We start from the raw sequence: 105959 nt of genomic DNA, 5'->3' as shown, positions 1-105959 counted from the left end.
GATAGACAGAGGTATAAGGCTTCATCATTACGTGAACAGTTTATGGATGAAGAGTGTGTAATTGTTGGCAGTTCCCCTTTTTTAATGCACTTTGTAATGACGGTTGCTTATTCATCCAGATCTGATGTAGAGTCACAGTGACATCTAGTGGCCAAGTAGTGCTCCACCGACACCACATGCAAAGATAATAATATGGAAGTAAATTAATGACAAACGTCGTTGGTGCAAAAAAGCACGTTGAAATATACCAATCGAATAAAAACACATTGCATTTAATAATGCGTGAATAGAAATGCATTGCATTTAATATCGCTTAAATAATTGGGGGCTGTAACTTATTTTGAATGTACATTTAATCATTGAAAATTTCAATTGAAAATATTTCACTGGTAAAATAATCATAATGCAAAAGTATTCGGTTTCCACAGCTCAGTTCCAAAATAAAGTTCATTTTTATAATTCAGTCGCCTGAATTCAGTTCATTTACTTTTGCCAAAAAAATAAAGACAACAAATTCAGTTGAAAGCATTCAGTGTGATTTGATGTCATCTTCATAATTCAAAGGTGATATTCAGTCCATTTATTTTCACTTTACAGATACACTGCCAAAATTTCAGTGGTTTAAAATACGGTCCGAAATTTAGCCTTCTACATTCGGGGCTACAAGGATGAGCAGATGAGTGCCGATAGAGTTCTTGTCTAGATTGGGAGTGAATGGTGAGCGTGTGATAAGTAAACGTACAAATTCTGTCGCGACGGTTGACAGAACGGTAGATTTTCATTGATTGTACCATCGCAGACATGAGTGTCCCACCGTCGACTACTGTCCTCTCTCTTCAATCTAGCTGGTTATAAGACTTGCCGGTGTTGTGACCTAAACTGCCCCCTGCCACGGATTGCTTCCCTTGACGTCATCATTTCGTTTAAAGGCAAAGTTGCTTCTTCAGCGCAGCTGAAGAAAACGCTCGCTGTAAATTCATTTTCATGCCCTAAACCGACTGAAAAAACTCAAAGTAGTTGTTTATTATGCCTTAATGCTCGTCTGTGCAAATACAGTAGCTTTCGGTCGCAAGAAGGGACTGATTTAGTTGAAAGATATTTTTGATACTTTGTTGAATCCATTCTGCTAAAATTATTCTTCTATTTTGTCGTCGTATCATATAATACGGCGTTTAACTTCATACTAAGCTTGGAAATGATCTGACATCGATTCACAGGCCAAAAGTCATAAAAATTTCACCACTCACTCTAAACCCCGTGTGTGCAATACAGCTAACAAGTCGTATTGCAAGTCGTCCAGCCATAAGGTATTTTTCTAGCTAGGAGGGTATTTTATAGCAAGCCACCCTGCCACAGAATGCCCCCCCCCTTTCAAACTCTGGCTGGGAAAATCCCACATGCACCAAAGTTGCACCAGTTACTCATATTTACCCCTTATTTGTGCTGTAGAAATTACTTTGGGCTGGGCCATAAGGAAAAGATTCTAGTTGGGGGGGGGGCATTTTATAGCAAGCCACCTTGTCACAGAATGCCCCAACCCCTGTCTAACTCTGGCTGGGAAAATTACATATGCACCAAACTTGCACCAGTTACTGATATTTACCCCTTATTTGTGCTGTACAGTATAAAGTACCTTGGGTTGGGCCATAAGGAAAAGATTTTAGCTGGGGGGGGGGGCATATTATAGCAAGCCACCTTGCCACAGAATGCCCTCCCTGTCTAACTCTGGGTGAGAAAATGCAACATGCAACAAACTTGCACCTGAGGCTAATTGGAGTTGCTAATTTGCCCATAGGTGTGCATGTGTGAGTGAATGGTGTGTGAGTGTGTGCCCTGCGATGGGCTGGCCCCCCATCCTGGGTTGTTCCCTGCCTCGTGCCCATTGCTTCTGGGATAGGCTCCGGACCCCCCGCAACAAAGTAGGATAAGCGGTTTGGAACATGGATGGATGGATGGAGGTTTATAGATGTATAACATGAAGTGAAATGTATCCTGATTTGATCAGACTCTGTAGCAAAGGTTAGCAAGTTAAAGATAAATATGAAATGCTTAAGACTAATGCAGTAAAAATATATAGAAAATATATCCAAAAGCATTACCTATTACAGGCAGTATCTGTACAGTGTTCAGTATAATATCATTTATATACATTAATGTGCTGTAAAATGCTATTAAGATTATTTATAAAATATATAGAAAAAAAGTATCCAAAAACATTATCCATTATAGTTAGTACCTGTACAGTGTTATATATATATATATATATATATATATATATATATATCCTCGTCTGGGCGACCAGGGAGAATGAACCTGCATTTATACTGAGATTCATTAGATTTCATTATTAAGATTAATTTATGTGCGACAGGTGGGAGTGGTCTCCGGCAGCTTTGGGGTGGAGAGATACCGGGTTACGCCCATGTCAAGTGGCATGACGTAATAGCGGCAGTTACGGGATTCGCCATTTCCTGCTCTTTGTTTTAAATGCCGTTTACGCGGCAAACTTGGAGCGAAAGGCCTCTGTGTTCCGCAGTGGTTTATATTGCTGGCGGTCGAACAGTGGTAAACGCGGGAGCTTTGTCAGCAGGAGTTCGTGTTCAGATGAGCTTTTTAACAAGCAAGCGGCGTCCCGATCTAAAAGGGAGTGCCTGAACAGAAGCAGTAGTCTGGGACGGGGGGAATTGTCCGGAAGGCTACAAGCCACCACGTTGGGTCCGTTTGGCTGGGTAATGAGGCAAATGAGGCTTATATAACCGCTGTTATTCCCTATTCGTATTTAATTTTATTCTTGTCACAGTGCTCTGTGCGTGTCAGTTGTACCGTTTGTTCTGCACATGCGCAATCGGAAAGACGCCATGTTGCTGCTCGATAGGTCCCAGGTCGTAAAGGACTGTCGTACGGGACTTCATGGCACAGACGGATCCGCGTGTTCGGTTACGGTGAGTTACTGCGTTCGAAGTCGGCAAGGATGTCCGTGTTTATGGACCCCCCCCCCCGAGAGCGTTAACATTTCTCCAAAATTGGACAAAGATTTATCCGGAGCTCATGAGGTTACATGCTAGAAAATATAGATGTACAATTGCGAGATTTGCGAGGTTTTTAGATAGAGAACAACAATGGAGCGCGCCCAATTGTGGGAGCCATTCATAGAGTTTCATGTTTAACTTGGTCTCAAGTATAAAGACATTAAATCGGTGCTTGACTGTAATACTGACAAAAATTACAAGTAGAGTCAAACTGGTGCAGAACATCACAGATCTATTTCAGCACAGACATGCATCTGACAGTGGAAGCAGTGAACAGGTTTGTGATATTAGAAGCTTTCGTAATAAGCAAAGTAATGATGACGGAGAAACATTGGTAGAGATGCAATCAACTTTAGGTATTAACTTAATCCACTTGTACAAGCAGTTGTATTTTGTGCCAGCAATCACTCCCGGGATTCTCAACAACTTGCACGTGCATTCTCTTCTCTAGGATGCAATTATTTTTCAGGAGTATGTTATTCATGCGTGGTTAGATCCATTTAATGTTCCATTTATTTCACAATAAATATAGTTCATTCTTACTAAGCTTTTGGTGTTTCACCTATATGTATGTTATACACAACCTTTAATAGTAAATTCAGGTTATGGATTTCTCACTACCATTATTTTAAATTAGTACTAACAGGTTTTGTTTTTATTTACTGCAGCTTCATTTCCAAATGCAACCAAGAACCAAAAAATAAAGGATACTTTTTGAGACAGTGTGAGCACAATGCCAACAGAAGTTGCATTATTCTCATTCAACCCCAGACGACAATTAAAAAAACTTCACACTGGCTAGAGGCAGGACACAAACTCATGTGATAACAGCATTGGAATACTCTCCAGTCCTCTGATTCCCCTGAATCCTTCAAAATTATTGATCTGATTAGTGTGCACACCTGTCCTGAAACCTCTGCAGATATTCCAGAACTAGATGCAGAAGAGGCAGACGCAATTGCATGGGATCCAGAGGATGATCTTGGTGGAGCACATGGTGATGAGATTGTTGTAATTCCAAGTTAGCACAACAAGAATGTCATACAGGTTATGTATAAGATCAGGAATTGTTTTGGAAATGAAGGCAGGAATAATAATTGATAAAGAATTTCTCAAATGGCCTTAAGTCAAGGCATTTTGGTTTCCAAAACTTTACAATGATCCCTTCATAATTTCTATATTTATTAGATGTATAATTTCTATAACATATTTTACTAATGTCCATATTTCTCAAGACTTTTATAAAACACTTTTAATAAATGAGTGCCATTTTACCTTTTCACAAGATATATATTTTACAGACTGTCTCATTGGTTTTCCTGGATTTAAATTAAAGGGTTTATTTGATAGTTTTAGCCTTTGCAAACTACAGTATGCAGTAATATTTCTGGTTGTTTGTCTGCTGTCAGTTAATACTGTATAAATTGATAGTTGTTACGTGTGTTTTTTTTAATTTTAATTAAGAGTAAAGCACTGGATGGAGAACCTAAGCATGATTTAAATCATCTTAGCTCAGCTTTGTCGTCAGCTAGTGGCCAACTTCCACTACATGTGCATTCCATAAATGAAGTAGGAAGGCAAACTGCACAGGTACGACACAGCCTGTACACATCCTTTAAACAATTGTGTCATATCACACAACTGTAAAGACCTGATGCATTAGAGCTATTTGGCACTTTTTGGCTGAATGTATGATAACTTGTGCATCTGCATCAGGTGTCACTCATGAAATAGGAAAGACCAGGTTAAAAGTTCACATTTTTAAGTCAGTCTGGTGCTGTATGATCTCACATGCTGCCGGTGTGTGGTGCCCTCATGGTAATCAAAATGTATCTCCTAAAACGTTGAAGGTTTTAAGGCCAAGAAATCCCAATAGCTTCCGCGAAAAGTACAAGAGGATGATGGAAGTAACAAACGGAACTGCAGAATATTGGTCCCTGGACAATAGCTCGTATTGTGCGAGGTCTTCAAATTCCCGAGTACATTATGGACATGATGTGAAAGGAAGCAGCACAAGATGTGGGTTAGAAAAAAAGAGGTGTGGTGATGCTGGACACTAGACTGAGACCGGACAGGAAAATGACAAACAGACTGGACACAGGGAAACAGAAAGGGCTGCTAAGGCAAGCAGACAGATGATTGCTGTGACAGGAAGCTGTATTGAACAGCAGGAATGTATTGCTGTTCTGTCCCACGAGGAACTGAACTGGAACCAGGAGTACCTGGAGCTCCTCAGTGACATCCTCCAGCCTGATGGAACAGCACTCCCTGCATTAACAAAGGACTGGGCTCCTGACTTTTTCGAGGGATGGAACCTAGACATGTACCAGGACCCAAATATCAGCTGTTGGGAGAACTCTGAGCACAACCAGGCAGCTCAGACTTCCAGTGCATGGGATGTGCATCCAGTGCATCCAGCTTTTTTCCCAATTCGCTGGACACATGCCCATCTCCCTGGTTGAAGGGAGGCAGGAATTTTTGGTGGAGTCCACCATCCTGGTCCAGCAGCAGACCTTTGTGAATGCACTGGATCCCAAAGAATCCGTCTTGGAGAAGATCCTGGAAGACCTGTTCAGAAACTGTAATTAAGTACATTCATGTGTTCTTGGGTTTGCCGTGATCATGCTGGTTTGTGTTTCAGCCCCACTTCCTGTTTCCTGTGTCCTGCTTCCTGTTTCTGCTTTTCCAGTCCTCTGCTCTTGAGTCTGCCTTTTGTGCACCTCGTCCTGGAGCCGCTCAACCAGTCAGTAGCCCCTAGTACCGCTGTTCACCTGTTTGTCTCAGTCTGCAGAAAACCTGGCTTTGTGGATAGATGGCCCAGTTTGGGCAGCTCTCTTTCAGGATGCTTATGAAAGCCAACAAATGTGTTTTTAATTGAATAAGTCCCCATCGTGACATGAACTGCTCACAGTTAACTTTTTATTAAAATATTGAATAACAAACATGCTCAATATTTACTAATTGTATAAAATACATTCTGTGGGCAATTTATTACGTGGCACTACAAGTAGGACCCTGGTGTGCTTGGAGATCCCTTTCTGCACACTACTGATGCACTGAGCTGTTATTTTTCCACACGTCTGTGGTTCTCCCATTAGCTCTGATGAATCTGGCTGTTCTCCTCTGACCGCTATCATTAACCAGGTGTTTTCCGCAGAAGACCTGCTGCTGCTGCCTGGAGGCTTTTTGCTTGTCACACCATTATCTGTAGACACTAGTAAGTGAGGATCTCAGTAAAGTGACTATTTCTATAATGTTGGAATCGCGGAACCTGGCACCAGCTATGAAACGATATGTAAAATCACATCATACCCGTTCTAATGCTTAAAATTTAAAATCATGTCTTAGTAGATGTAATGCTAAGCACACAGTAACTGAGCATCTTCACCTTGACTGCATGCTGTATATACACTATATTGCAAGCACGTAGGCATGCAGACTGCTTCTACAAACGTTTGCGAAATAATGGGTCGCTCTCAGGAACTCAGTGAATTCAAGCATGGTAGCGTGATAGGACACCACCACTGCAATAAGTCTGTTCGTGAAATTTCCTCGCTAATAAATATTCTGCAGTCGACTGTTAGTGGTAGTATAACAAAATGGTAGCAATTGGGAACAACAGCAATTCAGCCATGTAGTGCTACCTCACATAAAATCACAGTGGGTACGAAGCTTGCTGAGGCGCACAGTGTGCAGAAGTCGCCAAGTGTCTGCAGAGTCAATAGCTACAGACCTTCAAACTCCATGTGGCCTTCAGATTAGCTGAAGAACAGTGCGTAGAGAACTTCTTTTAACAGGTTCACATGGCCGAGCAGCTGCATCCAAGTCTTAGGTCACCAAGTGTAATACAAAGCGTTGGATGCAGTGGAGTAAAGCATGCTGCCACTGGACTCTGGAGCAGTGGAAACGTGAATCTCTGGAGTGACGAAACACACTTTGTCTGGCAATCTGATGGACGAGTGTGGCAGTTTCCAGGAGAACAGTGCTTGCCTGACTCCATTGTACCAAGTGTAAAGTTTGGTGGAGTGAAGATTATGGTGTGGGGTTGTTTTTCAGGGGTTGGGCTTGGCCCCTTAGTTCTAGGTGATCAAGATCAGAGATAAAGCTTTCCCATGTAACTTCCTTCAATAGCCACTAGAGGGACACATTGCTGTTGTACTAGGAGGAACGTTATTTTGTTTCCCTGTGTGCTGTAGACCTGCACGACTGAGACATAAAGCTTTACTAAACTACATAACTGCTACAGTATTTAAGCAAAACCTATTAATAATAATGTCAGGATTTTTCTTGCAATTTGTACACTGTTCAGACAGCTACAGAGATTAATTCTTATTAAAATATATTATTGAAAATTATTCTGCAATGGGTGTGATTTTCTGCACTCAGGCTAAATAATTGTTCCTGTAGTATAAAATGGAGATCATAAAATGAGTAATTACTCATCCAGAATAAATAATTATTCCTGTAATATAATGTAAAAAGTACTGATGTAGCCAGTGAGTAGCTGACATTTCCGCTTCCTGTCCCCTGATCAGAAATGGGGTGAGTCCCACCCCCTCACAGCTGCCCCAGTCCAGCCTGTTTTAAGCCCTGAAACTAAACTCTCAGCCGTTGGAGCGAAACTCATATTTGCATAAACTGAGCAGGATGGTTCTGTTGCCCCCAGAATAGAGCAGGCAAATGTCCCCCAGTCCCCCTGGGGTTACAGTGAGGTAGGGTCTCAGCCCGTATCACAGAGCAGCAGATTGTCTCACACCATCACTGACTGCTTTTACAGTTTAAAAACTTTAAAAATTATATTTTGGGTTCATTGTGGAACTATATTTATTGAGTGTGTATGCTCTATATTGGAGATAATTATGGGATGCTAATTGAGTTTAATTAGAATTGTTTTATGATATATGAAGAATGAGCCCGTTATGTCGTTTGCAATATCAACTGCTCAGTATGAACCTTTTCAAACTTAAACTAAAAGTCCCTCAATGTATCTACTTCACTTTCTGCATAATAGGGAAGATAAACAGGGAAGATTTTGTACTTGTGAAAGAAGACTTATATTCAGACTTAAAAAATCTAAACTGAAAACTTCAGGACCATGTTCTGTGTCGTGATGGTATCACTGTGTGCATGTTAAAATAACCAGTTTTTATGTCAGTTTCTGTTCTTTATTGATCTATGCAACATTAATGAATAAAACACACAAGATAAAACAAGGAGACACCAAAACTAATAATACATCAGTAAAGATATTCAGTCATGGATCAAGCAAAGCACGTGATTTTCTCAAAGTAATTGGTTAGTAATTCTGAAGCGTGTAGCACAGCACAGTAAAAACACAGTAATCAGCCGCTCATCACAGGTGACGCTGAGCTCATCTACTCTGAACAGTCGGCCCTCGTCAGCGTTTGAGTGGCAGTAGCCTGGGAGCCCTGATTGGCCTCACAGACCACTGAGCCCGCCTTCTTCCACTCGTCCACAGTGAGGCTCAGGCTGCTGCTCCAGCTGTACAGGCCGTCCTTCTCCAGGAGCCCGCGGCTCGTCTCTGAGTATTTGCTGTTACCGTCCACCTTCCAGCTCAGCTTCCAGTCGGAGGGGAAGCCCCTGTTGGCCAGGCACATCAGGGTGGCCGTATTCTTGCTGGACACCTCCACACTGGAGGGGGGCAGGACCGTCAGGGTGGGGGCTCTGTTACCTAGGGGACACCAAAGGGACTTTAGGTCAGACTTCAAACTTTAAAACAAACTTTAAGTATAAATAGATACACTAAGTGGAATATGATGTAGGTTGCGTAGTGTTAAAATGGGACACTTTTGAAAATTTCCTCTCTGGAAAAAATTACAGAACCATCTCAATGTCTTGATACTTTTCTAAATACATTAATGTTCCTAGAACACTATATTGAAGAGAAAATAAAGTATTACTAAGCACATATATTTAGTGCAAAGTTTAACTGTCCCATTTTGCCAGGTATCCCAGTTTAGCAATACTCACCCTGGTTAACATAATCTGTGATTACATAAGTAGTTCTGCATGTGACAAATCACACCCCATCCTAACATCTACAGCAAACAGTCTAATGTTGCCCTTGTGCCTTATCTCAGCTTAACATATTCCCTTTTATATTGGACTTAAAATGAATGTGTAAAATACACGTCCAGAACAATCTAACTGTGAATATGAAATACGTTAAGTATCCTATTGTTAACGGTTATTATGCCAGACTGTGTATCAAAATACAAATTTTAATAACAATGACATTGTTTATGATTGAGATCCTTTTGACATGCATTAATGACCGCTTGTTCACTCACTCAGACACTGTTTGAAATAATGCGAAGTATCTCACCGAACATACACACCACGAAAAATGTATCGCAAATGTTAAACTACAAGGCATTGTTTTCGGGACAAAGATACTCGTTATCAGTTATGATAATAGTTGTTTGCAGATCTATCTATCTATCAGAATCGCCTTATCTCGTTAAAATTATGTGTCGACTAGATATGAAAACTAATGTTTAAACATTAATATTACACAGAGAGACACTTACTTCCAACGTCCAGCCTGGTACCGCCGCCGAAAGTGTACCACAGTGATTCAAGGCGCATCAGCCGCCGTACAAATACCTTACAGCAGCGCAGTACATGCAACTAACCGTTATATACCTAATATTCTATGGGTATAAACCTAACGAGTGAAAATGTCACGTTTTCTGTCACTTGGACAAACTAAGTATGCTGAAAAGTAACGTGCTGTTTGATATCTGATGCTATAGGTACGACTTGACGGTTATTATATTATTAACAAGTAACAGGCATGTGTTACAACTAATGTGTTCTCTGACCCAAGAAAGTATATAATTGATGTTTTAAATATTTCTGGATTTTGTATACATCACCCGAATCATATTCCTATTGAAGTCTCAGATATTCACCCTAATACATTTGCGATAACAGAACTTAAATGTGCGTATGTGTTAAAGATTTCTACTTGCATATTTATTATTAAAAGCTGGATACTTACTGCCAAAATCCAGTCTGGTCCCGCCGCCGAAAGTCCACCACAGTGATTGAATCTGATTGACACGCCGTACAAAAACCTCCCAGCGCTACAGCCGCGTTTCTCCTCGTAGTAATACATTAATGGACGAGTAATACTCTACTTATGCCCACATTTAGTAAAATACACGTGTACATATGTTTCTCTTTCTATGAATGTAGGAATCACAGTAATTTACAACACTTTGACTGTTCAAACCAGTATCACTTTGCAGAAATAACAGCAATTTCTGCCTGTGATTCTGTTAAATGCCGTAGAATTGCCAGGTTCTAGGCTTTCCAGTATTTCTTCAAAATCTCCTTCAAAACGATCCTGTTTGTTCCAGACATAATATGTGAATTTCCACCCAGATGCCAGAAACCGCAAGGCTTTAGAATTACCGGATGCCCAAATGGCACGTGAGATCACATCACCCTCTGCATAAGGAGAAACTCTGTATGTAAAGGAACCTACTCTAACTAGACAGAGTATTTGCATACAAACGATATTGTACTGTATTGGTGGCACGTGTCTGAGTGGCTCAGCCAGCAGCCTTGAGGTTTTCCACCTCAGGGCTTGTGGGAAATGTTCCCTATAATCCCCGCGTACAATGTTCCCTATAATCTGATTATAAATTTTAATTGTAATTGCGGTTTTTTTAGAAGAACAAAACGCTGAGGATAATAATTATAATCTGTTACAAAAACACTTGCCAATCTTGAAAGTTTCCTTCTACTTGGGTGACAAGTTCTGTCAGCCAGTCAAGCAAAGGAACATCATCACTTGTTTTCTGAAAGTGCTTCCCTTACTTCACCAAGTAAGTTTTGTTATTAATGCAACAGAGCATTAGTTTTGTCAGGAGTGTGTGGATTTTCCCTGTTCAGACATAGGAAATTACTAAACAAATAAAAGTGCAAATAATCCATGCAAATAGTTCAAGATGGAATGGTTGTTGGAGTGTGTCTCAACAGGCAAAGGAGATGTAGAATTGTGGGTAGTAACACTATATGGACAAAAGTATTGGGACACACCTCTTAATTATTCAAGTGTTCCACTCAGACCCACTGCCACGGGCATGTAAATCCAAGCACTTACTGTAGCCATGCAGTCAAGTTTACAAAATTTGTGAAATAATGTGTATTTTGATTTTTCTTTTGGGATGGTTTGGATTTCGTGAGCTTCATTCCCCATTCTGATGTCAGCACTAATGTTTGGTGTTTTCTTTACATGCAAAAGTAAAAAGCTGTCTTTTTGAACAGGGACTGGAATTTACAGAAACCTATAAGGGGTGTAAAGTGATCTATCTTATTTAACCTTTTCTTTAAAGCCTGCCTGGATTGTTTTGAGTGCAAGTTTTTTTTGCAATTTTGTGTGCTTTTTGTTTGCACCAGCGAATCACAGTCATATTTGTTTGGTAATATTTGTTTAGTTGTATTTATTCAGCTGGATCTAGATGTATTTCGTTTCCTTTTTGACAAATTTGTACATTTCTCTGTAAGCATGTTTTCGCTCCAAGTACTTTAAGTGGAAAACAGTTTAATTTTTGTAAAATTGTGCAAGTGAAGAACCCCAACTGCAGTTATTGCGTCATTTTAAATTCTGGGCCACACATACATATGGTTTAATTGATAAACTACAAACAGTAAGACATTACCAACATTAAATATGGTAATTATAAAGCTACCAAGTCATTTTGGACAATTATATGCTTCCAACTTTGTGGGAACAGTTTGGAGAAGACCCTTTTCTGTTCCAGCATGAATATTCCGAAGGTGGACAAAGAACGCACGGTCCATAAAGACATGGTTGGCTGAGTTTGGTGTGGAAGAACTCGACTGGCCTTCTTGACCCCAATCCTACTAAGCATGTTTGGGATGAAGTACAATAGAAAACCAGACAGGAGGGATGGACGTAGGGAGCAGAGGCACAAGGGGAATCAGAGGAGGATCTGTGGGTGTAGGAAAGGTTGCCAGCAGAGGATCCGGAGGGCACTGATGGCGTCCATGTCCCAGATGACAGCTCCAGAACATGGAAACACAAGACCAGGGCCAAAGCCTGATCCTGGGCAACTGTGAAGGCTGGACAGGTGCTTGGTCACCTGAGTGTGGCCACCTGAGGGGCTCAGGTCTGAGACTGGAGACACAGACACGGCCTCTTCTGAGTCGCTGGCAACCTGCTTGGGGTTTGGAGCTGGCAAACCTGTGCCTGGCAAGATGGGCGCTGCTGGTCCGAGCAAAGAGACTTGGGCAGAGTGCCGGCACCCTGGACACTCAATTAGCTGCCCCCTGCTTTATCATGATGTCACATACGGGTTAAATGCAGAGGACACATTATGTTGTTGTGCACTGATTGCTGTGGTGTGTCCACAATGACCATCCATCCATCCATCCATTTTCCAAACCGCTTATCCTATTGGGTCGCGGGGGGTCCGGAGCCTATCCCGGAAGCAATGGGCACGAGGCAGGGAACAACCCAGGATGGGGGGCCAGCCCATCGCAGGGCACACTCACACACCATTCACCCACACATGCACACCTACGGGCAATTCAGCAACTCCAATTAGCCTCAGCATGTTTTTTTTTTTTTTTGGACTGTGGGGGGAAACCGGAGTACCCGGAGGAAACCCCACGACGACACGGGGAGAACATGCAAACTCCGCACACATGTGACCCAGGCGGAGACTCGAACCCGGGTCCCAGAGGTGTGAGGCGACAGTGCTAACCACTGCACCACCATGCCGCCCCTTCCACAATGACCACTGATCCCCAAATTCTAAACTCTAAAATTCTCTGGGCTGGATGCTGGTGACTCTGGTTCCCTCTGGGTCTCCAGTGTGCATAGCTTCCTCTCCGTCTTCAAAAACGCAGCCTAAACGTATGGAGGGCACTGCTTGGTAAGGAGTAATTACTGCTAAACAAATGTAATGGATGCACAGTGCACATTAATTTCTGTTCAGGGTTTTGCATTGGATACTTCCAATATTGAATGCTTATGTATGGATTCTGATAACATTACAAAAAATTAACGTGTAAGATATTTTGTTTCATTGATTTAAACGTTTACATTTTGTTCACAGTCCTCTGGCAGAAGCTGAAGACCACAGAAACATTACTCACATTCTTGAACACTCAGAGGGAACATTGGTTCTGGGTTCAGTTCCCAGTCCTGCGTGTGTGTTTTCTATGTTCTCACTGTATTCCAGTGAGTTTTCTCTAGATGATCCAGTCCCTCAAAGTAGTCCAAATGCATGTAGTTAGGAAAACTGTTTCTTTAATTTGACAGTAGTGTGTGTTCTGTGACGGACCAGCATCCCATCCATGGAGTATTTGCCCAGTTCCCTCTGCTTCCGGAGAGATGCCATGCTCACCAAGTCTCCAGTTGACATAATTCCTGTAGCGTCCCCGGTTGAAATGATGGTCTCTCAGACTGATGGTTCACAATCCTTTATTTAACCTTGCCTTGTGAACTCACCGTAAGAGCTATAAAGTGTACAGAAAACAATCACTATTAGTAGCTCAGACAGCAAGTTGCCTTTAACACCTTTCCTTATTCAAAACATAAAGAATTATCTTTCCTTTAAGTTCTAACATCCTTTTGTTGACATTTTCTACAGATTACCTTTTACACGTATATTCAATTAAACCATTTTAACAATGCTTTTAAACACCTTTGAATCACGAAATAAACTAAAGTAAATCATTGTCAAATTGTCCGTGACCTTACATGACAAATAAAACAAAGCAGCTTGTAAATTATAACCCTTTAACACGCTTAAATTATCCGTGCTCTTTAGCACCTTGTAGTGCGCAAAAACGGACTCCATTTTACTCGGCAAAACACCTTACAACAGAAATATTCAAACATATATACATTTACGAATCAACCTTCAAAACCCACCTCGTTCCTCATCAACCAGGAGCTAAAACCATCACTGGTATTTAAGAAATTAACCTTAATGAATCGTAATATTACTACTCCTTTATCACGGAGCACACCATGCTTCTACTTCCATGGAATTTTCCCGCTGCTGTGCGGTTTGCGACACTGGTTTACGGCATCTTGTTGCTCTATGTTCCTTCAAAATAAAAGCAGTTCTTTCACAACACAAGGCATCACTCGTCTTATACAGTTAAACAAGGAATAACATTTGTAACCAATAAATGTAATAAACGAAATATTAATACGGTCATTTACAATTCCTACACAGCTTCTTAAAGAAGCATTTGTGGCTCTTGGTCCTAGTGTGTTGTCCATTATCTAATCTAGTCTGCTTACTGGCACAGCCCCCTCTGATTTCAAGCATGCTGCTTCACAGCCCCTTGTTAGGAAGCATAACCTGGATTCCAAGAAATTTAATAACTTTTGCCCAGTCTCGAAAACTGTCTTTCAAAAACTTTGGAGGAAGCATTTCATACTATTGACCTTTTTAAGTGAACACAACCTTTTGGAAAACTGCCAGCCTGATTTTAGAGCACTACATAGTACTGAATGATTTACAGTAACAAATGATTTACAGTACAGCTCATGGGTGATGCTAGAAAATTTGCTACTCTGGTTCTTTTCGACCTGAGTACTGCTTTCGATCATACCCTACTCATTGAGCACCTTAAACATGCCATTGGCATCCAGAGAACTGCACTCAATTGGTTTGTATCCAATCTTCGGCAAAGAACATTTTTGGTTAACATAAGTAGTTGTTTATCATTCACAGCTGCTGTCAGCTCTGCGGTTCCTCAAGGGTCCATCCTAAGCCCCACTATCTTCTCTATCTGTATGCACCCCATATTTAAGAAGCATAAGATCTCCTTTCATTGTCATGATGATGTTACAGTTATATTTGCCTCTAGAACTAATGGATACTTGCACCTTCACAAGGTTAAAGAGTGCTTGCAGGATGTTAAGCAGTGGCTTGCTAATTATTTTTTACACTCAAACGGAGATAAAACAGATAGAATTCTGTTTGGATACTCAGCTTCTACTTCACTAGTCCACTACTGTCATATGCTAAACCATATATCAAGAATCTCAGAGAGCTTTTTGACTCTGATCTCAGATTAGATAAGCAAATTATCTTTGTGGTCAGAGGAGCATTATACCAATTTCGTTTGGTTTCAAAAATTAAATCTGTTCTGTCTTTTTAATAATTTAAAGAACCATGCTTTTATATCATCTGGACATGACTGCTGTAATTCCCTTTTCTCAGGTCTGTGTAAGTCATCTTTATATCGTTTACAGTTGGTACAAAATGCAGCTGCTAGACTGCTAACTGGTACCAAAAGGCGGGAACATGTGATAGTTACGGGAATCGTAATATTTCATAGGCGTATTTTAACCCACTAACAGTAAACTTCCTGAAAAGTAAACTTTGATTTATCTACCCCTTCAGCACCTGCAGTTAATTTTACTGCAGGCGTCTGAGTCACAGTAATCTGGCCTCATAAATGACATCATTTGAAATATTTGAACAAATATTATCGCATCATTACCATAGTTTGTAGTTTGTATTATACATGCACAGACTTTTCAGGCAGGTGCTCAAACAGAAGGCCATGGCTAATGGGTACTTTTTGCTGATGTAAATTTTCACGGTGGGGGGTATGGGCGGGTTTCAGTGTTTGCCGTTTATGTTAACATGTTGGGTAATTCATATTTTTTTTGTGAAAAATTGTTTTATTTTGAAAAAGCTAAATAAAAAAGCACCCCCCTCACAGGTACAAGCACAACTATCAGAAATAAGTACAGAATACAGGAATATTATATAAAAGGTTAATTAGTTAGACAAGATTATCAGAAATAAAAGCTCTTAATCCGGTCAAAAGCTGCACTCCATCTCATCAGTGTTTGGGATCTAGCCCCATACATCCTAGCGGTTGACAGCTCCACTGAGATAATACTAAACAGATTAAGAGCCCATAAGCGCCTACACATTAAGCGTGGGGGGTTCCAACAGCTATAACTAGTAACTCCTTAGCTGCTGTAAAGGAACAAGGCGGTGGCTTCTCTGAAAAGGTGTGAGTGCAAAAGCTGAAAAGTCTCTTAGAAAAAACAATTTAGGAGTTAAGATGATGTCTTTGTCCAATAGGATTTAAATATCAGTAGCTAACTAACACCAGATTGAATTAAGAGCTGAGCAAGTGCCGTGTACCCCTTGTGGACATAGGTTGCCGTTGGGAGAGCTGGAAAGACGCATATAAAATCGTTTTTAAAGGTGTCAAATACATTATGTGCGCCAATTTCCAGTGCATCATGTGATGATAGGGATTTTTAGAGGACATTGTTACTTCCCATTTCCTCCGGGTGCTCCGGTTTCCCCCCACAGTCCAAAGACATGCTGAGGCTAATTGGAGTCGCTGAATTGCCCATAGGTGTGCATGTGTGAGTGAATGGTGTGTGAGTGTGCCCTGCGATGGGCTGGCCCCCCATCCTGGGTTGTTCCCTGCCTCGTGCCCATTGCTTCCGGGATTGGCTCCGGACCCCCCCGCGACCCAGTAGGATAAGCGGTTTGGAAAATGGATGGATGGTTGGATGTTACTTCCCATGTGTGCTCAGAAAATGTGTCTTACACATCGATTTCAAAATCTTTTGACCAAACTGCAACTGCTCCTAAAGGTCTGTATGAAGATCTGAGGAGAAATGAACATATAGAGGAAGCAGAGATAGAAAAGGCATTGTCGAAAAACATTAAATTAAGGAGAGGATATTGTTGTGACCGCCGGGTGATCGGGTGAGCGTGCAGGCAGGCGAACGAGCAGGAACAGGCAAGCAGGCAAAGTGCGGGGAAACGGGGTTTACTCTCAGGACTCGGGGCAGGAAACAGACGACAACTAACATCAATGACAGACAATGAACTGAGGCAAGATGGGGACTAAAATAGACAAGACAACAGGGTACAGCTGGGTACAATCAGGGAAGCACACGTGGATAATGAGGGGGCGTGGCACACACGAGGATCGTACGAGCTGGGTGTGACAGATATAGAGGCAACTCTGAATTTATAGGGACCCCATAGGCATGGAGAGCTGATCTAATGCACAAATACATAAAGAATGTAACGGCAGGGATGTTATATTGAGCCTTAATATCCTGAAATGTCCTTCGACCTTTATCATTGAACAGATGCCCAAAACTAGTAATATTGCATTATGCCCACTGAAAGCATCTACTGTAAATGGAGTTACCAGATAGAAACCCATTGTTATTGAAAAGAGGAAGATGGTAATGCCAGTTTGGTATGGGGCCAGCCTGTCTTTCCAAAGGTGGACACCAGATAGGATATAATTGGGCCAAAACGGAGATTACATTGCTTTGTTGAAATACTGCAAAAGACCAAGTCTTTTAAATTATATGGAGCCACCAAGGATTCTTCCACTTTGGAGCCTGAGTTGAACCAAACTGATAAAGGGCAAAGAATGAATGATTGAGCAAAGAGTTTAAAATTAGGAAAGGAGAGATCTCCATCCATCCTACTACGCTGAATAGTGGTCAACCTAATGCGAGAGCGCGTCCCATTCCAGATATACTTGAGTAGGATAGAAGCCAATCGGATCCAGAAGTGAGGAGGGGAAGGCAAAGGTAAGATGGCACTGTAAAAGGTCACGCATGGTAGGATATTCATTTTAACAACTGAGATGCGCGTATATAGGGAATTAGGTAAATGTGTCCAGTTTGAAAGATTGGCACTAATGACTGACAGGATTTTCTTAAATTATTGTTCACAGCCCTGGTGCATGCCTCTACTCAAAGAAAAGGACTGTGAACATATTTGACCTGTTAAGACAGCTGCCCTGGGATTATTCTGTAATCATGCTAATAAAGTCAGAACATAAACCCATATGTTCCAGGACAGACCAAAGGTAGTGGAACTCAAGGCGTTCAAAAGCTTTCATAGCGTCCAAAGAGAAAATACCACAGGGGTCTCCGATTGATCAGCAGAATAAATTATATGTAGTAAGTGACGGAGATTGTCAGAGTCTGAACGAGAGTTTATAAACCCTGTTTGGTCTTCATGAACCAACTTGGTCATAAAAGATTCAAATCGGCGTGAGAGAACTTTGGCATACAATTTGACGTCTACTCCAAGCAAGGAAAGTGCACGGTAATTACAACATGAGGTAGGGTCCTTATCTTTTTTCAAAAGAAGGGAGACGACAACTGTGTTGAAATCTTGTCTAAAGGACCCTTGTTATACTGAGTAATTTATCATGTCAAGCATGAGTGGAGTTACTTAATATTGGTAAAAATCATATTTTATAAACATGTTTTAACCCTGTTACACATACTGAACTTTGGTTTATAGAGCTTTGGTTTAGATTCCCCTTCAGCACCTGCAGTGAGTCCCAGCTGCAGCAGTGCAGTCACTGTGCAGTCTGACTGAGGGAGGTTTTTGTACGGCTCTGTATCACTGTGTGAACACAGCACCACTATGGTGACTCTGACAGTAATAATCACCTACATCTTCAGCCTGGACTCCACTGATGGTCAGAGTGAAGTCAGTAGTAGATCCGCTGCCAGTGAATCGAGACGGAGTCCCAGAGATACGTCTATTTGCGTAATAGATTAAGAGTTTAGGAGCTTCTCCAGGTTTCTGCTGGTACCAGGCCATACAAGCATAAGAGGTCCCAGCATCATACACTGGGCTGCTGGTTTTACAGTTTATAGTGACTGTCTGTCCTGAGGAAGCTGATATCAGCTCTGGAGTCTGAGTCACAGTCACTTGTCCTCTGGATTCTGAAAATACAAAATATTAACATATAAACAACTGAATAAACATACAAAATTTCCACACTTAGAATCTTCAGACATCTAAATGAAAAATGCACAATTCATCAAGGAATGTGTTGCAAAAATACAAGCTTGTTCTGTTTTACCGTGAGTGAGGATGAAGAGCAAGATGCTGAGGCTGATCAAAGTCATGTTTGTTTGGAGTCTGTTGTGATGAAGGGCAGCTGTCAGTCATGAAGTGTTAAACCTCCTGGAATATAAACCCTCCCAGAGCACTGAGGCATGAGCTGAAAATGCAAAGTATCTTCTGACTGACATCATAACCACAGAGCACATATGTAATATTTGTTGTTCCAAAATGATAACCAGTTCATTATGCCCAGGAAAAAGGCAAACCTTTAATAGTCTGTTTGTTACAGTGGGACATCAAAGGTTTTAAAGTGAAGTAAAATTAAAATGATGACTGATATAAATGTGTTACCATCTGCCCCCTTCCGAGACTCTCAGACCTCATTTCTGTCCTTCCTGGTTCCTGTACTAAAATTCTGTGATGAATTAGCAGGTTTCATGTGCATCAGATACATGTGTTAATGTGTAATGAGGCTAATGTTGATCCCATCTGCAGCAATAATTCTTATTACATCATGTTAACAGTTATGTATTGCAGGGCTCAGAGTTTGAGCTGAGTGCCTGTGTGTCTTGCTATAGCATAGCTTGTGTTATTCCTGGGTGTTTGTCTTGCTAAGTCGGCATGAAGGGCATCACTAGGGCTCTGTAGCCCCCAGTAAATGTACGCTAATTACTTTAAATGGTGCGCTATAATTCATTTTCTTTATAACCAGAATCTGCTAATAGAGACTTATCCCCCCTTTTCATAAATCTCTAGTGACTCTCTTGGTCGGTGCCCCCTCAGAATACAGTGCCCTAGGCGGTTGCCTATGTCACCTAAAGGGTTGTCCGGCACTGGTTGGCAGCATTGTTGCTGGCTTAGTGGTTTGTGCAACACTATCTTGTTTCTTGGGTCTGTTGTTACTGATGACCAGTGTCTTGAGTTCCTGGTCCTAGTTAGCCTGTGTCTTGTTGTAGGGTTCATGGTCCTGATTAGCCGAATTTCCACAGCCGGTTAGGTGGGAAACTGTTGTCTTGTTCTTAGGTTTGCCGTGATCATGCTGTTTTGTGTTTCAGCCCCACTTCCTGTTTCCTGGGTCCTGCTTCCTGTTCCTGCTTTTCCAGTCCTCTGCACTTGAGTCTGCCTTTTGTGCACCTCGTCCTGGAGCCGCCCAATCAGTCAGCAGCCCCTAGTCCCACTGATCACCTGTTTATTATCTCAGGGGCCAGTGGGGAGAAAACCTGGCTTTGTGAATAGATGGCCCAGTTTGGGCAGCTCTCTTTCAGGATGCTTGTGAAAGCCAACAAATGTGTTTTTAACTGAATAAGTCCCCATCGTGACACTAACTACTCACATTGAGCCTCCAGGTGCTTAATATTTCCTAATTGAGTAAAATACACTCAGTGGCCAGTTTTTTCAGTATCACTTCAAGTTGGACCCTTTTCATTCTCTCCAAGCAGCCTAGTTTTGTGACTGCACTCATTACCAAGGTGTTTTCAGCAGCTATTGTATTTCTTGTACAGACCCACTGAGTGTCCAGCCAGTCCAGTCTGCTGGACCCCCAGGTACTTAAACCACTAAAGTTTGCAAGGACATACATGCTCAGATCTGCACAAACCTGTAATTCTGGCAAGAAATGATTAATGATTATCACTAAGGTGATGAATTGCATATCTGCTCATCAGACTGGGTCCAGCGTGGCCCATTAACCTTCAGTCTATGGGCCTGATGGCCCAGGATGGTCATTTGCATAGAGGAGACACTTTGCATAAGCAGCACATGCTTCAGTGCCTTGATGGTGCTTATAATCCTCTTCATAACACTTCATGACTGACAGCTGTCTGTACTTCACAGCGACAGACACCAACACAGCTATGGCGTCTATCAGCATCTTCATTGTGGTTTTTGCCTTTTTCTATCAAGGTAATATTCTGTACTTTTTATTGACAAATTATAGTAATTTTTAATACAGATAATTCAAAAATAATATGTAAAGCTTAATATACATATTCAGCTCATTGTTCTCTGGCTAAATACAACCATTGATATTCATTTTTTATAATACGGATTCATTTACAAAATTAAAATTACAAAAAAATACTGTTTGACTTGTTATTTCTCTTATTTTATTTCTAATGTCTTTACATTTTGATGTTACTTTCAGAATCCAGTGGTCAGGTCACTGTGACTCAGAAACCTGCAGTAAAGGCTGTTCTCCATGGACAGACTGTCACTGTGAGCTGTAAAGTCAGTACGGCTGTGTATGGCAATGACGAGTTACACTGGTACCAACAGAAACCGGGAGAAGCTCCTAAACTGTTAATCTACGAAGCAACACAACTTTTCTCCGGGACTCCGTCTCGATTCACTGGCAGCGGATCTAGTACTGACTTCACTCTGACCATCAGTGGAGTCCAGGCTGAAGATGCAGGAGATTATTACTGCCAGAGTTACCATAGTGGTCCTGTGTTCACACAGTGATACAGAGCCGTACAAAAACCTCCCTCAGTCAGACTGCACAGTGACTGCACTGCTGCAGCTGGGACTCACTGCACGTGCTGAGGGGGAAATTAAACTTAAAGTGCCCCAGAGGAGATCAAACCAGTGTAACAGACTGAAAACACACAGGTCTGAGTGTTGAATGTACCGATTCACACATATAGTACATGCTGTATAGTCACTACCCTGTCCAGTATCTTGCAAAAATATAGTAATTTTCAAATGAAAATATTTTAAACAATAGCTACAATAGGCTGAATGTATAAGTACAGTAGCTGGTCTTATAAATAACTGATCTTTCTTTGAATATAGGAGCCCTACTGTGGGAATTAGGCACTGCACAGGCTAGGTCAACTTTATACTGAAGACTAAGTGTTTGCTTTTTTTTTTGGGGTAACACACTTAAAATTGACGTTAATGCCCACATTTAGTGTCAAGACATACAAAATGTGCACCTTAACATGTATCATTCAGATGAATGGAATTATTTAAGCGTGAGCGGCACCAGTGCGAATGCAGAATTTGAACATAACTCCACCACATTCTGTGGAATGGTTTCTCCAAGTGCTGAATATGCAAGCAGTGATGTGGACAGTGTGTATGGGTCACGCAGCTGTGAAACCTACCCGGCGTAGGGAACCTGCTGGCTGACACACAGGTCTGAACACTCCTCTAGTGAAGCATGACTCGTGCATCTTGTACGTCTTGATGACACAGTGGTGAGGGAGGCAGGTATGTCCTATTTCACACTGCTCACGTCTATGGGAGGCCTAAAGGGTACATTCTGATTGTGTTAACACGTTATTATGCATTAAAACATTCAAAATGTGGACATTATGTCAGTTTTCAGTGTGTTAATGTGATGATAGGTAACGTTTTCACTGTCTTGGTCTTCCATATCTTTACTGCTCTGCGATGATACTTTAAGCTTCACAAGGACTAGTTACTAACCACGTGATTATGACACTGACTAATAATGTTTTATTTGCGTTTCCATATTTTTTCCTCAGAAAATTTGATTGATAATGATATACAGTGGTACCTCAGTACTCAAACTCATTAGAATTTGAATTTCTTAAAAGTTGAACCATCCAGTTAAAAAAAATGACCTAGAACTCAATTTGAATCTCAGAAGTCGAACTGTGAACGTCAACCAAAGATAACATGTAGGCGCCGGGAAATGAGTCACGCGGAACGTCTCTCAGCGGAAACAAAGGACAACACTTCAGTCTCAGCCTCAAATTCGCTATGATAGCATTGTTTTTTGGTGATAGTGCTTTTTTAATTGAAAATACTGTATCAGGTAATACACTGTACTTTAAATCATTTTGGTAGCCATTGCACACCAAAAAGTTACGCAATAGTAGTAAAAATATCACAACCTAAAAGTTCGCGATTTACGAACAAATTAACGAATACAGAGTAATAATAAAAATAAACAATGGACCGCATGTCATAGTCTGGTGTTGCCGCTGTCTCGGTTTATGAAAACGGTATCATTGTTTTTTTTTTTTTAACTTTACACATTGTTTGGATACATATATTTTCTTACTTTACAAATTACAGTTTTGATAAATGTGCTTAGATGTGTTTAGTAAATGCTTGTTTTATCCTGTTCATTTTGTGTTTAAATGCTAAAACAAAAAACATATTTAGGTGTAATTTTTTGGGGCCGGGAAACAATTAATCGGTTTTCTATTATTTCTTATGGGGAAAATTCGATCAGAACTCGAAATTTTTAGGATTTGAACCTGAGTTCTGAATGGATTAAGCTTGAGTTCTGAGGTACCACTGTATGCTGTACAAAACTTGCCATCATTTATTAGTGGAATAATGCTACATTGTTTCTTATTCTGTGGAAAATTAAAGATTGATTTGTTGGCAAGGTTTAATAATAAATTAGAAACATTGTGAATCATATAAAAAAAAAAAAATATATGAAAAAGCTGTGTGCAACCCCCCCCCCCACCCAATATCTGTCAAATAATTAACAAAATGATTTCTTTAGCCACCTTGATTTGGGGAGCAATTTTGTATGAAATTACATGCTTATTTAGCACAAATGTCAGAGTTGTTCTTGTGTGGTGGGAAAGCAACATACAAAAGAGGCCAAAAACTAAAAAAGTTCCTGCTTGAGACAGCCTAGGAACTTGCAACCAGGAACTAAGGGCCTTATTTGTAAAGGCTTCGTATGAACAAGGTGAAATCAAGCAATGCACAGTGCGTGGTATGGGTGACGACCCCTCACAGCACCACCCACTTGTGTTTCCTGACTGCTGTGCAGGGCATGGCCGTGGAACGGGATGGGACAGTCAAGGGGTATGTGTTCTGGTTCTCCATAGCAACAGCAGAGGGTGCTCCACTGGGGGTGGTGCCATGGTCAAGCTGCCGGTAATGTAGTACCCATGGTCTCCCTGTCATACACTTCTGGATCCTCTCTGATGCCAGCATGACTCCATGGTGCACAGCGTGACACAGTCAGGATCTCCTCTGCATCTCCTACTTGCTCCACCACCTCGGTCAGCATGGTTGATTTCTGCAAATATGCTGGTGTAGTTGCTCAGGGAAGAGCGTCCGCAGAAAACCACTGAGAACCAGGTCTGTTTGCACTGCACAGGAAGACTTGGGGTAGCCCTGCTGCCCATAGCCCTGGAGATCAGCTGCAAATGAAGTCAGAGTTTCACCCTCTTGCCTGAGACAGTAACCAACTATCCCACTGGGTTAGCCCCCTTAGCCCCCACATACACGGTGGGCATGTAAACACATCCATCATGCACAATAATCATGAGGCACAAGTTCACACACGATGTACATATAAGTACAACACAATACACATTATTTACAACTAATTATTACACATTTAAACATATTTACAACTGCAACTGGGCCAGGTTCCCCAAGGTGCACTGGGTTTTCCCCAAGCCCTGCATGGCACCGCTATACGTTTGTGGTGAATGAATGGGATCCACGCCATTTTTAAACCACAACCCTGCATGTAAACATATTTGATGCAGGGTAGTTCTGCAGAGTTAATTACCATGACAATATGTGCCGTTTGAAAGTGAGCTGCGTAATTGGGATTAAATCTCATTTAACCTCACTCAGCTAGTAAGACAGTGAGACTGATTACTTTACATCCAAATATTAGGTGGAAAGATGCTTTCGTGACAGTAGAAGGACATAATAAAAATGTGTTAAAGTGAAAAAGTTGTACAAAGACATAAATGCATAGTATTTTTTAAAACCATCCAACAATTTTTTATAAGTGTTTGTCCTATTTAGGGTCGCGGGGGTCCGGAGCCTATTCCAGAGGGTATGGGGACAAGGCAGGGAGCCAACCAGGATCGCAGGCATTTCTAGTTCTTACATTTAGAATATAAAAACAATTGAATATGAAATAAAAAAAAACAAAAGTGTAAGCTAGAGCTGCAATATTCATAATTTTGATCTATTTAAAAATAAAATAATTTGAATTAATTCCAATAGTGTTTCATGGCGACTTGAAGTCTTTGTTATTAGCACAGGTGCCACCTAGTGGTAAGTCACCTCAAAACGGAGAAGAAAAGGTGGCCTGGAGTTTTTCACATACAGTAGCTGGGGAGTGGCTACATGCGTTGTGAGAAATGTAAAAGAAACAACTAGATGGGCATGAAAGAGTGTTTGAAACAGAAACGTCCGGGTGCAGCGGCGAATTCTGTGAGATTATTTCGGTTACCTTGAAAGTTATGTTTAGTACAATAAGAGTACCTACTTTTCAGTGTTTTTGTTTGTCTTGAAAAGAAGCCTTTTTTCAACTATGCACTTCCGGAAAGAACTATTAGGCAACTTTATTTTTAGCTTTTTATAGATAAGACAGGGGTGGCATGGTGGTGCAGCGGTTAACACTTTTGCCTCACGCCTCTAGAACCCGGGTTCGAGTCTCTACCTGGGTCACATGTGTGTGGAGTTTGCATGTTCTCCTCTGTCGTCGTGGGGTTTCTTCCGGATACTCCAGTTTCTCCCCACAGTCCAAAAACATGCTGAGGCTAATTGGAGTTGCTAAATTGCCCGTAGGTGTGCATGTGTGAGTGACTGGTGTGTGAGTGTGCCCTGCGATGGGCGGCCCCCCATCCTGGGTTGTTCCCTGCCTCATGCCCATTGCTTCCGGGATAGGCTCCGGACCCCCCGCGACCCAGTAGGATAAGCGGTTTGGAAAATAGATGGATAAGACAATTGAGTTATTCTCATTGCAAAACAATTCAGTATATTTTATATAATAATGGAAGATCAGTACTTAGAAATAAACAATAGATACTTGCAACAGAGCTGATCAAACAAATCCAGATCATAAAAGAAGTGAACCGATTAACCATGAACAGATATGAAACCCAGAAAGCATGGGTAGCATTAGGGTTAGGATTAGGTTTAGGATTAGGGTTAGGATTAGCTAAAAAAAAGGTATTATTTACAGGTGTGCATAATTAAATGAAATTAAGTGAAATCGATTCTGGAACTATTACAAAAAATATTTGTTCTTACTGAATAATGTAAAAAGTACTGATGTATCCAGTGAGAGGCTGACATTTCCGCTTCCTGTCCCCTGATCAGAAATGGGGTGAGTCCCACCCCCTCACAGCTGCCCCAGTCCAGCTTGTTTAAACCCTGAAACTAAACTCTCAGCCGTTGGAGCGAAACTCCTATTTGCATAAACTGAGCAGGACGGTTCCGCTGCCCCCAGAATAGAGCAGGCAAATGTCCCCCAGTCCCCATGGGGTTACAGTGAGGTGGGGGCTCAGCCCGTATCACAGAGCAGCAGATTGTCCCACATGATCACTGACTGTTTTCAGTGGGTTTCAGTTAGCAGTTTTATGTATTTTAGTTACATTGAGACATAAATATATTTCTGTACATTTGATTTAATGATTTATTAAATGAGTTTTATTAGAACAGTGTTTGCTCCATTTTATGAAGAATGAGCCTGTGATGTGGTTTGTAATCTCAGTATAGAGGAACTGCTCAGTATGAACCTGCTTGTTAAAATATCCAGTTATGATGACAGTCGGTTTGTCAGACAGAATGAAATATTTATTTAGCTCTGCAGCTTTCAGGAATAAGATACACAAGATAATATAATGTGACACAAAAGCCTATAAAACATTAGTAAAGATATTCAGTCATGGATCATACAAAGCACATTATTTTTTCTATATCATCACTAAATCAGAAGCGTGTAGCACAACACGGTAAAAACACAGTAATCAGCCGCTCATCACAGGTGACGCTGAGCTCATTTACTCTGAACAGTCGGCCCTCGTCAGCATCTGAGTGACAGCAGCCTGGGAGCCCTGATTGGCCTCACAGACCACTGAGCCCGCCTTCTTCCACTCGTCCGCAGTGAGGCTCAGGCTGCTGCTCCAGCTGTACAGGCCGTCCTTCTCCAGGAGCCCGCGGCTCGTCTCCGCCACTTTGCTTTTACCGTCCACCTTCCAGCTCAGCTTCCAGTCGGAGGGGAAGCCCCTGTTGGCCAGGCACATCAGGGTGGCCGTGTTCTTGCTGGACACCTCCACACTGGAGGGGGGCAGGACTGTCAGGGTGGGGGCTCTGTTACCTAGGGGACACCAAAGGGACTTTAGGTCAGAGTTCAAATTTTAAAACAAACTTTAAGTTTAAATAGATACACTAAGTGGAATATGACGTAGGTTGCATATTGTTAAAATGGGACACTTTTGAAAATTTCCTCTCTGGAAAAAAATACAGAACCATCTCAATGTCTTGATACCATTCTAAATACATTAATGCTCCTAGAACACTACATAGAAGAGAAAATAAAGCATTACTAAGCACATATATTTAGTGCAAAGTTTAACTGTCCCATTTTGCCAGGTATCCCAGTTTAGCAATACTCACCCTGGTTAACATAATCTGTGATTACATAAGTAGTTCTGCATGAGACAAATCACACCCCATCCTAACATCTACAGCAAACAGTCAAATATTGCCCTTGTGCCTTATCTCAGCTTAAGATATTCCCTTTTATATTGGACTTAAAATGAATGTGTAAAATACACGTCCAGAACAATCTAACTGTGAATATGAAATACGTTAAGTATCCTATTGTTAACGGTTATTATGTCAGACTGTATATCAAAATCCAAATTTATATAACAATCACATTGTTTATGATTGAGATCCTTTTGACATGCATTAATGACCGCTTATTCACTCACTCAGAAACTGTTTGAAATAATGCGAAGTATCTCATCGAACATACACACCACGAAAAATGCATCGCAAATGTTAAACTACAAGGCATCGTTTTCGGGACAAAGATACTCGTTATCAGTTATGATAATAGTTGTTTGCAGATCTATCAGAATCGCCTTATCTCGTTAAAATTATGTGTCGACTAGATATGAAAACTAATGTTCAAACATTAATATTACAGAGAGACACTTACTTCCAACGTCCAGCCTGGTACCGCCGCCGAAAGTGTACCACAGTGATTCACGGCGCATTAGCAGCCGTACAAAAACCTCACAGCAGCGCAGTACATGCAACTAACCGTTTAATACCTAATATTCTATGGGTATAAACCTAACGAGTGAAAATGTCACGTTTTCTGTTACTTGGACAAACTAAGTATGCTGAAAAGTAACGTGCTGTTCGATATCTGATGTTATAGGTACCACTTGACGGTTATTATATTATTAACAAGTAATAGGCATGTGTTACATCTAATGTGTTCTCTGACCCAAGAAAGTATATAATTGATGTTTTTAATATTTCTGAATTGTGTATACATCACCCGAATCATATTCCTATTGAAGTCCCAGATATTCACCCTAATACATTTGCGATAACAACAGAACTTAAATGTGCGTATATGTTTCTACTTGCATATTTATTATTAAAAGCTGGATACTTACTGCCAACATCCAGTCTGGTCCCGCCGCCGAAAGTCCACCACAGTGATTGAATCTGATTGACACGCCGTACAAAAACCTCCCAGCGCTACAGCCGCGTTTCTCCTCGCAGTAATACATTAATGGACGAGTAAAACTCTACTTATGCTCACATTTAGTAAAATACACGTGGTACATATCTTTCTCTTTCTATGAATGTATGAATCACAGTAATTTACAACACTTTGACTGTTCAAGCCAGTATTGCATTGCAGAAATAACAGCAACTTCTGCCTGTGATTTTGCTAAATGCCGTAGAATTGCCAGGTTCTAGGCTTTCCAGTATTTCTTGAAAATCTCCTTCAAAACGATCCTGTTTGTTGCAGACATAATATGTGAATTTCCACCCAGATGCCAGAAACCGCAAGGCTTTAGAATTACCGGATGCCGAAATGGCACGTGAGATCACATCACCCTCTGCATAAGGAGAAACTCTGTATGTGAAGGAACCTACTGTAACCAGACAGAGTATTTGCATAAAAAAACGATACTGTACTGTATTGGTGGCACGTGTCTGAGTGGCTCAGCCAGCAGCCTTGAGGTTTTCCACCTCAGGGGTTGTGGGAAATGTTCCCTATAATCCTCTCATGCAATGTTCCCTATAATCTGTTTATAAATTTTAATTGTAATTGCGGTTTTTTTAGAAGAACAAAACGCTGAGGATAATAATTATAATCTGTTACAAAAACACTTGCCAATCTTGAAAGTTTCCTTCTACTTGGGTGACAAGTTCTGTCAGCCAGTCAAGCAAAGGAACATCATCACTTGTTTTCTGAATGTGCTTCCCTAACATCACCAAATAAGTTATGTTATTAATGCAACAGAGCATTAGTTTTGTCAGGAGTTCGTGGATTTTTCCTGTTCAGACATAGGAAATTACTAAACAAATAAAAGTGCAAATAATCCATGCAAATAGTTCAAGATGGAATGGTTGTTGGAGTGTGTTTCAACAGGCAAAGGAGATGTAGAATTGTGGGTAGTAACACTATATGGACAAAAGTATTGGGACACACCTCTTAATCATTCAAGTGTTCCATTCAGACCCATTGCCACAGGCATGTAAATCCAAGCACTTACTGTAGCCATGCAGTCAAGTTTACAAAATTTGTGAAATAATGTGTATTTTGATTTTTCTTTTGGGATGGTTTGGATTTCGTGAGCTTCATTCCCCATTCTGATGTCAGCTCTAATGTTTGGCGTTTTCTTTATATATAAAAGTAAAAAGCTGACTTTTTGAACAGGGACTGGATTTTACAGAAACCTATAAGGGGTGTTAAGGGATCTATCTTATTTAACCTTTTCTTTAAAGCCTGCCTGGATTGTTTTGAGTGCAAGTTTTTTGCAATTTTGTGTGCTTTTTGTTTGCACCAGCGAATCACAGTCATATTTGTTAATATTTGTTTAGTTGTATTTATTCAGCTGGATCTAGATGTATTTGTTTCCCTCTTTGACAAATTTGTACATTTCTCTGTAAGCATGTTTTCGCTCCAAGTACTTTAAGTGGAAAACAGTTTAATTTGTGTAAAATTGTGCAAGTGAAGAACCCCAACTGCAGTTATTGCGTCATTTTAAATTCTGGGCCACACATACATATGGTTTAATTGATAAACTACAAACAGTAAGACATTACCAACATTAAATATGGTAATTATAAAGCTACCAAGTCATTTAGGACAATTATATGCTTCCAACTTTGTGGGAACAGTTCGGCGAAGACCCTTTTCTGTTCCAGCATGAATATTCCGAAGGTGGACAAAGAACGCACGGTCCATAAAGACATGGTTGGCTGAGTTTGGTGTGGAAGAACTCGACTGGCCTTCTTGACCTCGATCCTACTAAGCGCCTTTGAGATGAACTACAATAGAAAACCAGACAGGAGGGATGGACGTAGGGACCAGAGGCACAAGGGGAATCAGAGGAGGATCTGTGGGTGTAGGAAATGTAGCCAGCAGAGGATCCGGAGGGCACTGATGGCGTCCATGTCCCAGACGACAGCTCCAGAACATGGAAACACAAGACCAGGGCCAAAGCCTGATCCTGGGCAACTGTGAAGGCTGGACAGGTGCTTGGTCACCTGAGTGTGGCCACCTGAGGGGCTCAGGTCTGAGACTGGAGACACAGACACAGGAGTGTGATGCACTGACGACACGGCCTCTTCTGAGTCGCTGGCAACCTGCTTGGGGTTTGGAGCTGGCAAACCTGTGCCTGGCAAGATGGGCGCTGCTGGTCCGAGCAAAGAGACTTGGGCAGAGTGCCGGCACCCTGGACACTGAATTAGCTGCCCCCTGCTTTATCATGATGTCACATATGGGTTAAATGCAGAGGACACATTATGTTGTTGTGCACTGATTGCTGTGGTGTGTCCACAATGACCACTGATCCCCAAATTCTAAACTCTAAAATTCTCTGGGCTGGATGCTGGTGACTCTGGCTCCCTCTGGGTCTGCAGTGTGCATAGCTTCCTCTCCGTCTTCAAAAATGCAGCCTATCCGTATGGAGGGCACTACTTGATAAGGAGTAATTACTGCTAAACAAATGCAATGGATGCACAGTGCACATTAATTTCTGTTCAGGGTATTGCATTGGATACTTTCAATATTGAATGCTTATGTATGGATTCTGATAACATGACAAAAAATTAACATGTATTTTATTTTGTTTCATTGATTTAAACGTTTAAATTTTGTTCACAGTCCTCTGGCAAAAGCTGAAGGCCAAAGAAACATTACTCACATTCTTGAACACTCAGAGGGAACATTGGTTCTGGGTTCAGTACCCAAGCCTGCCTGTGTGTGTTTTCTATGTTCTCACTGTATTCCAGTGAGTTTTCTCTAGATGATCCAGTCCCCCATACCAGTCCAAATGCATGTAGTTAGGAAAACACTTCTTTAATTTGACAGTAGTATGTGTTCTGTGACAGACCAGCATCCCTTCCATGGAGTATTTGCCCAGTTCCCTGTGCTTCCTGAGAGATGCCATGCTCACCACGTCTCCAGTTGACATAATTCCTACACAGCTTCTTAAAGAAGCATTTGTGGCTCTTGGTCCTAGTGTGTTGTCCATTATCTACTCGTCTGCTTACTGGCACAGCCCCCTCTGGTTTCAAGCATGCTGCTTCATAGCCCCCCGTTATAAAGCATAACCTGGATTCCAAGAAATTTTATAACTTTGGCCCAATCTCAAAACTGTCTTTCAAAAACTTTGGAGAAAGCATTTTATACTATTGACCTTTTTAAGTGAACACAACCTTTTGGAAAACATCCAGCCCGATTGTAGAGCACTACATAGTACTGAATGATTTACAGTAACAAATGATTTACAGTACAGCTCATGGGTGATGCTGGAAAATTTGCTACTCTGGTTCCTTTCGACCTGAGTACTGCTTTCGATCATACCCTACTCATTGAGCACCTTAAACACGCCATTGGCATCCAGAGAACTGCAGTCAATTGGTTTGTATCCAGTCTTCGGCAAATAACATTTTTGGTTAACATAGGTAGTTGTTTATCATCCACAGCTGCTGTCAGCTCTGGGGTTCCTCAAGGGTCCATCCTAAGCCCCACTATCTTCTCTATCTGTATGCACCCCATATTTAAGAAGCATTAGATCTCCTTTCATTGTCATGCTGATGTCACAGTTATATTTGCCTCTAGAACTAATAGATACTTGCATCTTCACAAGGTTAAAGAGTGCTTGCAGGACGTTAAGCAGTGGCTTGCTAATTATTTTTTACAGTTACACGGAGATAAAACAGATAGAATTCTGTTTGGATACTCAGCTTCTACTTTACTAGTCCACTAGTGTCATATGCTAAGCCATATATCAAGAATCTCAGTTCTTTTTGACTCTGATCTCAGATTAGATAAGCAAATTATCTTCGTGGTCAGAGGAGCATTATACCAATTTCGTTTGGCTTCAAAAATTAAATCTGTTCTGTCTTTTAATAATTTAAAGAACCATGCTTTTATATCATCTCGACATGACTGCTGTAATTCCCTTTTCTCAGGTCTGTGTAAGTCATCTTTATATCGTTCACAGTTGGTAAAAAATGCACCTGCTAGACTGCTAACTGGTACCAAAAGGCGGGAACATGTGATAGTTACGGGAATCGTAATATTTCATAGGTGTATTTTAACCCACTTACAGTACACTTCCTGAAAAGTAAACTTTGATTTATCTACCCCCTCAGCACCTGCAGTGAGTTTTACTGCAGGCGTCTGAGTCACAGTAATCTGGCCTCATAAATGACATCATTTGAAATATTTGAACAAATATTATGGCATCATTACCATAGTTTGTAGTTTGTATTGTAGCATTTGATTTTCAGTTTGAATATTGTTGATGCATTGAGACTGAACTTGGATGCAGAGGATGAGCGTTCAGATGAAGATGGTGATTAAAGTCATTGTCCCTGTGGACTGTGTTGCTGTGAAGGACGACTGTGAGTAACAGAGTGTTAATCTCACAGGTTTATAAGCTGCCACAGGTCACTGAGGGACGTGCTGCCAATGCAAAGTGTGTCTTTCATGCAAATGCATGTGATGCATCTGTTTCCATGGCAATGGGAAAGCAAAACTTGGGGCATATTCAAGCTACGAGGTCACAGTTATTATAAAATGGTTGTATGCACCAATTGCATTTTATAATAGTGACCACTAACAAAGTCAGTAATTTGAAATTTGTGTGTATTGATTGTGAATTTCCACAAATTTATTAATTGCATGATCATTTGCTGTGCTATTAATTTATATCATAGTGTGCTCCGCATTTCTATGGCCAGAGCAGATATTACACAGCAAATTCTGTGTGCAACAAACCTTTTAATGAAAGGTATTACTGATGAATGTCTCTCTAAATCTGATTGTTTTAAGTGACTTTACTGTTTCAGTGTGTACCTTTTAATTGTGACTTTTAATAGATATTATGATATTTTGCCCTTCGGTTGTAACAATGGCCTGTGTTCTTTAGTATGGCAGATCCAGTGTGGGGTTATCCAGTGTATGTGTGTCATCCAGTGAAAGGGGCATAATTCCTTAGGCTGGTGATATGCTACTGAGTCGTGTGGCCCACACTTTAATGGATGAACTGGAAGTGTAGGCACCGGTCCTTTTGCGTGGCTTTGATTCTAAAAAGTAAAATAAATAATCTCCTTCATTTTCTTGTAACAATGTAACAGGCAATCCGCTCGATATTCTCACCTAAGGAAACGGGGTTCCCCACTGCATAATTGAAGGGCTTGAATGCAGAAGAGCAACTGTAATGTGTGATCTATCGAGGCCACTGAATATATTTAAACTATACGAAAGGTGGCTATTTGAATAATGAGTTAATTTTGATGAAAATCACAATATTTATAGGTGTATTCTAACCCTGTTATACTTACTGAAAAGTGACCTTTATAGAGCTTTGGTTTAGATTCCCCCTCAGCACCTGCAGTGAGTCCCAGCTGCAGCAGTGCAGTCACTGTGCAGTCTGACTGAGGGAGGTTTTTGTACGGCTCTGTATCACTGTGTGAACACAGCTTTACTACTGATCTCGTGGTAACTCAGACAGTAATAATCTCCTGCATCTTCAGCCTGGATTCCGCTGATGGTCAGAGTGAAGTCGGACCCATAATTAGTTCCACCTCCAGTGAATCTTTCTGGAGTTCCAGACTGACGGTTTCTAATTTCGTATATGAGGAGTTTAGGCGGCTCTCCAGTCCTCTGTTGGTACCACGACACATCGTCATAATATATAGGGTTGCTGGTTTTACAGCTTAAGATCACAGTTTCTCCTACAGTAACAGCTTTTACCACAGGTGTCTGAGTCACAGTAATCTGCCCTCTGGATTCTAAAAAACATAAATAACATTATTTGAAATATTTTAAGAAATACAATTATATCATTACCATAGTTGTTTGTATTATAGTATTTGATTTTTAATGATGATGCATTGAGACTGACCTTGGATGCAGAGGATGAGCGTCCAGATGAAGATGGTGATTAAAGTCATTGTCCCTGTGGACTGTGTTGCTGTGAAGGACGACAGTGAGTAACAGAGTGTTAATCTCACAGGCTTATAAGCTGCCACAGGTCACTGAGGGACGTGCTACCAATGCAAAGTGCGTCTTTCATGCAAATGCATGTGATGCATCTGTTTTTAATAACGGGAGGGCAAACTTTGGTTCTCATTCACACTGTAAGCAGTGGTGTTGGAAAGATTTGAGATTTTTTTCCTATTGTGAAAAAAATGCAGTGTAATAACGATTTTAAAGTATGTTGAAAATTATAAAGATTTTATCATTTAAAATAAGACTTACACTGTTTAGGGTGTAGATTCACAATTAAACATAACTAAAAATAACTGATCCTTATGATGAAATTATCTGTCTGATGCAGGACTGCAATTTTATTAAGTATATGTGTTTAAGCAAATTGGCCTCGGTTTCATCATCAGTTTATATCCGTCTTCGAAAATGCAGCTTAACTGTAATGGAGGAGCTCTGCTTGGCAAGGAGTAACTGCTGCCAAAGGAGTGGAATGGGTGGACTGGAAGGCACAGTTTGTATACTGCTGTTAATGCCAGAGGAAGTTTGGAACTCTAGTTAATGAGTCACTGATGCACTACGGGCCTCAGCAGCCGGAGACCCCTCCCTGTTATTTCACATGGTCTGGCACTTCATGGCGAGGTTCTGTTGTTCCTAAATGCTTCTACTTTGCAATAATCAGACTTACAGTTGACAGTGGAATATCTAGCAGGGAAGAAATTTCACAAGCTGACTTATTGCGAAGGTGGCATCCTATGACAGCATCATGCTCGAATTCACTGAGCTCTTCAGAATGACACATTCTTTCACAAATGTTTGTAAACCTGACTGCATGGCTGGGTGCTTGGTTTTATATGCCTCTGGCAATGGGTCAGAATTAAACACCTGAATTCGATGATTAAGAGCTGTATTCCAATCTGTATAGTGTATCCTGTATCTGTGAATAAATGTTGTCTTGATTACTTCTCGGTTGTCTGAATTTGCTGACTCGAGGACATTCTGGGTATACGGGGTGCTCTACGCTGGCCAGGCTTAACATCGATTCCACATATTTCAATGGTGAAAATATGTAGTATGTGGTGTAATATGATTGTCACACCAGACATATGCAAATATAAAAAATAAACTAGACAATTAATAAAAACACACCAAAGCAACCAAAATTAAGACCACGATACATAAACCTAATTGTTAAAAATATAAAAATAGGCTTAAAATGTGATGTTGCTTCCTTGTAAAAAAGCACAATGGAGAGCAGCAATAGGAAAAGGAAGTAACACCTCAAAAGAAGCCTTAAAACAACTTGCTGGTTAAAACTATACAGTATATTAATAAAATAATTACTGATATGTTGTGTAGCATATTACACATAACAAGAACAGCATAGGAACATTCAGGGTGAAACCTCAGAGCTCTCAAGGACTTGTGTAGGTAGCAGAATCACATCTTCCACATGCCAAAGCACCCACCCTCTACAGCAGTGTGTCTTTGCTGGGCAGCGTTACACCTCTCCTCAGCCACAGTCTGGGGATTCAACACTTGAATCAGCAGGTATTAGGTTAGCGGATGCCTGATTGCACAGTTTTCTGCCATTGCCAGTTAGGAGGAGTGATTCACCTTAACAATTCAAAAGATGTGACTGACCATATAGCAAGTTTGGTTGGTTGGCTCATTATGTAGCTTATGTAACCAGGGTTGTTCAGAATTTATGAACTGCATTTTGAATTGACTTGGCCACACCCTATAAGATGTTGAATTGGAACAGCAGTAAGAAGAATTTAATTCAATTCGATGCAATCATACAACACATACAGTACAACACAATTTAATCTAGCAAAGCATGAATAATCACATATCAGATTTACTTCCAAAATGGTAGATGTCTATATTAACCTTATATATGTACTAGTGAATGAATTTTTTTTTGCATGATTGCAAAATGGTCATATATTTATTGTTTTTGCATATTTAACTGCTTAAGCGTGTCTCCATTCATGAGGAGTCTGCACTACCTTTTCTTGTGAGTGTCAGTGGGTTTTCAGATGGACAGGGCTGTGATAGGGTTACTTGTATGACTGTATGAAGTGCTGCATCACCATGGTACACAAAATCATAGTTAAGTTATGCATTATATAGGTGACACTTCAGTTGTTACATTCATTATGAATAACAGTGACATGCACAGACTTTTCAGGCAGGTGCTCAAACAGAAGGCCATGGCTAACGGGTACTTTTTGCTGACGTAAATTTTCACGGTGGGGGGTATGGGCGGGATTCAGAGTTTGCTGTTTATGTTAAAAATATGAATTACCCAACATGTTTTGTGAAAAATTGTTTTATTTTGAAAAAGCAAAATAAAAAAGCACCCCCCCCCCCAGGTACAAGCACAACTATCAGAAATAAGTACAGAATACAGGAATATTATATAAAAGGTTAATTAGTTAGACAAGATTATCAGAAATAAAAGCTCTTAATCCGGTCAAAAGCAGTACTCCATCTCATCAGTGTTTGGGATCTAGCCCCATACATCCTAGCGGTTGACAGCTCCACTGAGATAATACTAAACACATTAAGAGCCCTTAAGCACTTACACATTAAGCGTGGGGGGTTCCAGCAGCTAACTAGTAACTTCTTAGCTGCTGTAAAAGCAACAAGGCGGCGGCTTCTGTGAAAAGGTGTGAGTGCAAAAGCTGAAAAGTCACTTAGAAAAAACAGGTTAGGAGTTAAGATGATGTCTTTGTCCAATAGGATTTAAATATCAGTAGCTAACTAACACCAGATTGAATTAAGAGCTGAGCAAGTGCCGTGTACCCCTTGTGGACATAGGTTGCCGTTGGGAGAGCTGGAAAGACGCGTATAAAATTTAAGTTTTTAAAGGTGTCAAATACATTATGTGCGCCAATTTCCAGTGTATCAGCTGATGATTGGGATTTTTAGAGGACATTGTTACTTCCCATGTGTGCTCAGAAAATGTGTCTTACACATCGATTTCAAAATCTTTTGACCAAACTGCAACTGCTCCTAAAGGTCTGTATGAAGATCTGAGGAGAAATGAACATATAGAGGAAGCAGAGATAGAAAAGGCATTGTCGAAAAACATTAAATTAAGGAGAGGATATTGTTGTGACCGCCAGGTGATCAGGTGAGCGTGCAGGCAGGCGAACGAGCAGGAACAGGCAAGCAGGCAAAGTGCGGGGAAACGGGGTTTATTCTCAGGACTCGGGGCAGGAAACAGACGACAACTAACATCAATGACAGACAATGAACTGAGGCAAGATGGGGACTAAACTAGACAAGACAACAGGGTACAGCTGGGTACAATCAGGGAAGCACACGTGGATAATGAGGGGGCATGGCACACACGAGGATCGTACGAGCTGGGCGTGACAGATATAGAAGCAACTCCGAATTTAAAGGGACCCCATAGGCATGGAGAGCTGATCTAATGCACAAATACATAAAGAATGTAACGGCAGGGATGTTATATTGAGCCTTAATATCCTGAAATGTCCTTAGACCTTTATCATTGAACAGATGCCCAAAACTGGTGATATTGCATTCTGCCCACTGAGAGCATCTACTGTAAATGGAGTTACCAGATAGAAACCTATGGTTATTGAAAAGAGGAAGATGGTAATGCCAGTTTGGTATGGGGCCAGCCTGTCTTTCCAAAGGTGGACACTAGATGGGATATAATTGGGCCAAAACGGAGATTACATTGCTCTGTTGAAATACTGCAAAAGACCAAGTCTTTTAAATTATATGGAGCCACCAAGGATTCTTCCACTTTGGAGCCTGAGTTGAACCAAACTGATAAAGGGCGAAGAATGAATGATTGAGCAAAGAGTTTAAAATTAGAAAAGGAGAGACCTCTATCCATCCTACTACGCTGAATAGTGGTCAACCTAATGCGAGAGCGCGTCCCATTCCAGATATACTTGAGTAGGATAGAAGCCAATCGGATCCAGAAGTGAGGAGGGGAAGGCAAAGGTAAGATGGCACTGTAAAAGGTCACGCATGGTAGGATATTCATTTTAACAACTGAGATGCACGTATATAGGGAATTAGGTAAATGTGTCCAGTTTGAAAGATTGGCACTAATGACTGACAGGATTTTCTTAAAGTTATTGTTCACAGTATAGTATAGAGAAAAAGAGGAGAGAGGACAGCCCTTGAGTAGTGCCTCTACTCAAAGAAAAGGACTGTGAACATATTTGACCTGTTAACACAACTGCCCTGGGATTATTGTGTAATCATGCTAGTCAAGGCCTAAACCCATATGTTCCAGGACAGACCAAAGGTAGTCGAACTCAAGGCATTCAAAAGCTTTCATAGCGTCCAAAGAGAAAATACCACAGGGGTCTCCGATTGATCAGCAGAATAAATTATATGTAGTAAGTGACGGAGATTGTCAGAGGCTGAATGAGAGTTTGTAAACCCCGTTTTGGTCTTCATGAACCAACTTGGTCATAAAAGATTCGAATCGGCGTGAGAGAACTTTGTCATACAATTTGACGTCTACTCCAAGCAAGGAAAGTACACGGTAATTAAAACATGAGCCAGGGTCCTTATCTTTTTTCAAAAGGAGGAAGATACTTGCCCTGTTGCAATCTTGTCTAAAGGACCCTTGTTTAACTGAATAATTTATCATATCAAGCATGAGTGGAGTTACTTAATATTGGTAAAAATCATATTTTATAATGTAACCTTGGGCTGCAAGGTTACGTAACCCCAACTACGCCACCCGAGGCCCTGCCCCTCAGGACTTCAAATTAACCCCACGACTTCCACTTGCAGTTACATTTGCATGCACACAGAGACGCATATCCCAGAATTAAAACAATTTATCAACACAATACTTAAAAAGAACCCTCCCAGCCTTTAAACAATTACCAGCATATGACACCACTAAAACATAGACAAACGGGGTTGAGAGCAAAACCCAGGTGCTGGTGGTCCAATACTATAATCACGCCTTAACCCCTTAGCCAGCCAGGGAAGGTGCTTACCTGGAGAAAGAAATAGTAAGGGGAGACACCACACACATACACCCCGAGGGCACACATATCCAAGTGGGAGTTAACATCAAAATCACAGCAAACCACATCCTGGAGTTAATACTTCTCACTCACCCCACATTCACTCCATGCAGTGCAAGAAAACAGCCTCCAACCCCCAAACTCCAGCACCACACTCACTGGCTCTATGCTGTAAATGGGGAAGAGAATAAACTACCCTCCAGACCTCCTACTATACCAGCCAGCACCCAGTTAGCCCCGGTAACCACCCCCCCTATTCACAACTATGCCAGTACAACCCACATAATCTTACAAACCAAACAAAATCAAAACAGGCAAAACAGCAGTGACCATCTCCTGAGCGTCAGCATAAACCCAGACACACTCGTGGCCCCGAACCCAGCCTGGGAAGAGATCAACAGTCCTTACATACCCAGAACAAAACGGGAATGAACCAAACCACCCCGTCCAACCCCTATTACTCATTACCTTACGGCGCAGCCCAGACACGAAACCAACTGCTCACCACCATTTCCGTCGCTTGCAGGAGTGTCATGGCAGCAATCGGACCACTCCCCCACTACCGGCTTCCCACCGTTTTTATACACACCGATCTTAATTCATTGCGTGTACCGCTGTTTCTACCCAATTAAGACTCCATTACGAAATTACGAATTACCTAACCAGCGTCTCGTACATACAGCCCGATACTGGATCCGGGGATGGCGTCATCCCTAGCGATCACCGGTTACAATAAAAATGTTTTAACCCTGTTACACATACTGAACTTTATAGAGCTTTGGTTTAACTTCCCCCTCAGCACCTGCAGTGAGTCCCAGCTGCAGCAGTGCAGTCACTGTGCAGTCTGACTGAGGGAGGTTTTTGTACGGCTCTGTATCACTGTGTGAACATATTTCTACTACTGATATAGTGGAAACTCTGACAGTAATAATCTCCTGCATCTTCAGTCTGGACTCCACTGATGGTCAGAGTGAAGTCAGCACTAGATCCACTGCCAGTGAATCGAGACGGAATCCCAGAGATACGGCTATTTGCGTAATAGATCAAGAGTTTAGGAGCTTCTCCAGGTTTCTGTAGATACCAGGCCATGCAGGGATTATTATTATAAACATACACTGGGCTGCTGGTTTTACAGTTTACAGTGACTGTCTGTCCTGAGGAAGCTGATATCAGCTCTGGAGTCTGAGTCACAGTCACTTGTCCTCTGGATTCTGAAAATACAAAATATAAACATATGAACAACTGAATAAACATACAAAATTTCCACACTTAGAATCTTCAGACATCTAAATGAAAAATGCACAATTCATCAAGGAATGTGTTGCAAAAATACAAGCTTGTTCTGTGTTACCGTGAGTGAGGATGAAGAGTAAGATGCTGAGGCTGATCAAAGTCATGTTTGTTTGGAGTCTGTTGTGATGAAGGGCAGCTGTCAGTCATGAAGTGTTAAACCTCCTGGAATATAAACCCTCCCAGAGCACTGAGGCATGAGCTGAAAATGCAAAGTATCTTCTGACTGACATCATAACCGCAGAAGAAATAAGGAAATTTTGTTGTTCAAAATGAAAAAAAAACTTCCTTATGCCCTAGTCAGGCCCAAGGAGAGGGGATGCAGCCGGTATATCGCTCCAGGGCCTTTGAAGCTCATGGGGGCCATGAAGCCCAACGCATCCCATAATTTGTATTATACAGTGATCCCCCGCTATACTGCAGTTCAGCTATTGCACCCCCGCTATATCGCAGATTTTTCTGTGGAACATATGTAATTTTCTATCGCGGAAATATGCAGTTTAATAGTGATAATTTTTTATGGGTTTTTGACAACTTTTTTATGGTGAAATAAGCATTTTCCTATGCTAAGCCATTAATAACAACAATGTATTACTGTAATTATAACATCTGTATATAAATAAAAATGGAGTAAGAATTCAATAAGTACATCCTACCTGTAGTGCACTTTGCAGCCTGTTCATAGCAAAGCATATGGTTTTCAGCAGACACTATGTGTGCTTAAAAGTTTGCTAGAACAATATTATAATTTATAATAACTAACGTATACGTAACGTTTAAGCAATACACTAGTAAATCATAAAACATACTGCTACGTACATGTAGAGTCGCAATTCATAACGAAATGTACATACGCTTTTCATTTGTCACTACGCGTGCTAGACAAGAGTTCGTTAGAACAATAAGTATTATAATTTATAGTAACTATAACATAACTAAATATACATATATATTACATATTATTATTATATTTATGTTACTCATATCTTTAGCCTGACATCCACATATCATATGTGCTTACAAAGTGTGTTTTAATAAGTTCAAATGTATTTAAAGTGTGTGGGAGGGGTATTTTAAGGCTTAAACTATATATATATATATATATATATATATATATATATATATATACACACACATATATGGTCTTTCTATATCACGGATTTTCACCTTTTGCTGCTGGGTCTGGAATGTAACTTCTGCGATAGACGGGGGATCACTCTAATTTGAATATTAATTTTTTTAATTCGCCCTGCGATGGGCTGGCCCCCCATGCTGGGTTGTTCCCTGCCTCGTGCCCATTGCTTCCGGGATAGGCTCCGGACCCCCCGCGACCCAGTAGGATAAGCAGTTTGGAAAATGGATGGATGGATGGATTTATTTAATTCATTTAATGAATGGTAGGACTCTATCCAAATATATGCATCAGTCTGTGTATTCTGTTGACAATTCCTGCCACTGTCGCCTCTGCAGAGCACTCATTCAGCAAGCTGAAGCTGGTGAAAAAAATTCTAAGATCCACTATTTCACAAGTGCGACTAGTAGATTTGGCAAGACTCAGTATTGAGTCTGATCTAGCAAAACAGATTAATTTTGATTACGTCATTCAGAGTTTCGTCAGGTAAAAGAGCAGGAAAGCACCTTTCTTCAACAGACAATAAATGCTGTTATAAACATCTATTACTGTTATAAATATATTACTTTATTTTTATATTTATACATATACATACTTATATAAATGTATCAATATAATCTACCCATCCATCCATTTTCCAAACCACTTATCCTACTGCGTCATGGGGCATATATTTATTGTTTTTGCATATTAAACTGTTTAAGCGTGTCTCCATTCATGAGGAGTCTGCACTACCTTTTCTTGTGAGTGTCAGTGGGTTTTCAGATGGACAGGGCTGTGATAGGGTTACTTGTATGACTGTATGAAGTGCTGCATCACCATGGTACACAAAATCATAGTTAAGTTATGCATTATATAGGTGACACTTCAGTTGTTACATTCATTATGAATAACAGTGACATGCACAGACTTTTCAGGCAGGTGCTCAAACAGAAGGCCATGGCTAACGGGTACTTTTTGCTGATGTAAATATTCACGGTGGGGGGTGTGGGCGGGATTCAGAGTTTGCTGTTTATGTTAACATGTTGGGTAATTCATATTCTTTGTGAACAATTGATTAATTTTGAAAGAGTGAAGAAGAGAACAAGTACAAAGGCACAAAAATTACCTCCTAGCCGCCCCCTTCCAGGTGCAACCATCAGAAATAAGTACGGAATACAGGAATATTATATATTATATAATAGGTTAATTAGTCAGACAAGATTATCAGAAATAAAAGCCTTAATCCGGTCAAAAGCAGCACTCCATCTCGTCAGTGTTTGGGATCTAGCCCCATTGAGCTCCATTGAGATAATACTAAGCTGACTAAGAGCCTATAAGCGCCTACACATTATAAACCCTGTTTGGTCTTCATGAACCAACTTGGTCATAAAAGATTTGAATCGGCGTGAGAGAACTTTGTCATACAATTTGACGTCTACTCCAAGCAAGGAAAGTGCACGGTAATTACAACATGAGGTAGGGTCCTTATCTTTTTTCAAAAGAAGGGAGATGACAACTGTGTTGAAATCTTGTCTAAAGGACCCTTGTTATACTGAGTAATTTATCATGTCAAGCGTGAATAGAATTACTTAATATTGGTCAAAATCATATTTTATAAACATGTTTTAACCTTGTTACACATACTGAACTTTGGTTTATAGAGCTTTGGTTTAACTTCCCCCTCAGCACCTGCAGTGAGTCCCAGCTGCAGCAGTGCAGTCACTGTACAGTCTGACTGAGGGTGGTTTTTGTACGGCTCTGTATCACTATGTGAACACAGGAACATTATGGTAACTCTGACAGTAATAATCTCCTGCATCTTCAGCCTGGACTCCACTGATGGTCAGAGTGAAGTCAGTACTAGATCCGCTGCCAGTGAATCGAGACGGAGTCCCGGAGAAAAGTTGTGTTGCTCTGTAGATTAACAGTTTAGGAGCTTCTCCAGGTTTTTGTTGGTACCAGTGTAAGTAGTCATTGTTATACACAGCGGGACTGACTGTACAGCTCATGGTGACAGTCTGTCCATGGAGAACAGCCTTTACTGCAGGAGTCTGAGTCACAGTGACCTGACCACTGGATTCTGAAAGTAAAATCAAAATGTAAAGATATTAGAAATAAAATAAAATGAGAAATAATAACAAGTCAATCAGTATTTTTTTGTAATTTTAATTTTGTAAATGAATCCGTATTATAAAAAATGAATATCAGTGGTTGTATTTAGCCAGAGAACAATGAGCTGAATATGTATATTAAGCTTTACATATTATTTTTGAATTATCTGTATTAAAAATTACTATAATTTGCCCTTAAAAAGTACAGAATATTACCTTGATAGAGAAAGGCAAAGACCACAATGAAGATGCTGATAGACGCCATAGCTGTGTTTGTGTCTGTCGCTGTGAAGTACAGACAGCTGTCAGTCATGGAGTGTTATGAAGAGGATTATAAGCACCTTCAAGGCACTGAAGCATGTGCTGCTCATGCAAAGTGTCTCCTCTATGCAAATGACCATCCTGGGCCATCAGGCCCATAGACTGAAGGTTAATGGGCCCCACTGGAATCAATCTGAACTCAAGTGGTTGTATAATATTATATAATTGCCAGGTTCTGTTCTGTATGACCCCACCCTCAATGACTCTTCCACGTTTGGCCAACTGGCATTGCTGGCCATTCTATGTTTCCCCCTCTCTGTCATCTAGTCCATCCCTTTCCTATGCATTTAGTCCCTGATCGGCCAGCAGATGTTGCTGGCCAACCTGCTCCCTCTGTGTTAGTTCCTAGTGTGTTTTCCCAGTTCCCCGGACTGCTGTGTAGCTTGGTGGCTTGACCGTGCGCCACACAGTCTGTGAACCCTCTGCTCGTGGGTTTCAGGCTGGCCTCATGTGGTGTTTTGCATTTACTGGTTTTCTGTTTCTTTCCCCAAGCGTTTATTATTTTCGCCTTCCTGTTGGCGAAATGGCAAAGATATCATATCACAATTTTTTTACAGTCATATCACGATTTCGATTTTATCACAGTACTTATACTGATTTGAATGATACTTTTTTTATACTATTTTGCAAGTTACTGAACAGTACAACCAAAGTATTTTTCTTTGTAAAAATATAGTCCTGAACAATAAAACAGGATTTTGGCCAAAGAACATTTCTGAACAGATTTTAATCAGTTTGTGCAATTTTGCCAACAACTTTATTTAAAGCAAAATAAATATTTAAAGTTACTTCAGAACAAAATATCAACAAGAACAAAAACGTACGAATGGTAAGCAATAAAAATGGCAACTCTTATTACGGGCTAATGCTATTCTTAAACTATTACTGAATTATTCAACATTGTCATTTTAACATGACATGACAATACCTTCTTAGGTAAAACAATAAATGGGTCCTTAAAAGGGTCAATAAAGGGTATAAATGTAAACTTAAAGTTAAATTGTGGTTCTCTCGTTATACTGTTTCGGATGTTGTCTCTTTAAGTGCTTGAAAAGGTCCGTCGTGTTGCCGTCTGACGCAAAGTAACGACTATTTGTTCCTTATCGTCTGGGTAAAAGCCAAACCACTTCCGTATCACCGATGCAATGTTTTTTTAGGGACAAACTCTTCCATTACATTCTTACTTTCAGCCATCGCTTCCTGCTACACTCAGAATCAAAGAGAATGGCGGAGTGAGAACTGTACGTCATTGATGTAGTTCACTTTGGTTGGTCGAGCGCTCTTTCTATAAGGCGGGCATTAAGCGGACTAGCAAATAGTCCACTTTGGCTGAGGAAAAAAATTTGGAAGAGCACAGAGCCGCAATAGACAGATAGAATGTAATCTATATAGACAATTGTACGATCTCTCTGCTTGGCAGATCGTCACCACATTGATCGTCTTCACGATCTCATATCGTCATATCGCCCACGCCTATCCTAAGTTCAATGGTTATTATCAGTTACTCTACCTGTTGCCTGTTTCTCTGTGCCAGTATTTCATTGTTCTATCTGTTGCTCCTTGTCCTGCCCCCTTTGTGATTGTTTGATTGTTTTGATGATTCACACCTGCCTTTTGTCAGTCCTCCTCATCTGTGTATTTAAGTGCCTGCCTTTGTTCAGTTCCCCAGTCAGTCATTATATTAAGTGCCAGTGTTGTGGAATGATCCTTTGTGTTGTGGAATGATCCTTTGTGTTGTGGAATGATCCTTTGTGTTGTGGAATGATCCTTTGTGTTGTGGAATGATCCTTTGTGTTGTGGAATGATCCTTTGTGTTGTGGAATGATCCTTTGTGTTGTGGAATGATCCTTTGTGTTGGACGTTCTGTCCCCTTGCCTGTTCCTGGGCATTTTTTTCACTTTAGTAAACTCCCGTTTTGTTTCAGAGCAACTAAACATGTCATCACCTTCTGTTTCCTGCCCGTGTCACGCCGCCGTGCCGAAACTACCGTATAATATGGAGCTTCCCAAATGTCTGTGCATAGTTTGAAAACTCAGTGATACAGATGCCAATTTGTACCTTGCAGCCATACTTTGTTGGCAATTCCCAGAGACTAGAATCCTCAGTGATAGCAAGTCTCTCCGACAAGCTGGTGCAGTGCTGGTGCAGTATGGCTGGATATGCCGCAACAGGTGGCTGAACCGGTATGCAGACATTCAAAAATTGAACTGAAGTGCATTTCTTCATCACTATGACTCACTGTTCTTATAAGGAGGCTATATTCACCTTCAGTGTGGCTGTTCACATGCAGTGGGTGAACTGACCATCACCATTTGTGCTGTTATCTTTGAAGAAGACGCCATAGCGAATCTTCCTCTTCGTTCAGCGGGTGAAGCACACTGCGCACTGACATATTTGTGTCAGTTTTTTTTTGTTGATTGGGCTGCCTGTGCCGTGCATGATCATGGGCTCAGAAGGACCTACACACATTCAGAGCCTTCGGCTGTCCAATTGGATTCCCTCATGGGCCAGTGGGCGGCTCCCTACAATTGTTAGGTTCGAAGGAGGACGGGCAGGCTGGACGCAGCGAAGGACGAGGCAGGTAGGTGGAATACCGGCAAACAAGGGTTTAATTGGACTGACGGGGGGTTTAGCGATGCACATAACCACAATGACCGACATCAGACAGGGCAAGACGTGGACTAATATAGAAGAGACAAGTCGAAATAACACGGAACAGCTGGGCACAATCGGGGAAGCACACGTGGATGATGAGGGATCGGACACATGAGGATCGGACGAGCTGAGCGTGACAACAATCTCCTGCAACTTCAGCCTGGACTCCAGTGCTGGTCAGAGTGAAGTCAGAACTGTAGTTAGATCCACCTTCAGTGAATCGTTCTGCAGTTCCAGATGCATGGCTTTTTATCACTGAAGGATGTGTCGCCGATACAAAACAAAATAAACTATCTCCTTCAGTTTCTTGTAACAATGTCAGTGGCAACCTGCTTGATCTCCTCACCTGAGGAGTCGGGGCTCCCTACTGGATTGCAATGTGTGATCTGTTGCTGTTACTGTATGTATTTAAAAATATGAAATGTGTGCCTGTGTATATAAATAATGAGAGTTAATTTTGATGAAAATCGCAATATATTATAGGTGTATTTTAACCCTGTTACACTTTTGTCACTGAAGGACATGCTGCCAATGCAAAGTTTGAAAAACGAAATAGCAAAATACCTCCTTCAGTTTCTTGTAACAATGTCACTGGTAATCTGCTTGATTTTCCCGCCTTAGGAAACCGGGCTCCTCTCTGGACAATTGAAGGGGCATGACTGCAGATGAAACAGCTTCTATGTGTGATCTATCAATGTCGCTCTATGTATTTAAATAATGTGAAATGTGTACATATAAATAATGAGTTACTTAATTTTGATGAAAATCATATTTTATAAACATATTTTAGCCCTCTTACACATACTGAACTTTATAGAGCTTTGGTTTAACTCCCCCCTCAGCACCTGCAGTGAGTCCCAGCTGCAGCAGTGCAGTCACTGTGCAGTCTGACTGAGGGAGGTTTTTGTACGGCTCTGTATCACTGTGTGAACACATATTGACTATTAGGGTAGTGGAAACTCATACAGTAATAATCTCCTGCATCTTCAGCCTGGACTCCACTGATGGTCAGAGTGAAGTCAGACCCATAGTTAGATCCACCTCCAGTGAATCGTCCTGGAGTCCCAGACTGACGGCTGCTTATATCATATATGAGGAGTTTAGGAGGCTCTCCAGTCCTCTGTTGGTACCATGACACATCATCGTAAGTTATAGGGCTGCTGGTCCTACAGCTTAAGGTCACAGTTTCACCTACAGTAACAGCTTTTACCACAGGTGTCTGAGTCACAGTAATCTGCCCTCTGGATTCTAAAAAACATAAATAACACTATTTGAAATATTTTAAGAAATACAATTATATCATTACCATAGTTGTTTGTATTATAGTGTTTGATTTTTAATGATGATGCATTGAGACTGACCTTGGATGCAGAGGATGAGCGTCCAGATGAAGATGGTGATTAAAGTCATTGTCCCTGTGGACTTTACTCCCTGTGTTGCTGTGAAGGACGACTGTGAGTAACAGAGTGTTAATCTCACAGGTTTATAAGCTGCCACAGGTCACTGAGGGACGTGCTGCCAATGCAAAGTGTGTCTTTCATGCAAATACATGTGATGCATCTGTTTTTAATAACGGGAGGGCAAACTTTGGTTCTCCTTCACACTGTAAGCAGTGGTGTTGGAAAGTTTTGAGATTTTTTTCATATTGTGAAAAAAATGCAGTGTAATAACGATTTTAAAGTATGTTTAAAATAATAAAGATTTTATCATTTAAAATATGACTTACACTGTTTAGGGTGTAGATTCACAACTAAACATAACTAAAAATAACTGATCCTTATGATGAAATTATCTGTCTGTTGTAGGACTGCAATCTTTATTAGTTATATATCCATCCATCCATTTTCCAAACTGCTTATCCTACTGGGTCACGGGGGATCCGGAGCCTATCCCGGAAGCAACAGGCACGAGGCTGGGAACAACCCAGGATGGGGGGCCAGCCCATCGCAGGGCACACTCACGCCCCATTCACTCTCACATGCATTCCTACGGGCAATATAGCAAGTCCAATTAGCCTCAGCATGTTTTTGGACTGTGGAGGGAAACCGGAGTACCCGGAGGAAACCCCAGGACGACATGGGGAGAACATGCAAACTCCGCACACATGTAACCCAGGCGGAGATTCGAACCCGGGTCCCAGAGGTGTGAGGCAACAGTGCTAACCACTGCACCACCATTCCGCCTCCACTATCAGAAATAAGTACGGAATACAGGAATATTATATTTAAGGGTAATTAGTTATGCAAGATTATCAAAAATAAAAGCAGCACTCGTCAGTGTTTGGGATCTAGCCCCATGCATCCTTGCGGTTGACAGCTTCATTGAGATAATACTAAGCAGACTAAGAGCCCATAAGCACCTACACATTACGTGTGTGTGTGTGTGTGTGTGTGTGGGGGGGGGGGGGGGGGTTCCACCAGCTAACTAGTAACTTCTTAGCTGCTGTTAAAGCAACAAGATGAAGGCTCCTCTGAAAAGGTGCGAGTGCAAGAGCTGAAAAGTCACTTAGAAAAAACAGGTTAGGAGTTAAGATGATGGCTTTGTCCAATAGGATTGAAATATCATTAGCTAAGTGACACCAGATTGGATTAAGAGCTGAACAATCCCAGAAAAAATGAAGAGAAGTGCCCGGTACCCCTAGTGGACAGACGCATATAAAATGGTTTTAAAGGTTTTAAATACATTATGTGCGCTAATTTCCAGTGTATCATCTGATGATTGGGATTTGTAGAGGACATTGTTATTGCTTCCCATGTATGCTCAGAAAATGTGTCTTGTACATCAACTTCAAAATTGGGCCAAAACGGAGATTACATTGCTTTGTTGAAATACTGCAAAAGACCAAGTCTTTTAAATTATATGGAGCCACCAAGGATTCTTCAGCGGCTCTTCATGACACTTTGGAGCCTGAGTTGAACCAAACTGATAAAGGGCGAAGAGTGAATGACTGAGCAAAGAGTTTAAAATTAGGAAAGGAGAGATCTCCATCCATCCTACTACGCTGAATAGTGGGCAACGTAATGCGAGAGCGTGTCCCATTCCAGATATACTTGAGTAGGATAGAAGCCAATCGGATCCAGAAGTGAGGAGGGGAAGGCAAAGGTAAGATGGCACTGTAAAAGGTCACGCATGGTAGGATATTCATTTTAACAACTGAGATTCGGGCATATAGGGAATTAGGTAAATGTGTCCAGTTTGAAAGATCGGCACTAATGACTGACAGGATTTTCTTAAAGTTATTGTTCACAGTATAGTATAGAGAAAAAGGGGAGAGAGGAGAGCCCTTGAGTAGTGCCTCTACTCAAAGAAAAAGACTGCGAACATATTTGACCTGTTAAGATAACTGCCCTGGGATTACTGTGTAATACTTTTATTATGTTAATAAAGTCAGGACATAAACCCATATGTTCCAGGACAGACCAAAGGTAGTGGAACTAAAGCTTTCAATAGCGTCCAAAGAGAAAACACCACAGGGGTCTCCGATTGATCAGCAGAATAAATTATATGTAGTAAGCGACGGAGATTGTCAGAGGCTGAACGAGAGTTTATAAACCCTGTTTGGTCTTCATGAACCAACTTCGTCATAAAAGATTCGAATCGGCGTGAGAGAACTTTGGCATACAATTTGACGTCTACTCCAAGCAAGGAAAGTGCACGGTAATTACAACATGAGGTAGGGTCCTTATCTTTTTTCAAAAGAAGGGAGATGACAACTGTGTTGAAATCTTGTCTAAAGGACTCTTGTTATACTGAGTAATTTATCATGTCAAGCTTGAATAGAATTACTTAATATTGGTAAAAATCATATTTTATAAACATGTTTTAACCTTGTTACACATACTGAACTTTGGTTTATAGAGCTTTGGTTTAACTTCCCCCTCAGCACCTGCAGTGAGTCCCAGCTGCAGCAGTGCAGTCACTGTACAGTCTGACTGAGGGAGGTTTTTGTACGGCTCTGTATCACTGTGTGAACACATATTGACTATTGGGGTAGTGGAAACTCTGACAGTAATAATCTCCTGCATCTTCAGCCTGGACTCCACTGATGGTCAGAGTGAAGTCAGTAGTAGATCCGCTGCCAGTGAATCGAGATGGAATCCCAGAGCTACGGCTATTTGCGTTATAGATCAAGAGTTTAGGAGCTTCTCCAGGTTTCTGCTGGTACCAGGCCATGCGAGGAATAGAGGTCCCAGCATTATACACTGGGCTGCTGGTTTTACAGTTTATAGTGACTGTCTGTCCTGAGGAAGCTGATATCAGCTCTGGAGTCTGAGTCACAGTCACTTGTCCTCTGGATTCTGAAAATACAAAATATAAACATATGAACAACTGAATAAACATACAAAATTTACACACTTAGAATCTTCAGACATCTAAATGAAAAATGCACAATTCATCAAGGAATGTGTTGCAAAAAGATGAGCTTGTTGTGTTTTACCGTGAGTGAGGATGAAGAGCAAGATGCTGAGGCTGATCAAAGTCATGTTTGTTTGGAGTCTGTTGTGATGAAGGGCAGCTGTCAGTCATGAAGTGTTAAACCTCCTGGAATATAAACCCCCCCAGAGCACTGAGGCATGAACTGAAAATGCAAAGTATCTTCTGACTGACATCATAACCACAGAGCACATATGTAATATTTGTTGTTCCAAAATGATAACCAGTTCATTATGCCCAGGAGAAAGGCAAACCTTTAATAGTCTGTTTGTTACAGTGTGACATCAAAGGTTTTAAAGTGAGGTAAAATCAAAATGATGACTGATATAAATGTGTTACCATCTGCCCCCTTCTGAGACTCTCAGACATCATTTCTGTCCTTCCTGGTTCCTGTACTAAAATTCTGTGATGAATTAGCAGGTTGCATGTGCATCAGATACATGTGTTAACGTGTAATGAGGCTAATGTTGATCCCATCTGCAGCAATAATTCTTATTACATCATGTTAACAGTTATGTATTGCAGGGCTCAGAATTTCAGCTGAGTGCCTGTGTGTCTTGCTGTAGCTTAGCTTGTGTTATTCCTGGGTGTTTGTCTTGCTAAGTCGGCATGAAGGGCATCACTAGGGCTCTGTAGCCCCCAGTAAATGTACACTAATTACTTTAAATGGTGCGCTGTAATTCATTTTCATTATAACCAGAATCCTCTAGTAGAGACTTATCCCCCCTTTTCATAAATCTCTAGTGACTCTCTTGGTCGGTGCCCCCTCAGAATACAGTGCCCTAGACGGTTGCCTATGTCACCTAAATGGTTGTCCGGCACTGGTTGGCAGCATTATTACTGGCTTAGTGGTTTGTGCAACACTATCTTGTTTCTTGGGTCTGTTGTTACTGATGACCAGTGTCTTGAGTTCCTGGTCCTAGTTAGCCTGTATCTTGTTCCTGGGTTCATGGTCCTGATTAGCTGAATTTCCACAGCCGATATGCTGGGAAACTGGTGTCTTGTTCTTAAGTTTGCCGTGATCATGCTGGTTTGTGTTTCAGCCCCAATTCCTGTTTCCTGGGTCCTGCTTCCTGTTCCTGCTTTTCCAGTCCTCTGCACTTGAGTCTGCCTTTTGTGCACCTTGTCTTGGAGCCGACCAACCAATCAGCACCCCCTAGTCCCACTGAACACCTGTTTATTATCTCAGGGGCCAGTGGGGGGAAAACCTGGCTTTGTGGATAGATGGCCCAGTTTGGGCAGCTCTCTCTCAGACGATGCTTGTGATGGCGCCCAAAAAGTTACGCAATAGTTGTACTGTACAAATATCACAACCTAAAAGGTTTGCGATTTACAAACAAATTAATGAATACAGAGTAATAATAAAAATAAACAATGGACCGCATATCATAGTCTGATGTTGCCGCTGTCTGGGTTTATGAAAACGGTATCGTTGTTTTTTTTTTTAACTTTACACATTGTTTGGACACATTTATTTTCTTACTTTACAAATTACTGTTTTGATAAATGTGCTAAAATGTGTTTAGCAAATGCTTGTTTTATCCTGTTCATTTTGTGTTTAAATGCTAAAACAAAAAACATATTTAGGTGTAATTTTTTGGGGCCAGGAAACAATTAATTGGTTTTCCATTATTTCATATGGGGAAAATTCGATCAGAACTCAAACTTTTTAGGATTTGAACCTGAGTTCTGAATGGATTAAGTTCGAGTTCTGAAGTACCACTGTATGCTGTACAAAACTTGCCATCATGTATTAGTAGAATAATGCTACATTGTTTCTTATTCTGTGGAAAATGAAAGATTGATTTGTTGGCAAGATTTAATAATGAATTAGAAACATTGCGAATTATATAAAAAAAAATATATGAAAAAGCTGTGCGCAGTTTTGTATGAAATTACATACTTATTTAGCACAAAGGTCAGAGTTGTTCTTGTTTGGTGGGAAAGCAACATACAAAAGAGGCCAAAAACTAAAAAAGTTCCTGGTTGAGACAGCCTAGGAATTTGCAACCAGGAACTAAGGGCCTTATTTGTAAAGGCTTCGTATGAACAAGGTGAAATCAAGCAATGCACAGTGCGTGGTATGGGTGACGACCCCTCACAGCACCACCCACTTGTGTTTCCTGACTGCTGTGCAGGGCATGGCCGTGGAACGGGACGGGACAGTCAAGGGGTATGTGTTCTGGTTCTCCATAGCAACAGCAGAGGGTGCTCCACTGGGGGTGGCGCCATGGTCGAGCTGCCGGTAATGTAGTACCCATGGTCACCCTGTCATACACTTATGGATCCTCTCTGATGCAAGCATGACTCCATGGTGCACAGCGTGACAGAGACAGGATGTCCTCTGCATCTCCTACTTGCTCCACCACCTCGGTCAGCATGGTTGATTTCTGCAAATATGCTGGTGTAGTTGCTCAGGGAAGAGCGTCCGCAGAAAAGCACTGAGAACCAGGTCTGTTTGCACTGCACAGGAAGACTTGGGGTAGCCCTGCTGTCCATAACCCTGGAGATCAGCTGCAAATGAAGTCAGAGTTTCACCCTCTTGCCTGAGACAGTAACCAACTATCCCACTGGGTTAGCCCCCTTAGCCCCCACATACACGGTGGGCATGTAAACACATCCATCAATAATCACAATAATCATGAGGCACAAGTTCACACACGATGTACATATAAGTACAACACAATACACATTATTTACAACTAATTATTACACATTTAAACATATTTACAACTGCAACTGGGCCAGGTTCCCCAAGGTGCACTGGGTTTTCCCCAAGCCCTGCATGGCACCGCTATACGTTTTTGGTGAATGAATGGGATCTACGCCATTTTTAATCCACAACCCTGCATTCAAACTTATTTGATGCAGGGTAGTTCTGCAGAGTTAATTACCATGACAATATGTGCCGTTTGAAAGTGAGCTGCGTAATTGGGATTAAATCTCATTTAACCTCACTCAGCTAGTAAGACAGTGAGACTGATTACTTTACATCCAAATATTAGGTGGAAAGATGCTTTCGTGACAGTAGAAGGACATAATAAAAATGTCTTAAAGTGAAAAAGTTGTACAAAGACATAAATGCATAGTATTTTTTAAAACCATCCAACAATTTTTTATAAGTGTTTGTCCTATTTAGGGTCGCGGGGGTCCGGAGCCTATTCCAGAGGGTATGGGGACAAGGCAGGGAGCCACCCAGGATGGGGGGCCAAACCCATCGCAGGCATTTCTAGTTCTTACATTTAGAATATAAAAACAATTGAATATGAAATAAAAAATAACAAAAGTGTAAGCTAGAGCTGCAATATTCATAATTTTGATCTATTTAAAAATAAAATAATTTGAATTAATTCCAATAGTGTTTCATGGCGACTTGAAGTCTTTATTATTAACACAGGTGCCACCTAGTGGTAAGTCACCTCAAAACGGAGAAGAAAAGGTGGCCTGGAGTTTTTCACATACAGTAGCTGGGGAGTGGCTACATGCGTTGTGAGAAATGTAAAAGAAACAACTAGATGGGCATGAAAGAGTGTTTGAAACAGAAACGTCCAGGTGCAGCGGCGAATTCTGTGAGATTATTTCGGTTACCTTGAAAGTTATGTTTAGTACAATAAGAGTACCTACTTTTCAGTGTTTTTGTTTGTCTTGAAAAGAAGCCTTTTTTCAACTATGCACTTCCGGAAAGAACTATTAGGCAACTTTATTTTTAGCTTTTTATAGATAAGACAGGGGTGGCATGGTGGTGCAGCGGTTAACACTTTTGCCTCACGCCTCTAGAACCCGGGTTCGAGTCTCTACCTGGGTCACATGTGTGTGGAGTTTGCATGTTCTCCCCATGTCGTCGTGGGGTTTCCTCCGGGTACTCCGGTTTCTCCCCACAGTCCAAAAACATGCTGAGGCTAATTGGAGTTGCTAAATTGCCCGTAGGTGTGCATGTGTGAGTGAATGGTATGTGAGTGTGCCCTGCGATGGGCTGGCCCCCCATCCTGGGTTGTTCCCAGCCTCATGCCCATTGCTTCCGGGATAGGCTCCGGACCCCCGCGACCCAGTAGGATAAGCGGTTTGGAAAATAGATGGATAAGACAATTGAGTTATTCTCATTGCAAAACAATTCAGTATATTTTATATAATAATGGAAGATCAGTACTTAGAAATAAACAATCGATACTTGCAACAGAGCTGATCAAACAAATCCAGATCATAAAAGAAGTGAACCGATTAACCATGAACAGATATGAAACCCAGAAAGCATGGGTAGCATTAGGGTTAGGATTAGGTTTAGGATTAGGGTTAGGATTAGCTAAAAAAAAGGTATTATTTACAGGTGTGCATAATTAAATGAAATTAAGTGAAATCGATTCTGGAACTATTACAAAAAATATTTGTTCTTACTGAATAATGTAAAAAGTACTGATGTATCCAGTGAGAGGCTGACATTTCCGCTTCCTGTCCCCTGATCAGAAATGGGGTGAGTCCCACCCCCTCACAGCTGCCCCAGTCCAGCTTGTTTAAACCCTGAAACTAAACTCTCAGCCGTTGGAGCGAAACTCCTATTTGCATAAACTGAGCAGGACGGTTCCGCTGCCCCCAGAATAGAGCAGGCAAATGTCCCCCAGTCCCCATGGGGTTACAGTGAGGTGGGGGCTCAGCCCGTATCACAGAGCAGCAGATTGTCCCACATGATCACTGACTGTTTTCAGTGGGTTTCAGTTAGCAGTTTTATGTATTTTAGTTACATTGAGACATAAATATATTTCTGTACATTTGATTTAATGATTTATTAAATGAGTTTTATTAGAACAGTGTTTGCTCCATTTTATGAAGAATGAGCCTGTGATGTGGTTTGTAATCTCAGTATAGAGGAACTGCTCAGTATGAACCTGCTTGTTAAAATAACCAGTTATGATGACAGTCGGTTTGTCAGACAGAATGAAATATTTATTTAGCTCTGCAGCTTTCAGGAATAAGATACACAAGATAATATAATGTGACACAAAAGCCTATAAAACATTAGTAAAGATATTCAGTCATGGATCATACAAAGCACATAATTTTTTCTATATCATCACTAAATCAGAAGCGTTGTAGCACAACACGGTAAAAACACAGTAATCAGCCGCTCATCACAGGTGACGCTGAGCTCATTTACTCTGAACAGTCGGCCCTCTTCAGCATCTGAGTGACAGAAGCCTGGGAGCCCTGATTGGCCTCACAGACCACTGAGCCCGCCTTCTTCCACTCGTCCACAGTGAGGCTCAGGCTGCTGCTCCAGCTGTACAGGCCATCCTTCTCCAGGAGCCCGCGGCTCGTCTCCACCACTTTGCTGCTACCGTCCACCTTCCAGCTCAGCTTCCAGTCGGAGGGGAAGCCCTTGTTGGCCAGGCACATCAGGGTGGCCGTGTTCTTGCTGGACACCTCCACACTGGAGGGGGGCAGGACTGTCAGGGTGGGGGCTCTGTTACCTAGGGGACACCAAAGGGACTTGAGGTCAGAGTTCAAATTTTAAAACAAACTTTAAGTTTAAATAAATACACTAAGTGGAATATGACTTAGGTTGCATATTGTTAAAATGGGACACTTTTGAAAATTTCCTCTCTGGAAAAAATTACAGAACCATCTCAATGTCTTGATACCATTCTAAATACATTAATGCTCCTAGAACACTACATAGAAGAGAAAATAAAGTATTACTAAAGACATATATTTAGTGCAAAGTTTAACTGTCCCATTTTGCCAGGTATCCCAGTTTAGCAATACTCACCCTGGTTAACATAATCTGTGATTACATAAGTAGTTCTGCATGTGACAAATCACACCCCATCCTAACATCTACAGCAAACAGTCTAATATTGCCCTTGTGCCTTATCTCAGCTTAAGATATTCCCTTTTATATTGGACTTAAAATGAATGTGTAAAATACACGTCCAGAACAATCTAACTGTGAATATGAAATACGTTAAGTATCCTATTGTTAACGGTTATTATGTCAGACTGTATATCAAAATCCAAATTTATATAACAATCACATTGTTTATGATTGAGATCCTTTTGACATGCATTAATGACCGCTTATTCACTCACTCAGAAACTGTTTGAAATAATGCGAAGTATCTCATCGAACATACACACCACGAAAAATGCATCGCAAATGTTAAACTACAAGGCATCGTTTTCGGGACAAAGATACTCGTTATCAGTTATGATAATAGTTGTTTGCAGATCTATCAGAATCGCCTTATCTCGTTAAAATTATGTGTCGACTAGATATGAAAACTAATGTTCAAACATTAATATTACAGAGAGACACTTACTTCCAACGTCCAGCCTGGTACCGCCGCCGAAAGTGTACCACAGTGATTCACGGCGCATTAGCAGCCGTACAAAAACCTCACAGCAGCGCAGTACAGGCAACTAACCGTTTAATACCTAATATTCTAAGGGTATAAACCTAACGAGTGAAAATGTCACGTTTTCTGTTACTTGGACAAACTAAGTATGCTGAAAAGTAACGTGCTGTTCGATATCTGATGTTATAGGTACCACTTGACGGTTATTATATTATTAACAAGTAATAGGCATGTGTTACATCTAAATGTGTTCTCTGACCCAAGAAAGTATATAATTGATGTTTTTAATATTTCTGGATTTTGTATACATCACCCGAATCATATTCCTATAGAAGTCCCAGATATTCACCCTAATACATTTGCGATAACAACAGAACTTAAATGTGCGTATGTGTTAAAGATTTCTACTTGCATATTTATTATTAAAAGCTGGATACTTACTGCCAACATCCAGTCTGGTCCCGCCGCCGAAAGTCCACCACAGTGATTGAATCTGATTGACACGCCGTACAAAAACCTCCCAGCGCTACAGCCGCGTTTCTCCTCGCAGTAATACATTAATGGACGAGTAAAACTCTACTTATGCTCACATTTAGTAAAATACACGTGGTACATATCTTTCTCTTTCTATGAATGTATGAATCACAGTAATTTACAACACTTTGACTGTTCAAGCCAGTATTGCATTGCAGAAATAACAGCAACTTCTGCCTGTGATTTTGCTAAATGCCGTAGAATTGCCAGGTTCTAGGCTTTCCAGTATTTCTTCAAAATCTCCTTCAAAACGATCCTGTTTGTTGCAGACATAATATGTGAATTTCCACCCAGATGCCAGAAACCGCAAGGCTTTAGAATTACCGGATGCCGAAATGAGATCACGTGAGATCACATCACCCTCTGCATAAGGAGAAACTCTGTATGTGAAGGAACCTACTGTAACCAGACAGGGTATTTGCATAAAAAAACGATACTGTACTGTATTGGTGGCACGTGTCTGAGTGGCTCAGCCAGCAGCCTTGAGGTTTTCCACCTCAGGGGTTGTGGGAAATGTTCCCTATAATCCTCTCATGCAATGTTCCCTATAATCTGTTTATAAATTTTAATTGTAATTGCGGTTTTTTTAGAAGAACAAAACGCTGAGGATAATAATTATAATCTGTTACAAAAACACTTGCCAATCTTGAAAGTTTCCTTCTACTTGGGTGACAAGTTCTGTCAGCCAGTCAAGCAAAGGAACATCATCACTTGTTTTCTGAATGTGCTTCCCTAACATCACCAAATAAGTTATGTTATTAATGCAACAGAGCATTAGTTTTGTCAGGAGTTCGTGGATTTTTCCTGTTCAGACATAGGAAATTACTAAACAAATAAAAGTGCAAATAATCCATGCAAATAGTTCAAGATGGAATGGTTGTTGGAGTGTGTTTCAACAGGCAAAGGAGATGTAGAATTGTGGGTAGTAACACTATATGGACAAAAGTATTGGGACACACCTCTTAATCATTCAAGTGTTCCACTCAGACCCATTGCCACAGGCATGTAAATCCAAGCACTTACTGTAGCCATGCAGTCAAGTTTACAAAATTTGTGAAATAATGTGTATTTTGATTTTTCTTTTGGGATGGTTTGGATTTCGTGAGCTTCATTCCCCATTCTGATGTCAGCACTAATGTTTGGTGTTTTCTTTATATATAAAAGTAAAAAGCTGTCTTTTTGAACAGGGACTGGATTTTACAGAAACCTATAAGGGGTGTTAAGGGATCTATCTTATTTAACCTTTTCTTTAAAGCCTGCCTGGATTGTTTTGAGTGCAAGTTTTTTGCAATTTTGTGTGCTTTTTGTTTGCACCAGCGAATCACAGTCATATTTGTTAATATTTGTTTAGTTGTATTTATTCAGCTGGATCTAGATGTATTTGTTTCCCTCTTTGACAAATTTGTACATTTCTCTGTAAGCATGTTTTCGCTCCAAGTACTTTAAGTGGAAAACAGTTTAATTTGTGTAAAATTGTGCAAGTGAAGAACCCCAACTGCAGTTATTGCGTCATTTTAAATTCTGGGCCACACATACATATGGTTTAATTGATAAACTACAAACAGTAAGACATTACCAACATTAAATATGGTAATTATAAAGCTACCAAGTCATTTAGGACAATTATATGCTTCCAACTTTGTGGGAACAGTTCGGCGAAGACCCTTTTCTGTTCCAGCATGAATATTCCGAAGGTGGACAAAGAACGCACGGTCCATAAAGACATGGTTGGCTGAGTTTGGTGTGGAAGAACTCGACTGGCCTTCTTGACCTCGATCCTACTAAGCGCCTTTGAGATGAACTACAATAGAAAACCAGACAGGAGGGATGGACGTAGGGACCATTGGCACAAGGGGAATCAGAGGAGGATCTGTGGGTGTAGGAAATGTAGCCAGCAGAGGATCCGGAGGGCACTGATGGCGTCCATGTCCCAGACGACAGCTCCGGAACATGGAAACACTAGACCAGGGCCAAATCCTGCTCCTGGGCAACTGTGAAGGCTGGACAGGTGCTTGGTCACCTGAGTGTGGCCACCTGAGGTGCTCAGGTCTGAGACTGGAGACACAGACACAGGAGTGTGATGCACTGACGACACGGCCTCTTCTGAGTCGCTGGCAACCTGCTTGGGGTTTGGAGCTGGCAAACCTGTGCCTGGCAAGATGGGCGCTGCTGGTCCGAGCAAAGAGACTTGGGCAGAGTGCCGGCACCCTGGACACTGAATTAGCTGCCCCCTGCTTTATCATGATGTCACATATGGGTTAAATGCAGAGGACACATTATGTTGTTGTGCACTGATTGCTGTGGTGTGTCCACAATGACCACTGATCCCCAAATTCTAAACTCTAAAATTCTCTGGGCTGGATGCTGGTGACTCTGGGTCCCTCTGGGTCTGCAGTGTGCATAGCTTCCTCTCCGTCTTCAAAAATGCAGCCTAAGTGTATGGAGGGCACTGCATGATAAGAAGTAATTACTGCTAAACAAATGTAATGGATGCATAGTGCACATTAATTTCTGTTCAAGGTTTTGCATTGGATAGTTTCAATATTGAATGCTTATGTATGGATTCTGATAACATGACAAAAAATTAACGTGTAAGATATTTTGTTTCATTGATTTAAACGTTTACATTTTGTTCACAGTGCTCTGGCAAAAGCTGAAGGCCAAAGAAACATTACTCACATTCTTGAACACTCAGAGGGAACATTGGTTCTGGGTTCAGTTCCCAGTCCTGCCTGTGTGTGTTTTCTATGTTCTCACTGTATTCCAGTGAGTTTTCTCTAGATGATCCAGTCCCCCATACCAGTCCAAATGCATGTAGTTAGGAAAACACTTCTTTAATTTGACAGTAGTATGTGTTCTGTGACAGACCAGCATCCCTTCCATGGAGTATTTGCCCAGTTCCCTGTGCTTCCTGAGAGATGCCATGCTCACCACGTCTCCAGTTGACATAATTCCTACACAGCTTCTTAAAGAAGCATTTGTGGCTCTTGGTCCTAGTGTGTTGTCCATTATCTAATCTAGTCTGCTTACTAGCACAGCCCCCTCTGGTTTCAAGCATGCTGCTTCATAGCCCCCCGTTATAAAGCATAACCTGGATTCCAAGAAATTTAATAACTTTGGCCCAATCTCAAAACTGTCTTTCAAAAACTTTGGAGAAAGCATTTTATACTATTGAGCTTTTTAAGTGAACCCAACCTTTTGGAAAACATCCAGCCCGATTTTAGAGCACTACATAGTACTGAATGATTTACAGTAACAAATGATTTACAGTACAGCTCATGGGTGATGCTGGAAAATTTGCTACTCTGGTTCCTTTCGACCTGAGTACTGCTTTCGATCATACTCTACTCATTGAGCACCTTAAACACGCCATTGGCATCCAGAGAACTGCAGTCAATTGGTTTGTATCCAGTCTTCGGCAAATAACATTTTTGGTTAACATAAGTAGTTGTTTATCATTCACAGCTGCTGTCAGCTCCGGGGTTCCTCAAGGGTCCATCCTAAGCCCCACTATCTTCTCTATCTGTATGCACCCCATATTTAAGAAGCATTAGATCTCCTTTCATTGTCATGCTGATGTCACAGTTATATTTGCCTCTAGAACTAATAGATACTTGCATCTTCACAAGGTTAAAGAGTGCTTGCAGGATGTTAAGCAGTGGCTTGCTAATTATTTTTTACAGTTACACGGAGATAAAACAGATAGAATTCTGTTTGGATACTCAGCTTCTACTTCACTAGTCCACTAGTGTCATATGCTAAGCCATATATCAAGAATCTCAGTTCTTTTTGACTCTGATCTCAGATTAGATAAGCAAATTATCTTCGTGGTCAGAGGAGCATTATACCAATTTCGTTTGGCTTCAAAAATTAAATCTGTTCTGTCTTTTAATAATTTAAAGAACCATGCTTTTATATCATCTGGACATGACTGCTGTAATTCCCTTTTCTCAGGTCTGTGTAAGTCATCTTTATATCGTTTACAGTTGGTACAAAATGCAGCTGCTAGACTGCTAACTGGTACCAAAAGGCGGGAACATGTGATAGTTACGGGAATCGTAATATTTCATAGGTATATTTTAACCCACTAACAGTACACTTCCTGAAAAGTAAACTTTGATTTATCTACCCCCTCAGCACCTGCAGTGAGTTTTACTGCAGGCGTCTGAGTCACAGTAATCTGGCCTCATAAATGACATCATTTGAAATATTTGAACAAATATTATGGCATCATTACCATAGTTTGTAGTTTGTATTGTAGCATTTGATTTTCAGTTTGAATATTGTTGATGCATTGAGACTGAACTTGGATGCAGAGGATGAGCGTTCAGATGAAGATGGTGATTAAAGTCATTGTCCCTGTGGACTGTGTTGCTGTGATGGACGACTGTGAGTAACAGAGTGTTAATCTCACAGGTTTATAAGCTGCCACAGGTCACTGAGGGACGTGCTGCCAATGCAAAGTGTGTCTTTCATGCAAATGCATGTGATGCATCTGTTTCCATGGCAATGGGAAGGCAAAACTTGGGGCATATTCAAGCTACGAGGTCACAGTTATTATAAAATGGTTGTATGCACCAATTGCATTTTATAATAGTGACCACTAACACAGTGAGTAATTTGAAATTTGTGTGTATTGATTGTGAATTTCCACAAATGTATTAATTGCATGATCATTTTCTGTGCTATTAATTTATATCATAATGTGCTCCGCATTTCTATGGCCAGAGCAGATATTACACAGCAAATTCTGTGTGCAACAAACCTTTTAATGAATAGGTATTACTGATGAATGTCTCTCTAAATCTGATTGTTTTAAGTGACTTTACTGTTTCAGTGTGTACCTTTTAATTGTGACTTTTAATAGATATTATGATATTTTGCCCTTCGGTTGTAACAATGGCCTGTGTTCTTTAGTATGGCAGATCCAGTGTGGGGTTATCCAGTGTATGTGTGTCATCCAGTGAAAGGGGCAAAATTCCTTAGGCTGGTGATATGCTACTGAGTCGTGTGGCCCACACTTTAATGGATGAACTGGAAGTGTAGGCACCGGTCCTTTTGCTTGGGTTTGATTCTAAAAAGTAAAATAAATAACCTCCTTTATTTTCTTGTAACAATGTAACAGGCAATCCGCTCGATATTCTCACCTAAGGAAACGGGGTTCCCCACTGCATAATTGAAGGGCTTGAATGCAGAAGAGCAACTGTAATGTGTGATCTATCGAGGCCACTGAATATATTTAAACTATACGAAAGGTGGCTATTTGAATAATGAGTTAATTTTGATGAAAATCACAATATTTATAGGTGTATTCTAACCCTGTTATACTTACTGAAAAGTGACCTTTATAGAGCTTTGGTTTAGATTCCCCCTCAGCACCTGCAGTGAGTCCCAGCTGCAGCAGTGCAGTCACTGTGCAGTCTGACTGAGGGAGGTTTTTGTACGGCTCTGTATCACTGTGTGAACACGTATTGACTATTAGGGATGTGGAAACTCTGACAGTAATAATCTCCTGCATCTTCAGCCTGGATTCCACTGATGGTCAGAGTGAAGTCGGACCCATAATTAGTTCCACCTCCAGTGAATCTTTCTGGAGTTCCAGACTGACGGTTTCTAATTTCGTATATGAGGAGTTTAGGCGGCTCTCCAGTCCTCTGTTGGTACCACGACACATCGTCATAATATATAGGGCTGCTGGTTTTACAGCTTAAGATCACAGTTTCTCCTACAGTAACAGCTTTTACCACAGGTGTCTGAGTCACAGTAATCTGGCCTCTGGATTCTAAAAAACATAAATAACATTATTTGAAATATTTTAAGAAATACAATTATATCATTACCATAGTTGTTTGTGTTATAGTATTTGATTTTTAATGATGATGCACTCAGACTGACCTTGGATGCAGAGGATGAGCGTCCAGATGAAGATGGTGATTAAAGTCATTGTCCCTGTGGACTGTGTTGCTGTGAAGGACGACTGTGTAACAGAGTGTTAATCTCACAGGCTTATAAGCTGCCACAGGTCACTGAGGGACGTGCTGCCAATGCAAAGTGTGTCTTTCATGCAAATGCATGTGATGCATCTGTTTTTAATAATGGGAGGGCAAACTTTGGTTCTCATTCACACTGTAAGCAGTGGTGTTGGAAAGATTTGAGATTTTTTTCCTATTGTGAAAAAAATGCAGTGTAATAACGATTTTAAAGTATGTTGAAAATAATAAAGATTTTATCATTTAAAATAAGACTTACACTGTTTAGGGTGTAGTTTCACAACTAAACATAACTAAAAATTACTGATCCTTATGATGAAATTGTCTGTTGTAGGACTGCAATCTTTATTAGGTATATATGTTTGAGTAAATTGGCCTCGGTTTCATCATCAGTTTATATCCGTCTTCGAAAATGCAGCTTAACTGTAATGGAGGGGCTCTGCTTGGCAAGAAGTAACTGCTGCCAAAGGAGTGGAATGGGTGGACTGGAAGGCACAGTTTGTATACTGCTGTTAATGTCAGAGGAAGTTTGGCACTCTAGTTAATGAGTCACTGATGCACTACGGGCCTCAGCAGACGGAGACCCCTCCCTGTTATTTCACGTGGTCTGGCACTTCATGGCGAGGTTCTGTTGTTCCTAAATGCTTCTACTTTGCAATAATCAGACTTACAGTAGACCGTGGAATATTTAGCAGGGAAGAAATTTCACAAGCTGACATTGCGAAGGTGGCATCCTATGACAGCATCATGCTCGAATTCACTGAGCTCTTCAGAATGACACATTCTTTCACAAATGTTTGTAAACCTGACTGCATGGCTGGGTGCTTGGTTTTATACACCTCTGGCAATGGGTCAGAATTAAACACCTGAATTCGATGATTAAGAGCTGTATTCCAATCTGTATAGTGTATCCTGTATCTGTGAATAAATGTTGTCTTGATTACTTCTCGGTTGTCTGAATTTGCTGACTCGAGGACATTCTGGGTATACGGGGTGCTCTACGCTGGCCAGGCTTAACATCGATTCCACATATTTCAATGGTGAAATATGTTATATGATTGTCACACCAGACATGCAAATTTAAAAATAAAGACAATTAATAAAAACACACCAAAGCAACCAAAATTAAGACCACGATACATAAACCTAATTGTTAATAATATAAATATAGGCTTAAAACGTGATGTTGCTTCCTTGTAAAAAAGCACAATGGAGAGCAGCAATAGGAAAAGGAAGTAACACCTCAAAAGAAGCCTTAAAACAACTTGCTGGTTAAAACTATACAGTATATTAATACAATTATTACTGATATGTTGTGTAGCATATTACACATAACAAGAACAGCATAGGAACATTCAGGGTGAAACCTCAGAGCTCCCAAGGACTTGTGTAGGTAGCAGAATCACGTCTTCCACATGCCAAAGCACCCACCCTCTACAGCAGTGTGTCTTTGCTGGGCAGCGTTACACCTCTCCTCAGCCACAGTCTGGGGATTCAACACTTGAATCAGCAGGTATTAGGTTAGCGGATGCCTGATTGCACAGTTTTCTGCCATTGCCAGTTAGGATGAGTGATTCACCTTAACAATTCAAAAGATGTGACTGACCACATAGCAAGTTTGGTTGGTTGGCTCATTATGTAGCTTATGTAACCAGGGTTGTTCAGAATTTATGAACTGCATTTTGAATTGACTTGGCAACACCCTGTAAGATATTGAATTGGAACAGCGGTAAGAATTTCATTCATTTCACTTCGATGCAATCATATAACACATACAACATAATTAAATTTAAATAATCTAGCAAAGCATGAACAATTTCATATCAGATTTACTTCCAAAATGGTAGATGTATATATTAACCTTATATATTTACTAGCGAATTAACTTTTTTTTTGCATGATTGTAAGATGAAAATTGTACAACTGTTTTAGCCTGTTCTAATAATATGCATTTGGTTTAAATCAGCCCTCTAAGTCCTTTTCCATGGTCATATATTTATTGTTTTTGCATATTTAACTGCTTAAGCGTGTCTCCATTCATGAGGAGTCTGCACTACCTTTTCTTGTGAATGTCAGTGGGTTTTCAGATGGACAGGGCTGTGATAGGGTTACTTGTATGACTGTATGAAGTGCTGTGACACCATGGTACACAAAATCATAGTTAAGTTATGCATTATATAGGGGACACTTCAGTTGTTACATTCATTATGAATAACAGTGACATGCACATACTTTTCAGGCAGGTGCTCAAACAGAAGGCCATGGCTAACGGGTACTTTTTGCTGATGTAAATATTCACGGTGGGGGGTATGGGCGGGATTCAGTGTTTGCTGTTTATGTTAACATGTTGGGTAATTCATATTCTTTGTGAACAATTGTTTTATTTTGAAAAAGCAAAATAAAAAAGCACCCCCCCCCAGGTACAAGCACAACTATCAGAAATAAGTACAGAATACAGGAATATTATATAAAAGGTTAATTAGTTAGACAAGATTATCAGAAATAAAAGCTCTTAATCCGGTCAAAAGCAGTACTCCATCTCATCAGTGTTTGGGATCTAGCCCCATCCATCCTAGCGGTTGACAGCTCCACTGAGATAATACTAAACACATTAAGAGCCCTTAAGCACTTACACATTAAGCGTGGGGGGTTCCAGCAGCTAACTAGTAACTTCTTAGCTGCTGTAAAAGCAACAAGGCGGCGGCTTCTCTGAAAAGGTGCGAGTGCAAAAGCTGAAAAGTCACTTAGAAAAAACAGGTTAGGAGTTAAGATGATGTCTTTGTCCAATAGGATTTAAATATCAGTAGCTAACTAACACCAGATTGAATTAAGAGCTGAGCAAGTGCCGTGTACCCCTTGTGGACATAGGTTGCCGTTGGGAGAGCTGGAAAGACGCGTATAAAATGTCAAATACATTATGTGCGCTAATTTCCAGTGTATCAGCTGATGATTGGGATTTTTAGAGGACATTGTTACCTCCCATGTGTGCTCAGAAAATGTCTTACACATCGATTTCAAAATCTTTTGACCAAACTGCAACTGCTCCTAAAGGTCTGTATGAAGATCTGAGGAGAAATAAACATATAGAGGAAGCAGAGATAGAAAAGGCATTGTCGAAAAACATTAAATTAAGGAGAGGATATTGTTGTGATCGCCGGGTGATCGGGTGAGCGTGCAGGCAGGCGAACGAGCAGGAACAGGCAAGCAGGCAAAGTGCGGGGAAACGGGGTTTATTCTCAGGACTCGGGGCAGGAAACAGACGACAACTAACATCAATGACAGACAATGAACGGAGGCAAGATGGGGACTAAACTAGACAAGACAACAGGGTACAGCTGGGTACAATCAGGGAAGCACACGTGGATAATGAGGGGGCGTGGCACACACGAGGATCGTACGAGCTGGGCGTGACAGATATAGAAGCAACTCCGAATTTAAAGGGACCCCATAGGCATGAAGAGCTGATCTAATGCACAAATACATAAAGAATGGAACGGCAGGGATGTTATATTGAGCCTTAATATCCTGAAATGTCCTTAGACCTTTATCATTGAACAGATGCCCAAAACTGGTGATATTGCATTCTGCCCACTGAGAGCATCTACTGTAAATGGAGTTACCAGATAGAAACCTATGGTTATTGAAAAGAGGAAGATGGTAATGCCAGTTTGGTATGGGGCCAGCCTGTCTTTCCAAAGGTGGACACTAGATGGGATATAATTGGGCCAAAACGGAGATTACATTGCTCTGTTGAAATACTGCAAAAGACCAAGTCTTTTAAATTATATGGAGCCACCAAGGATTCTTCCACTTTGGAGCCTGAGTTGAACCAAACTGATAAAGGGCGAAGAATGAATGATTGAGCAAAGAGTTTAAAATTAGAAAAGGAGAGACCTCCATCCATCCTACTACGCTGAATAGTGGTCAACCTAATGCGAGAGCGCGTCCCATTCCAGATATACTTGAGTAGGATAGAAGCCAATCGGATCCAGAAGTGAGGAGGGGAAGGCAAAGGTAAGATGGCACTGTAAAAGGTCACGCATGGTAGGATATTCATTTTAACAACTGAGATGCACGTATATAGGGAATTAGGTAAATGTGTCCAGTTTGAAAGATTGGCACTAATGACTGACAGGATTTTCTTAAATTATTGTTCACAGTATAGTATAGAGAAAAAGAGGAGAGAGGACAGCCCTTGAGTAGTGCCTCTACTCAAAGAAAAGGACTGTGAACATATTTGACCTGTTAACACAACTGCCCTGGGATTATTGTGTAATCATGCTAGTCAGGGCCTAAACCCATATGTTCCAGGACAGACCAAAGGTAGTCGAACTCAAGGCATTCAAAAGCTTTCATAGCGTCCAAAGAGAAAACACCACAAGGGTCTCCGATTGATCAGCAGAATAAATTATATGTAGTAAGTGACGGAGATTGTCAGAGGCTGAATGAGAGTTTGTAAACCCCGTTTTGGTCTTCATGAACCAACTTGGTCATAAAAGATTCGAATCGGCGTGAGAGAACTTTGTCATACAATTTGACGTCTACTCCAAGCAAGGAAAGTACACGGTAATTAAAACATGAGCCAGGGTCCTTATCTTTTTTCAAAAGGAGGAAGATACTTGCCCTGTTGCAATCTTGTCTAAAGGACCCTTGTTTAACTGAATAATTTATCATATCAAGCATGAGTGGAGTTACTTAATATTGGTAAAAATCATATTTTATAATGTAACCTTGGGCTGCAAGGTTACGTAACCCCAACTACGCCACCCGAGGCCCTGCCCCTCAGGACTTCAAATTAACCCCACGACTTCCACTTGCAGTTACATTTGCATGCACACAGAGACGCATATCCCAGAATTAAAACAATTTATCAACACAATACTTAAAAAGAACCCTCCCAGCCTTTAAACAATTACCAGCATATGACACCACTAAAACATAGACAAACGGGGTTGAGAGCAAAACCCAGGTGCTGGTGGTCCAATACTATAATCACGCCTTAACCCCTTAGCCAGCCTGGGAAGGTGCTTACCTGGAAGAAGAAAAAGAAGGAAGGGGAGACACCACACACATACACCCCGAGGGCACACATATCCAAGTGGGAGTTAACATCAAAATCACAGCAAACCACATCCTGGAGTTAATACTTCTCACTCACCCCACATTCACTCCATGCAGTGCAAGAAAACAGCCTCCAACCCCCAAACTCCAGCACCACACTCACTGGCTCTATGCTGTAAATGGGGAAGAGAATAAACTACCCTCCAGACCTCCTACTATACCAGCCAGCACCCAGTTAGCCCCGGTAACCACCCCCCCTTATTCACAACGATAGCAATACATCCCACATAATCTGACAAACCAAACAAAATCAAAACAGGCAAAACAGCAGTGACCATCTCCTGAGCGTCAGCATAAACCCGGACACACACGTCGCCCCGAACCCAGCCTGGGAAGAGATCAACAGTCCTTACATACCCAGAACAAAACAGGAATGAACCAAACCACCCCGTCCAACCCCTATTACTCATTACCTTACGGCGCAGCCCAGACACGAAACCAACCGCTCACCACCATTTCCGTCGCTTGCAGGAGTGTCACGGCAGCAATCGGACCACTCCCCCACTACCGGCTTCCCACCGTTTTTATCCACACCGATCTTAATTCATTGCGTGTACCGCTGTTTCTACCCAATTAAGACTCCATTACGAAACGCCCCCAATTACCTAACCAGCGTCTCGTACATACAGCCCGATACTGGATCCGGGGATGGCGTCATCCCTAGCGATCACCGGTTACAATAAAAATGTTTTAACCCTGTTACACATACTGAACTTTATAGAGCTTTGGTTTAACTTCCCCCTCAGCACCTGCAGTGAGTCCCAGCTGCAGCAGTGCAGTCACTGTGCAGTCTGACTGAGGGAGGTTTTTGTACGGCTCTGTATCACTGTGTGAACATATTTATACTACTGATATAGTGGAAACTCTGACAGTAATAATCTCCTGCATCTTCAGTCTGGACTCCACTGATGGTCAGAGTGAAGTCAGCACTAGATCCACTGCCAGTGAATCGAGACGGAATCCCAGAGATACGGCTATTTGCGTAATAGATCAAGAGTTTAGGAGCTTCTCCCGGTTTCTGTAGATACCAGGCCATGCGGGGATTATTATTATAAACATACACTGGGCTGCTGGTTTTACAGTTTACAGTGACTGTCTGTCCTGAGGAAGCTGATATCAGCTCTGGAGTCTGAGTCACAGTCACTTGTCCTCTGGATTCTGAAAATACAAAATATAAACATATGAACAACTGAATAAACATGCAAAATTTCCACACTTAGAATCTTCAGTCATCTAAATAAAAAATGCACAATTCATCAAGGAATGTGTTGCAAAAATACAAGCTTGTTCTGTGTTACCGTGAGTGAGGATGAAGAGTAAGATGCTGAGGCTGATCAAAGTCATGTTTGGTTGGAGTCTGGTGTGATGAAGGGCAGCTGTCAGTCATGAAGTGTTAAACCTCCTGGAATATAAACCCTCCCAGAGCACTGAGGCATGAGCTGAAAATGCAAAGTATCTTCTGACTGACATCATAACCGCAGAAGAAATAAGGAAATTTTGTTGTTCAAAATGAAAAAATAACTTCCTTATGCCCTAGTCAGGCCCAAGGAGAGGGGATGCAGCCGGTATATCGCTCCAGGGCCTATGAAGCTCACGGGGGCCATGAAGCCCAACACATCCCATAATTTGTATTATACAGTGATCCCCAGCTATACTGCGGTTCAGCTATTGCACCCCCGCTATATCGCAGATTTTTCTGTGGAACATATGTAATTTTCTATCACGGAAATATGCAGTTTAATAGTGATAATTTTTTATGGGTTTTTGACAACTTTTTTATGGTGAAATAAGCATTTTCCTATGCTAAACTATTAATAACAACAATGTATTACTGTAATTATAACATCTGTATATAAATAAAAATGGAGTAAGAATTCAATAAGTACATCCTACCTGTAGTGCACTTTGCAGCCTGTTCATAGCAAAGCATATGGTTTTCAGCAGATACTATGTGTGCTTAAAAGTTTGCTAGAACAATATTATAATTTATAACTAACGTATCATTTAAGCAATACACTAGTAAATCATAAAACATACTGCTACGTACATGTAGAGTCGCAATTCATAACGAAATGTACATACGCTTTTCATTTGTCACTACGCGTGCTAGACAAGAGTTCGTTAGAACAATAAGTATTATAATTCATAGTAACTATAACATAACTAAATATACATATATATATTACATATTATTATTATTATTATATTTATGTTACTCATATCTTTAGCCTGACATCCACATATCATATGTGCTTACAAAGTGTGTTTTAATAAGTTCACATGTATTTAAAGTGTGTGGTAGGGGTATTTTAAGGCTTAAACTATATATATATATATATATATATATATATATATATATATATATATATACATATATGGTCTTTCTATATCACGGATTTTCACCTTTTGCTGCTGGGTCTGGAATGTAACTTCTGCGGTAGGCGGGGGATCACTCTAATTTGAATATTAATTTTTTTAATTCGCCCTGTGATGGGCTGGCCCCCCATCCTGGGTTGTTCCCTGCCTCGTGCCCATTGCTTCCGGGATAGGCTCCAGATCCCCCGCGACCCAGTAGGATAAGCAGTTTGGAAAATGGATGGATGGATGGATGGATGAATGGTAGGACTCTATCCAAATATGTGCATCAGTCTGTTTATTCTGTTGACAATTCCTGCCACTGTCGCCTCTGCAGAGCACTCATTCAGCAAGCTGTAGCTGGTAAAAAAATTCTAAGATCCACTATTTCATAAGTGCGACTAGTAGATTTGGCAAGACTCAGTATTGAGTCTGATCTAGCAAAACAGATTAATTTTGATTACGTCATTCAGAGTTTCGTCAGGTAAAAGAGCAGGAAAGCACCTTTCTTCAACAGACAATAAATGCTGTATAAACATCTATTACTGTTATAAATATATTACTTTATTTTTATATTTATATTTATACATATACATACTTATACAAATGTATCAATATAATCTATCCATCCATCCATCCATCCATTTTCCAAACCGCTTATCCTACTGGGTCACGGGGCATATTTTTATTGTTTTTGCATATTTAACTGTTTATGCGTGTCTCCCTTTGTGAGAAGTCTGCGCTATCCTTTTCTTGTGAATGTCAGTGGGTTTTCAGATGGACAGGGCTGTGATAGGGTTACTTGTATGACTGTATGAAGTGCTGCATCACCATGGTACACAATATCATAGTTAAGTTATGCATTATATAGGTGACACATCAGTTGTTACATTCATTATGAATAACAGTGACATGCACATACTTTTCAGGCAGGTGCTCAAACAGAAGGCCATGGCTAACGGGTACTTTTTGCTGATGTAAATATTCACGGTGGGGGGTGTGGGCGGGATTCAGAGTTTGCTGTTTATGTTAACATGTTGGGTAATTCATATTCTTTGTGAACAATTGATTAATTTTGAAAGAGTGAAGAAGAGAACAAGTACAAAGGCACAAAAATTACCTCCTAGCCGCCCCCCCCCGCCCCCCCCCCCTCCAGGTGCAACCATCAGAAATAAGTACGGAATACAGGAATATTATATATTATATAATAGGTTAATTAGTCAGACAAGATTATCAGAAATAAAAGCCTTAATCCGGTCAAAAGCAGCACTCCATCTCGTCAGTGTTTGGGATCTAGCCCCATTGAGCTCCATTGAGATAATACTAAGCTGACTAAGAGCCTATAAGCGCCTACACATTATAAACCCTGTTTGGTCTTCATGAACCAACTTGGTCATAATTGATTTGAATCGGCGTGAGAGAACTTTGTCATACAATTTGACGTCTACTCCAAGCAAGGAAAGTGCACGGTAATTACAACATGAGGTAGGGTCCTTATCTTTTTTCAAAAGAAGGGAGATGACAACTGTGTTGAAATCTTGTCTAATGGACCCTTGTTATACTGAGTAATTTATCATGTCAAGCGTGAATAGAATAACTTAATATTGGTCAAAATCATATTTTATAAACATGTTTTAACCTTGTTACACATACTGAACTTTGGTTTATAGAGCTTTGGTTTAACTTCCCCCTCAGCACCTGCAGTGAGTCCCAGCTGCAGCAGTGCAGTCACTGTACAGTCTGACTGAGGGTGGTTTTTGTACGGCTCAGTATCACTGTGTGAACACAGGAACATTATGGTAACTCTGACAGTAATAATCTCCTGCATCTTCAGCCTGGACTCCACTGATGGTCAGAGTGAAGTCAGTACTAGATCCGCTGCCAGTGAATCGAGATGGAATCCCAGAGTAACGGGTACTTGCATAATAGATCAAGAGTTTAGGAGCTTCTCCAGGTTTATGTTGGTACCAGTGTAAGTAGTCATTGTTATACACAGCGGGACTGACTGTACAGCTCATGGTGACAGTCTGTCCATGGAGAACAGCCTTTACTGCAGGAGTCTGAGTCACAGTGACCTGACCACTGGATTCTGAAAGTAAAATCAAAATGTAAAGATATTAGAAATAAAATAAAATGAGAAATAATAACAAGTCAATCAGTATTTTTTTGTAATTTTAATTTTGTAAATGAATCCGTATTATAAAAAATGAATATCAGTGGTTGTATTTAGCCAGAGAACAATGAGCTGAATATGTATATTAAGCTTTACATATTATTTTTGAATTATCTGTATTAAAAATTACTATAATTTGCCCTTAAAAAGTACAGAATATTACCTTGATAGAGAAAGGCAAAGACCACAATGAAGATGCTGATAGACGCCATAGCTGTGTTTGTGTCTGTCGCTGTGAAGTACAGACAGCTGTCAGTCATGAAGTGTTATGAAGAGGATTATAAGCACCTTCAAGGCACTGAAGCATGTGCTGCTTATGCAAAGTGTCTCCTCTATGCAAATGACCATCCTGGGCCATCAGGCCCATAGACTGAAGGTTAATGGGCCACACTGGAATCAATCTGAACTCAAGTGGTTGTATAATATTATATAATTGTCAGGTTCTGTACTGTATGACCCCACCCTCAATGACTCTTCCACGTTTGGCCAACTGGCATTGCTGGCCATTCTATGTTTCCCCCTCTCTGTCATCTAGTCCATCCCTTTCCTATGCATTTAGTCCCTGATCGGCCAGCAGATGTTGCTGGCCAACCTGCTCCCTCTGTGTTAGTTCCTAGTGTGTTTTCCCAGGTCCCCGGACTGCTGTGTAGCTTGGTGGTTTGACCGTGCGCCACACAGTCTGTGAACCCTCTGCTCGTGGGTTTCAGGCTGGCCTCATGTGGTGTTTTTTTCCCCAAGCGTTTATTATTTTCGCCTTCCTGTTGGCGAATTGGCAAAGATATCGTATCACAATTTTTTTACAGTCATATCACGATTTCGATTTTATCACAGTACTTATACTGATTTGAATGATACTTTTTTTTATACTATTTTGCAAGTTACTGAACAGTACAACCAAAGTATTTTTCTTCGTAAAAATATAGTCCTGAACAATAAAACAGGATTTTGGCCAAAGAACATTTCTGAACAGATTTTAATCAGTTTGTGCTATTTTGCCAACAACTTTATTTAAAGCAAAATAAATATTTAAAGTTACTTCAGAACAAAATATCAACAAGAACAAAAACGTACGAATGGTAAGCAATAAAAATGGCAACTCTTATTACGGGCTAATGCTATTCTTAAACTATTACTGAATTATTCAACATTATCATTTTAAGATGACATGACAATACCTCTTTAGGTAAAACAATAAATAGGTTCTTAAAAGGCTCAATAAAGGGTATAAATGTAAACTTAAAGTTAAATTGTGGTTCTCTCGTTATACTGTTTCGGATGTTGTCTCTTTAAGTGATTAAAAAGGTCCGTCGTGTTGCCGTCCGACGCAAAGTAACGACTATTTGTTCCTTATCGTTTGGGTAAAAGCCAAACCACTTCCGTATCACTGATGTAGAGTGTTTTTTAGGGACAAACTCTTCCATTACATTCTGACTTTCAGCCATTGCTTCCCGCTTCACTCAGAATCAAAGAGAGTGGCGGAGTGAGAACTGTACGTCATTGATGTAGTTCACGTTGGTTGCTGTTACTAGCAAATAGTCCACTTTGGCTGAGGAAAAACAATAGACAGATAGAATGTAATCTATATAGACGATTCTATGATCTCTCTGCTTTGGCAGATCGTCAACACGTAGATCATCTTCAAGATTTCATATTGTCATATCGCCCACGCCTATCCCAAGTTCAATGTTTACTCTACCTCAGTTACTTTACCTATTGCCTGTTTCTATGTGTCAGTATTTCATTGTTCCATCTGTGATTGTTTGATTGTTTTGATGATTCACACCTGCCTTTTGTCAGTCCTCCTCATCTGTGTATTTAAGTGCCTGCCTTTGTTCAGTTCCCCAGTCAGTCATTATATTAGGTGCCTGTGTTGTGGTGTGATCCTTTGTGTTGGACGTTCTGTCCCCTTGCCTGTTCCTGGGCATTTTTTTTCCCTTTAGTAAACTCCCTTTTTGTTTCAGAGCAACTAAACATGTCATCACCTTCTGTTTTCTGCCCGTGTCACACCGCCGTGCCGAAACTACCGTATAATATGGAGCTTCCCAAATGTCTGTGCATAGTTTGAAAACTCAGTGATACAGATGCCAATTTGTACCTTGCAGCCATACTTTGTTGGCAATTCCCAGAGGCTAGAATCCTCAGTGATAGCAAGTCTCTCTGACAAGCTGGTGCAGTGCTGGTGCAGTATGGCTGGATACGCCGCAACAGGTGGTTGAACCGGTATGCAGACATTCAACAATTGAACTGAAGTGCATTTCTTCATCACTATGACTCACTGTTCTTATAAGGAGGCTATATTCACCTTCAGTGTGGCTGTTCACATGCAGTGGGTGAACTGACCATCACCATTTGTGCTGTTATCTTTGAAGAAGACGCCATAGCGAATATTCCTCTTCGTTCAGCAGGTGATGCACACTGCGCACTGACATATTTGTGTCACTTTTTTCCTGCGGTCCTTTGTTGATTGGGCTGTCTGTGTCATGCATAAGAAGCATAATTAGGGATGAAGCTAGACTGCAGGATATGGGATATGTTTGGACTGCCGCTCGGCTCGGATAAGTTTAGTCTAGATCTTCATGTGCAAAACTGTCATGCATCCAGTTAGTTCAGTTGGTCGGGGGCTTTTCCCTCCAGGACCTTGTGTGTCTGCCCATGCTGGGTTGCAGTAAATACAGGCTGAGCCTCTGAGACACTATATTTGGGTCGACTGAAAAGCTGGACCTGACTGGCCAACTAAGCTGACATTGTGTTAGTTATAGTCGACCCCTGAATCTCTGAACCGAGACCAGGCATGGCAGATCCAAAGATCACCTTATCGGCTGAGGCGAATCTACTGTGACTCCACCACCAGGAAAAATGGAAGTTAAGCATTAGTAAGGAAAACCCAGAAGGAATCTGAATAACAAATTCTAAACAATCTAAATAAACATTTAAGTTAAATTGGAGTCAGATTTGGTTAGGTTTTGTTTTAAATGGTAAGCAACTGTCCAGGTGGACTCGGAAGCACCTACGCACATTCAGAGCCTTCGGCTGTCCATCATGTCGGATTCCATCCTGGGCCAGTGGGCGGCTCCCTACAATCTCCTGCAACTTCAGCCTGGACTCCAGTGATGGTTAGAGTGAAGTCAGAACTGTAGTTAGATCCACCTTCAGTGAATCGTTCTGCAGTTCCAGATGCATGGCTTTTTATGACCAAAGGATGTGTCGCCGATACAAAACAAAATAAACTATCTCCTTCAGTTTCTTGTAACAATGTCACTGGCAATCTGCTTGATCTCCTCACCTGAGGAAACAGGGCTCCCTACTGGCCAATTGACGAAGCATAAATTGGAAGAGAAGTTACAATGTGTGATTTGTTGCTGTTAATGTATATATTTTTAATAATGAAATGTGTGTGTGTATATAAATAATGAGTTAATTTTGATGAAAATCATAATATTTTATAGGTGTATTTTAATCCTGTTACACTTTTATCACTGAAGGACATGCTGCCTCGTGCCCATTGCTTCCGGGATAGGCTCCGGACCCCCTGCGACCCAGTAGGATAAGCGGTTTGGAAAATGGATGGATGGATGGATGGATGGATGAACATGCTGCCAATGCAAAGTGTGAAAAACGAAATAGCAAAATATCTCCTTCAGTTTCTTGTAATAATGTCACTGGTAATCTGCTTGATTTTCCCGCCTTAGGAAACCGGGCTCCTCTCTGGACAATTGAAGGGGCAGGACTGCAGATGATACAGCTGCTATGTGTGATCTATCAATGTCGCTCTATGTATTTAAATAATGTGAAAAGTGTACATATATATAATATGAGTTACTTAATTTTGGTAAAAATCATATTTTATAAACATATTTTAACCCTCTTACACATATGGAACATTGTGGAGCTTTGGTTTAACTCCCCCCTCAGCACCTGCAGTGAGTTCCAGCTGCAGCAGTGCAGTCACTGTGCAGTCTGACTGAGGGAGGTTTTTGTACGGCTCTGTATCACTGTGTGAACACAGCTTTACTGCTGATCTCATGGTAACTCTGACAGTAATAATCTCCTGCATCTTCAGCCTGGACTCCACTGATGGTCAGAATGAAGTCAGTACTAGATCCGCTGCCAGTGAATCGAGACGGAATCCCAGAGTTACGTCTATTTGCGTAATAGATTAAGAGTTTAGGAGCTTCTCCAGGTTTCTGCTGGTACCAGGCCATGCGAGGAATAGAGGTCCCAGCATTATACACTTGGCTGCTGGTTTTACAGTTTATAGTGACTGTCTGTCCTGAGGAAGCTGATATCAGCTCTGGAGTCTGAGACACAGTCACTTGTCCTCTGGATTCTGAAAATACAAAATATAAACATATTAACAACTGAATAAACATACAAAATTTCCACACTTAGAATCTTCAGACATCTAAATGAAAAATGCACAATTCATCAAGGAATGTGTTGCAAAAATACAAGCTTGTTCTGTTTTACCGTGAGTGAGGATGAAGAGCAAGATGCTGAGGCTGATCAAAGTCATGTTTGTTTGGAGTCTGTTGTGATGAAGGGCAGCTGTCAGTCATGAAGTGTTAAACCTCCTGGAATATAAACCCCCCCAGAGCACTGAGGCATGAGCTGAAAATGCAAAGTATCTTCTGACTGACATCATATCCTCAGAGCACATATGTAATATTTGTTGTTCCAAAATGATAACCAGTTCATTATGCCCAGGAGAAAGGCAAACCTTTAATAGTCTGTTTGTTTCAGTGTGACATCAAAGGTTTTAAAGTGAGGTAAAATCAAAATGATGACTGATATAAATGTGTTACCATCTGCCCCCTTCCGAGACTCTCAGACCTCATTTCTGTCCTTCTTGGTTCCTGTACTAAAATTCTGTGATGAATTAGCAGGTTTCATGTGCATCAGATACATGTGTTAATGTGTAATGAGGCTAATGTTGATCCCATCTGCAGCAATAATTCTTATTACATCATGTTAACAGTTATGTATTGCAGGGCTCAGAGTTTGAGCTGAGTGCCTGTGTGTCTTGCTGTAGCTTAGCTTGTGTTATTCCTGGGTGTTTGTCTTGCTAAGTCGGCATGAAGGGCATCACTAGGGCTCTGTAGCCCCCAGTAAATGTACGCTAATTACTTTAAATGGTGCGCTCTAATTCATTTTCTTTATAACCAGAATCTGCTAGTAGAGACTTATCTCCCCTTTTCATAAATCTCTAGTGACTCTCTTGGTCGGTGCCCCCTCAGAATACAGTGCCCTAGGCAGTTGCCTATGTCACCTAAAGGGTTGTCCGGCACTGGTTGGCAGCATTGTTACTGGCTTAGTGGTTTGTGCAACACTATCTTGTTTCTTGGGTCTGTTGTTACTGATGACCAGTGTCTTGAGTTCCTGGTCCTAGTTAGCCTGTATCTTGTTCCAGGGTTCATGGTCCTGATTAGCCGAATTTCCACAGCCGGTAAGGTGGGAAACTGTTGTCTTGTTCTTAGGTTTGCCGTGATCATGCTGGTTTGTGTTTCAGCCCCACTTCCTGTTTCCTGGGTCCTGCTTCCTGTTCCTGCTTTTCCAGTCCTCTGCACTTGAGTCTGCCTTTTGTGCACCTCGTCCTGGAGCCGCCCAATCAGTCAGCAGCCCCTAGTCCCACTGATCACCTGTTTATTATCTCAGGGACCAGTGGGGAGAAAACCTGGCTTTGTGAATAGATGGCCCAGTTTGGGCAGCTCTCTCTCAGACGATGCTTGTGAAAGCCAACAAATGTGTTTTTAACTGAATAAGTCCCCATCGTGACGCTAACTACTCACATTGAGCCTCAAGGTGCTTAATATTTCCTAATTGAGTAAAATAAATCAGTGGCCAGTTTTTTCAGTATCACTTCAAGTTGGACCCTTTTCATTCTCTCCAAGCAGCCTAGTTTTGTGACTGCACTCATTACCAAGGTGTTTTCAGCAGCTATTGCATTTCTTGTACAGACCCACTGAGTGTCCAGCCAGTCCAGTCTGCTGGACCCCCAGGTACTTAAACCACTAAAGTTTGCAAGGACATACATGCTCAGATCTGCACAAACCTGTAATTCTGGCAAGAAATGATTAATGATTATCACTAAGGTGATTAATTGCATATCTGCTCATCAGACTGGGTCCAGCATGGCCCATTAACCTTCAGTCTATGGGCCTGATGGCCCAGGATGGTAGTTTGCATAGAGGAGACACTTTGCATAAGCAGCACATGCTTCAGTGCCTTGAAGGTGCTTATAATCCTCTTCATAACACTTCATGACTGACAGCTGTCTGTACTTCACAGCGACAGACACAAACACAGCTATGGCGTCTATCAGCATCTTCATTGTGGTCTTTGCCTTTCTCTATCAAGGTAATATTCTGTACTTTTTAAGGGCAAATTATAGTAATTTTTAATACAGATAATTCAAAAATAATATGTAAAGCTTAATATACATATTCAGCTCATTGTTCTCTGGCTAAATACAACCACTGATATTCATTTTTTATAATACGGATTCATTTACAAAATTAAAATTACAAAAAAATACTGTTTGACTTGTTGTTATTTCACTTTTTATTTTATTTCTAATGTCTTTACATTTTGATGTTACTTTCAGAATCCAGTGGTCAGGTCACTGTGACTCAGACTCCTGCAGTAAAGGCTGTTCTTCATGGACAGACTGTCACTGTGAGCTGTAAAGTCAGTACGGCTGTGTATAACAATGATTATTTAGCCTGGTATCTACAGAAACCTGGAGAAGCTCCTAAACTGTTAATCTACAGAGCAACACAACTTTTCTCCGGGACTCCGTCTCGATTCACTGGCAGCGGATCTAGTACTGACTTCACTCTGACCATCGGAGGAGTCCAGGCTGAAGATGCAGGAGATTATTACTGTCAGAGTTACCACTGGATCAGTAGTACTGATGTGTTCACACAGTGATACAGAGCCGTACAAAAACCTCCCTCAGTCAGACTGCACAGTGACTGCACTGCTGCAGCTGGGACTCACTGCACGTGCTGAGGGGGAAATTAAACTTAAAGTGCCCCAGAGGAGATCAAACCAGTGTACCAGACTGAAAACACACAGGTCTGAGTGTTGAATGTACCGATTCACACATATAGTACATGCTGTATAGTCACTACCCTGTCCAGTATCTTGCAAAAATATAGTAATTTTCAAATGAAAATATTTTAAACAATAGCTACAATAGTCTGAATGTATAAGTACAGTAACTTTTCTTATAAATAACTGATCTTTTGTAATATAGGAGCCCTACTGTGGGAATTAGGCACTGCACAGGCTAGGTCAACTTTATATTGAAGGCTAATTGGAAATGCATTTGCTTTTATTGTGTTAACACACTTAAAATTGACGTTAATGCCCACATTTAGTGTCAAGACATACAAAATGTGCACCTTAACATGTATCATTCAGATGAATGGAATTATTGAAGCGTGAGCGGCACCAGTGCGAATGCAGAATTTGAACATAACTCCACCACATTCTGTGGAATGGTTTCTCCAAGTGCTGAATATGCAAGCAGTGATGTGGACAGTGTGCTGGTGTAGTTGCTCAGGGAAGAGCGTCCGTAGAAAAGGACTGAGAACCAGGTCTGTCTGCACTGCACAGGAAGACTTGGGGTAGCCCTGCTGTCCATAGCCCTGGAGATCAGCTGCGAATGAAGTCAGAGTTTCACCCTCTTGCCTGAGACGGTAACCAACTATCCCACTGGGTTAGCCCCCTTATCCCCCACATACACGGTGGGCATGTAAACACATCCATCATGCACAATAATCATGAGGCACAAGTTCACACACGATGTACATATAAGTACAACACAATACACATTATTTACAACTAATTATTACACATTTACACATATTTACAACTGGCACTGGGCCAGGTTCCCCCAAGGTGCACTGGGTTTTCCCCAAGCCCTGCATGGCTCCGCTATATGTTTTTGGTGAATGAATGGGATCTACGCCATTTTTAAACCACAACCCTACATGTAAACATATTTGATGCAGGGTAGTTTTGCAGAGTTAATTACCATGACAATATGTGCCGTTTGAAAGTGAGCTGCGTAATTGGGATTAAATCTCATTTAACCTCACTCAGCTAGTAAGACAGTGAGACTGATTACTTTACATCCAAATATTAGGTGGAAAGATGCTTTCGTGACATTAGAAGGACATAATAAAAATGTCTTAAAGTGAAAAAGTTGTACAAAGACATAAATGCATAGTATTTTTTAAAACCATCCAACAATTTTTTATAAGTGTTTGTCCTATTTAGGGTCGCGGGGGTCCGGAGCCGATTCCAGAGGGTATGGGGACAAGGCAGGGAGCCACCCAGGATGGGGGGCCAAAACCATCGCAGGCATTTCTAGTTCTTACATTTAGAATATAAAAACAATTGAATATGAAATAAAAAATAACAAAAGTGTAAGCTAGAGCTGCAATATTCATAATTTTGATCAATTTAAAAATAAAATGATTCGAATTAATTAATGTTTCATGGCGACTTGAAGTCTTTGTTATTAACACAGGTGCCACCTAGTGGTAAGTCACCTCAAAACGGAGAAGAAAAGGTGGCCTGGAGTTTTTCACATACAGTAGCTGGGGAGTGGCTACATGCGTTGTGAAAAATGCAAAAGAAACAACTAGATGGGCATGAAAGAGTGTTTGAAACAGGAACGTCCGGGTGCAGCGGCGAATTCTGCGAGATTATTTCGGTTACCTTGAAAGTTATGTTTAGTACAATAAGAGTACCTACTTTTCAGTGTTTTTGTTTGTATTGCAAAGAAGCCTTTTTTCAACTATGCACTTCCGGAAAGAACTATTAGGCAACTTTATTTTTAGCTTTTTATAGATAAGACAGGGGTGGCATGGTGGTGCAGCGGTTAACACTTTTGCCTCACGCCTCTAGAACCCGGGTTCGAGTCTCTACCTGGGTCACATGTGTGTGGAGTTTGCATGTTCTCCTCTGTCGTCGTGGGGTTTCCTCCGGGTACTCCAGTTTCTCCCAACATTCCAAAAACATGCTGAGGCTAATTGGAGTTGCTAAATTGCCCGTAGGTGTGCATGTGTGACTGACTGGTGTGTGAGTGTGCCATGCGATGGGCTGGCCCCCCATCCTGGGTTGTTCCCTGCCTCATGCCCATTGCTTCCGGGATAGGCTCCGGACCCCCCGCGACCCAGTAGGATAAGCGGTTTGGAAAATGGATGGATAAGACAATTGAGTTATTCTCATTGCAAAACAATTCAGTATATTTTATATAATAATGGAAGATCAGTACTGAGAAATAAACAATAGATACTTGCAACAGAGCTGATCAAACAAATCCAGATCATAAAAGAAGTGAACCGATTAACCATGAACAGATATGAAACCCAGAAAGCATGGGTAGCATTAGGGTTAGGATTAGGTTTAGGATTAGGGTTAGGATTAGCTAAAAAAAAAAGGTATTATTTACAGGTGTGCATAATTAAATGAAATTAAGTGAAATCGATTCTGGAACTATTACAAAAAATATTTGTTCTTATAGAATAATGTAAAAAGTACTGATGTATCCAGTGAGAGGCTGACATTTCCGCTTCCTGTCCCCTGATCAGAAATGGGGTGAGTCCCACCCCCTCACAGCTGCCCCAGTCCAGCCTGTTTTAAGCCCTGAAACTAAACTCTCAGCCGTTGGAGCGAAACTCATATTTGCATAAACTGAGCAGGACGGTTCCGCTGCCCCCAGAATAGAGCAGGCAAATGTGCCCCAGTCCCCCTGGGGTTACAGTGAGGTGGGGGCTCAGCCCGTATCACAGAGCAGCAGATTGTCCCACATGATCACTGACTGTTTTCAGTGGGTTTCAGTTAGCAGTTTTATGTATTTTAGTTACATTCAGACATAAATATATTTCTGTACATTTGATTTAATGATTTATTAAATGAGTTTTATTAGAACAGTGTTTGCTCCATTTAATGAAGAATGAGCCTGTGAGGTGGTTTGTAATCTCAGTATAGAGGAACTGCTCAGTATGAACCTGCTTGATAAAATATCCAGTTATGATGACAGTCGGTTTGTCAGACAGAATGAAATATTTATTTAGCTCTGCAGCTTTCAGGAATAAGATACACAAGATAATATAATGTGGCACAAAAGCCCATAAAACATTAGTAAAGACATTCAGTCATGGATCATACAAAGCACATTATTTTTTCTATATCATCACTAAATCAGAAGCGTGTAGCACAACACGGTAAAAACACAGTAATCAGCCGCTCATCACAGGTGACGCTGAGCTCATTTACTCTGAACAGTCGGCCCTCGTCAGCGTCTGAGTGACAGGAGCCTGGGAGCCCTGATTGGCCTCACAGACCACTGAGCCCGCCTTCTTCCACTCGTCCGCAGTGAGGCTCAGGCTGCTGCTCCAGCTGTACAGGCCATCCTTCTCCAGGAGCCCGCGGCTCGTCTCCACCACTTTGCTGCTACCGTCCACCTTCCAGCTTAGCTTCCAGTCGGAGGGGAAGCCCCTGTTGGCCAGGCACATCAGGGTGGCCGTGTTCTTGCTGGACACCTCCACACTGGAGGGGGGCAGGACCGTCAGGGTGGGGGCTCTGTTACCTAGGGGACACCAAAGGGACTTTAGGTCAGAGTTCAAATTTTAAAACAAACTTTAAGTTTAAATAGATACACTAAGTGGAATATGACGTAGGTTGCGTAGTGTTAAAATGGGACACTTTTGAAAATTTCCTCTCTGGAAAAAATTACAGAACCATCTCAATGTCTTGATACCATTCTAAATACATTAATGTTCCTAGAACACTATATTGAAGAGAAAATAAAGTATTACTAAGCACATATATTTAGTGCAAAGTTTAACTGTCCCATTTTGCCAGGTATCCCAGTTTAGCAATACTCACCCTGGTTAACATAATCTGTGATTACATAAGTAGTTCTGCATGTGACAAATCACACCCCATCCTAACATCTACAGCAAACAGTCTAATGTTGCCCTTGTGCCTTATCTCAGCTTAACATATTCCCTTTTATATTGGACTTAAAATGAATGTGTAAAATACACGTCCAGAACAATCTAACTGTGAATATGAAATACGTTAAGTATCCTATTGTTAACGGTTATTATGTCAGACTGTATATCAAAATCCAAATTAATATAACAATCACATTGTTTATGATTGAGATCCTTTTGACATGCATTAATGACCGCTTATTCACTCACTCAGAAACTGTTTGAAATAATGCGAAGTATCTCACCGAACATACACACCACGAAAAATGCATCGCAAATGTTAAACTACAAGGCATCGTTTTCGGGACAAAGATACTCGTTATCAGTTATGATAATAGTTGTTTGCAGATCTATCAGAATCGCCTTATCTCGTTAAAATTATGTGTCGACTAGATATGAAAACTAATGTTCAAACATTAATATTACAGAGAGAGACTTACTTCCAACGTCCAGCCTGGTACCGCCGCCGAAAGTTAACCACAGTGATTCACGGCGCATTAGCAGCCGTACAAAAACCTCACAGCTGCGCAGTACAGGCAACTAACCGTTTTATACCTAATATTCTAAGGGTATATACCTAACGAGTGAAAATGTCACGTTTTCTGTTACTTGGACAAACTAAGTATGCTGAAAAGTAACGTGCTGTTCGATATCTGATGTTATAGGTACCACTTGACGGTTATTATATTATTAACAAGTAATAGGCATGTGTTACATCTAATGTGTTCTCTGACCCAAGAAAGTATATAATTGATGTTTTAAATATTTCTACCTTGTATATACATCACCCGAATCATATTCCTACTGAAGTCCCAGATATTCACCCTAAAACATTTGCGATAACAACAGAACTTAAATGTGCGTATGTGTTAAAGATTTCTACTTGCATATTTATTATTAAAAGCTGGATACTTACTGCCAACATCCAGTCTGGTCCCGCCGCCGAAAGTCCACCACAGTGATTGAATCTGATTGACACGCCGTACAAAAACCTCCCAGCGCTACAGCCGCGTTTCTCCTCGCAGTAATACATTAATGGACGAGTAAAACTCTACTTATGCTCACATTTAGTAAAATACACGTGGTACACATCTTTCTCTTTCTATGAATGTATGAATCACAGTAATTTACAACACTTTGACTGTTCAAACCAGTATTGCTTTGCAGAAATAACAGCAACTTCTGCCTGTGATTTTGTTAAATGCCGTAGAATTGCCAGGTTCTAGGCTTTCCAGTATTTCTTGAAAATCTCCTTCAAAACGATCCTGTTTGTTGCAGACATAATATGTGAATTTCCACCCAGATGCCAGAAACCGCAAGGCTTTAGAATTACCGGATGCCCAAATGGCACGTGAGATCACATCATCCTCTGCATAAGGAGAAACTCTGTATGTGAAGGAACCTACTGTAACTAGACAGAGTATTTGCATAAAAAAACGATACTGTACTGTATTGGTGGCACGTGTCTGAGTGGCTCAGCCAGCAGCCTTGAGGTTTTCCACCTCAGGGGTTGTGGGAAATGCTCCCTATAATCCTCGCATGCAATGTTCCCTATAATCTGTTTATAAATTTTAATTGTAATTGCGGTTTTTTTAGAAGAACAAAACGCTGAGGATAATAATTATAATCTGTTACAAAAACACTTGTCAATCTTGAAAGTTTCCTTCTACTTGGGTGACAAGTATAATTCTGTCAGCCAGTCAAGCAAAGGAACATCATCGCGTATTTTCTTCATAAAATAAGTTATGTTATTAATGCAACAGAGCATTAGTTTTGTCAGGAGTTCGTGGATTTTCCCTGTTCAGATATTGAAAATTACTAAACAAATAAAAGTGCAAATAATCCATGCAAATAGTTCAAGATGGAATGGTTGTTGGAGTGTGTTTCAACAGGCAAAGGAGATGTAGAATTGTGGGTAGTAACACTATATGGACAAAAGTATTGGGACACACCTCTTAATCATTCAAGTGTTCCACTCAGACCCACTGCCACAGGCATGTAAATCCAAGCACTTACTGTAGCCATGCAGTCAAGTTTACAAAATTTGTGAAATAATGTGTATTTTGATCTTTCTTTTGGGATGGTTTGGATTTCATGAGCTTCATTCCCCATTCTGATGTCAGCACTAATGTTTGGTATTTTATTTACATGCAAAAGTAAAAAGCTGTCTTTTTGAACAGGGACTGGATTTTACAGAAACCTATAAGGGGTGTTAAGTGATCTATCTTATTTAACCTTTTCTTTAAAGCCTGCCTGGATTGTTTTGAGTGCAAGTTTTTTTGCAATTTTGTGTGCTTTTAGTTTGCACCAGCGAATCAGTCATATTTGTTTGGTAATATTTGTTTAGTTGTATTTATTCAGCTGGATCTAGATGTATTTCTTTCCCTCTTTGACAAATTTGTACATTTCTCTGTAAGCATGTTTTCGCTCCAAGTACTTTAAGTGGAAAACAGTTTAATTTTTGTAAAATTGTGCAAGTGAAGAACCCCAACTGCAGTTATTGCGTCATTTTAAATTCTGGGCCACACATACATATGGTTTAATTGATAAACTACAAACAGTAAGACATTACCAACATTAAATATGGTAATTATAAAGCTACCAAGTCATTTTGGACAATTATATGCTTCCAACTTTGTGGGAACAGTTTGGAGAAGACCCTTTTCTCTTCCAGCATGAATATTCCGAAGGTGGACAAAGAACGCACGGTCCATAAAGACATGGTTGGCTGAGTTTGGTGTGGAAGAACTCGACTGGCCTTCTTGACCCCAATCCTACTAAGCACCTTTGGGATGAAGTACAATAGAAAACCAGACAGGAGGGATGGACGTAGGGACCAGAGGCACAAGGGGAATCAGAGGAGGATCTGTGGGTGTAGGAAAAGTTGCCAGCAGAGGATCCGGAGGGCACTGATGGCGTCCATGTCCCAGACGACAGCTCCAGAACATGGAAACACAAAACCACGGCCAAAGCCTGATCCTGGGCAACTGTGAAGGCTGGACAGGTGCTTGGTCACCTGAGTGTGGCCACCTGAGGTGCTCAGGTCTGAGACTGGAGACACAGACACAGGAGTGTGATGCACTGACGACACGGCCTCTTCTGAGTCGCTGGCAACCTGCTTGGGGTTTGGAGCTGGCAAACCTCTGCCTGGCAAGATGGGCGCTGCTGGTCCGAGCAAAGAGACTTGGGCAGAGTGCCGGCACCCTGGACACTGAATTAGCTGCCCCCTGCTTTATCATGATGTCACATATGGGTTAAATGCAGAGGACACATTATGATGTTGTGCACTGATTGCTGTGGTGTGTCCACAATGACCACTGATCCCCAAATTCTAAACTCTAAAATTCTCTGGGCTGGATGCTGGTGACTCTGGTTCCCTCTGGGTCTGCAGTGTGCATAGCTTCCTCTCCGTCTTCAAAACTGCAGCCTAACTGTATGGAGGGCACTACTTGATAAGGAGTAATTACTGCTAAACAAATGTAATGGATGCATAGTGCACATTAATTTCTGTTCAAGGTTTTGCATTGGATAGTTTCAATATTGAATGCTTATGTATGGATTCTGATAACATGACAAAAAATTAACGTGTAAGATATTTTGTTTCATTGATTTAAACGTTTACATTTTGTTCACAGTGCTCTGGCAAAAGCTGAAGGCCAAAGAAACATTACTCACATTCTTGAACACTCAGAGGGAACATTGGTTCTGGGTTCAGTTCCCAGTCCTGTCTGTGTGTGTTTTCTATGTTCTCACTGTATTCCAGTGAGTTTTCTCTAAATGATCCAGTCCCCCGTACCAGTCCAAATGCATGTAGATAGGGAAACACTTCTTTAATTTGACAGTAGTGTGTGTTCTGTGACAGACCAGCATCCCTTCCATGGAGTATTTGCCCAGTTCCCTGTGCTTCCTGAGAGATGCCATGCTCACCACGTCTCCAGTTGACATAATTCCTACACGGCTTCTTAGAGAAGCATTTGTGGCTCTTGGTCCTAGTGTGTTGTCCATTATCTACTCGTCTGCTTACTGGCACAGCCCTCTCTGATTTCAAGCATGCTGCTTCACAGCCCCTTGTTAGGAAGCATAACCTGGATTCCAAGAAATTCAATAACTTTTGCCCAATCTCAAAACTTTGGAGAAAGTATTTTTATCTCAACTATTGACCTTTTTAACTGGACATAACCTTTTGGGAAAACTTCCAGCCCGATTGTAGAGCACTACATAGTACTGAATGATTTACAGTAACAAATGATTTACAGTACAGCTCATGGGTGATGCTGGAAAATTTGCGACTCTGGTTCTTTTCGACCTGAGTACTGCTTTCGATCATACTCTACTCATTGAGCACCTTAAACACGGCATTGGCATCCAGAGAACTGCAGTCAATTGGTTTGTATCCAATCTTCGGCAAAGAACATTTTTGGTTAACATAAGTAGTTGTTTATCATCCACAGCTGCTGTCAGCTCTGCGGTTCCTCAAGGGTCCATCCTAAGCCCCACTATCTTCTCTATCTGTATGCACCCCATATTTAAGAAGCATAAGATCTCCTGTCATTGTCATGCTGATGTTACACAGTTATATTTGCCTCTAGAACTAATAGATACTTGCATCTTCACAAGGTAAGAGTGCTTGCAGGATGTTAAGCAGTGGCTTGCTAATTATTTTTTACACTCATACGGAGATAAAACAGATAGAATTCTGTTTGGAAACTCAGCCTCTACTTCGCTGCTGTCACATACTGTAAGTTAGGCGCACTAGTGTCATGCGCTAAACCATATATCAAGAATCTCGGAGTGCTTTTTGACTCTGATCTCAGATTAGATAAGCAAATTATCTTCGTGGTCAGAGGAGCATTATACCAATTTCGTTTGGTTTCAAAAATTAAATCTGTTCTGTCTTTTAATAATTTTAAAACCATGCTTTTATATTATCTCGACATGACTGCTGTAATTCCCTTTTCTCAGGTCTGTGTAAGTCATCTTTATATCGTTCACAGCTGGTAAAAAATGCAGCTGCTAGACTGCTAACTGGTACCAAAAGGCGGGAACATGTGATAGTTACGGAAATCATAATTTTTCATAGGTGTATTTTAACCCACTTACAGTACACTTCCTGAAAAGTAAACTTTGATTTATCTACCCCCTCAGCACCTGCAGTGAGTTTTACTGCAGGCGTCTGAGTCACAGTAATCTGGCCTCATAAATGACATCATTAGAAATATTTGAACAAATATTATCGCATCATTACCATTGTAATATTGGCCCAAAGAAGGAGATTGGAATCCAGACATGCGCACAACCAGTGGATTTATTCTCTGTAATACAGCAGAGGTAATAAAGGGGCAAATCCAAAAGAAGGGTCGAAGTCCGTAAGCAGGGATCCAAAGCCGAAAGATCTGTCCTACACGTAACCACAGGACACGAGAACACAGGGGAAGGGGAACAGGAGAGGCTGGTCTCGGCAGGGAAGGTGGGTCAGGTTCGGGAACGAGTCTGGGGAAAGGAAGAGGACAAGGCAAGGTAAGTACAATGGGTAGACGGAACAGGTTGGGAGAAAGGGAGAGACGGAAGACAAGAAATTGCTCAGCAAGGCGCATTAACATGGCACAATACTTCGCACTGAATCTTGAGTGCTCTGGGCTTATAACTGCGTTGCCCTCACGCGAAACGCGGCGCACCTGATGAACTCCGCCTACTTGGGCGGGGCTGACGTGGAGCATGCGGCAGGCTCCGCCTGTCTGGGTGTGACAACCATAGTTTGTAGTTTGTATTATAGCATTTGATTTTCAGATTGAATATTGTTGATGCATTAAGACTGAACTTGGATGCAGAGGATGAGCGTCCAGATGAAGATGGTGATTAAAGTCATTGTCCCTGTGGACTTTACTCCCTGTGTTGCTGTGAAGGACGACTGTGAGTAACAGAGTGTTAATCTCACTGGTTTATAAGCTGCCACAGGTCACTGAGGGACGTGCTGCCAATGCAAAGTGTGTCTTTCATGCAAATGCATGTGATGCATCTGTTTCCATGGCAATGGGAAGGCAAAACTTGGGGCTTATTCAAGCTACGAGGTCACAGTTATTGTATAATGGTTGTATGCACCAATTGTATTTTATAATAGTGACCACAAACACAGTGAGTAATTTAAAATTTGTGTGTATTGATTGTGAATTTGGGGGCGGCATGGTGGTGCAGTGGTTAGCACTGTTGCCTCACACCTCTGGGACCCGGGTTCGAGTCTCCGCCTGGGTCACATGTGTGTGGAGTTTGCATGTTCTCCCCATGTCGTCGTGGGGTTTCCTCCAGGTACTCCGGTTTCCCCCAGCAGTCCAAAATCATGCTGAGGCTAATTGGACTTGCTAAATTGCCCGTAGGAATGCATGTGAGAGTGAATGGTGTGTGAGTGTGCCCATTGCTTCCGGGATAGGCTCCGGACGCCATGCGACCCAGTAGGATAAATGGATGGATGGATGATTGTGAATTTCCACATTTTTATTAATTGCATGATCATTTGCTGTGCTATTAACTTATGTCATAGTGTGCTCCGCGTTTCTATTGCCAGAGCAGATATTACACAGCAAATTCTGTGTGCAGCAAACCTTTTAATGAATAGGTATCACTGATGAATGTCACTCTAAATCTGATTGTTTTAAGTGACTTTACTGTTTCAGTATGTACCTTTTAATTGTGACTTTTAATAGATATTATGATATTTTGCCCTTCAGTTGTAACTGCATACAATGGCCTGTGTTCTGAAGTAGGGTAGATTCAGTGTGGAGTTACCCAGTGTATATGTGTTAGCCAGTGAAAGGGGCATAATTCCTTAGGCTGGTGATATGCTACTGAGTCGTGTGGCTCACACTTTAATGGATGAACTGGAAGTGTAGGCACCGGTCCTTTTGCGTGGCTTTGATTACTAATTCATTTTCTTGTAACAATGTAACAGGCAATCCGCTCGATATTCTCACCTAAGGAAACGGGGTTCCCCACTGCATAATTGAAGCGGTGTGAACGTAGAAGAGCAACTGTAATGTGTGATCTATCGAGGCCACTGAATATATTTAAAGAATACGAAAGGTGGCTATTTGAATAAGATTCAATTTTGATGAACATCATAATATTCTATATGTGTATTCAAACCCTGTTATACTTACTGAAAAGTGACCTTTATAGAGCTTTGGTTTATCTTTCCCCTCAGCACCTGCAATGAGTCCCAGCTGCAGCAGTGCAGTCACTGTGCAGTCTGACTGAGGGAGGTTTTTGTACGGCTCTGTATCACTGTGTAAACGGACCGCCATTATGGTGACTCTGACAGTAATAATCTCCTGCATCTTCAGCCTGGACTCCACTGATGGTCAGAGTGAAGTCAGTAGCAAATCCGCTGCCAGTGAATCTAGACGGAATCCCTGAGTAAAGTTCTGTTGCTCTGTAGATTAAAAGTTTAGGAGCTTCTCCAGGTTTCTGTAGATACCAGGCTAAATAATCATTGCCATACACAGCCGAACTGACTTTACAGCTCATAGTGACAGTCTGTCCATGGAGAACAGCCTTTACTGCAGGAGTCTGAGTCACAGTGACCTGACCACTGGATTCTGCAAGTAAAATCAAAACGTTTATATTTTAGTAAAAAATAACATGATTAGTAATTACAGGTCAAATAGTAATTTTTGGATTAATTTTTTTTTTATTAAAAATGAATATTTATGGTTGTACTTAGCCAGAGAACTATGAGCTGAATATCTATATTAAGCTTTACATATTATTTTGCAATTTCTATATGAATAATTACCATTATTTGACAATACAAAGTACAGAATATTACCTTGAGTGAAAAAGGCAAAGACCACAATGAAGATGCTGATAGACGCCATAGCTGTGTTGGTGTCTGTCGCTGTGAAGTACAGACAGCTGTCAGTCATGAAGTGTTATGAAGAGGATTATAAGCACCATCAAGGCACTGAAGCATGTGCTGCTTATGTGTCTCCTCTATGCAAATGACCATCCTGGGCCATCAGGCCCATAGACTGAAGGTTAATGGGCCACACTGGACTCAATCTGAACTCAAGTGGTTGTATAATATTATATAATTGTCAGGTTCTGTACTGTATGACCCCACCCTCAATGACTCTTCCACGTTTGGCCAACTGGCATTGCTGGCCATTCTATGTTTCCCCCTCTCTGTCATCTAGTCCATCCCTTTCCTATGCATTTAGTCCCTGATCGGCCAGCAGATGTTGCTGGCCAACCTGCTCCCTCTGTGTTAGTTCCTAGTGTGTTTTCCCAGGTCCCCGGACTGCTGTGTAGCTTGGTGGCTTGACCGTGCGCCACACAGTCTGTGAACCCTCTGCTCGTGGGTTTCAGGCTGGCCTCATGTGGCGTTTTGCATTTACTGGTTTTCTGTTTCTTTCCCCAAGCGTTTATTATTTTCGCCTTCCTGTTGGCGAAATGGCAAAGATATCATATCACAATTTTTTTACAGTTATATCACGATTTCGATTTTATCACAGTATTTATACTGATTTGAATGATAGACTTTTTTTTTTTTTTTTACTGTTTTGCAAGTTACTGAACAGTACAACCAAAGTATTTTTCTTTGTAAAAATGTAGTCCTGAAGAACAAAACAGGATTTTGGCCAAAGAACATTTCTGAACAGATTTTAATCAGTTTGTGCAATTTTAACAACAACTTTATTTAAAGCAAAATAAATACTTAAAGTTACTTCAGAACAAAATATCAACAAGAATAAAAACTTACAAATGGTAAACAATAAAAAAGGCAACTCTTATTACGGGCTAATGCTATTCTTAAACTATTACTGAATTATTCAACATTGTCATTTTAACATGACATGACAATACCTCTTTAGGTAAAACAATAAATGGGTCCTTAAAAGGGTCAATAAAGGGTATAAATGTAAACTTAAAGTTAAATTGTGGTTCTCTCGTTATACTGTTTCGGATGTTGTCTCTTTAAGTGATTAAAAAGGTCCGTCGTGTTGCAGTCTGACGCAAAGTAACGACTATTTGTTCCTTATCGTCTGGGTAAAAGCCAAACCACTTCCGTATCACCGATGCAATGTTTTTTTTAGGGACAAACTCTTCCATTACATTCTTACTTTCAGCCATCGTTTCCTGCTACACTCAGAATCAAAGAGAATGGCGGAGTGAGAACTGTACGTCATTGATGTAGTTCACTTTGGTTGGTCGAGCGCTCTTTCTATAAGGTGGGCATTAAGCGTACTAGCAAATAGTCCACTTTGGCTGAGGAAAAATATTTGGAAGAGCACAGAGCCGCAATAGACAGATCGAATGTAATCTATATAGACAATTGAACGATCTCTCTGCTTGGCAGATCGTCACCACATTGATCGTCTTCACGATCTCATATCGTCATATCGCTCACGCCTATCCTAAGTTCAATGGTTATTATCAGTTACTCTACCTGTTGCCTGTTTCTCTGTGCCAGTATTTCATTGTTCTATCTGTTGCTCCTTGTCCTGCTCCCTTTGTGATTGTTTGATTGTTTTGATGATTCACACCTGCCTTTTGTCAGTCCTACTCATCTGTGTATTTAAGTGCCTGCCTTTGTTCAGTTCCTATCATTATATTAGGTGCCTGTGTTGTGGTGTGATCCTTTGTGTTGGACGTTCTGTCCCCTTGCCTGTTCCTGGGCATTTTTTTCACTTTAGTAAACTCCCTTTTTGTTTCAGAGCAACTAAACATGTCATCACCTTCTGTTTCCTGCCCGTGTCACGCCGCTGTGCCGAAAGTATCGTATAATATGGAGCTTCCCAAATGTCTGTGCATAGTTTGAAAACTCAGTGATACAGATGCCAATTTGTACCTTGCAGCCATACTTTGTTGGCAATTCCCAGAGACTAGAATCCTCAGTGATAGCAAGTCTCTCCGACAAGCTGGTGCAGTGCTGGTGCAGTATGGCTGGATACGCCGCAACAGGTGGTTGAACCGGTATGCAGACATTCAAAAATTGAACTGAAGTGCATTTCTTCATCACTATGACTCACTGTTCTTATAAGGAGGCTATATTCACCTTCAATGTGGCTGTTCACATGCAGTGGGTGAACTGACCATCACCATTTGTGCTGTTATCTTTGAAGAAGACGCCATAGCGAATCTTCCTCTTCGTTCAGCGGGTGAAGCATACTGCGCACTGACATATTTGTGTCAGTTTTTTCTGTGGTCCTTTGTTGATTGGGCTGCCTGTGCCGTGCATGATCATGGGCTCAGAAGGACCTACACACATTCAGAGCCTTCGGCTGTCCAATTGGATTCCCTCGTGGGCCAGTGGGCGGCTCCCTACAATTGTTAGGTTCGAAGGAGGACGGGCAGGCTGGACGCAGCGAAGGACGAGGCAGGTAGGTGGAATACCGGCAAACAAGGGTTTAATTGGACTGACGGGGGGTTTAGCGATGCACATAACCACAATGACCGACATCAGACAGGGCAAGACGTGGACTAATATAGAAGAGACAAGTCGAAATAACACGGAACAGCTGGGCACAATCGGGGAAGCACACGTGGATGATGAGGGATCGGACACATGAGGATCGGACGAGCTGAGCGTGACAACAATCTCCTGCAACTTCAGCCTGGACTCCAGTGCTGGTCAGAGTGAAGTCAGAACTGTAGTTAGATCCACCTTCAGTGAATCGTTCTGCAGTTCCAGATGCATGGCTTTTTATCACTGAAGGATGTGTCGCCGATACAAAACAAAATAAACTATCTCCTTCAGTTTCTTGTAACAATGTCAGTGGCAACCTGCTTGATCGCCTCACCTGAGGAGTTGGGGCTCCCTACTGGATTGCAATGTGTGATCTGTTGCTGTTACTGTATGTATTTAAAAATATGAAATGTGTGTCTGTGTGTATAAATAATGAGAGTTAATTTTGATGAAAATCGTAATATATTATAGGTGTATTTTAACCCTGTTACACTTTTGTCACTGAAGGACATGCTGCCAATGCAAAGTTTGAAAAACAAAATTGCAAAATATCTCCTTCAGTTTCTTGTAACAATGTCACTGGTAATCTGCTTGATTTTCCCGCCTTAGGAAACCGGGCTCCTCTCTGGACAATTGAAGGGGCATGACTGCAGATGAAACAGCTGCTATGTGTGATCTATCAATGTCGCTCTATGTATTTAAATAATGTGAAAAGTGTACATATATATAATGAGAGTTACTTAATTTTGGTGAAAATCATATTTTATAAACATTTTTTAACCCTCTTACACATACTGAACTTTATAGAGCTTTGGTTTAACTCCCCCCTCAGCACCTGCAGTGAGTCCCAGCTGCAGCAGTGCAGTCACTGTGCAGTCTGACTGAGGGAGGTTTTTGTACAGCTCTGTATCACTGTGTGAACACAGCTTTACTACTGATCCAGTGGTAACTCAGACAGTAATAATCTCCTGCATCTTCAGTCTGGACTCCACTGATGGTCAGAATGAAGTCAGACCCGAAGCTAGATCCACCTCCAGTGAATCGTTCTGGAGTCCCAGACTGACGGCTGCTTATATCATAGATGAGGAGTTTAGGAGGCTCTCCAGTCCTCTGTTGGTACCACGACACACAATTGCTGCATCCTGATATAGGGCTGCTGGTTTTACAGCTTAAGATCACAGTTTCTCCTACAGTAACAGCTTTTACCACAGGTGTCTGAGTCACAGTAATCTGCCCTCTGGATTCTAAAAAACATAAATAACATTATTTGAAATATTTTAAGAAATACAATTATATCATTACCATAGTTGTTTGTATTATAGTGTTTGATTTTTAATGATGATGCATTGAGACTGACCTTGGATGCAGAGGATGAGCGTCCAGATGAAGATGGTGATTAAAGTCATTGTCCCTGTGGACTGTGTTACTGTGAAGGACGACTGTGAGTAATAGAGCGTTAATCTCACAGGTTTATAAGCTGCCACAGGTCACTGAGGGACGTGCTGCTAATGCAAAGTGTGTCTTTCATGCAAATACATGTGATGCATCTGTTTTTAATAACGGGAGGGCAAACTTTGGTTCTCCTTCACACTGTAAGCAGTGGTTGTTGGAAATATTTGAGATTTTTTTCATATTGTGAAAAAAATGCAGTGTAATAACGATTTTAAATGTTTAAAATAAAGATTTTATCATTTAAAATAAGACTTACACTGTTTAGGGTGTAGATTCACAACTAAACATAACTAAAAATAACTGATCCTTATGATGAAATGATCTGTTTGTTGTAGGACTGCAATCTTTATTAGGTATATATGTTTGAGTAATTTGGCCTCGGTTTCATCATCAGTTTATATCCGTCTTCGAAAATGCAGCTTAACTGTAATGGAGGGGCTCTGCTTGACAAGGAGTAACTGCTGCCAAAGGAGTGGAATGGGTGGACTGGAAGGCACAGTTTGTATACTGCTGTTAATGCCAGAGGAAGTTTGGCACTCTAGTTAATGAGTCACTGATGCACTACGGGCCTCAGCAGACGGAGACCCCTCCCTGTTATTTCACGTGGTCTGGCACTTCATGGCGAGGTTCTGTTGTTCCTAAATGCTTCTACTTTGCAATAATCAGACTTACAGTTGACCGTGGAATATCTAGCAGGGAAGAAATTTCACAAGCTGACTTATTGCGAAAGTGGCATCCTATGACAGCATCATGCTCGAATTCACTGAGCTCTTCAGAATGACCCATTCTTTCACAAATGTTTGTAAACCTGACTGCATGGCTGGGTGTTTGGTTTTATACGCCTCTGGCAATGGGTCAGAATTAAACACCTGAATTCGATGATTAAGAGCTGTATTCCAATCTGTATAGTGTATCCTGTATCTGTGAATAAATGTTGTCTTGATTACTTCTCGGTTGTCTGAATTTGCTGACTCGAGGACATTCTGGGTATACGGGGTGCTCTACGCTGGCCAGGCTTAACATCGATTCCACATATTTCAATGGTGAAAATATGTAATATGTGGTGTAATATGATTGTCACACCAGACATATGCAAATATAAAAAATAAACTAATTAGACAATTAATAAAAACACACCAAAGCAACCAAAATTAAGACCATGATACATAAACCTATTTGTTAAAAATATAAAAATAGGCTTAAAATGTGATGTTGCTTCCTTGTAAAAAAGCACAATGGAGAGCAGCAATAGGAAAAGGAAGTAACACCTCAAAAGAAGCCTTAAAACAACTTGTTGGTTAAAACTATACAGTATATTAATAAAATAATTACTGATATGTTGTGTAGCATATTACACATAACAAGAACAGCATAGGAACATTCAGGGTGCTCCCAAGGACTTGTGTAGGTAGCAGAATCACATCTTCCACATGCTAAAGCACCCACCCTCTACAGCAGTGTGTCTTTGCTGTGCAGCGTTACACCTCTCCTCAGCCACAGTCTGGGGATTCAACACTTGAATCAGCAGGTATTAGGTTAGCGGATGCCTGATTGCACAATTTTCTGCCATTGTCAGTTAGGAGGAGTGATTCACCTTAACAATTCAAAAGATGTGACTGACCACATAGCAAGTTTGGTTGGTTGGCTCATTATGTAGCTTATGTAACCAGGGTTGTTCAGAATTTATGAACTGCATTTGGAATTGACTTGGCCACACCCTATAAGATGTTGAATTGGAACAGCAGTAAGAATTTAATTCATTTCACTTCGATGCAATCATACAACACATACAGTACAACACAATTTAATCTAGCAAAGCATGAATAATCACATATCAGATTTACTTCCAAAATGGTAGATGTATATATTAACCTTATATATGTACTAGTGAATGAATTTTTTTTTGCATGATTGTAAGATGAAAATTGTGTAACTGTTTTAGCCTGTTCTAATAATATGCATTTGGTTTAAATCAGCCCTCTAAGTCCTTTTCCATGGTCATATATTTATTGTTTTTGCATATTTAACTGTTTATGCGTGTCTCCATTCATGAGCAGTCTGCACTACCTTTTCTTGTGAATGTCAGTGGGTTTTCAGATGGACAGGGCTGTGATAGGGTTTCTTGTATGACTGTATGAAGTGCTGCATCACCATGGTACACAAAATCATAGTTAGGTTATGCATTATATAGGTGACACTTCAGTTGTTACATTCATTATGAATAACAGTGACATGCACAGACTTTTCAGGCAGGTGCTCAAACAGAAGGCCATGGCTAATGGGTACTTTTTGCTGACGTAAATTTTCACGGTGGGGGGTGTGGGCGGGATTCAGAGTTTGCTGTTTATGTTAACATGTTGGGTAATTCATATTTTTTTGTGAAAAATTGTTTTATTTTGAAAAAGCAAAATAAAAAAGCACCCCCCCCCCCGCAGGTACAAGCACAACTATCAGAAATAAGTACAGAATACAGGAATATTATATAAAAGGTTAATTAGTTAGACAAGATTATCAGAAATAAAAGCTCTTAATCCGGTCAAAAGCAGTACTCCATCTCATCAGTGTTTGGGATCTAGCCCCATACATCCTAGCGGTTGACAGCTCCATTGAGATAATACTAAACACATTAAGAGCCCTTAAGCACCTACACATTAAGTGTGGGGGGTTCCAACAGCTATAACTAGTAACTTCTTAGCTGCTGTAAAAGCAACAAGGCGGCGGCTTCTCTGAAAAGGTGTGAGTGCAAAAGCTGAAAAGTCTCTTAGAAAAAACAGGTTAGGAGTTAAGGTGATGTCCTTGTCCAATAGGATTTAAATATCATTAGCTAACTAACACCAGATTGAATTAAGAGCTGAGCAAGTGCCGTGTACCCCTTGTGGACATAGGTTGCCGTTGGGAGAGCTGGAAAGACGCGTATAAAATCGTTTTTAAAGGTGTCAAATACATTATGTGCGCTAATTTCCAGTGCATCATCTGATGATTGGGATTTTTAGAGGACATTGTTATTACTTCCCATGTGTGCTCAGAAAATGTGTCTTACACATCGACTTCAAAATCTTTTGACCAAACTGCAACTGTTCCTAACGGTCTGTATGAAGATCTGAGGAGAAATGAACATATAGAGAAAGCAGAGATAGAAAAGGCATTGTCGAAAAACATTAAATTAAGGAGAGGATATTGTTGTGACCGCCGGGTGATCGGGTGAGCGTGCAGGCAGGCGAACGAGCAGGAACAGGCAAGCAGGCAAAGTACCAGGAAACGGGGTTTACTCTCAGGACTCGGGGCAGGAAACAGACGACAACTAACATCAATGACAGACAATGAACTGAGGCAAGATGGGGACTAAAATAGACAAGACAACAGGGTACAGCTGGGTACAATCAGGGAAGCACACGTGGATAATCAGGGGGCGTGGCACACACAGGGATCGTACGAGCTGGGCGTGACAGATATAGAGGCAACTCTGAATTTAAAGGGACCCCATAGGCATGGAGAGCTGATCTAATGCACAAATACATAAAGACTGTAACGGCAGGGATGTTATATTGAGCCTTAATATCCTGAAATGTCCTTAGACCTTTATCATTGAACAGATGCCCAAAACTGGTGATATTGCATTCTGCCCACTGAGAGCATCTACTGTAAATGGAGTTACCAGATAGAAATCCATGGTTATTGAAAAGAGGAAGGTGGTAATGCCAGTTTGGTATGGGGCCAGCCGGTCTTTCCAAAGGTGGACACCAGATAGGATATAATTGGGCCAAAACGGAGATTACATTGCTTTGTTGAAATACTGCAAAAGACCAAGTCTTTTAAATTATATGGAGCCACCAAGGATTCTTCCACTTTGGAGCCTGAGTTGAACCAAACTGATAAAGGGCGAAGAATGAATGATTGAGCAAAGAGTTTAAAATTAGGAAAGGAGAGAACTCCATCCATCCTACTACGCTGAATAGTGGTCAACCTAATGCGAGAGCGCGTCCCATTCCAGATATACTTGAGTAGGATAGAAGCCAATCGGATCCAGAAGTGAGGAGTGGAAGGCAAAGGTAAGATGGCACTGTAAAAGGTCACGCATGGTAGGATATTCATTTTAACAACTGAGATGCGCGTATATAGGGAATTAGGTAAATGTGTCCAGTTTGAAAGATTGGTACTAATGACTGACAGGATTTTCTTAAATTATTGTTCACAGCCCTGGTGCGTGCCTCTACTCAAAGAAAAGGACTGTGAACATATTTGACCTGTTAAAACAACTGCCCTGGGATTATTCTGTAATCATGCTAATAAAGTCAGGACATAAACCCATATGTTCCAGGACAGACCAAAGGTAGTGGAACTCAAGGCGTTCAAAAGCTTTCATAGCGTCCAAAGAGAAAACACCACAGGGGTCTTCGATTGATCAGCAGAATAAATTATATGTAGTAAGTGACGGAGATTGTCAGAGGCGGAACGAGAGTTTATAAACCCTGTTTGGTCTTCATGAACCAACTTGGTCATAATTGATTCGAATCGGCGTGAGAGAACTTTGTCATACAATTTGACGTCTACTCCAAGCAAGGAAAGTGCACGGTAATAACAAGATGAGGTAGGGTCCTTATCTTTTTTCAAAAGAAGGGAGATAACCGCCCTGTTGCAATCTTGTCTAAAGGACCCTTGTTTAACTGAATAATTTATCATGTCAAGCATGAGTGGAGTTACTTAATATTGGTAAAAATCATATTTTATAAACATGTTTTAACCCTCTTACACATACTGAACTTTATAGAGCTTTGGTTTAACTTCCCCCTCAGCACCTGCAGTGAGTCCCAGCTGCAGCAGTGCAGTCACTGTGCAGTCTGACTGAGGGAGGTTTTTGTACGGCTCTGTATCACTGTGTGAACATATTTTTAAGAACATAAGAACATAAGAACTATACAAACGAGAGGAGGCCATTCGGCCCATCAAGCTCGCTTGGGGAGAACTAAACTAATAGCTCAGAGTCGTTAAAATCTTATCTAGCTCTGATTTAAAGGAACCCAAGGATTCAGCTTGCACTACGTTATCAGGAAGGCTATTCCATACTCTGACTACACGCTGTGTAAAGAAGTGCTTCCTTAAATCCAGCTTGAAATGTTCTCCCGCTAATTTCCACCTATGGCCACGAGTTCGTGTATTTAAACTAATGCTGAAGTAACTATTTGGTTGAACAGCATCCAAACCTGTTAGAATCTTATATACCTGGATCATGTCCCCCCTCAGTCGCCTTTGCTTGAGACTGAACAGATTTAGCTCAAGTAACCGTTCCTCGTATGACATTCCTCTAAGACCAGGAATCATTTCTGTGGCCCTACGCTGCACCTTTTCTAAGGCCACAATGTCCTTTTTAAGATATGGTGACCAAACCTGCACACAATATTCTAGGTGAGGTCTCACCAAGGAATTGTATAATCTTAGCATTACCTCCCTTGACTTAAACTCCACACACCTGGAGATATACCCCAACATCCTATTGGCCTTTTTTATTGCTTCCCCACACTGGCGAGAATGGGACATGGAAGCATCAACATACACATACAACATTTTACTACTGATATAGTGGTAACTCTGACAGTAATAATCTCCTGCATCTTCAGCCTGGACTCCACTGATGGTCAGAGTGAAGTCAGTACTAGATCCGCTGCCAGTGAATCGAGATGGAATCCCAGACTCACGGGTACTGCCATAATAGATCAGCAGTTTAGGTGCCTCTCCAGGTTTCTGCTGGTACCAGGCCATGCAAGCATAAGAGGTCCCAGCACCATAGACTGGGCTGTTCGTTTTACAGTTTATAGTGACAGTCTGTCCTGAGGAAGCTGATATCAACTCTGGAGTCTGAGTCACAGTCACTTGTCCTCTGGATTCTGAAAATACAAAATATAAACATATGAACAACTGAATAAACATACAAAATTTCCACACTTAGAATCTTCAGACATCTAAATGAAAAATGCACAATTTATCAAGGAATATGTTGCAAAAATACAAGTTTGTTCTGTTTTACCATGAGTGAGGATGAAGAGCAAGATGCTGAGGCTGATCAAAGTCATGTTTGTTTGGAGTCTGTTGTGATGAAGGGCAGCTGTCAGTCATGAAGTGTTAAACCTCCTGGAATATAAACCCTCCCAGAGCACTGAGGCATGAGCTGAAAATGCAAAGTATCTTCTGACTGACATCATAACCACAGAGAACATATGTATTATTTGTTGTTCCAAAATGATAACCAGTTCATTATGCCCAGGAGAAAGGCAAACCTTTAATAGTCTGTTTGTTACAGTGGGACATCAAAGGTTTTAAAGTGAGGTAAAATCAAAATGATGACTGATATAAATGTGCCATCTGCCCCCTTCCGAGACTCTCAGACCTCATTTCTGTCCTTCCTGGTTCCTGTACTAAAATTCTGTGATGAATTAGCAGGTTTCATGTGCATCAGATACATGTGTTAATGTGTAATGAGGCTAATGTTGATCCCATCTGCAGCAATAATTCTTATTACATCATGTTAACAGTTATGTATTGCAGGGCTCAGAGTTTGAGCTGAGTGCCTGTGTGTCTTGCTGTAGCTTAGCTTGTGTTATTCCTGGGTGTTTGTCTTGCTAAGTCGGCATGAAGGGCATCACTAGGGCTCTGTAGCCCCCAGTTAATGTACGCTAATTACTTTAAATGGTGCGCTCTAATTCATTTTCTTTATAACCAGAATCTGCTAGTAGAGACTTATCCCCCCTTTTCATAAATCTCTAGTGACTCTCTTGGTCGGTGCCCCCTCAGAATACAGTGCCCTAGGCGGTTGCCTATGTCACCTAAAGGGTTGTCCGGCACTGGTTGGCAGCATTGTTGCTGGCTTAGTGGTTTGTGCAACACTATCTTGTTTCTTGGGTCTGTTGTTACTGATGACCAGTGTCTTGAGTTCCTGGTCCTAGTTAGCCTGTGTCTTGTTGTAGGGTTCATGGTCCTGATTAGCCGAATTTCCACAGCCGGTAAGTTGGGAAACTGGTGTCTTGTTCTTAGGTTTGCCGTGATCATGCTGGTTTGTGTTTCAGCCCCACTTCCTGTTTCCTGGGTCCTGCTTCCTGTTCCTCTGCACTTGAGTCTGCCTTTTGTGCACCTCGTCCTGGAGCCGCCCAATCAGTCAGCAGCCCCTAGTCCCACTGATCACCTGTTTATTATCTCAGGGGCCAGTGGGGAGAAAACCTGGCTTTGTGGATAGATGGCCCAGTTCGGGCAGCTCTCTTTCAGGATGCTTGTGAAAGCCAACAAATGTGTTTTTAACTGAATAAGTCCCCATCGTGACACTACCTACTCACATTGAGCCTCCAGGTGCTTAATATTTCCTAATTGAGTAAAATACACTCATTGGCCAGTTTTTTCAGTATCACTTCAAGTTGGACCCTTTTCATTCTCTCCAAGCAGCCTAGTTTTGTGACTGCACTCATTACCAAGGTGTTTTCAGCAGCTATTGCATTTCTTGTACAGACCCACTGAGTGTCCAGCCAGTCCAGTCTGCTGGACCCCCAGGTACTTAAACCACTAAAGTTTGCAAGGACATACATGCTCAGATCTGCACAAACCTGTAATTCTGGCAAGAAATGATTAATGATTATTACTAAGGTGATTAATTGCATATCTGCTCATCAGACTGGGTCCAGCGTGGCCCATTAACCTTCAGTCTATGGGCCTGATGGCCCAGGATGGTAGTTTGCATAGAGGAGACACTTTGCATAAGCAGCACATGCTTCAGTGCCTTGATGGTGCTTATAATCCTCTTCATAACACTTCATGACTGACAGCTGTCTGTACTTCACAGCGACAGACACCAACACAGCTATGGCGTCTATCAGCATCTTCATTGTGGTCTTTGCCTTTTTCACTCAAGGTAATATTCTGTACTTTTTATTGACAAATTATAGTAATTTTTAATACAGATAATTCAAAAATAATATGTAAAGCTTAATAAACATATTCAGCTCATTGTTCTCTGGCTAAATACAACCACTGATATTCATGTTTTATAATACGGATTCATTTACAAAATTTAAATTACAAAAAAATACTGTTTGACTTGTTGTTATTTCTCTTATTTCATTTCTAATGTCTTTACATTTTGATGTCACTTTCAGAATCCAGTGGTCAGGTCACTGTGACTCAGAAACCTGCAGTAAAGGCTGTTCTCCATGGACAGACTGTCACCATGAGCTGTAAAGTCAGTACGGCTGTGTATGACAATGACTACTTACACTGGTACCAACAGAAACCGGGAGAAGCTCCTAAACTGTTAATCTACAAAGCAACACAACTTTTCTCCGGGACTCCGTCTCGATTCACTGGCAGCGGATCTAGTACTGACTTCACTCTGACCATCAGTGGAGTCCAGGCTGAAGATGCAGGAGATTATTACTGCCAGAGTTACCATAGTGGTGGTGTGTTCACACAGTGATATAGAGCCGTACAAAAACCTCCCTCAGTCAGACTGCACAGTGACTGCACTGCTGCAGCTGGGACTCACTGCACGTGCTGAGGGGGAAATTAAACTTAAAGTGCCCCAGAGGAGATCAAACCGGTGTACCAGACTGAAGACACACAGGTCTGAGTGTTGAATGTACCGATTCACACATATAGTACATGCTGTATAGTCACTACCCTGTCCAGTATCTTGCAAAAATATAGTAATTTTCAAATGAAAATATTTTAAACAATAGCTACAATAGGCTGAATGTATAAGTACAGTAACTGGTCTTATAAATAACTGATCTTTCTTTGAATATAGGAGCCCTACTGTGGGAATTAGGCACTGCACAGGCTAGGTCAACTTTATACTGAAGACTAAGTCGAAATGTGTTTGCTTTTTTTTTTGGGGTAACACACTTAAAATTGACGTTAATGCCCACATTTAGTGTCAAGACATACAAAATGTGCACCTTAACATGTATCATTCAGATGAATGGAATTATTTAAGCGTGAGCGGCACCAGTGCGAATGCAGAATTTGAACATAACTCCACCACATTCTGTGGAATGGTTTCTCCAAGTGCTGAATATGCAAGCAGTGATGTGGACAGTGTGTATGGGTCACGCAGCTGTGAAACCTACCCAGCGTAGAGAACCTGCTGGCTGACACAAAGGTCTGAACACTTCTCCAGTGAAGCATGACTCGTGCATCTTGTACGTCTT

General features: G+C 41.1%; 3 long non-coding RNA genes and 3 gene segments (V, D, J or C); 2 read left to right on the top strand and 4 right to left on the bottom strand.

The window, feature by feature from the left end:
* Window positions 1-8183: 8183 nt before the first annotated feature.
* Window positions 8184-19025, bottom strand: LOC125738151 (Ig kappa chain V region Mem5-like). The segment is given in 4 exon segments: window positions 8184-8721; window positions 10054-10091; window positions 18480-18795; window positions 18936-19025. Coding segments are annotated over 4 exon segments (717 nt in total).
* LOC125738154 (uncharacterized) lies at window positions 10240-28719 on the top strand. The gene is made up of 2 exons (XR_007396743.1): window positions 10240-10355; window positions 28606-28719. It is a non-coding gene; the product is annotated as an uncharacterized LOC125738154 (long non-coding RNA).
* Window positions 11405-14092, bottom strand: LOC125738153 (uncharacterized). The gene is made up of 3 exons (XR_007396742.1): window positions 13966-14092; window positions 13436-13547; window positions 11405-12936 (listed from the first exon to the last, which is right to left on the bottom strand). It is a non-coding gene; the product is annotated as an uncharacterized LOC125738153 (long non-coding RNA).
* LOC125738142 (Ig kappa chain V region Mem5-like) lies at window positions 26440-102857 on the bottom strand. The segment is given in 5 exon segments: window positions 26440-26984; window positions 28303-28340; window positions 73464-73632; window positions 102510-102656; window positions 102797-102857. Coding segments are annotated over 5 exon segments (717 nt in total).
* On the top strand, window positions 58342-86208 carry LOC125738158 (uncharacterized). The gene is made up of 2 exons (XR_007396747.1): window positions 58342-58422; window positions 86083-86208. It is a non-coding gene; the product is annotated as an uncharacterized LOC125738158 (long non-coding RNA).
* LOC125738146 (Ig kappa chain V-III region MOPC 63-like) lies at window positions 83910-92806 on the bottom strand. The segment is given in 4 exon segments: window positions 83910-84454; window positions 85780-85817; window positions 92149-92452; window positions 92683-92806. Coding segments are annotated over 4 exon segments (756 nt in total).
* Window positions 102858-105959: the final 3102 nt, after the last annotated feature.

The sequence above is a fragment of the Brienomyrus brachyistius genome, chromosome 3 (genome assembly GCF_023856365.1).
Source record: "Brienomyrus brachyistius isolate T26 chromosome 3, BBRACH_0.4, whole genome shotgun sequence".
Classification (NCBI taxonomy): Eukaryota; Metazoa; Chordata; class Actinopteri; order Osteoglossiformes; family Mormyridae; genus Brienomyrus; species Brienomyrus brachyistius.
The sequence above is the reverse complement of the archived record's forward strand: the minus strand, read 5'-3'. Positions and strand labels throughout refer to the sequence as shown.